Source organism: Acomys russatus, chromosome 31, assembly GCF_903995435.1.
Source record: "Acomys russatus chromosome 31, mAcoRus1.1, whole genome shotgun sequence".
Classification (NCBI taxonomy): domain Eukaryota; kingdom Metazoa; phylum Chordata; class Mammalia; order Rodentia; family Muridae; genus Acomys; species Acomys russatus.
The window spans coordinates 21,509,572-21,653,750 of record NC_067167.1 but is presented as its reverse complement, the minus strand read 5'-3'; the positions used below and the strand labels follow the sequence as shown (position 1 = coordinate 21,653,750).

Genomic DNA, 144,179 nt, shown 5'->3' with positions numbered 1-144,179 from the left:
TCTGTTTTGTTTTGTTTTGTTGTTTTCCGAGACAGGGTTTCTCTGTGTAGCCTTGGCTGTCCTGAACTCACTTTGTAGACCAGGCTGGCCTCGAACTCACAGGGATCCACCTGCCTCTGCCTCCCGAGGGCTGGGATTAAAGGTGTGTGCCACTACCGCCCGGCTCCTATTTTTTGTGGCCCATTTGTTATTCCCCAATACACGTATCCCATTTGGTCTTCATGGCAAATGTATGAGTTGGGACTGCTATTTTGTAGATAGATAGCTGAAGCCTAGATACACCATGCAGCTTGACCATACTAGTAACTGGTGGAACTGAGCGTCAAGCCAGAGCAGGACCTATACTGGCCAAATCCAAAGTCTAACCCAATATCTATTGGGAAACTATTTCACTCCATGCCCTGATTCACTTAGACTAGAGCACAGAGATAGTAAAACACAAAAATCACCCAGATTTCGGACACAGTTCCCAGGCAAACTGCATCAACTCTACAATGTTACTAACTTTTATAAACACTCTTATTTTGCATGAACTAAAGACAAATGCTGTAATAGTTAATGCTGCTTGTTGGCCTGGTGAGATTTAGCATTACATAGGAGACACTGCTCTGGGTATGTTGGTGGCAGTGTTTACAGAGGGGTTTAATCGAGGAAGCACTGCCAACCCTGAATATGGGTGTCACCATCCCATGGGGGCTGGATCTTGGACTGAATAAAAAGGGGCCTGCAAACATATTCTGCTTTCTGTTTCCTGGTCTTCCCAAATGTGAGGTTTAAGATGCTTTCATTGCTTGCCAAGGAGCCTGCCATCCATTCTACACTGGTTCATTCTTGTCAGCTTAACCAAATTAAAAGTACGTTGCACGAGACAACCTCAAGTGAAGAATTGCCCCCAGTAGAATGGCCCTTGGGCATGTCTGTGGGGATGTTTTCTTGGTTAATGATTGATGTGGGAGGGCTCACTCCGCTGTAGGCAGTGCCAGGTCCTGGGTTCCAGAAGAAAGCAGCCTGAGCATGTCAGTAAGCAGCACTGCGCCATGGCCTCTGCATCAGCTCCTCCAGGTTACTGCTGGGGGCCTGTTTTGACTTAGTGATGAGTTACCCACCTAGAAGTGTAAGATGGAAGGGACCATTTCTTCCACAATATGCTCTTGGCCTGTGGCCAGTAACAGAGAGGCAAACTCGGGCACCTCCCTGCCCAGGATGAACTACACTCTTAGTGAGCCAGATCTATCCTTTCTTCCTTAAGTGGCCTCTGTCAGGTATTTCATCATAGCAACAAGAAAGGAATACAAATGCTAACATTACTCCTGTAGAAGAAACATTTCAATGCGAAAATGAGCTGTGCTTAAAAACAGATAGATTTAAAATATGATACACTCATACCTACCAAGCCTCTTTATTTCTTCTCCGAAAAGATGAAGTGCCCTGCCTCAAGACTAAAGCCCCTTCTCGGTTTTTCATTTTGTTTTGTTTTGCTTTGTTTTGTTTTTCAAGATGGGTTTCTCTGTGTAGCCCTGGCTGCCCTGGAACTTACTCTATACTGTGGTGGTTGATTTAGAGCCACCATACTTTGGATGGGGGGACGATAAATTTATAATGGGGGACATTAGATTAGATATTATGCTCAGCTCTGTGCTTGGCTTGGAATAAATTATAATCTCTTTTGTGTTTTTTGGGGGGTAAATTGCTGGCTAAAGAGTAACTAAGGATTTGCTAATAATATGAACAAATATTAATTATTAACCTTCATACAACACTGTACATCAAGCTGGCCTCAAACTGTCTCTGCCTCCTGAGTGCCGGAATTAATGTGCCACTGACACCCAGGGACACCCAGCCCCTTTCTAATTTTTATTCTTTCTCCTCATTGTCTTTTTATCCCAGTGACTTCTCTTTCTTTTCAGTAATATTTCCTTTACATTGTTGCCTAATTTGCATTATTTGTACATTTTAATGCAGTGTGACATTTCAGCACATGCACTCACCATACACTGCTCAAACCCTTGCTAACATCAAGCAATTAAAAATTTTAAAGCACATACGAAGAAAAAAAAATACCTTTCTGTGTCTGGCTTATCATACTTAATAATGTTCTACAGTTTTGTGTACTACTGTGTGAATGATGGGATTTCATTTTTTTTTTATTACTGGACAGTATTCAATTGTATATATACTTCTGTGTCCACTATCTCATTGCCTAGTGCCTACTCTGATTCCATACCTTAGCTGCTGTGCTACAACACACTTGGGTGTGCCACATCTCTACTTTGCTTATTTTATTTCTTTGGGTATATGCAGAAGTGGGATAGCTGGTTCCTGTGACAGACATACTTTCAATTTCCATACTGTCCTCCATAATGGCTATGCTAATTTGCATTCAGCAACCGTCGAACTCCTCCTCAATATCTTCATCACTCCTTTTTAATTTGCCACCAGACAGTCTACACTCTCACCAATATTTTCCATTGCACCGTCATCAGATTAAAAAAAAAGTTTGAATCTCTTTCATCCTGAAAATTGACTTTCATATTTTATTATCTATGTTTCTTCTCTCTCTCTCTCTCTCTCTCTCTCTCTCTCTCTCTCTCTCTCTCTCTCTCTCTCTCTCTCTCTCTCTCGTTCCCTGAGACAGAGTTTCTCTGTGTAGCCTTGGAATCATTTTGTAGATCAGGCTGGCTTCAAACATAGAAATCTGCCTTTCTCTGCCTCCTAGTATTAAAGGCATATGACACCACCACCCAGTTCTCTATTCCATGTTGTCTTTCTCTTTTCACCTAGCATTTATGGTAAGGCTCTTACAGGTACTCACAGAGATAACAGATGCTTCAGGCCCAATTATATTACAAAGTCAATGGATGTACAGTGTAATTATTTCAGGCATGCTGTGGTTGGGTCTGCTTTAGGGATCTAATCACCCCCTACATCATCCCATGGAAATATGGCTCAGTGTGTATGGTTCAGGATGAGCAACAGCTCAGTTCTTTCCTCCAGGAGTGGGCATGAGGTCTAGGATGGGGCAGAATTCTACACCGAGATGAGTACATGACACACAAGCCAGTCGAAATGCTGTCTTGTACTTCCATGTGGTCTCAGGAAAGCTGAACTATTCCTGTCAGATTTTTCCTGCGCATCTGGTGGCTTCCTTGTTTACTTTGTGGATGGAGGCATGGATTCTTCCTCATCCCATCCTTCAAGGCATGTAAAGCATGCCTCAAGCGTCTTGAGCACATAGGCTGTTTCCTGCCCTTTTGCTTTTATGTTTCTCTCACTTGCAGCGCAGCCTTGCAGTTTCCTGGTCTTTCGTGTTCATCATTTTCCATGGACTGCTCTTGCCATAACAATGCCAAGGACTAAGCACACTTATCTTTAAAATGTCTAGAGATATTGTGTGCTTTGTCTTATGTGTAGATCCTAGATTTTACATAGTTACCTTAAATTATGCATATGCTATGAAAGAAAAATATGAAAGAAACCATCTAGACCAGAGGTTCTCAGCCTTCCTAACAATTCGACCCTTTAATATAGTTCCTCATGGTGTAGTGACCTTCCCTCAGCAAAAAATTATGTTGTTGCTACTCATAACTGTAATTTTGCTATAGTTATGATTAGTAATGTAAATGTCTGATATACAATCCCCTAAGTGGTTGTGACCCACAGGTTGAGAACTGATGATCTAGAAGACTGAAGACTGGAAGTGAGAAAAGGGATGGGAAGAATGTACTGGAGAAAAATATGGTCCAAATATCTTAAATGTTTATGTACAAATGTCTTTATCCATCCCAGGGCTGTGTACAGGGAATATACACCAACATAAACATTATACAACGACATATTTGCTGAGTCAGGTGGGCCACATATGGTTGTCTCCTCATTTTACCTGGTGGTGTACGGAGAGCAGAGAGCTAGGTTGACAGTGGCGTGGGCTTGACTGACTAACTGAAGACTCCCCTGGGAGGGGCTATCTAATAGGGTGCCTCTGGGTCCCGGTGAGGGTGCCTCTGGGTCCCGGTGAGGGTGCCTCTGGGTCCCGGTGAGGGTGCCTCTGGGTTCGTTTCAGTCCTCAGTTCCATAGCAGCTTTCAACTCTCTCCCATGAACTTTTTCTGTTTGATATTCCACCATCCCCTTGGCAGCCAGAGTGATACCGTCTAATCAGATCAGTCTCATCCTCCTGCTTTCAATCCCCCCCCCCCCATGTGCTCCCTTCATCCAGGTTTTTACCTCTCGCTCCATCTCTGAGCCAGCCGTAGTTAGCCCTCTTTTCATTCTAGAAAAACCACAGCTCTCGCCTAACCGGAGGCCTTTTCCTGGAGCACCCTTCCCCTTTCTTCTTTTGGGCCCCCTTCCCCTTCCTCTGGAGCCTTCCCTGAGCCCTCTTTACCTACTCTCCTTTCAGATCTGGTCCTCACAATCCAGTCTTGCCCTGTGCTTTGATTGTCTAGCACCCATCACTCGGTGTGTCACAAGGACTCACTGGAGGTTCTCCACAACCCACCCTAAATGGTCCATCAAGGGAAATGTAAAAGTGTCTTACGAGAAGTCAGGAGCTGGTATTTCTGAGGGGTTGAAGGCAAGACTCAGATGCCAGTTGAAAGGGGAGTTGAAAAAAATTGGCAGACGGACGGAGGTAAGAATCCCGAGGCAAATCTTGATAAGCAAAAAGCTGTTCGGTACGTGAATTGCATGGGTCTTTTTCCTGAGGAGTTGGCTTGTCTGAGACGCTACAGTTAGATGGACTTAGAGGAAGCTCTTAAAGCAAACAGTAAGGGTGTTGATGGTGTGTAGCCTTACCTCCCTGAGCAAGAAATACTGGAACAAATAGTGAAGTCATGTTGATGTAGGAGGCCTTGGTTCTTACCCTGAGTTGAGGTATGTGGCCGTAGGCAGACTCAGTTCTCACGACACCCCTGTGTTTGTGTCACCCCTTCCCCAGCACATATGGCAAGATTTAGATGTGGTGTCACTCTCTCCCTGTACTCCATAGGATCTGTAGGAAAAGCTCCTTGTCTGTATTTGCCGCCATTTTACCTGCAGAAATACCTGGTAGATAAAAGGTACCTAATTAATACTTGCTGTGTGACTGAGGCATCGGGTGGTAGACTGAGAGGACAGGTGGGGAGTGGATGGGTGAGAGAAGGAATCAGAACTCGTTTTGCCTTCAGTTTTGAGTGAGAGCAGCTTTGGGAAATTTAAGGTGAGCTTCGGGTGCAAAGAAACTGAGCCTTGACAGAATTTGGTCGAGCCGGAAGTCTAGGGCACTGGATGGAAACTTAACACGTTTTATTTGTTTAAAATGGCTTTTAAGATTCAAAGCAGCAGCCGGGCGGTGGTGGTACACGCCTTTAATCCCAGCACTCGGGAGGCAGAGGCAGGTGGATCACTGTGAGTTCCAGGCCAGCTTCGTCTACAAAGGGAGTCCAGGACAGCTAAGGCCATACAGAGATACCCTGTCTCGGAACCCCCCCCTCCACACACACACAAAAAGATTCAGAACAACGTGGAGGACTCTTGTTGGTTCCCAGGTAGCTTCTTTTGCTCGGACATGGGTGTACCTGCCTGTCTGTAGAGAGAAAGTCCTGTCTGCGATTTCTTACTCTTCACGCAAGGACACCAGTTCCTTTGCTTCAGAGCCCCAACCTTATGATCTCATTTAATCTTAATTGCTTCCTTAGAAGCTGCATCTTTAAAACGTCACACTGAAAGTAAGGACTTCAACATGCATTTGAGAAGGAAAAAAAAAATTCAGTTTATAATCTACTGTATCAGACAAGATTTATTAGAAAAAAATTCTGCCTTGGTCTGTCTGGGTAAGGCTACATGCATTGCGCCACAGACATGATACTGAATGCATTCGGACAATCTTCTCTGTGTCAACCAAGTTCTAAGAGCTCAATTAACTCATTAAACCTCAGGATGCCTCTCCAACTAAGTGCTTTAATCATCTCCATTTGCAGATAAGTGACATAAACATTGGCTGAAAACTGCTTGTAACTTAACTAGGCGAGCTGGGACGGGCTACACCAGCAGAACTCTTCTATACTGGGAAGTTTTGGGTGAAGAAGATACAGCTGTATGATGCTCATTTTTGAAAAACCCCTGAAAAGTCTTCTATTTTCACAGCATCTCATTCAGCTGGGTACCACAGGGATGCTCATCGTCCAGAGTCACTTCAAAATCCAGGCCTTGCTGAATGTGTCAACCCCCAACCATCATGTCACTAAACCGGGACAGCCAAAATCAGGCCCCCATGTTGGAAACTTCAGATGAACCCAAGCTTCCTAGATCCAACAAGTACCAACCTCTGAAGTTCGTTGAAGCTACGACTAAGATTCCACCACAGAGCAGATCCCTGGCTTCGTGAGAAAAAACTTGGGTGTCAGAGACTAGTAGGTTACTTTGGTGGTCTTTCCGTAGAGTCAAAGAACCAAGTGCTGGGTGCCTTGTGCCTGGTGCTTTGATAATGAGTTCTCTCACTTTGTCTAGATGATGAAGGGAGGTTGGGATAGTTAATCCAGAGGGGCGTGCATCAACCCTAAAATCCAGGAACATTAAAGTGGTAATCTTTGTATCTATTAGATGGCTCAGCACAGTGCTGAACGGAATTCAATAGGTGCCTAAACTAAAGACAGAAGAAAGATACCTCAGTGAGTATTGTCAAAAACAACATCCAGTCTTGGTCGGGTGAGTGACGATTGGGGCAGGGAAGGTCCCAAGGTTTTATGAAAGCACAGCATTTGGTTCACAAACAGGCTTCATCTTTGCTAATGACTTGAACTTGGGAAAGCAGCTTCTTTATCTTTCAGGTAAATGAGCATAATGTTGGTACTGATGTTTACAGAGCTAATTTGAGGACCAAGTGGGATCGTGAATGCAAGGTTTGCCAGAGGGTAATTGGTGGTATTAATTGTCATTCTCCTCACTTTCTGTAAAGTTTTAGGGCTTGCAAAGATAGAAGATGTGCTCATTGGCATATTTCACGACAACCGGAGATTAAAAGACGGAAATTGTGCATCGCAAGAAGAGAATTTAACACTGGATTTTCTGTACTTGTTTGTTATCCCACCCCCCCCCACCCCCACCCCAATACTAGTTACCTTGGCCATTGAGGACGGTTTCTCTGAAAACATTCTCTACTTGGATGTTAAAGTGCCCTTTAATACTGTGTTTAGGAAGGCTGCGTAGGCAGGGGCGGAGAACTGTCGTGGAAGCTTGACCTGAGAAGGTCGAGAATCTGGAAGCCTGCGCGCGCGCGAGAGAGATGAGATCTGTCAACGAAACGCTGTGCGTTGGTGTGGGGTGTGTAGGAGGCTGCACTCTTGCTCTCTAGATGCTATCACAGGTGCGCAGAAGAAATGATCTCACCTAGCCCAAGGTCATTCCCTTCCGCACGTGCTCACTCCACCCCCCCCCCCCGACTCCCACCCCCTGCCGGCCCCGCAGCAGCAAGCAAGTCCTGTACCGAAGCCCGCCGCAGGGGCTCGGTGCAGGGTCCCCACACCTTTCGCATGCCATGACTGTTGGGAGCAGCGGGGCAGCGTTCTTCTCGTGATTTTTTCCGCCTTCAAACTGAAGTCTACTCTGCACTACCGTGTGCTTCCAAGTGTATCGTCGAATTTAGTATTTCTCAGAAATCTCCCAGGTCTTATTATCATCCCCTTTACGAAGTTCTTATATGGTTTCTTTGTATTTTAAGGATAACTTTGGGGGAACAATTCGTTTTTTTAAAAAGTGATTTGTATACAGGTATGAGAGACATGGTGCGGTGTTTTATTGAGCGCTGTGTAGAGAATCTATGATAACAAGTTCAAAATCGTGAGTGCAAGGCTAGAAAGAAGCAAGGTGAACAAAGATAATGAGGATGGCCTTAATTCGAATACTGTGGCCTCAAATAACAACCATTCATCCAGGGCTGGGTCTCTTAACACAAACAACAGGCATCCTGGAGGGGCTTTGGAGATTATGAGGCTAAAAAGACTTTCGTCTTTTTAAAATCGACTTTTGTCTATTCCCGGTATTTCTCTTGAGAAGTTGAACAGATTTTAGAGCCTTCCCAAAAGAATTATTAAACAAACATTAAAAGTTATAAATGGAATATTGTGTGTCTTTCTTATATCCACTTCCAGTTTTTTTTTTGAGTGTGTGTGTGTGTGTGTGTGTGTGTGTGACTTTCAGTTAAAAATATCTCTGTCCACTCACTGCAATCCACTGGATTCTAATAAATGCATTTTTAAAAATCCTATCTTAAGAAACAAGGGTGATTCATTTCTGTGTTAATACCAACCAACCCTTTCTCAAGAATAGTCAAAATACGAATAAAAGTTCTTCAAAAGTAACCCTCAGGCAAGAGCCGGGCTGTTCCAGCGTGTGAGGTAAGCTTCAATCCTTTCGTAAATGTTCCAACTTGCTGAACAGTATGTATTTTTAAGTTAGAACCTTACAGGGCCTGTTAAGCAATCTTGGAGAGAGAGAAAAAAAAATGAACGCAGCCCTAGAAGTTACGAGATCTGGAAAAAAAACAAAAACAAAAACCAAAATCTGTCCTGCCACAAGAGCTTAATGAACATTCCTCAGCATCCTTTACGGGTAATAATAGATTTGTGAGGGTCCCCAAAGGGATACACAGGTGATGACCATGAACCCGAGAAAAAGTTACAATTCTTAGCTTATAAATTTGCTTAAGCTGCAAGGTGCACAAAATATTCACACAGGAGGAGCGAGAGGTTGGCCTGGCCCACTGAGGGCCCCAGGGAGTGTGTGGGATTAAACTTGGTTAAAGGAACAAAACCAGATAGGTCAGTTGGTGCTCTAAACACACTCCCCTCCCCCCTACCCCCCACCCCACTCTCCTGGGCAGGCAGGCCTACTGTGGAAGCCTTGTCAAGGGTCTTCGCCCCTTTGATTTAGCCAGTGGGGTAAAGTACAGGAAATGGTGATCACTTTCTAGGCTCCTTCCTAGGGTCACCTTGGGCTGCCACAGCCTATAGAAGAATTTCAAAGCTTCTCTCTAGCTTTGTGTTTTGGTAACTCGTCTTGCCCCTCTTATAGGACAGTAATATGCTAGCTTTCCCCACATTCTGCTACAGGTCTGTAAGAAGTTCTTTATTGACTATTCCTTAGGTTAGACTGGAGCTGGCAGTCTGTGAGGCCTGGTTCAGAGAAGCACTGGGCAGCACGCTCTACTTCAATCATGGATGTAGTGCCTAGTGTGTGGGCTGAAATGGTGGGATGGCACACTCCAGGGGAAAGGGCGTGGAGGGATGGGTGGATGCCTGACCTAAATTAATCTGTTCAGTTATTCACCTGTGAGATGACTCTGCACCCCAAACATCCACATGCGTTACGGAAAGGAGGGTAGAAAGAATGTAAGAGCTAGAAGACAGGTTGGCATGATGCAGAATAATGTCCTGGACTCACAGCAGCTGGGGGTCAATTGCACAGGTTTAACCCATCAATGCCCAGTCACAGGAAGGGGAATGACTCACGATGAAGCCCTGCCTCTCCCTGAGGATCTGAAGCTGGATAAATGGTTGCTGATGGAGAGAGAAACATCTTCTTCATTAGTGTGGCCACTGCTAAGTCTCTCATGGTCCTGTGAGCAACTCTAGTGAAACTCATTAGGACCTACACAAAGGCACACAGATAAACACACACACACAGAGGCACACACACTCACACATACTACATACACACATACACTCACTCACACACAGGTACTCACACATACACTCACACACAAAGGGACTCACACACACATATACCCATGTACACACACACACACATATGCACACACACACACACACACACACACACACACACACACACACACACACAGATAGATAAAACTAGAAGAGGGATGGACTAGTTGGGAAAAGGATATGGGGTGAATATGTTCAAAATACATTATGTGCACGTATGAAATGTTATAATCAGATCTATTATATAGTTAATACATAATATACAATTATGTGTGAGTACATATCACTGTTAATACATAATACATAATTAATGCATGGTTATAAAACTATTAAAAAAGAAACTCTCCATGGCCTGGTGTGGTGCCTCACACCTGTCATCCCTGCATTCAGGAGGGTAGGATGAGGACTGTGAGGAATAGAGTCCCAGGTCAAGGGGTTTGTGACAATGAGACTCTGCCTCAAACAACACAGCAACAAAAACCAAAAGAGGAAAAAAAAAAAAAAAAAAAAGAAGCCACCATATGGGTAGGAGAGAAGAACTCAGGAACTGTATTCATTTTCACCCTTTACGTGGCCTGATCAGTACAGGAAGTTAGGCTGGGGAAATTCTGGTGTTGAAGCTGTCTAAATTTGGCATATTTTCAGGCCTTTGATCCCTCCTGAACATCCGGTAAATTCCTGAGTTCAGTTATCAGCCAGTCACTGTTTTCTCATAATGAACAACATATACACATACCCCACACGGGTTTTCTGTTTTTCTAACCATGTTTGAGTTATTCTGTTACTCGCAGGCCAAGTCTTAATGAGTACGAGACCTACTACACAGAAGCTCGGTGGCCTCTCTTGAAGTACTTGCTGTGGTCCAGACTTCCCTGCCCAATCCTCTCAACTATTCTAGGACACTTTCTTATGACTCATATCTTTTGGGCATAAAACTGTCTTCCGATAAATCTCTTTAAGTGTCTCTCAGATTTTTTTTCTGGGTGTCCCCAAATGGGTGTTCATAGTCTCTCATAAACTGCTGTCAGGCTCAACCTATTTATTGATGACTTTACCTGCAAACCACAATAATGATTGAAAAAAAAATCTACACGGCAACATCTACTGCCTGGAGATGCTTCAAAGTATTTTCATACTTGGGGTTCTCGGACACCCATGATGTTGACAAAGAAATGGGGGGCTTTCGTTTCTCATCTTGTGTCACAGAGCTATTTAGCAAGCTTCCATGTGGCTAACGTTTATATAATGCCTCCTGGTGAGATTTATGTATTCCTGGTAGAGTCTCTCAATCATGCACCATGGTACATTAATGTGTCAAGTTACAGGGGCACCTTGGCTCTTGGGGGTAGTCTGATGGATGCTGGGAGCCGGGAATCCTGTCATCTGTTTACAAGCCATCGTATCTCACCAATTCTAGTATATGGAAATTCTAAACATACCATCATTTTCTATACAGAGAGCGTCATGGGAGAGAGCTTAGTAATCCAGCCATACACACAGTTCTCCCTCTGCTGCCAAAAGGGCACAAATCACAGTAGACACTGTGACATGATTTGGCATCATTGTCCTTTCTTGTTTCCTGTTCTTCTTTTTTTTTTTTTTTTTTTTCAGTAGAAAACAAAACCTGAATGCAAATGAATGGAGGGTGTGTGTGTGTGTGTGTGTGTGTGTGTGTGTGTGTGTGTGTGTGTTAGAAATAGAAAACATATTTTCTGGGTGTTGTTTGTTAGCTCTCCCAAATACCCTCACGTACATATGTATGTATACACATGCACACATGCACACACACATCACACCACACTGCTACAAGGAAATGGTGGAAACTGTTTTTTCCTGGCTTATTTGAAATTCTAATTTCAGCTTCTTTCAAGTACTAAGAAATGAGGATAAAAGTATAATGTGACTCAAAAATTAACATTTTCTATTGATAAATCTCTTTATCTATCTCTATTTTTAACTTATTTTTCATTTTACATCCCAATTGTAGCCCTGTCCTCCTCTCCTCCCGGCCCCATCCTCCCTCCCTCTTACCCCCTCCCCTACTCCTCAGAAAAAGGGAGCCCCCCCCCCCATTGACCCCACCTGGGCACCTACAGTTGCTACTGATAAATCTTGATGTAAATCTTTAGTGTTGGACTTTTGAGATGAGTATAAATCTTCTTTATTACCGATTTGTAAAGAGCTGGGATTTCACATAGCTGTGTGCATCTATCTCGAAGACGTACCAAGCACATATTTTCCTGCTCACACAAACTGAAGACAAAAACAAGCAAGCCAACCAACAAATAAGAAAGCAAGCAAACAAATCACCTCAGACTGTTTGATATTATTATGACCGCCTGAGAAAGTTTTCTTGTTTTTCTCATGAAACAACAAAAATCACAAAAATTCTCCACTATGTACAGTCTTTTCTTTATTGGGTTGATAAAGCCGATGGCAGACTTATTTTAGGAAAAATTGAAGTTGCAGGGTATGTATGTATGTATGTATGTATGTATGTATGTATGTATGTATGTATGACTAAGACAGGGTCTCACTGTGTGTTCCTGGCTGGCCTGGGACTAAGTATGTACAGCAGGCTGGTCTTAAACTCACAGAGATACCCTGTCTATCCTCAGCGCTGGGATTAGAAGCATGAGCCACCAAGCCGGGCTAGGGGTTGAAGAATCCTGCAGATCTTCCTCTAGGAATTCTGCAGGTAAGAAGTCATCTTTCAACGACATGACATGTGATCTTTCGTGACATGATGGGAAGTCCACTCACACCCCTGTCCAGTGCATTCTGAATGCTGCAGCTGAGACCAAGGACCACGTGGCCTGAAGCCTGGGTGGAGGCCATTTCTGGTCTGAAGTGGAGAGTGAGCAGGGGAGATGGTAAAGCACTTGCCTTGTGTGAAGAGCAAGTTTGGATCCCCAGCACCGACACAAATAGCGGCCCATGCCTTAATCCCATTGACGGTGAGATGGGAGGTAGACAAGTGGATTCATGGGAGCTGGAAGAGCAGCTAGCCCGGCTTTTCTGATACAGTTTCCGGCCAGTGTGAGACCCTGTCCCCAAAATATGGGGATCAATTGTTACATATAAAAATTAAGATAATGATAGAATACAAGGTACCAGGCAGATATTATGTTATCCAGAGTTTATTAAATGAGAATGGGGAGAGAAAAAGGGGGGAAGGGATACCAGAGAGAGAGAGAGAGAGAGAGAGAGCCATGTGGATGGGTCTGTCTTTTATATGGCCCTGAGCCAGGGCCACGCCCCCCCAGGCAGGTAAGCAGGTGAGCTGCAGACCTAGGAAATTCCTGCCCACCCCAGTTGAAGCCTTTCTATCAGTCACAAGATAGGGAAAACATTTCACCTGAGACAGATAGCAAATTCCTAGTACCCAGACGTGAGGAAGGTATCATGTCCTCACGAGTTTGGAAAAGATGAGGAATTTTATGTGATATGGAGGGTGACACGCCACAACCTAGACGTGCTTAACATGCCTGTGTTGTCTTTGAACTGGTCTTTTGTGCACTTTGGCTATACACAAAGGGAGATGGTAGAACGGGACTTTTGTTCCTATATAACAGATGCTCAATAATTCGGCAATTCAAGGCTATCTGGCGTAAGCCAACATTGGTATAAAGCTACAGCTACTATGCCCTCCTTGAAATGCAGAAGAGAACGTGTCTGTCATCTTCCCCAGACCCCTTGGCTGTTGCGGTAAAGATGAAGAAAAGAACAAGGTGTAACTAACCTGAGAATTCTGGGCATGTTTTCTATGTGAGACAACCCAACAGAAGCATCAAATACTTTCTTTCCGTTGGTGCTGCCTAATAAGTCTGAGCATCGACTGAGCCTATTTAGGAGGTTCACATGGAGAGCCTGGGGTTATCTCAAAGGCTCATGGTGGCCGATGCTGGCTATCAGCTGGATCCGAGGCTAACATACTTTGACAGGCTTTTCTGTGTACATCACACTGTTTACACAACATCCTGTTCTGATAACAAGTGCTGCATGAGGTTGACACTGGAAGAGAGTGGTGTGTGTGTGTGTGTGTGTGTGTGTGTGTGTGTGTGTGTGTGTGTGTGTGTATTTTAATTACATGACCCTCTTGGCATACCTTGCCTGGGATTCATAACATTACTATGACATTGCTGGTCATGGGAACTGTGATCTGTTGTTTACATGGTATTTGCCATGTTTCCTCAGTAAAATTGCTGTGTTTTTCCCTCCCCATGCTCTGTATTCCGGAAACAAGTTGCCAAGTCTAAGGAAGATTGAAAGGGAAGGGAAGGCTCTCCTACTTCTTGCAGGGGGTACATCTGCATAAGTTGTTTGAAATTCTTCTATCTGGCAGATTTGTCTCTGCTCTCTCGTTTATTTATATCCCTATGGATTCATGTATATTTATTTTATCATTTAAGTGGCAATCCAACCCTGTGTGATTTACTTTACAGTTCAAAAATTCCCAGTTTTGAGCACTAAAGGTTCCTTTAGTTTGGAACTAAATTGTGTCCATTTACATAATCTCCTATTTTAATTTTTCATCATTTCCTTATATTTTGGTACTTCATGATGCTCTGAATCTCTTGAGTTTTCCCTACACTACCTCCAAAATCAGCCATCTTGCAAAGCCTTTTTAAAAGTTTTTTAACTTTACCATCATCATCACCACCACCACGATTATCATCATTGCTAAATTTTGTGCTCATGTGTGTGTACCTCTCGTACATGCTAGTGTGCACATCACAGCATATATCTGGAGGTCAGAGGGCAGCCTTTGGAAATCAGTTCTTTGCTTCTTCCATGTGTTCTGGGAACTGAACCCATATCATGAATGTTGTTTGGCACTTTAACCAATTGAGCTATCACATGACTCCGTCTCCTTTTTTTCTTTAATGGAAGGGTGGCATTATAACACCTAGCCCCAGACGGCTCAGACATTCTCCTGGTTAAGCGTTACAGAGGTCCACCCGGGTCAAAGGGCAAGATGCTCTAGGTCTTAATGGCACAGCGCAAAGATGGTACATTAGTTTTTGTTTTTTTGTTTTTTGTTACTTGTTGCTGCAATAAAGTAACCTGACCAAGGCAACTTAAGGGAAAAAGGGCTTGGCATATAGTTCTACCATATTGGGGAGGGCACGGCAGCAGGCAGAGAAAGCACAGTGACAGGAGTAGAAGGGTGGCTGGTTACACTACAGCCACATCACAGATGTAGGGCATGGAGAGGAAGTGGGGCCAGAAAGCCTTAAGACATCACCCCCAGTGATCTCCTTTATCCAGGGTGGTTCCACCTCTTAAAGGTTCCACAGCCTTCTCAAGCAGCAGCAGCTAGGGACCAAGGGTTCAAACACATGAGCCTACGGACATGTTTCAACTTCAAGCCATGATAGATGACTTTTTTTTTTTTTTTTTAAAGGCATCATGTTGAGAGATGTTACTGTGAATATTTGGAAGATGCAACCACTACTGGCACCAAGACAGGTGTCTCAATGAGAGAATGCAGTTTGAGGTAAAACTCAGGAGAGGAAGAGCCATCTGTGAGACTGTTTGTGGAAGGAGTGCTCCAGGCACAGTAACAGTTAGTGCAAAGCACGCGTGTGACTTGGGGAACAGCAAAGGGGGCATAGCCAATGGAAGGAGTGACACAGAGAGATGAAGGCAGAGAGGTCATGGGTGAGGGTAGGCGATACAAAGGCCTGGAGGGGGGCTGGAGAGATGGCTCAGAGGTTAAGAACACTGTCTGCTCTTCCAAAGGTCCCGAGTTCAATTCCCAGCAACCACACGGTGGCTCACAACCATCTGTAATGAGATCTGGTGCCCTCTTCTGGTGAGCAGGTGTACATGCAGGCAGAACACTGTATAAGTAATAAATAAATAAATCTTAAAAAAACAAAACAAAACAAAACAAAAAAAAAAAAAAAAAAAAAAAAAGAAGGCTGGAGGACACTGAAGGTTTGGATGACCAGCCATTAAAAGATCTAGGCTAGACTGGCCTGTAGCACGGGCCTCTCCCTTGTGTTTTAGAGTCCATTACATGGCAGCCACTCCCTCCTCAATGCCTTCTGCTAGCCTGGCCACCAGTCTTGCTCACTCGGTTCCCACTGCTGTCTGTGGAGCATGGCAGGCTGCTCAGCTTGCGTGGCAATGTCAAGAAGGATCTGTGTGTCTTGCCCCAGGGGCAGGGACAGTATCCATGGCTACAGCTAACAGGGGCAGTAAAGCCCAGAGTCCAATGTATCTATCTGCTTTGCCACAGGCTCTCAGAGCCATGTCCATGTTGATAAAAAAGCTGCTTGACTCAGGGCTCATGGTTACCCAGGAGAGCTTGGTGGCTTCCTGATGACTCTGAACAGGGATGAGATCACCACCACTCTGCCTCCAGCGTGCAAGCTGAGCAAGGACCATCCATGAAGCCCCTCTGTCCATAGCGTGCACCTCAGGCTCCTCAGGGAACCTGGAGCTCACCAGTTTGACAAGACTAGCTGGCCGGTGAGCCCCAAGTGTCTTGTCTCCACATTTGGATTATAGGCGTGTATCACCATGCCTGGGGCCTTTTATGTGGATGCTGGATCCACGCTGAGATCTTCATGGCTATGTAGCAGGCACTTTACCTACTGAGCCATGTCTCCAGCCTCTCCACTCAACTGCTGCTGTGCAGAGAATCTAGGACCGCCATACCGTTAAAGCAGATGCTCGGTCCTTAGCTTGCTGAATCCATTGACACCTGTCTTAAAAAGTAAGCTGGAGAGTGACCTAAGAAGACACTCAGTGTTGACCTCTGGCCCCATAGATGTGCACACATATCTGTATGTGCACCCCCCCCGAACATGTGTACACATACGCACATGCTTAAAGTTTAAAAACAGATGAAAAGCATGTAGGTAAAATGGAATAAAAAGAGCAACAGGCTGAATGTAGTGGATTAACTAGAAAATGTAAGATAAGGAATTTGATGTAGTAGAGCTCGCTCTTTGAGGGATTTCGCTACAAAAAGGAGCTAAAAAATGATGTGATAAAAAGTAGGGGATATCCATGGAATAAGCCATCAAAAGCTAAAGGCTGGCGGCTTAGGAGAAAGACAGCAGATACTGGAGCAATATCCTCGTCTAGGTGACAGAACCTGTGTTGTGTGGGAGAATGTGTCATCCCTCTCACTCAGTGGTTCTCAACCTGTGGGTCATGGCCCCTTTGAGGGTCACATATCAGACACCCTGCATATCAGATGTTTACAGTACTATTCATAACAGTAGCAAAATTACAGTTATGAGGGAGCAACCGAGTAATTTTATGGTTTGCGGGTCGCCACAACACGAAGAACTGTAATAAAGGGACCCAGGAATAGGAAGGCTGAGAACCAGAGCTTAGTGTCTGGGTGCAGATTAAGTCTGTTAATGGTGACGACCAGTTGAAATTCCCTTCTGACTTGAGTCAGTTTGGTTTGGTAAAATAGGAAAGAAGACCTCAGCTAGTCACAAAAAAACGGAAGAGGATGTGTTGACGTTTAGGAAATGAACCTCATTGAGCACGAGAGTGAACGTACAATGAGCAGCCTCGTGAGGCTACCGAGGGCCCTTGCAAATCAAGGGCAGTAGTTGACCATGTTTTTCCCCATCCGCCGTCATGGTTGGTGCCGAGTAGACAGATAGAAGGTTTCACACGGCACAGCGAGCTGAGAAGTGGGAAACAGACGAGGATCTAGGAGACAGTAACAACCATTTGAGCTGAGTAGGGGGGGGCATGTTGAGGGTACACCATGTGGATGGGGGTGGGGCAATGGACAGTTTGGGACACTATAGAATTGAATGCTCTGGTGAATGGCTTGTTAATAAGTCTGCTCACCAGGGAAACTGAGCTTTAGGGACATAACTCATCAAATTACCTGTCCCAGTGAAGAGCTGAGATAAGTTTGGAGTGAAGAGAAAGATTTAAAACAACAACAACAACAAACCTTCCCCAACAACAGTATTCACAAGAATTAGACAAGGTTGTAACCAAAGTGCTTTGCAAATGCAATAATGAGATTCACGGTTTGGGGCCGTGGAGATAGCTTGGTGGTGGGGTACTTGCATGTCCAAAGCCCTGGAAAGAATCCCCAGCACCACAGGGCCTCCTCTAGCCATTTCTTTTCAAGCACTGGGGGAAGCTCCCAGCATCAAACGAAGGCACAACACTCAATTTAAAACTGTCTTATTTTTGTTCCAAGTAGAGTGTTATCAACACTCTTTGCCCCCAAATTAGTTTAGAAATTGATAAATGTTGCCACACCCAGTGAAGAGAATGAGAGAGTTATTCACACTTGAAGGACAATGGAGTAGGCTTCCAAACAAGGCTGAACATGACTGAGTGGGAGGAGGGGGCCGGGGCGTGCTAGACGTGGAATGAAGTCGGCTTGCTTTCTGGAAGCAAGAGATAGAACACACTTATGTTCTGACAGGCTTGGCCACGTGTAGGGTAAAAAGGAGAAGGAGGAGGAGTCGGAGCCTCAACTATTAGTGGTCTGGCATAAAAAGGTGGAAGTGGCCCATGTGAGGTGGTTCAATGAGGGAAGAAGCCTGCTGCCAAGTCTGACAACCTGAGTTCGATTCCCAGGACCTATGTGGAGGTAGGACCGACCTGACTCCCACAGCTTGTCCTTTGACCTACACATGTATACTTGTAGCAGGCATGCACTCTGCCCATGTTCTCTCTCTCTCTCTCTCTCTCTCTCTCTCTCTCTCTCTCTCTCTCTCACACACACACACACACACAAATAAAATGAAATAAAATGGAATTGACTTTTATTACAAATTATGTGTGTGTTGTAAATCTGTTGTGTAGCAGGGCAATTAAAATTTCAAGTTTCGGGGTTAGGCTGGGATTTAAATCCTGTGTCCTTAACCCTGTGGTCCTTACTAGCTATTTGACCCTGTGGAAATTACCCAGTGCTCCATTCTATTAGACCAACCTGCAGGCCACAGAGGATCAGAACAGCATCGCTCTAACCTGCCTCTTCTCTTTACGGCTTTTGTCTCCTGTATTAAAAACTCCCATTGGAGTGGAATTCTGTAATTGTGTAGAGAACCTGAAAAATAAAATTTATACTTTTATTGAATTTCAACTAATCTACTAAACAACCACCATAAACAGCCCAATACTTGGATTTGTTTCGCGTAACCAGATTTCAGCATATTTAGAACAAGTCTTATTTTGTCTCTGTCTTTTCAACTGTTAATTTTATGAGGTCTAAATAACCAAATACATACTTAACAATAGAAATCTAATATCTGAATTGAGATATACTGGAAGTGTAAAGTAAACATCATATTTTGAACACTTAGTTTGTAAACAAATGTACTTAAAATATCTCACTGATTAAAAATTTTTGGGGGAGTGATGGTGGTGAGACAGTATCCTGTAGCCCAGATTGCTTGCGCGCTCTCTCTCTCTCTCTCTCTCTCCCTCCCTCCCTCTCTCTCCCTCTCTTTTTTTTTTGTTTTTTTGTTTTTTTCAAGACAGGGTTTCTCTGTGTAGCCTTGGCTGTCCTGGTCCAACTTTGTAGATCAGGGTGGCCTTAAACTCACAACGATCTGCCTGCCTCTGCCTCCTGAGTGCTGGGATTAAAAGCGTGTGCCACTACCACCTGGCTCCAGATTGGTCTTAAACACACTCTGTAGTTGAAGATAACCTTGGGTTCCTGATCCTCCTACACTGCTTTCCTAAGAGCTGAAACAGCAGGTGTGCCAACATACCCAGCTTGGGTTGCAAGTTAAATATTTTCAATATTCTGGGTCAAGATATACTATTTGAATTAGTCTCTTCTTTTTGGTTGTATCATGATTAATAGATCACTTGGGCACAGAGCAGCCATCTCAGTCAGGCCTGGCTCTCAGGCCAGCCACCTTCTCCTGTCTAAATTCAGTGCTGGAAAGAGGACGAGAGGTGGTGGGAAGTGACACATGTTGTTCCTTCCCGGCAGGAAGCTGTGGCAAAGACAGTGTTTATAGTAAGTTCTTCATCTCACAAGCGGTTTCTTCTATGGAGGATTCTTTCTACTACGCTCCAGGCAAGGTGTGCTTTTTGGAAAGGTTAAAAAACAAACAAACAAACAAAAAACAAACAAACAAACAAAAAAACCCCGAAGAGTCACATCAGCAGCCCAGACAAACTATTCAAAGGCAGCTTGTTCCATTTTTAAGTCAGGGTTCAGGACATAGGGTCTGCTCCATCTTCCTTCCTCAATGGACGGAGGGGAGCAGATTAAGACACCATCCATGCATGGGCTCCTTCGTCCCAGCAGCCATCATGCCCTGCTCTACTCAGCAACTCCAAAGGATGCCCAAGGTGTCATGAAGAACAGTCAGGAAGACATCTACAGGGCCGGAGAGATGGCTCAGAGGTTAAGAGCACTGGCTGCTCTTCCAGAGGTCCTGAGTTCAATTCCCAGAAACCATATGGTGGCTCATGACCCATCTATAATGTGATATAATGTCCTCTTCTGGTCTGCAGGCATACATACAGGCAGAGCACTGAATACTTAATAAATAAACAAAAACCTAAAGAAAAAAAAAAAAAAGAAAAAAAAAAGAAAGGAAAAAGAAAACAAAGAAGACATTTGTAAAGGTGACAGGAACAAAGAAGTTAGCAAAAAGAAACACATAGAAAACAAAAGTTGGCTTCCCCACCTCACCCATTGCATTATAGAAACTGCACTCCCTGACTTTGGTTAAAAAAAAAACAAAAACAAAAAACTAACTAAAAACAAGTCAGTCAAATATTTACATGCAGAAGTAGCCCTGGCAGCAAATTCAAAGATAACTATTAAAGCCCGCAGAGGTTGCTTCTGTATCGGGGGCTTTGAGACTCTGGGCCTCAATTAACCTTTCCAAATAGGAACTGACAGCCTTGCATGGAAAATATGGGGTGACTAAAATGTTTTTTGAAGAATGTTTGACTACAAAGTAAACAGCCCGAATAAAAACATTAGATCGGATGCTGCCTCCGCATTCCATAAAGCTGAACACACAGCAAAATGCACTGCGTGGTTGAAAAGAGATCGCAAAAACAAGTTGAGTTTAGCCAAAGTATGTGGAATTAGTTGTGTCAAAATAAGACAGAGACTTTGTTGTTGTTATTGTTGTTATTTTAGGTCTTGACATGATGTTGCTTAGCTGACATTAAACGCATAGCTTCAGAGATCCTTATCCGCAAGCCTTCTTGTCATTTCTGGAGCCAAAGCAATGCATAAGAAAAGATTTACTACATGTAGTGTTCGCTTTGAAGGGGGATGCTCTTTTGGTGGTCAAAATCTTTGTGTGTGTGTGTGCAAAGTACATAGTCCTCGGATTCAGTATTTCATTATGATGGAAGCAGAAGGAAGGTGGCCTTAGGGAATCCGTAGTACCGTAGCTACGACCACGAGAGGGAACATCGAAACACTTCAAAGCAACACACACAGACAAGTGCTAAATGCCAGGAGCACACGTCTACAAGCCGGTGTTCCACTGTCAGTGTCTGAAGATTTTATTATGCAGCCCAGTAGTCTCCTCTGGTCTGTGTCTGTAAGATGATCAATGCTGTGTCTCTGAGAATCTAATTAATCAGAGAGGCCTTGTATCAGCCAGCTGTAGAAAAGTCTTACACACACACACACACACACACACACACACACACAAACACGCACGCACCGTGTGCATATATATATTTATTTGTTGTTGTTGTTTTGTTTTATTGTTTTTGAGACAGGGTTTCTCTGTGTAGCCTTGGCTGGACTTGCTTAGTGGACGAGACTGGCCTCAAACTCACAGAGATCTGCCTGCTTTGGCCTCCTTGAGTGCTGGGATTAAAGGTATGTACTACCATGCCCTGGTGACTTTGTTATATTTTAAGCACATGTCATTCAGTAAGTCTTAAAGGGTAGTATGCCCAAACCCAGCAGTGCCATTCACCTGTCTTGTTCATCTGTCTTGTTCACTGTGAAGAACCTTACTGTCTTCTAATCCTTTGCACCAGCTATTTCCTGTCTGGTCTCCAGTGTCTCTGAGCTGATGAGCCCTCCTCCCCTTCCCCCCTCTCCCCCTCCCTCCCTCCCTTTCTCTCTGTCTGTCTCTGTCTCTGTCTCTCTCTCTCTCACACACACACACAGCTAGGGGATTTCTCTGCCGAGTAGTCCTTAACTTTGAATTTTCCTACTTCTTGGACTTCGTCCTGCCAATGCTCTGGCTTGGGACACTCAGTAGCACTTAGAACAGTATTTTAATTATGCCTCGATTAGCCTTAGATAGAGGAATTGCGCCCGATCCAGCTTCTGCCTAGTATAGTTCCTGCAGAGCACAGAGGCACTGTGTACATTTCCCAAACACAATTAAAAGTCCCACTTTGAGGTTTCTGTGTAAGAAGACAGATTGTTGCGATCATGCGGTGGATTCAAGTGGCTTTTGCACTGCTGTTCAGTGTGCCTTCCAACTTGCCCTCTAGGCTTGAAGGGGGTTTTAAGCCCTTCAGCTCAGCCTGCTCCCTTCCGCTGCCCGCTTCCTCTCCTCTCCAAGGGAGAAATGCTTGCCTGGTTATGTTGCTCTCTGACTTTAGAAGGACCCCACAGAAGAGCGGTGTGGGCCACAGGGGAAATCATTGCTTCAGCTGACCATCCCCTGAAGACCGAGGCAGCCTTTTCAGAACGATTGCTGAAGTTTTCACCACACAGCACACTATTCTTTCTTTCTCACACTTACTCCTTCTTCACAATTTGGGGCACAGTGGGCCATTTCCAACTCCATCAAACTTGCTATAATTAACAGGGTCTAAAACCTTAAATACGGACAGCGAGGGGCTCACATTTTCACAGAGCAAAGGCTTCTAAACATGGACACTAGAATCGAACCTAGAAAGAAGGGGTAAGAGATTCCCTTTCATTACACACACCTCTACATTAATAAAGAACATGGATCTGAAATAAAAGATGAAGCTCCTTATACTTCTAGCGTTTTGGAATAAATATAATGTAAAATCTTCCCCCAAAATGTTTCCAGGCTTCTGATAAAAGCAATACCCGGCCCCCCCGCAACCCTCCCCGAGCAAGGGAAAGTGTGAAAGGAGAGTCCTTAATAAAGATAATAAAGATATTAGCATTAGTTACATCTTCAAATATATTCAATCAGTTCCACGGTAAATCTCAAAGGGGCTTTGAATGTTTATTATTATATAGTAATAATATTAAAATGATAATTTGTATTGGATGTGTCATGGCATGTGTGTAGAGGTCAGCAAATGAGGGGGTTGTCTCCTGCCACCTACAGGCACTAGGGTTTAAACTCAGGTCACGGGGCTTGGGTAGCATGTATCTTCATCCACTGAACCTTTTTGCTGCCCCGGAGACTCTGTATTTTATTCATGAGAATAATGGCTCATGTCTTTGCTAGAGATTCAATGGCAAGCCACTCACGTCACCTGCTTTCCCATTCCTCTGGCCTGAAAATACGTAATGGTGTGCAGAAATAAACTGAGTAATCCAGTCACTGCTATGTGCAGCCATCAATCTTTTCTTTTTTTTAAAGATTTATTTATTAATTATATATACAGTGTTCTGCCTGCATGTACACCTGCAGGCCAGAAGATGGCATCATGTCACATCATAGATGGTTGTGAGCCACCACGTGGTTGCTGGGAATTGAACTCAGGACCTTTGGAAGAGCATCCAGTGCTCCTAACCTCTGAGCCATCTCTCCAGCCCCTCATCCATCAATCTTTTAGAGGAGAAAGTTGAAATTACATTTGAATAGTGGATCCGCTATTTATAGGCCACAGGCAACCATCAGCCACCATGTTTTTACAACCTACAACCTACAACCACCCACTCGCTTACAACCACTGCCATGTGCGAGCTGCAGGGCTGTGTGCTTCCACTAGGCAGGTGCCTCTTCAGCTCGCCATGGCTGAGAAAGGCAGCCCAGGGACTCAAAGACACACCTTTCAAATGTGCTCCTCACATTGGTCAGAAACACTGGAACAAAACCAGAACTTAATAAGCTGGATAGCTCCTACAGCTGTCAGAGAACATACTTTTAGAATGCCACAGGTTGCACGGTGTTTTGTGCTGGGCAAGGCATAAGAGGAATGGCTCCTCTCATCCTGTGGGTTGAAACCCCTGCCGGGGGGGCGGCGGAGGGCGCGGTGGGGGGGGGCGGGGGGAAGAGGCAGGTATTGAATGGCCCTTTCACAAGGGTCACCTAAGGCCACTGGAAGCACACAGAAGCAAAATTACAGTTATGAAGTAGTGACAAAAATAATTTTATGGTGGTGGCGGCGGCGGTCACCAGAACATAAAGAGCTGTATTAAAGTATCACAGTGTTAGGAGTGTTAGGAAGTTGAGAACCACTGGGTCTAGAGGGTCAATTTGCCAAGTCTGTAATTTAAAATTAAGACAAACATTTGCAAGGTATCCGTTTTTGTTTTAGGAGAAGCCTAACTGTTGAGCTCAGGCTGGCCTCGAATGTGTGATCCTTCCGTCTCAGCCTTCTGAGTGCTAGGACTATAAGTGTGTACCACTATGCCAAGCCTAAGAAGTCAAACCCCTTTAAAGACTAGTAAACACAAACAGAAACACCTTGTACATTAAGCAATAACTTTCCATTTTGTTTCCAACTAGGGCCTTAAGAGAAAAGGTATAGTTACTGTAAGACTGATTTACTTGCCCATATGAGGAAAGCGTGATTTGGACCCAAAGTGCTAGCTCCTTCTGATGGTCCTACATTTTATGGCAGATTGTGGGCTCTCTATGAACACCCAATGGACTGGGGCTGGCTCCAAAGACAAGTAAAGATGACCAGGGTGGGCAATTTTTCTTTAAGTAGAATCCTGATCAATTCTTCATTATTTAAAACTTGATAGCAATAACCTCACTTTCCTCAGTCTATGAGAGATTAATAAATGGTCCTGACACTGTTATGTGACATGGGCTTACAGGGAACACCGAGTAGCATGCAAACAGTACCTAGTGTTGCTATGGGGATGAGATTCCATGTTTCCAGGTGAAAAAAAAAAGTGGGATTTCTTTCTTTCTTCCTTTTTTTTTTTTTTTTTTAAGTTTCATTTATTTTTATAGCGTATTCAGTCTGCATGCACACCTGCCCATCAGAAGAGGGCACCAGATCTCATCATAGGTGAGTGTGAGTCACCATGTGGTTGCTGGGAATTAAACTCAGGACCTCTGGAAGATCAGCCAGTGCTCTTAACCTCTGAGTCATCTCTCCAGCCCCAAATCTAATTTTCAATGAAAGAAATCCAGGAAACAAACAACCCAAACCAATTAAACAAACAAACGAACCAACAAACAATCAGGGTGTGCCAGCACGACTATAGCCAACTATATAACACATTAGTTAGACATGGTCCCAGGCCACAGTCCTAAGACTAGGACAGCCACAAAACCTCTTACCACAGGAACACATAGACAATTTACAGTATTCTTTGTCAGGTTATGCTCTGTGCTAGGGTTTGCTGACTTTTCATCACAACCTCCCTGCCCCCCGCCCCCCCGGCCCTGAGAAATAGCTAGTTATTCAAGCAAAACCAGAAGGAAAGACCATCCAGGCTGAATAGTATGTCCTAACCCATGACATTGTTTTAAGAAGCAAGCTTATGATATTCACATGGAAACATTTATGATGTTATGGTCAATTAAAAAAAAAAAAAAATCAGGGGCCAGGAGAGATGGCTCAGTGATTAAGAGCACTGGTTGCTTTTCCAGAGGACACAGGTTCAATTCCCAGCACCCACATGGCAGCTCACAACTATCTGAAGCTCCAATTCCTGGGGACCTGACGCAGACATACATGCAAGAAAAACACCAATGCACATAAAATAAAAATAAGTAAGTTATTTGAGGTTTTCTCTCTCATTGTGAAGGAACAGATTTACAAACTGGTCAAGAAAGGCCTGACTCCCTCCCAAAGAGTGTGACCCTGCGGAACTCATATGGTGTGGCACAGGTCCGTTTTGTGACTGGTAATAAAATCTTGAGAATCTTGCCCCCAATCTCCCTGAGGATCTCTACCATTTGATTAAGAAAGAGGTGGAAGTCTGTGTGCATCATGAGAGGACTGGAAGGATAAAGATGCGAAGTTCCACCTGACAGAGAGCAGAATACACTGGTGAGCTTGTTACTATAAGATTAAGGCAGGTCCTGCCATCCAATTGGAAATACGGGTCATACGGGTCATACGGGTCTCTGCTCTGCTCTAGTGGCATAAATTCTCTTGTGTACACAAGCAATAAAATCACTTTAAATAAATTCAAAAAAAAAAAAAAAAGACAACCAGAGTATGAAAGTGTATGTTTAACATTTTTGTTTATATTTTAACAACTGCATACATTTCATCATAAAAATAGGTGATAAAATACCAAAATAGGCTTCTGTTATTAAATGCCTGAGCCTCTATTAAAATTATCCTGGAAAGCATCTTTTAAAAAATAGTGGCTTTGGGGCTGGAGAGATGGCTCAGCAGTTAAAAGCACTGACTGCTCTTCCAAAGGACCCGGTTCAATTCCCAGCATCCACATGGCAGCTCATAACTGTCTGTAACTCCGAGATCTGATGCCTTCACCCAGACATATGTGCAGGCAAAACACCAATGCTACATACAATAAAAATAAATTATTAAAAAAATAGTGGCTTTTTCCAGGCATGGTGGCATACACTTTTAATCCCAACACTCCGGAGGCAGAGGCAAACGGATCTCTTGAGTGTGAGGCCAGCCTGGTCTACAGAGTAAATTCCAGGACAGCAAGGGCTACACAGAGAAAACTCGTTTCAAAAAGTCAGAAACCAAACCAAATTAAAAGACCAAAAAGTGGTTTTACTTTTTAGTTTTCATACAAGTATGTTCAATTATATCTGTTACCTCCTTTTGTTCCCCTGGACAGCTTCACTTCTACATTCATAACACACACCCAATTTTAATTAATTAATTGTATTATTATTATTTATTAATTAGGTTCTGTTTTGAGACAGGGTCTGCTGATCCTCCTGCTGCCACCTCCCAAGTGCTATAATGACAACCACAACGGACAGCAAAGCATTTTCTTCAAACCCTGACTTGATTCTTTTGAACGAATGTCAGTCAACCACACTATGACATTCTATCCTCAGGGAAATATGATACCCATCGTGCCTCTGGGAACTTATCCTAACCAAATAAATGAAATATTCCTTATACTGTGCTGAAGGGCCTCTTTGAACTTTAGGAAGGTATTCAGCGTAGCTGTGCACATCTTAAAGAGGTTTCGGCAATCAGCTCTGAACCCACAGGCAGCGCCCAGTCACACCCTTAGGCTCCAGTATTGGGCTTACCCACAATTCAGCCCAGGAATCAGAGCAATTGAATGGAACAGGCTTCTTGCCTAGACATTTTAGGAGATGAAGACATTTACGGACTGAACTGATATACTTGGGAGCTTCCTGTCACCTGTTTAGTCAGAAAGGGGGCTCCATGTCCTTTCTCAACCTTCTACCTGTCACAGCAGTAGAATCCCACACTCCACAATTTCAAAATGCCTGACAAGCTGTTCACAGACACCACAGGCACGCACACTGGTGGTACGGTTATTTTTTATCAGTATCACCTAATAATGCTTATTATTAGGCCTCTAATTATTATTACGGCAGTATTTTTAACCTGCTAGCAATCAATTAAGACACTTGTTATATTTAAAAAATAGCCTTAGTCAACCTGGGGCAGGGCAGATATTAATCTCCTAAACTACTTCCCATAGTGGGAAGGTATCCCATACCTGCCCCAATCGCATGGCATCTGCTTCTAATAATTTCTGTCAAGTTACCTACTAGGCATAATCCCAAATACTTGCTAATTATCATCATCTAGGCCAAGTCTCCATCCACACTGGCCATGTGCTTCTCCTCCACCTAACCCATGGCACAGCCTTCTTCCTCCTCTCCTCTCCTTTCCTCTGGTCTCTTCTCCTCCCAAAGTCCGGGAATCTGACCCACGCCTATCCCATTTGCCCTGCCCAGGTGTAATGGCCTTTTATTGGTCAAACAGGTTAGGCTCTTAGGCAAGGTACAAGGTGGGGCAGAGACAGCAAGCAGTAATTAGCATCAAAATACATCAGACCAACCTCCAACACACTGGTGGAGGCAGGCCTAGACAACCTGGGAATGTAACTTTTATCATTGAAACAAACAACAACAAAAAAACCAAACAACACCAAAAACCAACAAAAAACCATTTGGGGGGAGGGTGTGCTAATAATCACACTGAGATGGCAGGTGTAGAGTCCAGAGCCACTTTGGCAAACTAGGACAGATTGAGGAGCTCTAGCAGGCCTTGCCATGGCAAACATGCTGCCAACACGTTTTGCCTTTTATCCTTCACCCCTTTGCTAAAAACTGTTGATTACATTCTTAAAGGTAGCCCCCAGGGTCCACTCCCTTCTTTGGCTACTAACTCATATTCTTGAGACAAAACAAACACAATCAAAGTTCATTATTTGACTAATGTGTCCAATCAGGACCGACCAACACACCCTACCACAGACTCCCTCCTTTTTCTTAAAAACCCACTCCTGAAAACAACAAAACAACAACAACAACGACGATGACAACAAACCACCAGCTTGCTTGCTTGCTACTGCTACTGCTTGTGGCCTGACTTTGCAGCCTCTACTCACACACACACATACCCTGCTTGCCCCTCTGGGGTAATGAAATCTCCTTTGTGCTGAGCATTTGGTGTCTGGGGGTGTGCTGTACCGATCGGTGGTGGGGGCAAAGGGGGGCAAGCTCCTTACGCAGGTGGTACCCCGCTGTGAGGAACAGCCCTCCATACTGATCTGTGAAGGCTGGGAACGGGAAAGTGAGGATGGAGTTTGAGACCGGGGAAACATGTGAAGCTGCCTTCATGTTACCTGAAAAATTGTATGATGAAACTGGGCATGGTGGTGTACAGCACTTGGGAGGCAGAGGCAGGCAGGCGGCCGTGAGTTCGAGGTCAGCCTGATCTACAAGGTGAGTCCAGGAACGCACAGAAAAGCCCTGTCTCGAAAATCAAAATTTTAACACAGCGATGTTGACCAAGCCCAAGAGGCCTCACGGGCTGTAACGAATGCTTGTGAACAGGCTAAAAAAGCAGATGCTTTTTTAAATTTTTATTTTTATTAATTTTTAAATATTTTATTAATTTATTCATATTACATCTAAATTTTAAAATTGAAAAAGAAACAAGAAAACTGAAAAATATAAGAAATGAAAAAAAAAAAGCAGATGCTTCTCAGTTATTACAAGAATAGACTGGAAGGACTCACTGAGGGACTCAGAACCAGCACAGTACCTGTGGTATACCATAGCTGCCTTAGGAACAGGTTCTCAGTGCAGGATTCTGGGGCATAGTCAGCTGTTCACTGAATGGACAGGTGTAACCGAAGCTTTTAAAAGTGACTTAGAAATTGCGCTTAGAGGCAAAGAAAAAAATTCAATTAAATTTTTTTTTCATGGAGTAGGAAAGTTTTTTTTTTTTTTTTAAAACTACATATATAGTTTGTATATATTGATCATAGTATTTACCAACAATCATGAACTTTAAACTTTACCTATCAGGTGGTAAGTGCCATTTGCTTTCAGTTATGGGAAATGTTATCGAAGCCGATTTGAGAAGTGGTAGATTGCTTTGGACCGCATGTTTAAAGTTTATTGTCCGCTATTTTTAATTGTGTGTGCCCAAAAGACCAGAGGTGTCACATCTCTCTAGAGCTGGAGTTACAAGTGTTTATGGGCAGTTTGATGTGAATGCTGGAAATAAAAATTTGGGTCTCCTGAAAGAGCAGTGACTGCAGCTTTAAATATGAACTTGAACTTTAAAAGCAAGGAAAAGTTTTTGTTTCCATGTAACCAACTAATTTTAAAATTATTTGTATTTGAGAGGTTTTAATCTTGCTATTTGCATATCTCCACCCAATACAGATTTCAGGTTAGCTTATAAGCACCATTACCTGCAAACAGCAAAGTTTTGTAACCTGTGTTTTTCCTCTGTGAGCACTAGAGACATACACACACATTCCCTGGCCCCAACCCGCCTCTCTCAATAGCATCTTAGGTGAGCAACCTGCATTTCTAGCACTAACCATCTTGTGGGGTGAGTTTACCTTCTGCGCTCATTTCTGCCTTTAAGGACTATCATTCTCAGTGTTTCTGAATTCTCAAACTTGCTGCATATCCAAATCCCTTGGGAATTTTTAAAAAGTTGCCAAATGCTCTCCATCAGTATTTTAAAACTTGGGGAGTAGTGATGTACTTTGTCATTATTATGAGAATAAAGACATGACCAGGGACAAGGTCATTAAACCTGGGTAACTGACCCAACATATCACAGCATCTCATGGTATTTAGCTACAGGATAAATGGGAAAACCTGACTGTGTCCTTGCCAAACTCCACTTCCCAGATGTGCAACACATAAGCTACACCATTAAAAAAAAAGTTCCTACTGTTGACTAAGCACCAAAGTGGAGATGGAAGCAGTGCTATTATTTCTCTGATGAATCTCCTTGGTAGTCTGCTAATGCTGTGTTTATGACCCTGCTGGACTCTGCAGATTCTTTGCAGCACAAACTTTTTATTTCAGCTAGATCAAGGGAGGCAGGCTGGCAGGGTCCGGCTGCTGCTCAACATGTACTACCATTGTACACTGTTCTTATACTCATCAAAGTGCTTTCATGTCTCCAATTTCACATGGCCATCAAAGGGCAGGGGCTGGACTGTGTTCCTGCTGAGTAAACTGGGGGCTCAAAGCGGTGTCAGAGCAAGGCAGAACTGAGGCCAGAAGCAGATCTGTGGACCACTGGGAAATGCTCTTCTCACATAGGGCTGCCTTTTCCAACTTCTCACATCCAGAGCCAAGGCACACCCCCAAAGGATGATTTCTTTCCCAATATACTTCCATTTGGAGTGATGCTGGGGACCAAGCCCACGGTGGTACAAAAAATGCTCTGTCCACTCCCTGTTTTTCTAAGGAGGGTCTTGGTATGAGTATCAGGCTAGTTAGGAGCTCAAGGTTTTCCTGCCCCAGACACCCCTGGGTGGGTGGTACCACACAGTGAAAAAACAAAAAATGAAACTCACTTGTGACCATTTGTCCCTTGTAGTTAGTTCTACTGTGTGAAGGGCAGAGGCAGGTGGTACTGTGCTGCACTGCAAAGAGGTACAAAGTGCAAAAGGACCCAGGGAAGCATGGAGTTTGGGGAAAACTTTGGTGGGTGCTTGGAGAACACACGAACAACAGATTGCTCCCAGCAGAGAAAGGAGCACAGGCTAGGCCTAGGAGGTGAAGGGCTATGTGAAGTTTCTTGGGAGTTCTTTATTTACTTACTTTTTTCTTTCTTTCTTTTTTTTCAAGACAGGGTGTCTCTGTATAGCCTTGGCTGTCCTAGACTCGCTTTGTAGGCCAGGCTGGCCTCGAATTCACAACCAATCCACCTGCCTCTGCCTCCCTAGCTTACTTAACTACTTTTCAAAGAAGGCATTCTGATAAACTCATGATAATAGAAATTTTATTTATTTATTTTTTGATAACAGAGAATTTTTGGTGTGGCATGGATTTGGTAGAGTAGGGACAACAAAGTCAAGAAACTACTTTCTATGGACTTGAGATAAGAGGAATTTAGGGTGATAACAACCGAAAATAAGGGCATTGACAAAAAAGACTTGAAACTAAGGAAGAGCAGCCAACAGCATTTCAACAAATCATTACTATTGGACTCAATGGCTACTGACAAGTAACAAAATGGAGTATTTAACCATGTGGCCTTTAAGTGATTATTGGGTTAAACATCAGCCTGGTAGACAGGTTTTTTGTTTGTTTGTTTGTTTTTGTTTTTCTTTTAGAAAATCAGACAAGGGCTTTTTGCTTACGCCTTTTTAGGTTTCTTTCTTTCTTTCTTTCTTTCTTTCTTTTTTCCAGGAAAGCAGTTGTTCAGCAAAGCAGTAAACCTTAAAATGGTTTAATACAGACAGATATAAAATCTTGCTTTGGACTGAAGCCGAACACCATGAGAAGGAACAGCAGATGCCTGTTGAAAGGTGAAGACCATAGGCCGACAGCAAAATGCTAGAGAGAAACACCGCACTATGGATTCAAGTCAGACAACCCAGGACTCGAATCTTGGCTTTGGTGGATATATAAAGATTTGGTATATATGCAACGAGGAATGGGCCTCAGGATAATAAAAGATAAATAAAAGGTTGGCTTGAGTGTCAGTCAGAAAACAAGGAAATGAGTGAGTTTTCATTTCTATCAAGACTGTGTGTGTGCTGTAAAGTTGTGAAGAGGTACGGAGTTGAAGGTAGTCCAGGTTTAGGCACCAAAGTTGTGTGACAAAAGGTGGCAAAGCTCTCCAGGACTCTGGGTCAATGACAGGATGATGGAGCCAACTCAAATAGATTGTAAAGATGAAACCACCAAGGGTTAGTAGGCAAAGATGGCAGTCATGCCATAGAGAAATATGACCAGCAGGTACAAAGGGCTTTTCATGAAGCCAAACAACGGGTGGAATGGAGGAGACAATAAGATGTTAGACCAGAGAGCTGAAAATGGCCATCTTTTGTTTCCATAATGAAAAACAGTAAATAGAAAGGTTACTGTGATTCATAGGGAAATTTCCAGTCTGAAGCAAATGAGGAAGAGTTGAGATGCTTAAAAATGGTACCAGCTGCCAAATGTGGTGGTATACACCTTTAATCCCAGCACTCAGGGAGGCGGAGGCAGGCGGATCGCTGTATGCCTATGTTTTATTATTTGTGTTAATTTACACGTCTGCCCAGCCAGTTGGCACAAGGCTGGTCCTCCTCACACTCCCTCAGACAGGGTTTCCCTGGGAAGCTGGAACTCCCTTTTTTGACCAGACTGGCCTTGAACTTGCCTCCCAAGCACTGGGATTACAGGCCACCACTGCCTGGCTCTATCCAAGCTTTTTAAAACACTCTGCCCCTGGTCTGGCCCATTCCAGCTACACTGAGCACTTTATTTTAGGCCTCTCACTTGACAAGCGCTAACCTACTAGAGGCTATGTGACCGGCACTTTCTGACAGCCTAGTGGGGAGGGAGGCTCCCCCTCTTCCCTTGTCTCTGATCCACTGTTACTGTGAGGATCTCTGTGACTACAGTTACAGCACAGTGTCACTCATCATGATGGTCTGACTTATTCAGATCCTGTCTAATTCTGATTAGGGTTAGAAAATTATAAATTCCTCCTCACAGGTACCAAGTATTTGTGGAATGAATGCCCAGAAAACAGGAGATAACAACAACAACAACCACCACCACCAAAAACCATGAAGGCAGATAGTAACTAATTTAGCAGGAAGATGAGGAATAATTCCCAGGCAGTGATCTAAGCTGATGGCAGGATCCAGACAGAAGTTAAAATGCAGACAGTGCTAAGACGGCAATCAAAAAGGGCTGTCACTTACTCCTTAGAGTTGGAGCGGCTGCACTGTTTGAAGGTCCCTTCCCCCTACACGTCAGAAGTGGAGAAGTTCTACTTCCTCCAAGTCAACAGCAGGAAAAGGGAAAATGAAAGACCCTTTGACACACTACGGATTCACCTCAGAGCAAGCTTATGAAAACTTGAATTTTGAATGCCACACTCTCCAGGTCTCTCTTAGTGCCCACTTTTTCCCTCTGCCCTCACTCTCCCTCCAGCTACTCATTAAGGTATGCCCTCAGGACTGGTGATCGCAAAAGCAGTCTTACTGAAAAAGATTTTTAGTATAGTTTATTTCCACGAAGATGCCTAAATGACCACAGATGTCAGCTAGGCGCAGTTCATTTTGACAAACAAAAGGAATGGGGTACACAGATGGTGCTAAGACAGCAATCAAAAGGGCCGACATTTACGTGAACTTGGATCACTGAAATCTAATGTGCAACAGTGTCATTTCTTTGGGATCAATATTAAAGCACTGAGAATTTTCATTAGAGAAAATACTGCTGAAACACAACTCAGTAAAGTTAGGGGGAGCAAAGGATGGACGGGATTTCCAATCCAGCTATGAAAATTTCTAAGAGTAGCAAAGGAAACAGAGCAGGACAAGTGTGAACGGCGTGCTAGCAGTGCATTCTACCCTGCAGGTCTCGCTTTTCTTCTTTTCAGGGAAAAGAACAAGCACTTTCACTCCACGTTAATAAGAGTGATGATCTTTTAATGCTATCCATAAAACTCCAGCTACACTGTCCCCCTCAGTAGAAGAATGGATAAAGAAACTGTGGTACATTTACACTATGGAATACTACTCAGCTATTAAAAATAAGGAATTCCCGAAATGTGTGGACAAATGGATTGAACTAGAAATGATCATAATGAGTGAGCTAACCCAGAAGCAGAGAGACTCAAATACTATATACTCACTTATATCTGGACACTAGCCCAAGGGGCAGGTCTCATGAAAGTCTTCACTTACCAGGAAAGTGGGATAGAGGTGAGGGCATCCTAAGGTGAAAGAAATACAGGAGATAGGAAAATAGACGGATCCAGAGGGTCCTAGAAACCTACAAGAACACTATGATGGGCAGATCGGGGCCCAGGGGTTCTGCGCAATCTATGGCACCAGCCAAGAACAATACGTGCAGTCATCATCAAACCCATACCCAGATCTAACCAAGGAACAGGACATTCTCCACAGTTGAGTGGAGACTGGGGACTGACTTTCACACGAACTCTGGTGCCCCATATTTGGCCATGTCCCCTTGATGGGGAGGCCCGATGGCACTCGGAGGAAGGATAGCAGGCTACCAAGAAGAAACTTGAATACCCTAACATCATATTCAAGGGGAGGAAGTCTCCATCAGTCACGGTCATAGGGAAGAGGAATGGGGTGAAAGTGGGAGGGAGGGAGGAATAGGAGGATGCATGGGACGGGATAGCAATTGAGATGTAATATGAATGATTTTATTTTTCAAAAAAAAAAAAAAACAAAAACCAAAAAAACCAACTAAACAACAACAACAACAAAAAACAAAACTCCAGAAACACCCGTCTTACAAATTCTAATCAAAGCATGCTATGACTATCACTGTCTTGTCTTTGACCCTTTAGAGGAGGCCTGTGAGGAAAGCCTGGGCTGTGCACATCTTAAGCAGTGACTTTTTGCCTGAGTCTCTGAGCTGTTGTCTAGAAGGGATCTTGGAAGCATCTGCTGCCAAAAAAGAGGAGCAGCAAAGGCAACACTTGACCTGTGCGCGCGCGCGCGCGCGCACACACACACACACACACACACACACACACACACAGATCTGTTTGGCAGGGGGTGTGGCTTGTTTTTTTTCCCAGACAGGGTTTCTCCATGTGGCCTTGGCTGTCCTGGATTTAACTCTGCAGACCAGGCTCGCCTCAAACTCAGATCCGCCTCTGCCTCCCCTGAGTGCTGGGATTACAGGTGTGGCCACTACGACCAGCTGCACAGAGATTTTTCTGATACTGGTCTGACTCAGGTGCTACCAGCTCGGGCTCGCCAAAGCCATCTCAAGTGTGAAGCCTACTTCTACCATGTGATCTAAAGTGAGGTTTAAGCTTTCTAAGCCTCAATTTTCCCATATGTACAATAGAAGTTCACAGGGTTATTATATACATAATCCATATAAAATGTTCAGTATGTATTGAAAATACTGCATGATTACTAATTTATGGACCAATAACCCATTACTTACATGGAAAAACCTTTAAGCTTTGAGTTAAATTAAGAGACGCTTAGTCCTGAGTTGAACCCAAACTAGATGTGCATATTACTGACCTAAGACAGTACTGCTTAAGGAAATTGTGCCAGGCACCAATACTGCATCTCACACACTAACTTTAAGCCCCTATTTTGGAGCCATTAATGTACTGTTTAATAATAACAATGTGAACCAAGAGAAAACAGATTAAACCAGCCTGCTTGTATTTGACTACAAGCTTTAAAAAAAAAAAACAAATACAAAAAATAGAAAAGAAATAATTCTTATGACAAAAGTATTTGTTAGTAAATAAATTATGTGGGTGAAGATAATTTCCTTGTTGACACATCCTGTGAAAGCAGTACTGCAATGCACACATAGACTATGTATAAGTGAGAAAGGAGAAGGTTGCTATGGAGCTAAGGCACAGTGCTAAAGCTGCCCAGGTTACAGAGACAGAACAGCTATATGAAACCGAGTTCTCTAAAGGTAAGGTAGGGGTGGGAATGCCAAGAAACAAAGCCTAAAAAAAACCTTCCCTTTCTTATTCAGTTCTCTTTACAAATAGAATTCTGACAGATACACACATAAGCCCCCAATTTGACAAGATGGAAAATAACCTTTTATGTTGAATATTGCTTATATTCAACCCCCACTGAGGGTGGACAGGAGTGGGGGCACTATACCCCCTTTCTCTCCAGAGGCGAGACCATGTAAACAAGAACACTGAGTTACTGTATCAGTCATAACATTCCAAGTATATGTAAAATCTGCATTCTGTAGATTAAAAAAATCTCAAGTAGAAAAAAAAAAGGAATGCCAAAATATGATGTTCAAATCATTCCAATATTCAAAAAGTTCAGTCCCCATTCAGAAACAGATAAACAGTATATTTATTAAATGAGTTAAGACAAATAAACTTTACAAATAGACAAATAATAAAAGGCTCAGTGGCTAAAGTAGATGGTTAAGCATCATTAAAAGAAATCAACACCATCACGGTATCTCAGTTGGCTTACATGTGGAAATGAAATTTTCAAAGAGCAATTTCACAGAAATGAAGCCAGTTTTTTTTTTTTTCTTATAAACAAATCACCATTTTGGTTCAAAACTGATATCTGTTATGAAAATTACCATATCACATATTTGTAAGATGACAAGAAGTAACTCATCTTCAGACTGCGACAAGTCTATTTACAACCACAAAAAAGGCAATGATGAGGAGAAAAGGATTTTTAAAAAATATACAAAGATTAAAAACATTTGGGATGCAAAATTAAACAAGTTTTTCTTTTCCTTTTCCTTTTTTTTTGGTTAGAGGATAAAAGAGAAAATGTGAATTACAGATGTTGATTTAGTAGCTATACACAGTATATAATGGGATCCAAAATCTTTTAACAGTTTGCTTGTATTTTTTTCCCCCTACTTACATAATGCTTTAGGAAATTTCTGGTAGAAATTAAGTCTCTCTAAGAGAGAGAAGCACACATCAAGCATGTCCTGCTATTACTTCACGGACGTCCTAAGACGCGCTCATGGATCTAGAGGTGGTGTAGAAAAAAAAACATTGCCTTGAGTTGAAAGACAAATACTGGAAAAGCTCGATACAAGCCCTCCATAGCACATGCATGTCTAAACCTTTTGGTAATTACATTCATATTTAAGCATAACAAAAAGAAAAAAAAAAAAGAAAAAAAGAAAAAAAGAAAACTGAAAACATTTCCCTTTTTCTCTATTCCCTATGCCTTGCAGGCTTCTTCAGTGGATAGGGTCGGTTGTTAGAGCTGAAAGGGTTCTTCTGGGGGGTCTAGCTGCCCACCCTCATCCAGGGTGGGCAATGCCCCCAAGATCATGCAGCACGTAAAATGGCAAAATCAAGACCAGGAAGCCCGGGCTGGACTCCTAGTCTAAATATGCTTCCCAGCATATCATGCTACCTCTTTTTACAGTATGAGTAAATGTACAATGATGAATGCGTCAGACCCAATGTGTTTCTAAGACTTACAGAGCATTACCGCAGGCAACTGATGGAGAGAAAAGGATTCCCCCCCCACCCACCAAAAAAATAATATATATATCAAGCACCATCAACTACATGTCTTTTGCTGGGTCAGCACTCTTGGATGTAGTAGTCCTCGTAAACTTTATGTCAGCCTGAGGGTTGTGTATCTGGTGAAATCTGTGCCCCGAAACAATACCAGTTTCTAAAGGGTCAGGACAAGAGGCAAACCAAGGAAGAAGATAGACGGGAAAGAAGCAGAGAGCCTAAGAATTCAATTGACTTAAGAGGCGGGCATTTCAGCACATGGTCAATCATCACGGCCACACACACCGTGTTGAGAAGCTTTCCCTGCATTCTCACACGGTATTGCCTTTAATCTAATCTGCATTTTTGGCCACACAGTAAAAACATGCTTATATCAGAGACAATGGTGGTCATTACTTCTTATAAAATGGTGGGACTATTTTATCTCAGATAAAACTAGGTCCCGTGAAGAGTATGTTAAGATGGCAGAACTGTGCTGGCTCAGCCTGACTCTGTAGGCTGACCAAGAAAGAATTCAAACAGTACTTCATGGGGGCTGTTAGGAGCTTATGATTTATTCTAATTGTGGTTAAAGGAAACAGACCAATGTGCCACGTATGCAGAACTAAGGACAGGAGCTGAGCTGTCTTAAAAACCACTGCCGTGTATTTATTTATTAAAAGGGCATATTTATTTATGTTTACAAACAACTTTCAAAAACAAAAGGGAAACATGTATGCGCCTACCTATTACCTTTTCTAGAGTGCCAACAGGCCTCTTAGGCTGTATGAAGGTCTGTAAGGAGTTATTAGAAAAATCAGTACAGTTCACTCAGGGTTCACCAAGACATCACTAAACTAACATGTTTAGACAAAAACAAAAAGGACTAAAGGTTCTCTTGTAGTTTGATAGTTTAATTTGATTCGCCTGAAATAACAAAGGCATTTCAAGCATCTTTCATTGTGTATTTGATGTCCCGCAATAAACAGTCTACTAAATTCTGAACAAAGGTTATTAGCAAGTTTTCAAAAAATTTAAAAATTAAACAGTTCTTTCAAAACCATTAAGTAGTAAATGTATTTAAGAAACTAATTAGGACAGATGCCATAACTTCATTAAAACACCACTGCTCATGTTTTTTTTTTTTTGTTTGTTTGTCTTGTTTTGTTTTCTTTTTTTGTTTTTTCGTTTTTTAAACAAAGCATTAGTGTTATCTATTTGGCTATTAGTATTAGCAATTTATCTACAATATTTAACAAGATAAATTGTAGGCAAAAATTTAGTACAGTTTCAATAGAAACACCCCCTTTTTTTTTCCTGAAAATACAGCAGTATTTGTAGGACTAATTTTTCTCTGCATTAGTTATAAGGAAGCTTCCCATCTATGAAGAACAAAAAAAAGTATCTACAAACCTTGTAAACAGATCTGTATCATTTATAAACATAAATAATCCAAATTATTAACAGCCAACAGCAGAAATTAAAGTATTCATTCAATGATCCAGGGCTCTCTGTCTTGCCCAGCGTCACTCCTCCCTCTCTCCCACCAAGGACTGAGATAAACCACAGCTCCGTTAGTACAGGTCAGGACCACTTTAGGTACCACTGATGATCCACAGGTCACTTACGCCGAGTTACCGTTGTTTATCCGTCAGTTCATTTCTCCCACACCCCAAAAAGCACCCTCAGTCTGGCAGAAAGCTTTGCTTGTTTGTTTGTTTGTTTTTTAAAAAAATAAATCTACATTCGTACAAGTGCGTCTTCTGTTGAAGTCCAAAGACAAGAATACTATCTTGCCCATCACAATATGTGAAAAGACTCAGTTTCGATGATTTGTTTCTTTACAATGCAGCTAGTGTGTTAACATTCAGCTTACAATCAGAGTGATGTTTCCAAACTATGTAGTGGGCTTCCTGGGGATGAAGAGGTAGCAGACTTGTTCATTTCTATTGTAAGGTGAATCCCGCTGTCAACAGCATTGTTATTTTTGTTTGGAGAGGGTGGAGGGCTGGAGTTGCGTTTTGTAGGAGCATCATCTTCAGCATCAGTGTCATCAATAAGGGGGATGTGAGGCTCTGAATCTTCTATCCTAAACTCAGGGTGTGTCATAAAGTTGTGGATTGAACTTCTTGATTCTGGCTTTTCTAACCCTTCATATAAGGAACTACGAAATGCATTCACCACTCGAATCTGTGAACAGCAGAGAGCACAGAAAGGTGTCAGAACGCCAGTACCTTAGCTACAGTAATGGTTCACTTATGAGTTTGAATCCACAAACAGCTAGGCATGAGTGAATCATATTTGCATGTAATGCAGTGGGACTTGCAATACACTGTAAAAAAATGAATATTTTAGTAGGACACTACAGAACAACAAAACCACATACTCTAATTAAGAGGTATACATTCAAAGAAAAACTAACAAAATTTCATTGTCACTGGCTAAAAATTTATAGCCATTTTGTAGGATTTTTTTTTTCCCTAAGAAGACAAAAACAAAAAACAAAATGAGAACTTAGCCATACACAAGCTTAGTTGAATTATCTTTAAATCAAAAAGCACATATTTCTCAAAACAACTCAAGCACAAAGGGCACTATTTATCATGCTAGGAATTAGGGTGTCACCAACTATGAAAAAGCCAAGCAAATATAAGCCAAATGCCACAATGAACTCACATCTGCCCCGCTACTTCCTAAGTTAAAAATTAAAGACAAATCCAAATACGTCTCCATAAAATGCTACTGAACAGCTATAGATATTTGAGTATATGCCATTTTTCTACAATAGTGTTAGTGTTCTTTTTTGTATTTGAGATTATAACTTAATACAGATCTCTGGAAAGAACAGATTCCAAACACACACCACACACACACACACACACACACACACACACACACACTCTCTGGGACTCTAAAAATATTCTTCAAGGAAAAGACAAGAAGCTTCAAAGCTTTCTTTCTAGCAACTATTTAGACTTATATGGTGTAGCAATTTACCTTTCTTCTTGGGTGTCTGTTGTACACAGGAAACTAGGTTAAAGGACAAGCATAAAATGTCACTGCAGTCCCAACAGTAGGGCTCAATAAACCAGTGTCACTTAAAAAACAAACAAACAAAACAACAACAACAACAAAAAAAACCCTAAAAGGATAAAATCCATTTGGCTGAGCACTTGCATTAGTCAAAATATAAATATTTTATAACATACAAATATTAACTTCTGCTTTAATCCTAATAATTTTAAGAGTGAAGGCACAATTTACTCATAAAGTTGAGAAGTGGCACCAACATTCTGGAAGAAAACAGTCATCATTAAAATGATCTTTTCTCAGCCAGGCATGGTGGCACAGAAATCCACCTGCCTTTGCCTTCTGAGTGTTGGGATTACAGGTATGTGACACTTAGCCCAGCTTACTAAATTTATCTTAACAGCAAAATGATGATTAGAAACTTAGACATTGGGATGCATATTTTTTTCAAATGTATGGTTAGGATCATCATGTGCCTCTTCAAACTATCCTGTCTTTCTTCATGCTTGTCTTTCTGGACTTACTGGCTCCATCTGTAAAGCTGTGTTAGTCTAAATCAGTGGTTTTCAAGCTGTGGTCACAACCTCTTTGTGTGTGTGTGTGTGTGTGTGTGTGTGTGTGCGCATGTGTCTCACATATCCTATATCCTTCATATCATATATTTACACTATGATTCATAACAGTAGCAAAATTAGTTATAAAGAAGCAACAAAAATAATTTTATGACAAGGGTCACCACAGCATGAGGAAAGGGTCGCAGCATTCTGAAGGTTGAGAACCACTGCTCTACACTAACTTGGTCATTTACACAGAAAATACAGAAGAGTCAAGTAAGAGAGATGTAAGATGAGTTTCGGTTTCCGCCTACTAGAGGGTGAGCAACTGCAGTCAAATGGGATTCCTCAAATGTAAGCCAGATGCAATGTGGTCCCTATACCTCATGGGGTTGTTATGGAATGTGGTACGGTGTGAACACACACTATCAGCTCCAGGAGCTCTCAGACGTCAATGTGCATATGACCCTGCTGGGATCCTAGGAAAAGGCACTCTGATCTAGTAGAGGTCCCAGACAGCCTGCATTTCCAACAACTTTGTAGTTGATGCTGAGAAGCTAGATGGACGGACGGACGGACGGACGGACACACACACACACACACACACACACACACACACACACACACACACCCAAACACATTCTATCCATGTATCTTGTGACTTTCTCTTGTTATTTTATAATTCTACTTTACTCATGCGTTTCTATTTTAATTCGACACACCAACAGCAGTGAACACACTGTTGATTTTGTTTGTAACAGCAGACTACTATCTATGATGCACTTTTAAGCTGAACTGGTTGAACAAAAGGGAAAAGCCCAAGAAACCAACCAAGATAGCGAGTATGAAAGCTTACAGAGAGTACAAAAGCTTACTCAGGGGCACACAGAACAAGGAAACAACTTTCGAGTTAGGGAGGCAAGCAGCTGGCTGTATACACACGACCTTTACTTCATGCTACTAACTTACTGTCTACATAGGACAATGTAAAAGTTGAAATGCCAAATTCATTCCTTAGCATTATAAATGTAATTTTCCAGTTCTGTTAGCTCAGTTTCAAATGACATGCTTCTGAGAACCATGCAGTATGGACATGTTTATAGGCATATACTCAAAAATGTATAGTAGTTTCATAAACGCTAGGCTACAATTTTATTCCCCACGTGAACTATAAAAGTTAGCACAGAGACAAGGTCCCATGTCTGATCTTTGGTTGCAATTGATGCGCCTCTTATCTAACCCTCTAAGAAATAAAACAAGAACAAATGGCAACACTTGAGGTCTCAATCCACTTTACAAAAAAAGAAAGCTTTATGAAAAAGCCTGAACAATGAATTTAAACATTAAGGAGAAAATGAGAAACGTTAGGTGTGTGAAGTAGGAAATGTTAATTTCATGCACTTAGGAACACACACTCACACCCCACAGTAGTAGAAGCAGTAGAAGAGGAAAACACTACATGTGTAGGGGTAGAAATATTTGTTACATCATGGTGCTGGCTGGCGATGGAGGGTTGTCGCCTTAGAGCCCCCTGAATGGAACTTCCACTCTGGAAAGCATTCACTACATCCATCTGCAAGGAATCAGAGATTGTGACAGCTTGCTCAGCAAGAGAGAGAGAGAACAAGAGAAAGGACCGTTCCATCTACCAACATTTAAAAACGTAAAGAAAAAGGCACTTTTACAGAGCAGATAAACAGGCAAGAGGAGCATTGTGAGGTCAAAGGGGAAAATAAAAGCTAGGGAAGAAAAGCTTAGGGCATGTAAGAGTCATTCTTTTGTAATTAGCTACAAGTTTCACTCAGTTCGGCCATCAGTAGTATTTTTCAAAAGGATAAATTTTGTGGGTCAGAAAGGCTAGAAAGGCAGTTAAAAAGCACAGGCGGACCTCTCCCTGGCAAAAATCCCTACTCCCATCGGCTTTCCTACCTCTCTACCAAACCCATACCTGCGTCTGAATTCTGTTCAGGCCTCTAAACCACAAGATCTGGCCACGCCGCAGCTCCCTTTCAGCATGGTCAATCTCTTCAACGTCCTCTGCTAACTCCTCCTCAGGTATCTCTTCCTTCTGTGTTCCGTGACCAGCTTCTTTTAGGAATTTTAAGCGGCTAGTTGGAATTGTTGAAATAAGCTATAACACAGGGGAAAGAACTTAAGGCATTAAAAACTGCAGGACCATCCACTCATCTTTACCAACGAAGCAATGAGATCTTGGTGATCAGACTTCCCCAGAACAAAAACTATCCGGTTATACAGGAGGACAAACTGTGTTCTGAACAGGAAGCAATTTGATTCTATTTCCCATATTTTAGACAAACCTTGTTTTACCGTGCTTATGTCATGTCTATAAAATTTTCTACTTGAACTCTTATTAATTACATTTACTTCAAATAAAACGAAATGGCAAGTGGTCTTACTGGACGCAGAACAAGCTTGTAATCCGTTATCGCTACAAAAACTCAACAGGTTAAAAACATACCAGAATTCAGAACATCATTAAGGTTATACTAAAATAGTCCAGCTAGGTATTTTTGAAAAACTCAGCTATTTAAAACTGAATCAACACTGATCATACATAGTAACGTACAGCAAGAGATGCCTCCAAAAATGCAAAGAACACCAGAAACATCAGTAGTACATGTTAGCGCTTTAGTATTAACAGGCAGTACCTATGGAGTAGAGTTTACCAAGGGCAACCAAGATGCATTCAGACACTGAACAGCCCGGAGAACTTCTACTCCTGCCACTGGAGTTCACAGAGGTAAAACAGGTTCAAATACGTGAAGCGACTCGCTCATGGAATGGCTAAGATTCCAGGCCTTCTGGGCATCAAAGCCAGGACTTTTTTTTTTTTTTTTTAAAGCATCACACACTTAAAATCAACAGACAAATCAATGTAAGCCTGCTGCTGGCTGTGTCTGAAGTTTCTTCTTCTTGAAACTAGGCAGATTTTTAGACTGTAGGCTTGTGCTCTGCCTATCAGAGAATATTGCGAAATAATTAGAACGGCAATCAAAAAAAGAAACGATCAATTAGGGATCACTGAGAGAGACTTTTAAGGAAATAAAAAGCACTTAGAACACAGAAATGCAATTAAGAAAAAGATAACAGAGACTGAGAGCTAAATAAAACCTGAATTTGGTTTGATCTGCGGAATAACAGGGAGTGTGCTCGCACAAGTTACATACGGTCACACGCTACCCTTTGCTCGTGGGCATGTCGGTACTGATTCTCCAGCAGCTGGCTGGATACTAGTACCAAGAGCCTGAAGGTGAAAACTGTCACCACTACTCATCTTTAAAAGAAGACCAGCATGCGACCGCACGTAAGACGACTACCAGCAGCGTTGAGGTAGCTCTTACTTTTCTGGCATTTTCATTTTTAGACCATATTGTTAAAAGCCACTTCATGCCTTGGCAACCTTTTTTTGTGGTTGTTTCCCCTGTCCCCCCCACCCACCCCCAGATACCATGATTTTTTTTTTTTTTTAAACCAAACTGTTTGCTAAGTAAAGCTCAAAAGTTCTCCCAGGCTTTTAAAAATAATAACTTACATAGTAAAATAATGGAAGTATGTTTATTCTGAAAACATAAAAGCACGTGGTAAAGACACAGGTGCTGACTGGCTAACCAGTCATGTTTGTGTCATGCTTGTAACTGCAGCAACCTGTCTTAAAATCTTAGCAGTGAGCAAAAGACCAGTGAGGACAATAAACAAAGACCATCTTAGACAAGCCGCTTAGGAAGAGGTGACAAATCCTGTGCCACTCAGAATTCCTTTTTGTGACTCAAGTGGTAATCAGAGTAAGTCAGAGAAATGGTTAGAAGTGGTTTTTTTTTTTGTTGTTTTCTTTTTTTAAATCACTTTAGGTTTTAACAAAAACAGTGAGATTTTTACCTGGCCCCAGAGTAAGGTCCCCATTCCCAGGAATATTGACCATAGCCACTGTTCTATTGACAGTTCCGAGCAGCTGAAAGGCTTCCCACCAAACTGTACAATTATTATCTGGAGGAATGATCAAAAGTAAATTTATTTAAATGACAACTAAAATAAAGTTTAAAAAAAAACCTCTGCCCCAAATTTTAAATATACACAGTAAATCATGTTTACTAAAAATAAACATCTCCTGCACAAGAACAACAACAAAATACCTGTATTTTCTTTCCTATATTATCCCCAATAACAACGCTCTTTGGTGTGCTTTGAAGAGCTCATGTCTCTCGTGAAAGGCAGTGTGTGTTTTGTGGGGAACACATGTCAATGGGGTCGTGGACAGAATACGTCACCCTGTTTTCTCTTATGAATAGCAGGCACTCCTAGTTTACATTCAGACATTAAGCCAACTACGCACGCTCTGTAATGGAAGGAAAGCAACCAGGCAAAGCTCTATGAAATGTGGGCTAGCTCCACCAGTGTGTTCAACAGCGAGAGTAAGTCCAGTGACACATGTACAGTTCACACCGAGACCCCTTCCTGATTCTTAGTGCCCTACAACAGTACACCCAGGAATAGTAAGTATACGCAAAAAGACCAGTCACCTGCCTGAGTCTCACAATTCTCTCTGATATAAGTAGCTGTGAAATACTGAAACTAAAAAAAAAAAAAAAAAAAAAAAAGTAATTTTGGTAGTTAACAGTAGTTACTGTTTTTGTACTTTACAGAAGCATTGTAAATATCACTCTTTGCTTTTGTTAATTGCACTGTTTTCTAATGTCAAGAATATTTGTGTTATTTGTACAGATAGTGTCATTTCCTAAAGGAATGAAAACTGGGAACGGGAAAATGTTCAGTGCTTCTAGATTTTATTTTTTTTCTTTAAATTAAAAAACCTTTTTTTGTTGTTGTAATGAGGTGTGAAAGGAAGGCATTAAGATACTGAGGAAAGCCCAATAATTATGTGACTGGGTGATTTGGCCTCATTAAAGGTAATTCTTTATAGTTAAAAGAAATAAAGCTATCTGCCCAGTCTGTGGAGCTAACTTCAGGAACAAGTTGCTGTGGTCTTTAGAGCACCATCAAATCCACATGCAGAAGCTGCCCTCCTGGTCCGAGTAATGTGCGGGTCACATGATCAAGTCTATACTACCTTTCCATGTACTCACCTGTATAACAAATGTGCCTAAGACGATTGTGCAGAAGATGGCGTTATTAAAGATTCCTTCAAACACATTCCTCTCACCATGAATTTTTCGGGCATTTATTTCGTTGAAAAGCTGCATCAGCACAAAGGTATTGAACACGATCGTGTAATGTTCCGAGGGGGGAGCATGCAGAGGGGCGTTCCTTCCACTGTCGATATCAAAAAACTTCTCTCCTAAAATGGAAAGCCACCATTTTGTGATTACTGCTGCAAAAACATAGCATGTGTCAACAAAGTGCGTAACAGTAACAACAAAGTGTGGCCCGTCTCTGGATCTATAACGGACCCTGGGATTATCAGGCACAGAGCCTAGCTCTACAGAGGGGCAGACACACCAGGAACATAGATGCAAGAGTGGTGCAACTCTTGTCTCATTGTCATCATCCTCCCCACTGACTAGGCACCAGGGAAAGTGACTGAAAATTTAAGATACGTGGTGGAGTCCGGGCTCAGGAAGCAGGCTTTTGAAAATTCTCTGTGTGTGATCCCCAATGTACAGCAGGGACACTTTAACCGAGACTTGCTTACGGTGAGCTCTTACCAGCAAATAGGAGCGTGAAAACCACGACGAGCTGGTAGAACGCATGGCCCAAGATATTCTTCATCATCGTGCGTGAGATGAGAGGCTTATTTCTGCCGTAAGGCTTCCGTAGCAGCAGCGACTCGGTGGGTGGTTCCGTGGCCAGGGCCAGGGAGGCCAGCGTGTCCATGATGAGGTTTACCCACAGCATCTGCACCGCCTTAAGTGGCGAGTCCTAGAAAAGACAGGCTTCCTAATAGACACTCACAGCTGCTGAGCGAGGCAGCGACTTTCGGAAAGCCTTTAGGATTACAAAGACTCAAGGAACAAGACCGATTACATTTTACGTTAATTAGCCTACAATATAAAAAGCTTCATCTTATTTAAATTCCTAAAGGACTTTTAAAAGGGTAGAGCATATGATTTTTAATTTTTTGCTTTAAAATACATATTAACAGTCACCTACTTGAGTAATACAGGCGCCCGTGAAAGCAACAATCACAGCTACTACATTAACAGTAAGCTGGAACTGCAGGAATTTTGAGATGCTGTCGTAGACATTTCGTCCCCACATAACTGCTTTGACAATGCTCGTAAAGTTGTCATCTGTGAGGATAATGTCAGACGCTTCTTTAGCCACATCGGTTCCAGCAATGCCCTGTTAAAAAAGCCTGTGAATTAGACTACATGTTTAAAATACAATTTACATATGCAAATGTCCACCACTATACTAGATAAAAACAACCACAGTTTTTTTTTTGTTTTGTTTTTGTTTTTTCTAACAGAAGATAATACTGTAATTTTAAGATGCCAGCGAGAGAAAGACGTTCAGGCTTGGTAGACATCATACATAAAGGATGGAGCATGAAAAGCAAAATGCAAATTGTGTTGCAAATAAAGGGCCAATAAGGTCATGCAAAAAGTGCATTAAAAAAAAAAAACCACAGAAAAGGACTGGACATGAAGCTGGGATGGGGACATGTTGGAAGGAGAGGGGAGAAGTGGCGGAGGTGGACGTGGTCATTACGCATTGTATATATAACGTGAATTCTCAAATTTAAAATATTATTTAGAAAGATTGAAAATATTAAAAAGTGATCAAACATGAGAGAAACGCGCATTTGTAAGAAGCCATCGTGAGTGGAAGCAGGTGACGAATGGAATCGGAAGCTCTAAGCCATCAGTAGGGGAAGCGGAGACGACTTTCTCCCCATTACAGAATTCCTCTAAGGCTGAGGCCCTGCAGTTTCAGGGAAGGCTTAGAAACAGAGATGGAATGAGAGGCGCTCCTGAAGACCCGAAGACACCGAGGAAGCAATGAGAAGCCTCTGACTAGTAACAACACTGCCAACAGCAGGATGGTAGACCAGCAAGACTGTGGGTTAATAAAGGTGTAAGTTAATTGCACCTATAAACATCATGGATAATTTTCATATACTCACGCTAAACAAAAGATGGGGACAATACCTATGGTTCCACATAGTTTAAAACAGGCAGAAGCAACAAGCCCCAGAGGCCACAGGAATGGTCTACTTCTTGTACTGCACAAAACGGTGTTCACTAGTGTTCAGTTGTGCATTTATGACTTAGATGCTGCTCTGTATGTGTCCTGCAGGCTAATACAACAAAAAGACAGGCAACTAGGTCCTCAAAGCTCTTTCTCAAACTCATACAACCAGGCAACCTGTCACTTCTACTCCATGGCCAGAGAAAAGCAAGTCAAGAGGTGTGGGAGAGAGACCTCTAAGGTAAAATTGGCAAGATCACCAGCTAACTACCTCTGAGTCACTGCAAAGAATCTGGGAATGAGTGTGTGCCAAGCACATTATGAATTATGAAAAAAAAAAAATAATTGAACAACAAAAAAGATACTTTGTAGGAAATACAGAAAGTTGTACAAAAGAGGAAAAATAATTGTAGGAGATCATGTGGCTCAGAATGGAATGGCATTGACAGTCACAGTAAAGGCTGAATATTGATCTAACCAAAATGATGACATCACACTACGGAAGAATGGCGGGACAGGCACGGGCATGTACACGAAGCAAACATTACTATGCCGGTGCTCCTGTTATCTGTGGAAGTGTTGAGTCCTTATCTTCCTTGAGAAAAAGCCAGCAGTCAATGCTGTATATGTTGATAAAGCACTAGAATCCTTTAGTTTCTATGTACAAGGAGGGTGTGGGGACCGGCTAAAATAGTCAACTTTCCTTTGGGGAGTCAAAAAAATAAGGTAAAAGAAATGGCATATGGTAGGAACATCTGATACCCAACTTTGAAAATACTACACACTCTGTATGGATCAGCAGGAAAAGTTGAAAAGGAGCTTTACATAAAATACTCAATTACAAACAATTCTCTCTCTCTCTCTCTCTTTTTTTTTTTTTTTTTTTGTCTCTAGGTCATCATCTCAGTCTTACGTTCTCAATGCTCATCATTTTTACAGGTAACAGACACTAATCTCTTCATATCTTTGTTCATTTCAAATCCTTATAAATTTAAGAGACAGTTATAAAGGATAGTCGGTATCCAAAGAAAACTTAATTCTACAGACAAACATGTTTGGGAACTTTGGATCAAACCAGACTCGACAGTTTGTAATGGATTCTCCTGGGTGACTACCTGCACACATGTATCTCAACTGATTCATGCTTCATCAAAAGTCCAAGCCAGCCAGCACTTAACCCCTCACTTTACTTCTGAAGTAAATGTAATTTTTAAATCCAATTTAATTTTAAATTATGCAAAACCCTGAACACAAAACCCACTACCAACATAAGCTATGTACTGTACTTTTTAGTTTGCGTTGGTGGGCTTTGTTCATGATTATTTAAGACCCACAGTATCTGTCTTATGCCTAAGTTTTGAGGAAAGAATGACTGTTCTGTGAAACTAGTTTTGTCATCCTGCTTTGCTGTCAGGGTCACAGCAGCCACAATCTGTTATCTGCTGACATGCAGCAACTACTGATCGTGCGGTCCTGAAGCGAGTGAGGTCTCTCACTTAAGGCACAGGGCAGAGCCTTCAAGTATTCGCAGCCCGCTTTGGGAGCTCTTTAGAAGTTTCAGCGTTTCATGTCAATACAGCTGTCCAGGTGTAGAGTAAGGTAAGGTGGGAGTCTTTGGAATCTTTGTTCTTGCTGGAGGGGAGTTTCCTCTTATCATCTCTCGTAATTAAATCCTACCATCATGAGTCTTCTTCCATAGCTCTATTTTAGCAACAAAATACTAGAGAAAAATTACACAAGTACACCTTGATGCACAGAAACACTTACACGCCTGAGACCTTAGTGTCAGACTATTTCAGAATTCAATGTCTCTCATAGTTTAGGATAAGGAGACAAACTTAGCACCCCATAAAACACATTAATATTTCTACAATGGCCATGAATTCTCACATTAAGTGGAACAAATAATTATTCAGAAGATTTTTTTTTTTTTTTTTTTGCAGCCCAATGTAAAACTTTCCAGTCTGATGCAAAGACTAAAAAAGACTATTATTTTCTAAAAGTAAGATTAAAAAGTAAACACTTTAATTGAGGGTTTTGACAAAACCAAGCTCCCTCCCCCTCAACCCCTAAAAGCAACTCTCTTCTTTGTGGAAATCTAGATTGAAAAAATATGTAAGGCATCAAAACAGAAGGACAAACTTTGGAGGGCCAAGGACTAGCAGGAGGGGGAGGGGAGAGCAAGAGAGGTAATGACAGGTGTGCCAGTGTGAGCAGAGCACGCTACATGCACGTATGGCGATGCCAAAATGAAGCACACTATTTGTACACGAAGGAGACCATGTCCCTATGTAAAATGCCACTCAAGCATTCCTTAAAAGGCGCAAGGTCACCACTGTTATACGCATTTTTTAAGAAGGTGGTTTTTAAGAGTCAGGTGACTTGATGAATGCTTAAGTATTTCTCCGAGTACAAAGCAAATACACAATTGTTAAAGTTGTCCAAAGAAATCATCTTCTAGGCAGACTTTACAGTATCTAATAAAGCTAGCATATAAAATAATTAGATTTATGAATTCACTTACGTGTATCCATTCTCTTTTAAACCAACATTGAGGAACACTGCCTAAAATCCATCGATAGTAATTTTGACAACAAACAAGCAAGCAGACAGCCCAGCTAGCAAATTGTACACAAATATTTGAGTAAATTCCTACCATTGCAAATCCAACATCTGCTTTCTTTAGTGCGGGGCCATCATTAGTTCCATCGCCAGTGACAGCCACAACTTGGCGTTGCTCTGAGACAGTGCTGTCAATTATACCTTAAAAAGAAGTGAATATTAGTGCAATCAAACCCTTTAGAATGAATAAGGTGATTCTGTAGAATATCCTGATAAGTCCAATTTATAGAGTCAAAGTTAAAAAATATATAGTTAAACAAACATAAAAACGTAAACTGTTTAGTATGTGCAAAGACCAATTCTAGAAACTCAGGTTGCTTGGGAGTAATAAATATCCTGTGGTAATCACTGAAGATGAACACAGTTTGCCCAATATATCAAAAGAAACTATACCTACATTTTAATAGAAAAATGCTATTTGTGACTCAATTTAATATTCAGAAAAAAGAAAAGGAAAAAAAAAATTCAGGATTTGCTTTAACTTAACGAAGCACAACACATTTCAGGGTTAAGAGACTGTGAGATGGCTATAGAGTGTACTCACCTTTAACCAGTGTATGTTTGTCAGTGGGAGATGATCTTGCAAGTACTCGAAGCTTTGGCCAAATCTTGTCTATCCTCTCTTGTTCAATCTATAAATTTTTATCGAAGTTAAAATGTGCCAAAATTAGTGTCAATTCCAAATCAGCTAGCTGCCATGTTTACCGGTGGTTCTTTATTCATGGTCCAAAGAGTAATAGAAGCGCTCTGGAACTTGTCAAAATTGCAAATCTTTGGGCATGGCCTCAGGTCAAACAGTACATATTCTTGAGTGAGGCACATCGATCTGTGTTTTAACAAGCTCTCTTGATGGCTCTGATTCATACACAAATATGAAAACCACTGATATCTATACCTTAAGAGGTCAAATTCTGAAAAATCTCAACACTGCCTGTCAAAGTGAACTCCCTTAGCATGAGAACTCTGAGAATGCAAGGTCTCCTACCACCTACCACACCAGTCAGTCCTTCCAGCCCACTCTGCTACTCCTGTAGCACTGCACTTACGGAAGTAGCCTAGACATATGGTACATCATAAAGCATTCTTGCAAGATGCAAGTCCTTTCAGTACTACTGTTCTTATCTCCTGGAATGCAAGACTGTTTCGCTGAACAGCATTACTGATGCTGGGCCCTAACAGAGAATGTATATTCACTATGTATTGGTTGAAGAAATTACTAGTACACTAAGAATATTAACTTAAAACTTAAGAAAAGGAATCCTTACCTCTCCTTTTTCATTTCGTATTCTTCGGTTAAAATCTTTACCTTCTAAGCAGAGAAAATCTTCCCCTGGGTGTAAAATACCACATTTGGTAGCAATAGCCCGAGCTGTATTAATATTATCGCCAGTGACCATGCGCACAGTAATTCCAGCCCTCTGACATTTCTTTATTGCCTCAGGTACCTAGTTTACACAGAAAGTAAATCCATTAGGATAGAAAAGCATTATTTCCAAGAAAAACATCTCATTGAACGAATAATGACTTCACAGACCCACAACTAACAACTTTTACCTCAAGATGTCCAGAATTTCTTCAATCACTGCCAATACTGTCTTTTCTATTTCTGCCAGTCACTCTTAGCTGCCATCAGGCAGTTAAGTGGTGGTTTTTAACCATTCTGGCTTACTGTTCAGAGGACACCTGAGTAAGATGTCCAGTGACAGATGGCTCCTAATCTAATCTAGTGGGTCTCAACCTGTGGACTGTGACCCTCTTGGGGGGGGGTCGCAAATCAGATATCCTGTGTATCAGCTATTTACATTACGATGTATAATAACAGTAGCAAAATTATAGTTATGAAGTAGAAACAAATAATTTTATGGCTGGGGGGGTCACAACATGAGGAAGTGTATTAAAGGGTCGCAGGACTAGGAAAGTTGAGAACCACTGTCCTAATCCATCTTTTATCTACTCCCAAACCGTCTCTGAGCTAATGACCCTCCTTGTCACACAGAGCTGTGCTCGAGGCTGTCTACAGTGGGCATCACAATCTGGAACCCTCGAATCCTTACTATCTACCAGAGCCCAGGAGTCAGCTCCAACTCCTCTTCCATTTCCTGCCCATGCTTTTGTTAAGGACCAACAAGTCTTAACACATTTTATCTCAAACTTCTGAGTCAGTTCTATTCCTGGAGCGTACTGCAACAGCTTCTAACTGCTATCCCCACCTCTGTGTCATTTAGTCTTTAGAGCATCTGATACTCTTTCTGATAGAATTCATGTTTAACACAGCAATCCATGTTAAAAATATGCAAGGGTTCCTCGGCTGTTAAGCGCAATGCACGGAGCTCCCAGAACTACGGAGTGAGTAACAGACGGCCTCAGAACAGTTAGTGTTCTAGGTTTACTGAAACTTTACTACATGCAGACTGACATGGCAGTGTGTGCTTCTCCTACAGCAGTTTGCTCAGAAAATCCTTCCTTGCCCCTCTAGGCAGAAAATCCATACAACTCCTACCAGAGCACAGGGTGTAAATTCAAATGGCTTCGGGGCCATGGAGATAGCAAGGAAACTACGAAGAAACTACGCTGATGATGACACACCCAGGAGGGAAAAAAAAAACAAAAACAAAAAAACTGCTTACGGTGTTACTCAGTTCCTGTCTGGTCTGATTTTCACGGCAGAATGAGGAGGGCCTAATGTCAACACAATTATGATTTCCTGAGAAAGGAGAAACTCTTTTGTGCATAATCTCTTAGTGCTCAATACTTCACATACATGGCATGCAGAGGGGAAAGTGTGAAACTGGTCCTGCAAGCTGCGTGCCCGTGACTTCTATCCCAAGTTCAGTTTAAATGTAAATTCTCTGGAGTGCCACTGAACTAGCTAGACAAACTTGGCCTTTGTCTTATTAAGTGTCTGTACTGTTGGCTAAGCCATCACATTACAGATATTTGTTTATCTATGTCCTCTGCAAATCAATCCTTTTCTCAAGACAGAACCTTTACTTTATCTCTGAATGACCAATGCAATTTCTTTCACTTATTTATATACTTAAGTACCTGGAAAATAACCAGACCTTAGTACGTATCACACTACTGATTTTCTGCAGACACAGTTACCACACGGATGCTTTTCAAGGGTGGCACAAGCATCAGCATATCCGATAGTCTTAGAGCACATAAATAACCCCAAACAACTTAAATATGTATCTAAGTTTAAATGTTCGAGCTGTTGTTTCTCTTCCACCCTGCGAACTCTTAGTAATCTGTATCCCTGGATGGAGAATGTCTCCAAATTCTCTGCCTGTAGCTAATATTTACTGGGTGCCAGGTACTCGATGAGGTGAGTTCAACGAGTGACAGACACTGCTTGAGTTATCTTTTTTTTTTTTTTTTAATCAACATGATTTATAAGCTACTGGCCAATTTTATCTCATATAAGCTTAAGACACATTTTACTCCAAACATCTAAGCAATCCCTGACTGGAAACTCACCTAGGATCATTTAGATGGGGGAATGACAGTAAGGATAAACTGGACTTGGGTTAAAACTAGGTGGGAGCAGTACTCAGGAAGGGCATAGCAGATGCTGGTTACCCCGACGTGGGAGTTTAAGGGTAGAGGGCATGGCGAGATGTAGGCCAGACATTATTGAATTATAATAATGTGGCTGCTTGGCACCACAGGAGGCAGGACAGGGAGAACAGAATGATTATGGAGTTTGTGTCTCAGGTGATAAAAACTATTCTATGCCTGACCGTAGTGGCATCTGCACAACTATCAGTAAGCAAAGGAAGAACCATTAGACAGTTCTTTGAATTTGGATAATTGTATGATACAGGAATTACATCTTAAGTCAATTAATAACGATATGCAAATACTTATTTTCTGTCCACTAAACAGAACATTTCTAACTTGTAACTCATAACTCTGCCTCCATTTTTTTTTACAAACAATGTCCTAAAGCAAGGTGACGTGTCTTGTTCAAGTTCTCAGGCAGTTGCAGGAAAACTGGATTCATTCTTTAAGCATGTATCAAGATTCTCGATTCAGAACTGCACAGGCCAGACATCAGAGAAGCTGGCTCATACTCCCTCACCCCATCTCTCCCACACACTCCTCTTATTTTGTGAAGAAAGGAATAATAATGTTTTAAAGCATTATGTTCTCAGCCTGTGGGTTGCAACCCCTTTGAGGGGTGTCAAGCCAACCCTTTCACAGGGGTCCCCTAAGACCATCAGAAAACACAGATGTTTACATTATAATTCTTAACAGTAGCAAACTTACAGTTATGAAGTAGCAATGAAGTAATTTTATGGCTGTGGGTCACCATGACACGAGGAACTATATTAAAGGGTCACAGCATTAGAAGGTTGAGAACAGGAAAGAAAACTCTCCACCAACTAAAATACCAAGAATATAATGGGCTTAAAGCTTCTCCAATGAACAAAATTACAGCTATCCTGACTTGATATTCCGTAAGATTTAAGCTGCAAGTCAAGCTGCAGAACCTTGAGTGGGTTTCCTATGACCAAAGCTTGGCAGACACCACTGCTCTGGATGACCTGTCAAACCCCAAACTGAATTTACCTTGATCTCTCAAAGGACTGTTCTGTTTCGCTCTTCTGACATGGTGATGCACTCTACCACCCATCAAGTTATGGAAGGTAGAGACTGGCTCCTCCTCTGTACGGCTTCTAATTGGATCTCAGCCTCTTACCTGTTTCTTAGCTATACCTTTTCCCCAGGTCTCTTTTTGTCTCTTAAATAACTTCTCCGGCCTAGACTATTTTGTGGCTTCCAGGTCCAAACGCTCACTGGACACATGCAGGATGTCTCATACACCTCAACTGGGTTAAACCCCAACACACTCACCCCCAACACACACATCCTTACTAATCTGCCACTGAGGTCATCTTATACACTTCATTTCTCCAGTCATAACTGTAGTCCAAGTACTGCTGGAGACTGATGCGAGAGTCTCACCGGCTCTTCCGCTTCTCTTTCTCTTCCTCCTAGTCTTCAAAATGGTACTTTGGCACATAAATAATGTTATAATACCTAAATTTTGGAAAAATTTCAGAGGTCTTGCAGTCTAGATAGGTCACGTGTAATCTTAACCTCCTGATTCTTTACACTTAGCACCTTTGCATCTGTAAAACACTGTTTTCTCACCTGCAGTCCCCTGCACTTGCGTCTGTTTGCCCGGGTGATGGCTGTTCTTGGTTGTCAACTTGACTACATCTGGAATTAACTATAACCCAAGTGACTGGGTACACCTGTGAGGGATTTATTTTTTTCCTTAATTATATCATGCAAAGCGGGAAGGCCCACTTTTGATCTGGATCTTTTCAGGTGAAAAGACCCACTTTTAATCTGGGCCACGCCTTCTGCCGGCTGCCTATCTGAAGACATAGGAGAAGCAAGCCTGCTCTCTCTGCCTGCTTGCTCTCCCTCCAACTAGCAGGTCCGCTCCTTCACTGGCACGAGAGCCTGTGCCTTTGAGATTCTGGTGTACACTGAAGACTAGCTGAGATGTTCAGCCTCGCAGACTCTTCCACTGATGCGCTAGCCTGTAAGGCAGTCTAATGAATCTCCCTTCTATATAGATAGATATAGGTTCACTCTGTAAGTTCTGTTCCTCTAGAGAACCCTGACCAATACAGCCTGGAATGTTGTTCTTGCAGCTATTTATACGCCTGGCTCATAGTGAGCCACCATATTCAGCTCAAATCCCTTATATGGTCTTCCTCAATCACCTTGTTTTACTACCCTGTGCCTATCCTTTACAACCCTTACCCCACCTAACATCCATTTCCGTTAGGGTGATGAAAATGGGCACCAGTGTATTCCTCACAAATCCCTTCGTTAGCAGTGGCATACCATGAAGCAATCTATGCTTATACCTATTTGGGTGTTTCCTTCCCACTGGCATACATACTGTCTAGGCATCTATTCTGGTACAATTTGGGTGTTTTCTTCCAGAATATAAATTCTCTTTGACTATTTTACTCACTGAAGTCAGTATTTTCTGTTCTCAGAAGGTTGCCCAGTATTACGGGTTGAATAAATTAACAGGATAAAAATCACTGAAGAAAAGCAGTGTTTGTGTTGTTCCTTCTTTGCTTAGATGTACTTACTGTGTTCCCGAAGCAGCCTGTCCCACCTTCTTTAGCCCATACTCTGACCTTTAAGACTCAAGACAAGTAATCAACCTTTCAGGAAATCTTACCTGAGGCCCGCAGAGGGGGGCTATAGATTAGTGGTCTCTTTAAGTTCTGTTTTGGAGTTAGAACGAGGGTTTGAATGTGCTATGCCTATTGTCTAAAGCTCCACCACAAATCTCATTGCTTCCCCCTCCGTGAAGTCAGAATAATTAATATTCCAATCACGGGCTGAGCACTAAATGAAGTTACATGTGAAATGCTTTTGGCATACTATCTAGCCAAAGAAAACTTATTAAAAAGATGCTATTGCTTTAGATTAAATCGATACCTCATGGTCTCTGATTATACAACATGTTCTGTATGTAACTGGCAATAGGCTAACATCAAATACATTGTCCACTGGCACCCAAGGCACTTACTTTTTTGAGGCTAGGGACCAGATTTCTAAACTCTTTCTGTCTGTAGTCCCTAAAACAGTGCCAAGGATAAACTTCAAAAGCAAAAGGCCAGCAAGCAAACAAAAATTTCAATTAATTTAAAAGGGCAAAGTCTAGCACTTACTGCTATCAGATGCGTGAGATGTTTAAATTTAATTTAAGCATTCAGTTTCCAGGGCTGGAGAGATGGCTCAGAGGTTAAGAACACTGGCTGCTCTTCCAGAGGACCCAAGTTCAGTTCCCAGCACCCACATGGCAGCTTACAACTGTCTATAACCACAGTTCTGGAGAATCCAACATCCTCACACAGACATACATTCAGGCAAAACACCAATGTATATAAAATAAAAATAAACAGATCATTAAAAAAAAACAACAAGACTTCGGTTTTCCAATTGTACTAGTCACACCTCAAGAACTTAATAGATACACACAGGCAGTGGTTTTTGTTCTGAGAAAAATGGAGACATTTGTCTTCACCGAATGCTCTTTTGGAGGTCAGGTCTGGAGAAGGAAACCTAATCATTTAATGGCATTCATTATTACGTTAAACATCAACTGAAAACATACACAATTAAGGCACTGCTAGGTTTCAGTGTTATACACTCACACTTTACCAGGGAAGCTGCCTAAACGAACAGCATAAAGGGTAATGTGTGTTAGCTCTTCTATTACTGTTCCATTATTATTCCATTCATCTTTGGTTCACACAGAGTAAACAGCACCCACACCAGGAGTTCTGCTGGGAGACTGATCATGGTTAATGCCTAGATTCTCACAGCACAGGCAGAATGGGACATCTCACTACCTCAGGCCTCACGGGATCTTCAATGCCCACAACAGCAATGCAAGTAAGGCCAGTGACGACATCATTCTCGTTATCCCACTCCGGTTCTGGTTCTCCCGCTGGGAAATCTCTGAATGCCAGGCATATGGTTCTTAGGCCTTCTGATGCCATCGGCTCAATCACGGTTTTCACAATGTCATCGCGGTCTCTGGGTCTGAATACTTTTGCCTCACCATTAGCATTTAAGATTTTGAAACACCTAGAAGGAAACATCGAATCCAAACATCAGTAACCAACAAAAGTAACTTAATGCAATTTAAGTGACAGGCAAGGGTGAGGGAGAAGTCACGGGACCTGAGTTCTGGAAATGAGGGAAGCACATACTGAATTATAGAGACTTGCTCACTCGCCCTTCTACAAAACAGTTCTCATCCGTGTGGCTCTTACTTATGGTTCTTAACCAGTTACCTCAGGTAGTCTCTAAATTTTCTCTTTTGGAAACACTATTCTTAAAACATTTCCACAAAGATTCCCGAGTGCCAACACAAAAATATTTTCTCCTTTTAAACAAACAGGATAAGTTCAGTCAACCCCTTACCTGTGACGTTATTTTATCACCTATATTGTTTCAACCGCAAAAGAAAAGAAGAATCTTTTTGTTAAAATAAGTAGACGTTCTATGAGAAAGAGTCTATCAAAGTAGTTTAATTTTTAGTGAAACTAAGCCCAAGCTCCCCCCTGGTAGGTAGGGAAGCCACATCTTCCTATACTCCTCTCGGTGACGGTGATGCTCTTCTATGTCTCTTTCCGTGGAGCTGTCTGTTAAATCCACACCTTCTGATTGTTTTCTAAGGCCTCCAATCCGCGCTGAAGCATTCTACCCGATGCTTTAACCTTAGTGCACAAGACTGAATGCTGCCCGTATGCCATGCAGTCAGCATCAATATTACCCCAAGTGCTTTTAATAACTCTAAAACTCTGACCTGGACACTTGCTTCTTCATCTCCTAAGCTGCACATTTCTTTCCTCTCAACGGTACTTAATAGGTTCCCTCCTTTGTATTCCATGCCACTTCCTTCCTGTGGCTCGCATCAGTCCTTGGCACCAGTCACTCCTTTCACCCCTGCCCACCTTAGTTCCCGACTCAAGAATTACTTTCAGTCACAGCATTTTTGTTTCTGTCCTTTTTTTTTTTTTTTTTTTTTAAACAAGGTTTCACTACACAGTCTGGCCTGGCCACTAACCTGTAATGCCCATGACTTTCAAATGCTGAGATTATATGCAAGCACCACCATATCTAGTTTCCATCACAGAGCTTCAGTGAAAAATGCGTTAATGGCATTACCTGGCTTACTCACTCTTGTCGGCTCAGTCTCTAAGCAGAGTGTAAACATTACTGTAAGCTTCTGTATACTTACTACTAGTCAACCCCTATGAAAGACATTTACACACATTGTTTTACTCCATTCTAGGTGCTACTACTGGCCACCCTTTCCTAATGGAGGAGAATGGAAAGTAAGGAGAAAAAAAAAAAAAAAACCCCAAAACAGAAAAACGAAACTCTGCCTCAGATTAATTAGATGCAAGGAAAGAGTCAATGCCTGATTAACTTTGATTAAAAACAAAACACAAAAACAAACTCTCAGTTGGGTTTGGCGGCACACACTGTTGATCCCACTACTCTCTGGGAGGCAGAGGTAAGTGGAGTGCTGTGAGTTGGGAGGTCAGCCTGGTCTACACAACGAGTGCAGGATAGACAGGGCTACACAGAGAAACCTGGGTTCAAAACACTCCCAAAATCTCTTTGCCATTTATCCGCTACCAAGAAAGTCAGCGATACCACAGGTTTTCAGCCCGTCACACTGGAATCACATAACGAAGTGTGATGTGGATGAGGTCTCACAACCCTACTTCCTGCTTAACATAAAGGATGCTTTCCCAAGCCACCAACGTTTACCTGATTTAAATCTCATCACACTAAATGTGATAGGCTTATTTTCCCTAGAGCAAAATGCTGAGAAATAAGAAGCCATAGAGTGCAAGAGGCAGAACACGGTAGGCATGCTACAAACCTCTGCAATGCTATCCAAATGCACGATGCCCATAAAAGAATAACACAGGGACATTCCAATGAGCAATGTAGTCAGCTCATTTATCTAAGTACTTTATGCTTACTTTTTCAGCATTATCTCAGATGCACCCTTGCTGAAGATCCGGTAACTTCCATCTGAATTTTTTAGGACTGTACTCATGGATTTCCTAACAGAATTGAAGGTATAGACTTTGTACAATGCTTCTTCTGGTATTTCATTTCTAACGTCTTGATAATCCCGCTTTAAATCCAAGAGAAGTCCCAACAAGGCACATTCTGTTTTATTACCCACATGACGAGGTAATCCACCCTCTTTCTCTGGTGGCTGTTAAATAAAAAAAAAAAAAGGTATGGGGGGTTAGAAGCTAGCATTATTTTACTCTCCTATTAAAATTTTAACTTAAAATGTACAACAGAACGAAGCATTCTGAAACAAAATGATGTAGAAAATGTCTTCTCATATGAGAATTTCAAAGATGGACGCAGGTAAGGTAGAAAGGATTTTGGGGAAGGAAGGGTGGCATGGGTTCCACCTCAGTCCAACTAGTTGCTAGTACTTATGACCTTATAATAAAATGACATAAAACGCATATATCTTGTCCTGATACACAGTAGGACTTAAGTTTGATTCCATTTTCACTTCCCATTTTTATCACTTATTTTTATATTAGGTAATTTTTTAAAGGTTCTTATTTATAGAAAGTAAAAGCTCAGACTTTTTAATAGTAAATGGCAAGACTAGGCCTAGAAACCAGAACCTCCTAATTTTCTAATCACCCGTGTTTTCATTAAGCAAAACTTGCAATATAATTTTTGCCCACAGAGTTAGTAGATCACTAAGACAACAGAAAGTCAAACATACACGTTATACTTTCAGTTTAAATAAAAAATTTAGAATCTGCAAAGCTAAAAAAGTCCTCACAAAATCTATGATTACTTTATGAGCCTTTAAAAATGGCTGAAGACAACTTTATGGGCAGGAACTACTGAGAAACAAAACAGCAGAACAGCAGACATAATGCATGCGGCTGACAGCAGCTCCAAGGGTTGTTCTAAATCGACACTGGATGTTGTACTGTAGGACCGCCAGGTCTTTCACAAAAATGAGCACAGTCGCAATGACTGAGCATAATGGGTATGTGGGCTGTGAATGTAGCGTGGTGGTAGTGCACTGACCTAACAGGCACACGCACTCTGTGCTACACCCAGCACAGTAAGTAGTAATCATATTAAGAACATAGCCTGGCTGCAAGGCTTCAAAATTTCTAAACACCAGAAATTAAAGGAAAAAAAAAAAAAAAAAAGTACTGATGTGGTCTAGGAGATGGCTTAGGGGCTACGGCACTTCTTTACGCTTAGAAACCCCGAGTTTGATGCCTGGAACACAAGCTTACAAGGAGAACCATTGCTACAAAGTGATCCTCGGACCTCCAAAGCTGCTCCGCAGCACTGGCGGCCACACAGGAACACAGTAATAACCAACAAGCAAGCAGATCTTACAGTAATCATACTGTAAGTGGCAATGCTTTCATGCAGATAAGTTAAAGGAGCCTTACCAATATTTTTGACGTGTAAGCACAGTTCACAGAAATCCCTGTTACTAGATAGGACAAAATATTTGGTGGGATAGCTTCTGGTTCGGGAACCTTTTTATAATGCGTTTCGTTTATGTAAGCTTGAACCACTGTCATTCTGTTCATTGTCAATGTTCCCGTTTTATCTGAACAAATAGCTGTGGCATTCCCCATGGTTTCACAAGCGTCCAGATGCCTCACGAGGTTATTATCCTTCATCATTTTCTACAGCAACAAAATACAAAACCACAACCCAAGACCGTTAAACCATATAGAAAGGCAATCGCCTCATTACATCACAGTGGTAAAATAATCAATCAATACAAACACAGCTTAGAAAGTAACAGCTTAACAGCAGAAGGATTTTAGAATATTTGTCCTACTCAGATAGGCCACAGAGAATACTGCTGGTGTTTAATGTTTTCAACCATGGTACCGACACATTGCATGATCTAACAGAGATCTCAGAATCTATATTTAGGTGCCACATGCCTCTGATATGCTTAGTGAAGTTACTTAGTGTCTTACTTTCATGACAATCTTACTGTAGGTACAGTGGTAATTATAGTAATGCAAGATAAAGGGCTAAGTTTCACTAAATAGAAAATAAGAAGAACTCCTTATCAATTTATAACAAAAACATAGCTTTAGTCAGACATTTGAGAAATTTGTGAGCATGTAGCTGTTTTGGTGGTGGTTGTCTTTCTTCACTTTTATAGGCTTAGTTAACATGCAAAGACATGACTCAGTCATTTTCATCTAATCCAAATCCCGGAAATTTTCATCCTTAGGATTAAAGTGTATGCCACTGCTTAATTTATAACTATAGAGGGTAGTTTCAAAGATGCCAAGAGTTTTCACAATAGTTGCAAAAGGCATTTCAATTAAAATTACACACACACACACACACACACAAATTCATTTCTGAAGTTCCCCACCCATCACTAATTCATGAGAGAATATAAAAAAATCAGTTTTTGAATAACCATGGAAAAGAGAAATATGTACCTCCCGAATTACTTATGACCTGAATATGAGAAACGAAAAAGACCTTAAACTTCACAAAACAACAACAGGATGTATAAAGACCACACCACAGTGAAAGGAACAGATGTTGATTACATTAGGGCTAAAAAGACATTTAATGCAAGCTTAAAAGACTTTAAGCAAAATGATCTCACTTTTCTATTCAAGGAACACAGATCAACTTATCTATATCTTCCTTGAAAAATTAACATCACTAAAGACTACACAGAATGTACTGATTTTGAAAAATGAATGATTGGTTCGTCAAAAAAAATCTGTATTTATTCTATCATTTCCAATCATTTTAAAGCATTAAAAAAGCACACACAAATGTGTAAACTGTGTTTTGTAAACACCTTAACATATTAAAAAATTTTAATTATAAAATCTGTTAATTGTCTGAAAATAAAATGAACAGTGGGGACTCGCAAAGCGGTTCAGTGAGTGAAAGCTGCTTGCCACCTGATGACCCGAGTCAGATCCCTGGGTCCCACATGGAGGAAGGAAATAAATCGGCTCCTGTAAGCTGCCCTTATAAACGGACACTGTGTGACATACAAACATGCAGGCACAATAAGTTTAAAAAAAGAATTAGACAGTAAGCCAAAGAGATTCTTAGGACTGGCCATTTGTAAAACATTTGGAACCCTGAAGGAAAGATGTCAGTGTAGAAGCTGCCGTTGGCTAGACTTCTCACTGTCAGAAATGTCCCTTACTAAGAAAAATGCCAGCTAACTTCACAAGTTACAGGAACAGCATCCCTCCATGAAGTGCAACCTGCACAACCACGAAGAAAGAGAAATCCTAGAGGGGCCGTTTAGAAACCAGCAGGGAAGGCTGGGCCTGAGGGAGAGCGGGGTGGGGTAGATGAGCTCTGACAGGTACGTGAGCAAGGGCCAGAGCCAGCAGGACTTTGTGGGCCACAGGGAGGGAGTCAAAGGGCCTTACTACATGCAAATGATACCTGAACTGTTTTTGGAAATGAAAATCTGCCCACAAGTGGGAAGACGTCACTGTAGGAACAGGAGGACTCAGGAAGTGGGCCCAAGTAAAATGCCCTTGCTTTTGTGCAGTACACTAAGTCGCACATACCCCAACCGTAACTTTATGGATGGGAGAGGGGGAGTGAGGCGACCTGGAGAGGCTGCTGCTCTTCGTGAAGTGAATAGGTCTCTGTGCACAGAAATACTGGAACCACTATCTACATCTTTAAGGACATGGAAACCTTCCACTTTCCATACCAGCCAAGGCTTTAAAACAACACGTCTACTTAACTACGCCCACCAACCTTGACGGAATATGCCAGTGAGATGGTGACAGCCAAGGGCAGCCCTTCCGGAACTGCAACCACTAGAACCGTAACTCCAATAATGAAGAACTTCACAAAGTACTGTATGTAGATGGGTGTGCATTCAGCAAGCCACGGTCTCTTCTGGACCCAGAAGGTGTCAATCACAAAATATAATACTAGGATGATAACTGTGATGGCAGACATCAGTAGACCTTTAAAGACAGAAAAGGGGGGCAGTTGCTTAAATGTTGTAGCCACTACCCACCGCCACCTGTGCATTAGTCACTCGGTATTTTATAACAATTCTAAGTTACGTCCACTTGCGCTTTCCTGAGCTGTTCCCCCAGAGTGCACTTCACTCAACACACCCATCAGATTTGAGTTCTGCTTCCAGGTGTAACTCTGACCCCACAGAACTGAGGGAGGAGCTTTTCTGATTCTTTGATAACTGTACCTGTGCCTTGGCTAAGGTAGAGACAAAAATAAGAGGCAAACGCAAGCAAATATGCACAGGCCAGCCCACTTAAGCTGCTTGCAATGCTCAGCTTTCTGAAAGGCGCGGGAAGATGTCAACTCAAGAGCCTTGAAAATTAAATCAGCTCCATGCTTAAAATTACACACATGAAATTAGACTACTTGGATCATTTCCTAATTTATTTTTGGTCTATCTTTACTAATTCATTAACTCAGAAAAATAAATGGTGACCTATGTATTATAAAACATTTAACCCTTCTACAGCACGAATTATTTAGCCTCTTATAAATGAATATTTAAAAAAAAAACCCCAGGTCTAAATATCTGGGTCTAATGTCCTACCTAGTAGTCATTCAATCCTCTTACTTCCTCAAGTCCACCCTTTCCAACAGTACGAGTCGACACCACGACCTCGTGATTAACACACATGCATATTTGCTTTTAAGGAATAAGCTTACCGCGTATAAAGCACAGGCTGCTTCCCCAATTATCCTCCTAGCCATCTGCGTGACCCTCATAATGCACACTGTTTATACACAGCATTTGTCAACAGGTGGCAATGCTGGGCGGTGCTGTGCAATGCCACCTTACCCACGTGCTCTCCTTCACTGCCCCTCTGAAGAGCAGCCTTGATTTCACAGGTGCTGTCCAGTGAAGGCAGCATTTTAGTCTCTCAGCTTCATAATTACCAGTGTTTTCAGCTGAGAGACATTATTATGTTTAGAAAAATACATATTTTTCATAGACAGCCAATAAAAGGCTGAGCAAAATGTGTGCTAAGAAAGTTTCATAGTTCGATAATCTGTGTTAAACCATCTTCCTGACAGCCCCTTTTCATTTCAAACTCTAGAAATTTAGAGATGACTGTATAGGCTGGTAAATTAGGCAAATTCAGGCCCTAATTTTAGCCTGACCATGGGTTACCTCACTGGATGAAGAGTAATGGCCTGTTTGCTGCAATCACATTATGAGTGTCTGTGGTATTCCAAAAAGTTTTGTACAAAATTTAAAACTATTCTTTTAGTATCCTTTACACTTGCAAAGGAATGACTTCCATTGATGTGATAGGAGCCACTTTTCAAGTAGATATATGTATTTTAAAACCAACACCTCACTTTCTTGTGTGGCATACCTGCTTTGCCAATCTGAACAGCCAGTTTCGTGAGTTTCCCTTGTAAAACGGACTTTTCTTTTTTTGGCAAATTTGCTTTCTTTTTGTCTTTGTCATCACCATCTCCTCCTTCTTCACTCTTTAAAGGCTGCATTTCCATGGCCGCACCATCCTGGGCTTTTGCTGAGTTTGGAGAAAACACAATTTTGTTGCATTTTAGAGGCATGGTGAACATTTTGAAACATTTTTTCCCCTCTCTCTTTCTCTCTTTTTACAAGATTAGCCTGTTATAGAAAAAAGGCTGAACTATAACCATTATTCAACTCTGTGTGTGTGTGTGTGTGTGTGTGTGTGTGTGTGTGTGTGTGTGTGTGTTGGAGTACTGGTGGTGGCTACACAGTGGGAATAAGAGAGCAGTGACATTAGCCTGTGGCACTGTTCTAGACTTAAGGCTGTCTGTCATGTTTAGTGATTACTAAATTTCTTTCTTTTCTTGTGATGCTAGATATTAGGCCCTATCCAAAGACTACAGAGCCCTCTCGTGTGCTTTATGATCAAATGTACAACACTGTATACCATTACACATATAGAAAAACATGCATATGGTTATAGACTTTTAAATGTAATTTACACTACATGGGCTCTCAGTCATTTTTTTGCTCCCCACCATATAGTAACATATCAGGTATGTCAGAGCACTTGGATCCCTTATGTGGAAAGCTACCCAAGCACAGTAGCACTAATCATAATTAACACCCTCCTTAGACAGTAGAGACAGCATGACTACAGCAGAGGCAAGAGAGGTTAATCCAAGTTAACACTGTTGATGTTCCCTGTCACATGTACCCTAATTTTGGATAAATATAGTACACAGCAGATCTATTTTTGGAGATAAAGAAAACAAGCTAACTGTACTTTTTAAATCTTCCCCAATTTACCTTTGTTGCGATTCTCAATAGCTCCATCTTGTTTCTTATCTGTAGGAACAAAATGGGAATTAAAGCTTTCCAAAAGAAATGAATACGGCCATGCTAAATTATGCAGAGGCGGTTCACATTTCTATAGGAGGATTGTTACACAATGGTGTGTAGGTGTGCAAATAGAAAACACCGGCTTGTTGACTCTGTCAATCACGTCCTAGGTCTCACCAGAAGAGAATACTCCCAAATAATTGAGGGCATGCCTACTGTATTTCTGCATAAGGCTTTATTCTTTTATAAGTTATAAGAAGCCCCAAATATGGTACAAGAAATTGTCAAGCTAAATACAGACATAACCCTGAGAAAACAGAAAGGAGAGGATAGAGAGGGAGGGAGGAGACGCTATAAAAAGAAAACAGGCATACAGGAGAGGTTTAGTGAGAGTGAGAATGAAAATGGGATTAAAAGACAGGGAGGTGAGTAAGTAAAGCAAGGCACCAATAAGCCCAGAAGGATTAGCAGTCAAAGAAAACTCCCTAAATTAGCTTAGAGTCACAGGACATAGGAAGCTCACGCGTCTGAAGCAATAGTCAGGGAAGGGACGACTCCACTGTTTGGAACAGGCAAATGAGCCTATTTTCTTCCAACTTCTCTATCAAGAAGAGCATCTTCAAGCTGGGAAACCTGGAACAAATATGGTCAGGAAAGAACAGAAGCTTGGGAGAGATGAGGCGATAGTAAGAGAACACCTAGCTCCTTTCAGTGAGCTCAGGTTTGGAGACCAGAAACCACATTCCAGGCTGGCAAGCAAATGGACAGGGAGGACACGGAGACAGATTAGCCTGGGCTATGTCTGATTAGACGCCAAATCAGGCACGATAGGAGAAGGGCTGGAGGGAGGAGAAAGAAGCGAAAAATTTAAAAAGCTAGACAATGGCTTTGATGTTAATTCCTAGGGCTATTCCAGGCTGGACTAATAAAAACAGTTGGCTAAGACCTCAGGGGACAGTACTTATTGGGAGAGTCACTGTGGGTCAGTACGGGCTGTCATGAGTGCACTTCCTGTTTTCACAGGATTCAATGATGTTCGAGCTGAGAGTGTGATCCAGTTTAACCTGGTCAAGTAACACAACCTCAGACGTTCACCTTCCTAAAAGTAAGAATGGAGGGAGACTAAGATGGAGTGTGCAAAACAGTCAGCAACGACCACTACCATGTTTCAAGAAGCCTATGGTGGCTCACCAAGGGGTACTGAAGTGGAAGACTCTAGAAGGCTGAGCTAGCCACCCTAAACTTGAGTCGTTAACTTTTTACCTGCCCCCACCCCTCGTGTTAGGAAATGGACACAGACTGAGTACGCCGTTAACTTCTCTACCATGGAGCTACACTCTCAACACAAAGACATTTTCAGATACTTTTGCTTGAAATAGGAACTTCGCACAGAAAGATAATGCACAAAGACCAAACAATGCACTCAACCTTTTTGTTTGTTTTTTTGAGACAGGGTTGCTCTGTGTAGCCCTGGCTGTTCTGAACTTGTTACAAAGAGAGGGCTGGCCTTGAACTCAGAGAACCATCTGCCTGTGCCTTGCTAGCATTGTGATTAAAGGTGTATGCCACCGGCTTTGCTACAAGCTAGGTATCATGGCTCATGCCTGTAATACCAGTACTTTGAAACAGGACGTTTGCCTCGGGTTCAAGCCAACCTGGGTCTAACCACCGAATTCAAGACTACCCTGAGGCAGAACGTGAGACCCTGCCTTAGAAAAGTCCAAGCAAACACGCACCTCTACTGTGAGACTGACTCTAGTCTGTGCCCAGCATCATAAACCACAACAACAGACTTCCAAAACCCAACAAAACAGAAACAATGATATAGTTATGGCAAGCCAAAATCTTAGTCAGGCATTTATTTTAGAAGATCCTAAAAATACCCATTCGAGAAAGCAAAATATAGGCTTACATCCTGAAGAACATTCAACAAATCCAAATGGTTACAGGTCAGTAAACTGCTGTCAAGGCAGAGCAGAGAGGGTCCTGAGAGGGATGGTGCAGAAGACACCAGCAAACAGGATGCAGGAGGGCATCCTCTGGAGGCATACCCAGAACCGACACTCTTGAGTTGTCTCCCAGTGTACATCTCTACAATCTCTGTGCATAAACTACATGCTATCAGAGTCTGCTGACAATCTGTTTAGTCCAGGTGAAAGGTCTGGACATGTAATGGTGGGGTCAAAAAGGCGAGACAAGCACGAGTGTCGAAGCACTGCCCTAGGCTGTGGGCGAGCATGCCAGCATGCACACACAGAATGGAGCACGTGGAAGGCAAACGTTTGAAGATTTAAAAACCGCGTGAGAGCAAGATGCAACTGGCTGGAAGAAAAACTAGCAGTGAAGGACAAGACAAACCAGACGACAACCCAGGAAGCTGCAGTTGAATTCCTTTCTCTGATCACATGGCCACAGAAGGAACAGGACACAGCCCAAACCGAAGTAGTCAGTATATGCTGACTGCCTCTTCCTGAGGTAGAGGGACTGGATATGCTAACAGAAACCCTAACCGAGTACTATTTTGTTTGAAGGTGTATTAGGTAATTAACATTTTACAGACATTTTCATACTACAGACTCATCAAAGAAACCTATTTCTGTACCAGTTTTCACAATTCCCAGTTGCTGTTATTTCCAAATACCAACTCTTTCTTTCTTTCTTTCTTTTTTTTCCGAGACAGGGTCTCTCTGTGTAGCCTTGGCCATCCTGGACTCGCTTTGTAGACCAGGCTGGCCTCGAACTCACAGCGATCCACCTGCCTCTGCTTCCTGAGTGCTGGGATTAAAGGTGTGCGCCACCACCGCCTGGCTCAGATACCAATTCTTATAGCAAACTGCTAGACCTACTTTTCTTTTCTTTTTTCTTCTCATCTTTCTTTTCTTCTTCTTCACCTCCAGCTCCAAGTAAGGTAAAAATAATTCCAGTTTGAGAATTCACACCTACAGCCGTAACTACCATTCTTCCAGAACCTTCCATTACATGAGTACCTGTAACAACAGACAACTTTGTAAAAAGTTTAATAGGTTTCCCTCCAGCTACCCAATTTCAAACTTCAGTAATATTGTCTTTAATGAGCTCAGTACTTAATAAAGCAAGCTAATACTGAATTTTAACCAGTTATATATGAGTTCAAAACTTTTATCATGAAGTACTAACAAACAGGAAAATGATAATGTATCAACTCTTTGTGTAAGAGATTATAGTACACATACTTCATAAAATGTAATACAATTAGTATTTCTCAAAAGCCTATAGCAGTTAGTAAATATTGTTCATACAGAAATATGCTTATAACCAGAATTTCATAGCACACATAGTCGCTTCCAACTCGCCTGCCAAGCTTACTGCCCAGCTCCCTACCTAGCTTCGCTACCTCCTGAGTTTACCCTGATATGCTTTAATATTCCTATAGTGTGATATAACATCCCTCTTAGGGCTCAGAAACTTCTGACTACACACCTGCCTACTGGATCGAGCCTGAAACCTTCACTTGAGACCCACCAGCCTTCTCCATCTTCCTGTCCCCAACCCTAAGATCAAATCCCAATCCAGACAGCTAGTGAACACAGACAGGCACGCTGGGTTCAGACCACGTCCTTCACAACAATCTTGTGGGTTGGCAGACAGTATTACTCTTTTCCAGAAATCAGCCTAATGTTACAATCATGAACCAGGACATGACTCAAGTCAGCTCTGTCAGAAGATAATGGATACCCGCAGCAACCGGTCTGCTTACTGTTCTCAGTTTTTACACGCGGATCTGTGTGCCTTTCCACACTGCCGCTCTGTGTGTGTGTTTTAGTCCGCTGTGCTGGCTGAGTTTTCTCTTTTAGACTCTGTATCAATTTTTCTTTACAGCTATTGCTTATTTGCATTTTGTCTCTAAGCTCATGAATTTTGAAGGCCAGGGTCTTATTTATATGTCAATGCAGTGCTCAAGGGTGATCTGCTAAAATAAGACAATAAAGTTCTTGTATTTACTCCAGTCACTAGGATTCACATTTGGCTACAAATTACTGGGTAAACTTATCCAATGTAGACTTTTGAGGTGTTTCATTTCTCTTGCTTAGGGGGAAAAAAAAAGCCCTCCTTTCTTAGTGTTTTACTAATTATTGCATTTTTTTTTTTTTTTTTTGTCAGCGAAAATACAAGGTAAGCACATGAAATTCAGAAAAATAGTATTTATTAAGTATGAATCAAAGAATTTCTTTGAACAAGCCTGGCTTTCTTCAGATTTCAGTTTGTATGCTGTTTTTCCTCAGACCAAATTTGCTCAAACGTTAGCAGTGAATGTGCCCAGAGAAAGCAAATAGCTTTTGTTCAGGTGCTATCCCACCGCTGCCCAAACACTGCTTTTAAAAAAAATCTAAATTTAAGAAGCCAAGAACAGCACTGAGAGATGGCATCATGAGAGTAAATTTAAAAATAAATGCATGTCATGGTTTCTAGAACATTTTTGGAACAAGGAAATAAATGCAGAGAAACTTTCCCACCCGTGCTGTGATAAGGGGACTGCGCAAAGCTATTTCAGTCTTTTCTTGAACATGGAAAATTTATAGAGTTCTCTTGGTAGCTTGGCGTGTTGGGGCAGCGGGTGTATGTAAAGCTTACCAGTCAGGACCAAAGCTGCTAAAGGGACTATTCTCAAACAGCTAAGGGACTATCCTCAAACAGCTAAGGGACTATCCTCAAACAGCTAAGCACTATGTAAACAAACTACACACACAGAAAAGCTCACAGTGTCAAAAGGCACTGCAAGGCTATCTCTATTTACCCAATATGATGCATAGTGAGTCGATGGGCTAAGATTATGATTGAGGCGCCTCCCCTGCCCTTTTGGAAAGACTGTTGGTCTTATTTGGTTAACAATTACGGCAAAGAAGTAGTAAAATGAGTACACGTTACCTACGGGTATTCTCCTTGCACCTCCACCCAAGATATGCGTCCGCAGTATGAATCTGTTCTTACCTCAACACAAACCCTCCAACAAAGGATGAGCTCCCTAAGTGGCCCAGGATATTGATAAACAGCATACATAACTTGATTTTTTTTTTTTTTTTGGACAAGACATTCCTATGTTATAATTGGCATCTACCATTTTCATAAATTAATGCACAGTTATTCTTGATTACTGATTAATTTTTTTGTGGTAAGCTTTTTTTTTTTTTTTTTTTCAACATAGTTACAAATTTCTAAAAGATAAAATGGCTAATTTAGATTCTGGTCTAAAGTTGTGATCATAGCAAGTTCTGTAGGTTTTACAAGTTTGACTTTCATTCAGTAAAGTCATGCTCAGTCTATTAAAATACAAAGCTTACCAAAGCCTGAACAAAATACAGCTGCGAAGTTATTAAACAGTCACTAAATATTAAATCAGCAGGAATCTTCAACTTATAGAACACTAGTATTCCACTGACATTTGAAAATAATGATGGAAGACAAATAGCTTAACCTTTGGCTTCCCAGTATGAAATTTAACCTAAGAATATAAGTCTGACAAATAATTTCATTAAGTGCTTTAAAGAATACTGTAAAACTAAGAGTAGGCATATCAGAAACTTAAAATTTATAAAAATGAGCACACTTTTACAGAAAATCTTTTTAGATTCTATCTCCCGCCCATTAGTGAAGCCCAGCTCTCTCTCTGTATTCCAAGATCGGCATCAATACCAGTCATTTTTTATAAAAATCACTCTGGGCTGACTATTAGGGTTAACACTTCCTTGGCTTTCAGTGAAATGTTGCAAGTTCGTAAGTTCATACCCGAGAGAAGTAAGGGATCCTTATCTAGAGACTTCTTAACGTGGTCAGATTCGCCCGTCAATGAACTCTCATCAATTTTAAGGTCATTGCCTTGAATCAGAATGCCATCGGCCGGAAGAAGATCACCTGAAACAGAAGGCAGCGATAGGCTAAACCGCCCACGAGTTCAGTCCAGCTTTGAGTCCTACAGGTGGATGCGGGGCTCCGCGTGACTTACCGTATTTCACTTGGGCAATGTCTCCAACAGTAATGTCAGCTACGGGTATCTGGATGACCTGCCCACCCCTGATGACGGTGAACTTCTGTTCCTGTTCAATTCGACTCTGCAAACCTCGGAATTGTTTCTCCTTACTCCAGTCATTGAAAGCCGTCACCAACACCACACACACCACCGACAGGAGGATTGCAGCTCCTTCAATCCACCCTGTTTCTCCTTCGCCTTCTTCTTCCCCAACAGAAACATCTCCACAAACTATTTGGAAAGAAACAAAATGGCAATTTTTTAGAAAACTGAGCGATTTATTTTTGTTTTTGTTTTTTTTTCCCCCTTCACCAGCTTCACTCAGCTCTTCAAGCAGCACTGAACTCAATCCTTCTATAAAGGTCAGAATCTTGCTCTCTGAAGGTCAAGTTCCCCGCCTTTAAGATCTGCAATCTCAGGGTGAGTGAGGAGGCAGTCCAGCTTGCCAGTTAAGCACAAGCGTGTAGAGAAAACCAAACTTCAGCCTGAAGGGAAGTTACATGCACACCTCTGCAACATCCAGGGCTTCCTTCCAGGCGGAGCCAATAAAGCCAGTATTCCAACTTAACACACATTTTTAGCTCTATCCATACTAGTTTATAGAATATGCAACAGGGTAAGGTCTAAAGATGGGCACAGCATTGGCTGGAACTGCCAATGACCATCTGAGTCTTCCCAACTCCTGACTCTTGGGTGGAGGTGGCGGAGCGTGCCTGGGATGCTTATGGTGGTTGTTGTTTGATCAGGACAGTGGGGTGCTGAAGGGAGAGGTGTAAAGCAGCAACTTCCATAAAGAAGATCGGATGACCAATACCTTCCTTTTTTTTTTTTTTTTTTTTTTTTAGGCAGGGTCTCAGTATAAGCTCTGGCTGGCCTGGAACTGACAATGTAGACAGAGCTGATCCCTGACTCACAGAGATCCACTGCCATCGTCTTTTTCTTCCTGGTGCTGGAGTTAAAGGTTGTATTTAGGAATATATATATGCACATACATACATAATGACAAAAGAATTTGAAAGAGAACAAAGGGGGCATATGGAAGGGTGTGGAGGGAGGAAAGGGAAGGGAGAAAGGATGTAATTATTTATAATGCCCCCAAATAAAATAAACAACAACAAAAATGGTAAGTTAAAAAAAAAAAAAAAAAAAAAAAGCCAAGGGTAAGGCTTGCCCCACCAGATGAGTTCATTTTGCAAGGGTTTCCTGGAGCATTAAGGCCATTTGGTACCATTTTATCAATAGCAGAAGAATCACTTTCAATGTTGAAATCAACCCTCTCATTCTTCGCCATCACATACACACAATATTCTAAATCCACAAGCCAATTCCACCCCAAGATGCCATTTTCTATGCTCATCCATAAACAAGCAACTCAGTCACAGCTTCAGGCTGGTAGTCCTAAGTTAGCCACAGTTCACCAATTACTTCCTACGCTGAGGTCAAAGGCCACTTAGTGCCTTCCATGCAGGCAGAACCGGCATCTTAAAGTCCTCTGTTAATTTGGGTGCTTTTCTCTGTGAACCATGATTTTATTCATGGTATCTATCTCAACTGGTGAAGTCTTTCCTAAAGTTTTCAGTTTATTTTTCCTCTGTCAAATTACCTATGGTATCCACAGCCTCAGGAAATATATGTTTTAAATAAAGATACTCAAAAAGAAAGTATTAGTTCCTGAACACATAGGCTGTAAAACAAATGATATACAAGCAAATTTATTTCACCATACATCTTGGGTGAATAGGTGAGTGAGTGAACTGTGTGTGTGTGTGTGTGTGTGTGTGTGTGTGTGTACACTTATGTTTGTGTTACGTGTGATTTATTTAAATGTTATTTAAATATGTGATATTTTAAGTATATCTAGTCTAAAATGTATAAATCTATTAAAACATTAACTTTATTGTTAAACTGTCAATGATCATCTGAGTCTTCTGCAGCTCCTGTTCTGTGCGGTGGAGGAGTGCTACTGTGGCGCTGATGGCTGATGTTCATGCCATCAGTAGGCACGTACAGTAGGAACAGTAAACCTCAACAGTGGGCTTTAAAGGCTCTGTAAACCACACTGGAAATAGATGTGCTATGACCCAGGCTTCACTATTCCGTTTACAGAGCACGGCCAGAGTACAGTTAAGATTTCTGGGGAATGGCAAAATGAGCACTGGCTTCGACTAACTGCATTAGCCTTTAACAAGAATAAATCTGCGCTTGGAAGACAGGCACTGAAATTTTCTGTAGCTGCCAGTCCTCAGTGTGATTTTCTTCCAATACAAGCTGTTTCATCTACACTGAACACAGTTCTGTGGCCACTCTCACCAACAGCATCAGCTCCATCTTCCGGGTAGTGTGCCTCAGCTTCCGCACCAGCACCTGAACCCCAGGCTGTGATGACTTGAAAAGGGCCCTTTCTTTAAACCTCGTGAACCAACCTCCTGCAAGCTTCATCGTTCTCTTCTGCATCTTCCTTACCTCTCCCAGGCCTCACAGAATTAACCATTAGGGCCTCACTCTGGGTTACCCTGTGGCTGAGAGGAATGCTGTGGCTCGCTTCATCTTCTTTCCAGACCACTATAACTTTCTCTGTATCAGCACTAAAGCTCTTGTGCTTAGTTATCATTTTGTGTTCACTACAGCAACACTTTGCAGTTTCCCTTAAGAAACTTTCCTTTGCACTCACCATGTGGCCACCCAGCATAAGAGGCTGCCTGCTATTATTACGGATGGCAGACAAGATGTAAGTAAAACGTTAAGGATGGCATACACTGCATTACTCGCACTCAGGTCTACGACAGTGTGGTCAGGTTGGCTTCTGTACGATGCACAGTTAAGCTAAGTGCTACTTCTCTGTTCAACTATATGAACACCTGCTGGGCAGCAGAAACTACTTTAGGAAACTAAGGTAGGTAGTAGGGAGGAAATATAGAGTTTCAGGTAAAACACCAATAATTAAACATCCATAAGTTCATGAACAAAAATCAAAGATGGTTGTATATTACAAAATAAATTCAGGGTGAATGAGCCAAGGAGGCTGCTTTAAGATGCCCATGACATGTCACACGGTCATCGGAGGCCACCAGCATATAGATTGAAGGGCAGAGAATTCGAGGGAGAAACTGAAGTCAGCAGTAACACTGCAAAGCAGAAAAAGCAGTAAGAGAAGGGTAGGTTGTGACTCCTCAAGGCCCTAAAACCTCAGAGAGATGATGATGGAGTTGGTTCTTGTTCTTTGGGCTGTATTTACTGAAGTCTAAAATTGACTCAGTGGTCCATAACGAGCCCTTGAAAAACAGGAAAAAAAAAAAAAAAAAGACACACAAGCAAGGAGTCTTAATTTTGCTTTCCTTTTTAATGTTTTGGCTAAACAGCTCAGGTAGGCTGCAAGCTCTCCATCTTCCTGCTCGGTCTCCCAAGTGTTGGGATTACAGGTGTGTGCTACCATGCAGTCACTGGCAATGTCCTTTCCTGAAGCTTTGCTTTTGGTATCTACAAATTCACCAGAAGGGATATGTCCTTTGGACTACTACACAAAATGATGCCTTCTGAGCTAACTGAGATGTCTGAAGCTACTGCTTGGACAAAGCTGAGAACAATACTAAAAATAAAACTGAGTAAATGAGCAATTCTAGAGTTGATTAAGCATATTCCAGAAATGTGCAGAGACCAAACAAAGAATCTGGAGTATAAGGTTACTGGGCAACGATCAGCCTCAGAGACAAACATGTGAGGTGCTCAAGGAAGAAAAAAAGAGTACGATCTGTTTGGGATGAAGCTAATCATCACAAAGAACATTCTGGAAGCGATTAGAACTCAGCTCTTCATGGGAATGGAGCATTTTTGTAAGATGAGGTGGGAGCAAGAAGATCTATTTAGTGTTGTGTTAATCATGCCCCGATTCAGTTATTGGAACTTTTAAAAAAAAAGAGTATTTATTATTATGTATACAGTGTTGTCTGCATATATACCTGCAGGCCAGAAGAGGGCATCAGATTACATTACAGATGGTTGTCAGTCACCATGTGGTTGCTGGGAATTGAACTCGGGACCTTTGGGAGAGCAGGCAGAGCTCTTAACCACTGAGCCATCTCTCCAGCCCGTTATTAGAACTTTTACTTTAATTGTTTTCAAGCTGAAGAAATAATCATGTATACAATAAGCCATTGAATAAATTTATGATTTACACATGTAAAGATAGCCGCTCTGCCCAGCCCCCCCCCTCCCCGCAAATGCACACATACACCAAAGACAAAGGCGACTAATTCTCTGAATTAGATCAAGTCTGGACTCAAGAACACCCGGAGCTCAGAACACCTCACTGAACACTTCCAGCTATCCAGAAACAAGCTTAGATATTATCCAAATGAAGCGCCTCAGCCAGTGTTCACTCCATTTATTAAGAGCCTCAAAACAGACGATGGTATTATCATTTCAACAAAGCTTCTGTGTAACTGACAGAAAGACCTAAGACCCAATATGGGCTTGGTAATTATGGTTTTTCCACTATAAACCCTCCAGGAAAGGCATGAAAATAGAGAAAGGCCAAAATTAAGTCCACAAATTCTCACAGTTACTACTATACAATAAAAACAATAAAAAATTTAATCTTTATCTTATCGTTTTATTCTTCAAATTTCTACTTTTGAAATTACACATTATAAAGATACAGTTGCAAATATATATAATTAAATTTACCACTTAGAGATAGGTGTTCAAATTTTTCCTGAAAGGAAAACCACAGAAGATTAAAGACAATATAATAGAGGTTAAGAGGAAGGGATTGTGAAACAATTATGTACTTATCAGTTTTAACTGAAACACGTATTTATCTCTAAACTACCAAGTATTTCAAAGAAAACATGAAACAGTGAATATATTTCATTTCATGTATGGTTCCACACCACATCGCCCAAGATCACACTGATCTCTGAACAGGGAGGGCTACATCCTCTCCAGAAGCCGAGACCTTTCCCAGCTGGTGACCACTGCAAACTTTTTAGAAGCTATGGAGGCAAAGAAAGTAAATCCAAGATCAAAAGTGCAGAGAGTTTTATGTTTTCAGTCCTACTCTAAATAATTTTTACCAAAAGTACTCCCCTGGACATATATTCAAATGATATGCAGTCTAAATTTCACCTATATCTACCTCAAAGCAACTACTCCATCTAAAAATTCTTGACTTAGCAATCTTTTAAAAATTATTTTATCAAGGATCACATTACATGGGATGTGACACGCTGAACACAGACTCAGACATGAGATCTCAGCTCTTTAAGGCAGAAACCATATGAAAATAAGAAATGCCATTTAAGTGTGTGGCAGCAGGTGTGTACAATCCCAGGACGGGGAGGTTAAAGCAGAAGGCGGCAAGGTGAAGGCCGGTCTGAGCTACATTGCAAGACTGTGTTTAAAAATTCCACCATTCTTTTCATTATTTCATCCAAAATTATTTAGGTAGAGATGAGGGAGTTAATGACTTTCCATAAAATGTTCCCATACCAGTTGCAATAGGTTTGTAGTCTTAAGTTTCATTAACAAAATATTTAGCTTTACTAAGAGTCAAAAAACATGGCTATATTTAAGGCAATGGAATATTTTTACGCGTATATGCATCTAGGTGCGCATGCAGTATGCACAGGCCTGCAGGCCAGGTCAGCACACTGGGTGTTCTCCTAAATCACTCACAACTTACTTTAAAAAAGAAATTTTTTTTGAGACAGGGTTTTTTTTGAGACAAGGTAACCTTGGCTGTCCTGGACTCTCTTCGTAGAGCAGGCTGGCGTCGAACTCAAGAGATCACCTGCCTCTGCCTCCTGAGTGCTGGGATTACAGGTGTGCGCTGCTGTGCCCAGCTCAGCTTGTTCTTTTAGATGGGTGTCTTTCATCAAACTTGGAGCTCACTGATTCTGCTAGGCTGGCTGACCCATGAGCCCCTGCACCCAGCCTGTCTTGTCTTGCACTCTTAAAAAAATAAAAATAAAGAGCAACTACCAGATAACTTTCTACCCTGGGACAAAAAACTATTTTCAATGAGTTCTAGTGGATCCTGAATCTCAGAAGGCTTTAGGATAATGCTAGATTATTGTCTCAGATGTATTCAATTAGCAGAATTTCCAACAAATTTGAGGGAATTTCTAGGTACTACATCCTATAAATGAAATAGCTTGGATGCCAGGAAGGCTTGCCCAAGACTTTGTTCACAATAAACTTCGCACCACTGAAAATATTTTCCTTACAGTCTTGGGGAAAACTGTTAAAAGTAAAAATTGCTTGTATTAATTTGTTAACTAAAAATCTAGATTATCCGTTTTCAATACTCTACCACGAGGGTTGAGTAAATGGAAAACTGAAAAAAATTCAGTTGTATGTTTTTAAAAATAATTTATTTATTTTTATTGTATGTGAATTGATGTTTTGCCTGCATGTATGTCTGTGTGAGGGTGTCAGATCTTAGAGTTACAGACACTGGTGAGCGGCCACATGGGTGCTGGGAATTGAACCCAGGTCCTTTAGAAGAGCAGTCGGTGCTCTTAACTGCTGAGCCATCTCCCCAGCCCCTCAGTTGTATGTTTTAAGACCGGCATTAGCATGAACACACTCACACAGACTACACAGAGAAATATATGGACTTTTTAGAATCTGTAAGGACATATACTAAAAATAGAAAAAATGTGGAAAGTTGTATTTTCCAGTAAGTATTATTTCCTTCTGATTACTTGTATTCCTCTATTTTTCCACAGAAATACATACTTTTTGTTTAAATAAAAAAATGTTTGTTTTTGTTTGTTTGTTTTTTCCTAAATAGTGACAAGTATATTATCAAAATACCTTGTTATCTGTACCAGTGATTCTGATCTGGGGAGTTTAAGTCACTATGAGTCAGGTTACAAAAGCCAGATGCATTTTTTGGTGCCTCATCTGGAAAAATAGTCCAGTTAACAATGAGGATGGGTTTTGATCAAATATTAACAGTGCTGGCTCAGAAGCTCTGCTCTCTACTATGTAAGGTAAACAGGCATATTCTGTGACTGACTTGCTTAAAAATCAGTAAGGAAAAGGTGTTCAGAAGCCCCAGGCACACCTCTGAAATTTCTTTGTAGTGTTACCCAGACAACTTCTACAGACAGCATTAAAAAAAAAAAAACAAAAACAAAAAAAACCCAAAACTCTCCATAGTGTAGAAAGCATAAGAATGAAGCCTCCACATAAAAAAAACATTCTGAAGGGTCAGTCCTTTGACACAGAATACTGTAAGATGACTTGAATACAGTATCCAAAAATCCAGGCAACAGATTCCCTAGTCTATGGACTACAGCAATGGTAACGCTCATTATAATAAAGCCTTGTGAAAGGCAAAGAAGAAACGGGAGGAATAAATGAAAAGCAAAGACTTGTAAGAGCACAAGAAAACCAGCTGTGGACAGACACTAAAGCCGATCTGCCCTTCCATGCCACATTTCCTCATGGGTTACAGTGCTCCCCACAGACTAAATCCCCCCCAAATCCAAAACACTCAAATATCTGAAACTTTTTGAGAACAGACACGATGTCACAGTGGAAAACTCTAGCCAGAAAATTGTGCAGATAATTCTTTAAAATATTGTCTAAAATTACCTTCAGGGAATGTGTATCTGAGCCATAAACACATGTGGCACTTAGACAGGCCCGTTCCCTAGGAACCTCATTATGTATGAACTGTGCAAATACTCCTGAGTCCAAAGACAGGAAATCCAACACCTAAGTCTCAAGCATTGCAGGGTGAGGGGTATTAAAACTGGGTGTAAGAATTTCTATATAAAAATAAAATAAAAAATTTAAAAACCTGAAAACTAGAAACTCCTGCTAGCAGGCTGTATCATGCATGTGTAGTAGCCAGATGTCTAACCACGTCCACACAGTACATGTGTGGAGGAACAATTAAACTGTGTCTCCTTTACGAGTTCCTGTGGAAATCATTTGGAATAACATACCTGAAGTGTTTACAACAGAGCCTAGCACACAGCAGTTAATAAACCCTCTCTGGCACTATCATTACTATTATTATTACATATTATGCTGAATAGCGTCACAAAGGACCCGCCCCACTTCTATGTACTTACCTGCGTTATCCCCCTCTGGAGGTTGATAAAAAGAGAGGCCCAATGAGACTATGGCTGCAATTTCTAGTATAATTAAAGTGACGTCTTGTAATGCTTCCCATACTAATTGAAGAAAGGTTTTTGGCTTCTTAGGAGGTATAAAGTTCTTCCCAAACACTGCTTCTCTCCCTTCTAAATCTGCAGGGTTTCCACTCAAACCTGATAAAAAAGAAAACAAACTCTGGTGAAGGCTGAGGACTTGTAAGTGAAAGCATCCACTTTACTCAAAGCATATTAATTTGTTACACTTCAGATTGTAAGTCACGGGACCATATCAGAATGTTTACTTTTGTTCTTTTTAGTCTAAACACACAGAATTAAAGTCAATGAGAAACATACAGAGCTTTACTTAAAGTACACATTTTAAGTAGCTAACTTGAGAGTGGATCGCATAGGCTGGGACACAGCTCAGTGGTAGAGTGCATGTGGCATGTGGAAGGCCCTGGGTTTGATGCCCAGGATTGGGGGGGCAGGGGGACTTTTTAAAAATGACTTTAACATTTTCACCTTCACTTTTTCAGCTGCTCCCTTTGACCATATTGCTATAGACACTTAAGTCATCAGAACCGATTATGACAATTTGAGAGTTTATGTTAAAATTAAATGCTTCCCTGGTTTTATGAACGTTTTCCTTCTAAAATGGGGACACTGCTGTAAAAAGATACAAGGCAGATTTGCTTAAGGTACCGAACGCTGGCTAGCTAATCCACAAATTGGCAAAATTCCTTTTTTTTTTTTTTTAAATCCTTAATTACTGAAGAATGAAGAGCTTGTTTTAACACAAGCTCTAGAAGCATCTCTACCACAATGTCAGTTTTAGGTAGACTGGTAATATCTTTGTGTCACAAAGCAGAGGACTTGTAATGGCCTCTTATGAAGGGGAGCTGCAGCTGGCACTGCTGTTGTGGGGGGAAGGGGCAGTGCAGGATGGGACAGTCAAGTGTTTAGGACATAGAATATAAAAGCTACCTTTTAATCTGTCAAATTAGACCTTATTTCAGCTTTAAGAAAAAAAAAAAAACTGTGGCAGGAGCCCATTTATGGAAAAGCGACAAAGAAAACAAGAAAGGGCTGCATTATTAGAAGGCTCTTGTATTCAGTATTTCAGTTCATCTCAACGCTGAGGCAAGCGGAGAACTGAAGAGACATCAGACTACATCGCTGGAAGAAAGGGACAGACCCAAAGCCATCACATCACCAGCTTTGTTGAATGTACCAGAAGGAGATTCCAGAGGATGCTCTCACTGGTAACTGTAATATGGTTACACCAGGCAGTTCAAAAAGCCTTGATGACAAGTCAACCAAACCTTCCAGCACCCTAAATCTCTGAGACAGTCCACAGGACAAAGACAGAGACGTCACTAGACACTGGCATGTCTGGGTAATTTGTGTAGCGCCTGTTGCTTCAGTGACCTCATGTTGAGGAGGAACGGGGCTAGCCTAGGAGGAGTCCCAGTCTCTAAGAAATGGGTACAATTTTTTAAAAAATTCATACTTATAACGATTACCACTGATGACAGAATTTACTCCTGATCAGCTTTAAAATTACACAAAATTATAGGTCAAATTTTATCTTTTATTAACTGCAGATAATGTCTTATGTTAATATTGAAAAGAAAATACACATGGCTAAAGAGAGCAAAAAAAGAAAAGCAGGCAGCGAGGACTTCTGTGACTCTTCTAGACAGCATGCACAGGTAAACATATGCTTATACCATTAACACCAAAGTTGCTGGGGAGTTACAAGACCTCAGATGCAGGTCCCATACTAAAGTCTTGTGTCATCCTTCCTCTGCGGGGACACAGCAGTACTATTTGTTGGGATGGCTTACCAAGGTTGTTTTCAAGGAGAAGGCATTAAGTTTGTAAATCCTAAGTTACAAGGTAAAGTTTATTCAGTTCAGTGGGGGGAAGACAAGTTAAAAATCTGAACGCTGGAAGTGTGAAGCCCATCTGGGACACAAACTTTAAGCACAGATTTAATAATCTTGGTATCACAAAGCTAAGACTATTTTGAGCGGCCCAGTGTGATGTCCATTGCTCTAGATGCTGGGAGGCAGTCCAACAAGTCCCTGCAAGTGTAAATCACATTAGAGAGACACAAATAGATAAGCATACCTGTAATTCAGGGCAGAAGACTTTTAAGAGGCCACTGGGATTCTCTCAGTGGACTACATTAGCTTTTCTAACAAACTACCATCTGACTGAGTATGAACAACGAGCAGGCACTGAGAAGACCAGAATGGCGTGTTTCCAATAGCACAAGTGCAAAAGCCAGAGATCAAAGACGAGGTTACAAGATTTAGGAACCAAAAAGCAAGCCACTGTGGCTAGAGTCCAGTGATCAAGAGAAGAAGAGGAAGAAGAGGAAGGAGGAGGAGGAGGAGGAGGAAGAGGAGGAGGAGGAGGAGTCAAACTTGAAAAAAGACACAAAACAAAAAACCAGAGGCAAGATCATGGCGGGGGTGGGGGCAGATATACAGGAGGATTATTATTCACTTAACTGTGAGGGGAACTACCTGAAAGTTTTCAAGCAGGGAAGTGATAACTAATGTGCAATTTAGAAAGGTCATTTACGCGGCTGTGCTGGAATGCTCCAGGGGAAAGACCAGCCAAGGGGATGTTGCACAAAGAGCCGAAAGTGCTTGATTCTGGGTTTAGATGGAGAGCCAGAGAGGAGTAACTGGATCTGCCAGGTACCTTGGAAGGAGATCAGACAAGGTGAGGAATGACTGGATGTGAGATGAAAGGGAGAGAGAAGAAGAAAGAATGGTATCTAGACCCAACTTTTAACATGCTTTTTGTACAAGGACTTGAGTGGGGGTGGTTTACTGGAATGCACAGCTAATGTGTGTGCATGTGAGTGGGTGGATGGCGGTTATCTACTAAGACAGAGGAGAGGAGGCCTTAGGGACTGCATGGCTGGTGGAACGGAAAGAAGGGACTATTAGTTCTGTTTTGTAGACTTGAGCAAACAAGCGGCATTCTCTAGAAACTGACTGTTGGCCCTGTTCAAAATTCTCTGCAAAGTCTGAGCCATAGGGTCAGCAACATACACGGAGTCTGGAGACAACCGCTAGATGAGTGCTTTCTTAGAGCCAGAATCAGCGGGCAAGAGGAGAAACTGAAAGATGCACCACAACACAACCCAGGACAGAATGAAGCATGTTCAAGCAATACTACAGAAGCTTCCGTAAGAAGGCGGCTTAAAAGATGCTGGTGCCGACTACGATGACCTTGACAGGAACCTTCCAGCAGCGCAGCGTGGAACAGAGTCTGATTAGAAAGAACTGAACAGATAATGGGAAGAAAGAGTGAGTGGGAACAGTAAGTACCCATCATTTCCTTCCAGAAGTGTGATACGGCGAGGAGAAATACATCAGTAAAGTTGAGTTAAGGAGGGTATTATTTGTGTTTTCAAAGATGGGGGTGGCAGATAATAAAGCAAGCTATCTACCAAAGGAAATGACAGAAATCGAGAAGATGACAGGACCTTGCAGGAATCATGAATATTTATTAGAGCAAGACCTGTGAAGAGGTACATACAGAGGGATGCAATCCAGGCTGGGGACATCAGTCTGACAGAGGACAAGAAGATGCTGCCACTGCAGGACGAGGAGAGCTGGCAAGGAAACTGCCTGGTCTCAGTTTTTAAATTACAGAAGTAACAGATTATTAGGAATAACATCAATAAATAGAAGGAAAAATCTGCGGAAACCTGTGAGCTGCGCTGATTATAGCACTGTGGCAAGCAGTCAAGGTCAAGCACAGGACTCACCCTCTAAAAGCACAGTTAGTTTCCGGAAGAGGAAACACCCAGAACCCATAGAAAGCAAATGTAAAATTTAGACACTTTACATGTCTGCTCCTGAGACTGTGACTCTTGTAAGAAAACATGGCATCTCAACTGTTGCTTCTGACTTAGGAAAGGAGATGTAGGTTTACTGGAGTGTTTGAAGCAGGTAAATTTAACTGAAAAAAAAATCAAGGATAATACATTCCATATATGACTAGGAACTGTGTGACTATGGACATATATGCGTGTACATATATGTAATGGTGGGATGGATGTAGCAGTTATGGTGACTTTCCGATGTGGGAAAGAAGGATACAGACTTGTGGGAATGTGTCCATGTCCACCTTTCTTCATTGTTTCAGTTTTCAAAGAGGAGGTGATTCCCTCACCAGGCCTCAGACATAGACACTCATTTCTATATGCTACCATGTGCCCCGCAGGCACTGTGGGAAGGTGCTGAACATACAGGAAATAACATTTAATTCTTTACTATACCGGCAACACACTTCTTGGACAAGGTCATGCAGGATCAACCCAGAACTCACAAGTCTAAAACCATACACGCTAGCACACCAGGGCCATGTAAATACTGGCTGAACATCTGTGCTAATCTGCAAAGCCAAGCACAAACCGTGGGGCATGAGAGCATTTTTGTACTAGCCCCTAAGTCAGTAACGATTTATCCCCAGGGAAAGGTCAATTTTTCTCAGAGTTAAAATACATCACGGCATGGAGACAAGGTCAAAGAGTACCAGTACCAGAGACTTATGTCTAGGGAGTGCAAATATAAACCGTCACTTAAAACATGGAAACTGGGCAACCAATGCCAACGGCTATTGGTCCTGTCCTGGTTCCCATCCTACCCCATGTTCGTCCCTCTCTATTGCCATCTTTCCCGCCCTCTGCTGGGTTTATTTTAGCCTCTCTTTTACCCCATTTGACTATCACCACTTACAAAGCTCAGCTTTACCCGACTTCTTCCCTGGGTGGTGCATGAAGCACCTGTCTTTATTAATTCACATTTATATTGTATTTAGTGCAGTACTGCTGCATAACAAATACGACCCTGTAGCTAGAGGCCCGCGTTCCTGAAATCTACAGCAGTCCTCAGTAGAGAAGACATCTGAGGCTAATGTGAAAATTAACGGTTTAAGAAATGGGACTGGCAATACAGGAAAATAAGATACAAAAGAAAACTAGTTTAAAATAATTTTAAGTGTTAGGATGTTATAAACGAATTACCTTGGCGCAAAACTACACTCTAAAGCTGTGAAGACTGTAAGATACATGTTTGTTCTAGAAGACACAGCCAGAAATATGACATTCCAAGTCTCAACTTCATTTTATCCTGAACTTTTAATTTCAATCCCCTCAGGAATTATGGTGGTTAATCAAAAAGATGGCAAACTCCCATCTGACCCAAATATGGGGCCAATGCATTTGTAGTTTTTTTGTTTTGTTTTGTTTTTAAAAGACAGGGTTGGTTCTTTTCGTTTTTGGCTCCCCACCCCCAGACAGGGTTTCTCTGCATAGCCTTGGCCGTCCTGGAATTCACTCTGTAGACCAGGCTGGCCCCAAACTCACAGAGATCCACCTGCCTCTGCCTCCCAAGTGCTGGGATTAAAGGCGTGTGCCACCTCTTGAGGACAGAACAGGAGGTACCTTTCTAGAGAACACGTGGTAAGCTGTGGTAAGCAAATGAGGAAGCAAGAAACACAGCTGCCTGGCTAGGAAGGGCATGCTTTTAAAGGCCACAATGCCGAGGAGACTCCACAGCCTGGCTCCTGAATGCCTCCCAGAGGGCCCTTCATTCACCGCCCTCTCAAGTCACCAAGGGAATGGGATCTGCCACGCACACTTGCTAACGATTACTGCTTCCTCCTCCAGCCCAACAGCCAACAGGCCAAGTAATCATGATAACAATCCTTAAAACTCAAGTCAAAGAAGGCCTCTCTTCCTTTCTGTGCTGATTGCCTCAAGTACTTTGTCACTGACAAAAAAGCTGACATGCAAAACCACTTACCCACCATGTTAACTCCAAAAATAAGTCTGTTTTTGCGCCCAGGAAAAGGATTAAGAGACAAGAACAAAGCAGCTCTTTCTCAGTATCTCAACTCTTCGTAAGGTGTATGGACCCAACTTTTATAAAAAGTGATCCTCTCTGTGCCAGTTAAAAGCATCAACTCGGGGAGACCATAGCTAAAGTGTGACTTTGGGCAAGGTTTTTTTGTGTGTGTGGAAAGGTGGCAATTTTGCCTTTAGAATAGGATAAAGGAGTTTTAAGGATAAAACGGGTTAACATTTGTAGGAAAGCACTAATAACCAATCTAGCACCAAAAAAGTTACCTAACGTTGATTGTTAATGTTTCTGTTGTTGCAATCCCTAAGAACTATGTTGAGCTGCCCCTTCAGACAAGCACCTTCAGCGTGACTTAAGCCTAATACACTAACACTAGATTTAATTTAGTCACTACACATTTCACTTGGCCAACTGTCTCTGTCTCCCTCTTCTGAGAATACAGGCGAGATCTTTGCTTTATTCATGGATATACATACACCCGGGGGCTGAAAATACCTGACACATAGCAGATACTTTCTAATACTATACTCCAGCAATTTTAAGACACATATACTTATATTTCAATAAACTTTCGAGTGCCAGATATAACTTAATTTTATACTCAGAATTTCCTCTACCAACTGCTAACACCTTTCTGTTTTAGGGAGATATGTGGAATTGGAATCTGGTAAAAGGCTGTTTCCCATGAGTGGATCATAAACAAAAGTGCTGAAGAGACAGGGACATCTTTCCTTTCAGCAACAGCAACAAAGCCCGTGGACTCTCAAGAATCATTTCAGTTCTCACTTTCCCCAAACAACAGTTATCCTAACAAAAAGGCATTTATTTACTGTCTAGACACACCCCTGGATACACAAGCCCCAGCTGCTTACTTTTCATCCTAACTCACTTATGAGTTGGCTGATTGATCAGTGAGACAAAATGTTAAGATTGTGGAGTGAAATACTTCCAGTAAGGGAAAGCTATGAAGAGTCCTTTGGAAATGTCTCTATGGTGTTTCCTGCCATATTGGTTGTATTTCAGTAACCATAAATGCAAATATAATGCTAACCATGGACTGTTTTGTGAACTTTTAAAAGAACATTTCAAAATGACAAATTATTTATATATAAACTGTAAAGACCAGTTTATACAGATTTTAGGAAACTAATTCACTATTATGAAGAATATGATCAAGAAAGTTTTGCAAAACTGAAGACAGAAAAACAGTTCATAATTTCACTTACTGCCCTAATGTACAAACAGTAAAGATAAAGTGTTAAGTCAGTTCCCCAGAGACCACTCATGACTTCTACCATGCTGCTGAGAATAAATAATCTCTTTTTCTAGGAATTTACTAGTGGCATAATTTCCAATTAAATCAATGCAAAATACTGCTTAAAATAATAAAGGAAACTATAGTACAAATAAATTAATGAGAATCATGCTTATAAAAATGACAAGACATAGGAAAGGTATAATCAGAAATTAGGAAACAAAAACCCTAGTAACTCATAGCAACAAAATACAAAGATATGGTGGTGTGAAAGGCAGTCAAGTGTTCATCTGGAACTAAAGTTCAACATACACCTTCTGCACGGCTGGACATCTAATATGGATTATGCATATTGGGCAAATGTCCTGCTACAGGACTATATTACTACACCCCTCGGCCCTCAATATGCCTTTTATGAACACAAATGTGTGTGACAATGAGTTCTTTAAGGTTAATGTTTCCTGTTCACTTGTTGATCATGAAGCATTCAGTCGATACTAGATGAAGTGCAGTAAGTACGTCTGAGTAAAAGAAACTAATATCCTAACAGCGAAGAGCAGCGCATTAACGTATAAATCTAGCACGCCAAAGGTAACTTCAAAACATGTTTGCATAATGAACAGGCTTAACATTTTATCTTATTAGTAAGGTGCAACATGAAGCCTACATTTTTAATAGTTCTGGCTTGAAATAATAGAGAAAAATCTTGAGAAGTCTCCCAGAAAAAGACTTCGTGCAGTGAGATGATGTCATTTTAGCGCGTGTGTGAGCACAGACCCTGAGTTCCTCAACACTGTGGTACATCAGAGAACTCAGAGGGCCTTTGTGTCATTTCTGTCATGGGCACATTCACATACAGCTACATAAACACTTTCAAAGAACCTTTTTGGTCTGACTTCAAGTTCCTGAATGATTGTGGAAATCACCTTTTGCTATTACATTAAATTTTGCCACCAGCAGGAATGCTCTGAAAACGTTGAGAAGAACAGTTTTCATAATTTTTCTATAACTCGCTTCAGAGTATATACCAGTATAAAATTTTAAAAGAAAACATTCCCAATCCTACGAACACAAACTGTAGCCTCCACTGAAGCTCTGCCCTCACGCGCAGGGCTGTTCTTTACAATGTCACACAGCCTAGCGCGAGCTCCTCCAACACTCCTGCCTTCCCCTCTCCATGAACTTTTTTCCTCTTAAGCATTTGGTATTATCACACTGTACATTCAGTTTAGTTGTTCATATTCTTCTCAGAAATTTGGGAAACTTTGTATCCCTAGTTTTAGGAACAATAGGATTAACTTTGTCAGATCATTTCCAAAGTCCAAGGACAGCAAAGCCCATACTACAAAACCAGGAATTCACGAAAATTAAAGCCCTTTCAAACACAGGGAAGCCCGACCTAATCTGACCACATCGATGTTTACTAAGTGAGAAACTTAACACCCTCTAATCTAAAATGTTGCGCTCAGGCCTCGTAAACTGATTATTATTATTAAAAGTTTAGATTAAGTCCCATGAGCTAAACCAACTGTGATGGCTACTGGAAGTGAAAAACTACTTTAGGCCATCAGGCAAAACAAAGGCTAGTGAGTGAGCAGTTTATTTCCACTGAATCCCCTGGGGGGTACCACTCTCCGTTCCATCCTCTGCATCTCCAGTGAAGGGCAATCTTGTTGTTGTAAACTGGAGCGCCGATGCAGACAGAAGGACAGAATATTTCAGCTCACCACTCTGAAACATGTAAGTTAACAGACTCTTAGCGCAGCAATATGACGCCTCATTATTAAACGCACGGATGGCACCGTCATGCAACAGCCAAGACAACACAGACATGTTCGCATCTAAGCTACATGGACACTATTCTCTGCCCCAGCGATTAAACAGCACAGTAAGACTCACCTTCAGTGGGAGATGTTTTCAACTTGGTGCAAATTCCATAGACATCTCCATGGCTTTCCTGTATTTTTCGTAAAGCATCTGTGGACCTGAGCTCCATAAGAGCCCGCAGCTCTTGGAGCGTAATTCCAAAGTCTCCATCATGATTAGCTTCTTTCAAAGAGTTTTTCACACCGCTATATGCAACTGAGTTGTTTGCCATGTCGCCCATTACAAGGATAATTTGTTAGGAGGAAAATGTTTCCCAGAAGAATGAAATTTTCACTTGATATACTTCCAAGATGAAAATCTTTTAAATATGAAAATCTTCCTTAAACCAAACACTCATTGTATGACTGTAAAGTAGTATCAGCAGCAGCAATTCCCAGAGAAGTATCTTGACCGCTGGCCCATGACTTGTTTCTTCCTCTCAATCCTGAGACGCACACATCTGTAAGCAGAAAAGGTTTAGGTGTTAATGGTTCACTCTCGAGAGCACTATGAGTGCAAGTAAGCATTTCTCTTAAATGTTAAATAAGGCATGCTAGCTACAAATAATTTGTCAGCTACGGTTTCAGATAATAAATAGTATAACTTCTAAATAAAAAGTGTGTTATCGCCGGGCGTGGTGGCGCACGCTTTAATCCCAGTACTTGGGAGGTAGAGGCAAGCAGATCTCTGTGAGTTTGAGGCCAGCCTGATCTACAAAGCGACTCCCGGATAGCCAGGCCTATAAGAGAAACCCTATCTTTAAAAAAAGAAAAAGAAAAAGAAAAGAAAAAGAAAAAGTGTCTTATCTAGTCATCAGAACTCAGTATTAAATGAAAGAGAGTAACACCATGACCAAATTTCATGTTTGTGTATTACTTGTTAGTTACCACTGAAGTGCTTAGTTCCAGCTTTGCTAGTTGCCTTGAAGTCATCCTCTCACTTAGCTACTAGGATTAAAAACGGTAAGGACTAGACAAATTGAATTTTCACCTAACTCAATGGCTGAAGCAGCTGAGGTTGAATGGTGTCCAAGGCAGAATTACTTCTTACACGGCAGCTCGCTAACCCTTTTCCAATCTAACAGCAGCCTATGGAAGGGCAGAGAGCTGAGAAACTGAGTAAGGACACTTTCCTGCATTACTCCTTGGCTCCTTCGCTGCTCCGCTGTCCCTTGACTTTCTAAGCGACCTTACATATGGTTCCCATCGTATCGCCACCTCTGGACTTCGATCTACTCAGAGCTGCTTTTTACATCTTAATCTTTCCTGTTACCTCATTATCTCACTGTTTATCTAACCAAGAAACAAGAACTATGGCAGATCCTATGGCAGACAGATAAAATATTTTTAAAAAATGTAAAAAATGAGAGTAAATACACTGTTTTAATTTCTTCACTATATTATTTTCAATCCATCTTTTTTAAAGTACCTAAAAATGATCTGTCATTCTTATTCTAACATGCTAAAGAATGGATTTATAACATTCCCTGAGAACAGCACCCTTCCATGATCATTACTTGGGTTTGAACTCATATCATCTTTGATTCCATCCTGAACTCTTTCAGTCACAGAGTCTGGTTAAGTCTTCCTGTGGTAACATCTCCTGCATTCAATCCCTGGCACATTTTGCCACTGCACTGTTTGTTTGTTTGTTTTGTCGGTTTTGGTTTTGGTTTTTTGAGACAGGGTTTCTTTGTTTAACACAGCCTTTACTGTCCTGGACTCGCTCTGTAGACCAGGCTGGCCTGGAAGAGATCCCCCTACCTCTGCCTCTAAGTGCTGGGAATAAAGGTGTGCGCTACCACGCCAGGCTCACTGCATTGTTTTTAAAAGTATTTAATATCAAGCTTCAGCTGACTGAATCAACCATGCTGCCTCTCAGGCAATCTAACCCCTCCCCCACCATATACTTAATAAAATGCATGGCAACTGGAAAAGACCCTGGCAAGTCCAATCACTTTTTATCTAACACCATGGTTTGTGGTCCACAGACTTCAGCTGCTGTCAAAGTCAACTGGAGGGCTGTTTATAGAAGCTGCCTGCTGGGACCTACACCTCAAGACTGTGCAGTTCAGTAGAATTAAGCATGTACTTCTCTTGAAGTTCCAGACAATTGCTAGAATGGAAGCTGGTTGGGAAAGCTAAGCATTTATGCCTTCTGTGCTGAGGAAGGCTGGCTAAGTGAAGCTTGTTTGTCTTGGGTTAAATTGGATGGGTTAAACAGTGATGGGCCCTAAAAGGGACTTTTTTCCACTGCCTTCTTCCTCTCACATCATAAACTCTAATCTTGCCCAATCACTGCCATTATATTCATCTCCTAGGCCAAGTGGGTTCCCACCTACTCATACCAATTAAAAAAAAAAAAAAAAAAGTGTAGTTGTTTGATTACCGTCAGTTTCCATACCCAAAATCTGTTGGCTAGAACATCACATCAGCCTTAATACAGATTATTTATTCTGAGAGATAAAGCTAAGATTCTTGCCTGTGTTGCGATAAGAGGATGTGTGTCCATCTAACTCCTGGCCTGCTACAGAACTCTGTTTAGGGCACTTAGCCTATACAATTTATCCCAGAATAAATGACACTTCTGATTAAACCACTGTTGGTAGTGTGGGGTTTTGTGGAAACCTGCTGTACACTGGCACAAGGAAAAATGGCCATCATCTTTATATGGGGAAATAATGTGGATTCTTCATAGACATAAACTTTCCTAGGCATGGGCAGAGACACGAAAGAACACAAAGCATGACTGTGAAGCCCACCTGCTAAGGGAAGCTCAGAGACAGCACTGCTAGTAATACAATCTCAATTCCTTCTTTTACAAGGTAAACCGACTTAAAGAATGGGGCAGGGTTGTATGAAAGTTATCTAGGTTCAGTAAAGGTTAAACCTCAGACTTTAACATAGTTTACACCAACTAAAAGAAATACAGGAGAGCTAAGTAACATGCGAAATAAAATATGGAGTCATATAAAACACTCCCTGAAACGATTTTAAATACACAATACCAACATTATAATCCTGTAGGCAGAACAGGAAATGTGCTGATATAGCTAGGAAAACCAGCAACAAGACCACCTTTTAAATGGACTTCCCTCTCTTCGCTGATTCTAAGTGCATGCTAGTGAACTGAAGATGTGAATACTGTGCTTCTTTAGTCTATAAAAATTTAAAGCTGGGTAATCAAAACCGTTAGATAACAGGATCAGGATCCAAACAGACAGATGGGAATGAAGCTAAATGCAATTGGTACACATACATGATCATCTTATATTTAATTCAAAAACATAACTTTACAAATATGCCTAAGAATGCATCATCATATATGAAAGACAACGGCCCAATTTATCAAAGCTAAATACGTGTGAACTTGGTATCAATCAGCATTATCATGTTAATAGTAAGGGTCAACCTTCATCACACAATCACCAGTTTTCTGGAATATATTTTTGTAAAAAGAATTAAAACATACTAACAGTAAGCAACCTTTAGAGAGCCTTCATTTTGCTAGGAACAGCTACCAAGGAAAGAGTCGTATAATCTTAGGGATATGGGGGATAAAAATCCAGTTTCCCATTTTACAGAAATTGAAGCCAAACATTCTTGATCAGCAACCATAAAAATACAAGTATTAAACACTGAGTCACTAAGCCAAGAGCCAACGACTAACTCTGAAACCAGGGTACATGTCCCAACAACATGCCGATGGTAAGGCCCACCTAACACCCGGTGGCAGGACTGCCACTGTCCTCTAAATTAGATAGATCAAAGAACCCAAAAATATGTGGTTACAGCTTCTCTCAAAAGAACATGTGAAAAGAACTCCATCTTCCTAATGACTCCCCCCTTCTTTCTCAGCATATGTGGAATACACACAGGTATGAGCAGAAAATCAATTCGATTTCCCTTTCACCCCAACAGGCAGGTAATAGAATCACCAACCTCTGTTAACTGTCTCTCACTGTGACCAGCATTTTATCTAGAGGTGCTCTGTAAACTAGAGACCCAACCTGCCTGCGTCAGTCTTCCTCAATTACATACAAGTCAGTGTGGACAACCTGAACCTCAGCCTCTTAGAGCAGTGGTTCTCAACCTTCCTAAAGCTGTGACTATTTTAATACAGTTCCTCATGTTGTGGTGACCTCCATCCAAAAACTTATTTCCATTGCCTCTTCATTATCGTAAATTTTGCTACTATTATGCTTCGTAATGTAAATATCTGTGTTTTCTGATGGTCTTTAGGTGACCCCTGTGAAAGTTTCAGTCAGCACCCAAGGGGTCGAGACCCACAGATTGAGAACCACTGCCTGAATGCCCTCCCCCCCAGGGGAAAGGCAGATAATCATTACATGTTAGACTAGACTGATGCCTACTACACTAAAAAAATCCCTGAAAGGAAGACACACTATGCTATCTTGTGTCTCAGCAAGACAAACTAGAATCTTTTATACTACATCCACAGCTACCTAGGCAGGAGTGCAAAAACACTTTCTACCATATTCCTGCCCTAAAACCCTGAAATAGTCTTTTAGAAGCAGATAGTGACCTACTGCCAACTACTGGATACAACTGTGACTGTGGAAAGAACATGTGGTCAAAGAAGTGAAAGAAAACAGACATATAAAAGAAGACAAAATCCACATAGTTTAAAGTCAATTCCTATTAAATGAATGTATACATACCACAGACACAGACACACACACACCACACACACACACACACAGAGAGAGAGAGAGAGAGAGAGAGAGAGAGAGAGAGAGAGAGAGAGAGAGAGAGAGAGAGAGAGAGAGAGAGAGAGAGAGAGAGAGAGGGAATTATCTAGCAGGATCTCATTTATACAGAACTGATACCGCAGAAAACAAATAGTGTTCACAATGCCTGATTAATCAACCTCCAAAGACTTGTGAATATCATCCTAGCTCCCCTGAGTAATCTACTCACCTTCCAGGAGACTGACTATTCCAGGCACAGACTTGGTACTGTGAAAGTAGTTGCAGCTGGGTCACATTCTAAGTCCAGCATGAACCCTTCAGCAAATGCCTGGAGTGGGAGGGGAACAGAAGAGGGCCTAACCTGCTCTCTCGTCACAGCTGTTTTCACACAGCTGGAATAACTTGAGTTACCTCTGTGGCTTTCCCAGTGAACTGTGATCTCAGGATAGGATGTGTCCTATTGATTTTTAACCCTCATCTGTGACTAGGATCTAGTGAGGGTTCAATGTTTTATTGAGTAGAAACCCTCTTGGTTTGTGCCTCGAGCAATAATCTACTTGAAAGAGCAGCTTGCAACAAAGTAATAGCAGTTCAAATAACAGAACAACCTTTACAATATAGTTAAAATATACGGTAAGTAGTGCATTATGATTTTTTGAGAAGGTTAGCACTTGAGTTTTCAAACCATCTTGGTATTAAAGATGTATCTTTTTTTTCCCCTTTCAATTCTTTCAGACGATAGAAATGGAAAAAGGATTCCAGGCTGTGCACGGTGACAAAACTATGGGGAAGCAGAGGCATTAGGCGCGCGCGCGCACACACACACTCTGGAAAGTCTCAAATGGGCTACACACCACTACTGCCAATGGTTTTGAACAGTATTCCTAGATCTTTAATAGCAGGCCAAGGCAACAATTCTGAGCTTTAGCATTTTATAAAACTTGGAGAATATGGGATGTTTATTTGAGGAATAAACTGTTAAAGTTAATTGTGCCAAATAAAAATATATCAAGTCAGCACAGGAATTAATTTAGCAAGTGCTCTAAGAAACAAAGATATATGCCGGGTGGTGGTGACCCACACCTTTAATCCCAGCACCTGGGAGGCGGAGGCATTTGGACCTTTGTGAGTTCAAGGCCAGAGCCAGTTCCAGGACAGGCAGAGCTACACAAAGAAACCCTGTCTCTGGGAAAAACAACAACACCCAGAAAAACAAACAAACATACAAACAAAAATCAAAACAAAGATAAAACTCCCACCCAGTAAAGGCCATTTAGTCAAATCCTCAATCCCACAGTTAACTACAATCCCTTGAAACGTGCTGCTCCTATTTACTTGCCCCTCTCTGATTTACTCCCTACTCGCTAATCAATTTATTCCATTAGAGGTCCTCCTGTGCCAGAGAAGCCACTTTCCAGGTGCCCAGTGATTCCCAAGTTCCTGAACCTGAAGAACACACACAGTCCTCTTGTTTGACTTCCTGGCAACCTCTGCTACTCTTCGCCACCCTCCCAAGACAGGTTTTCTCTGTGTAGCCTTGGCTGTCCTGGACTCGAGGCTGGCCTCAAACTCACAGTGATCCAGTGATCCACCTGCCTCTGCCTCCCGAGTACTGGGATTAAAGGCATGCGCCACCACGCCTCTTAAAGCTTCTGCTATGTAATCCCTGCACTGGCGCCTCTTGTTCCCACCACCCTGTCATCTCTAGCTGCATGTTCCCTTCCGCAGCCTGCTCTGCAAACAACTGTCAGTGGAATCACTGGGGCAGGGTTAGGTGATACTGTAACTGTTTTCATCTGGTTTTAGTTGCAGAAAATGAGATTGACCTTTAGATAATAAAATTTTTATTTGCAAATGCAATTGCAAGACTTTTGTTTGTTTTTCTCTTGTTTCAGAATTTTATGATTGAATTAAAACATACATAGCAGTCTGCCTCAGAGGAAGTGTGGGGGAAAAAAAATCAGTTTCTTTATCTTCTCCCACCCCAAGGCATAGGCCACTTGTTCCCAACAACAACAACGCAGGTAAGAGTGGGCGATACAATTTTTAATATTCATGATCCAACGCACAGATATCTTGACAATAACTAGAAAAGCTGTTTGCCCTACGATCAGGTGAGTTGGCAGACTTTTCTCCACATAGCCAGGTGACACCACGTCTCTGAGGAGACTGGCCTAATCTTGCAGGGCTATACTTACAGAATCAACAAACCATAATCAATTTCTATGTGAATGCTACATATTGCAGACCTTTGTTTCTCAGTTGCAGTGTCTGTCAGTAACGCTTGTAAGGGCTCTTTAAACAAGCATCGCTGGGCCTCACCTCAAAAATGTCTAGGGTTGATGCAGTGCAGTGTGAAAATGTCCATGTCTAACCTCTGGGATGCTGGGGTGCTGACCTTGCTGCCACTCTGATAAGCCACTATCTAGGAGACTGTGACCTGAACTTTGACTCATGACCTAACTGTTGTATGTCCATCTTGATCCAAAAGTTTCTAAACAAAACAGGCGAATTGCTCAGGGTTCTGCGCTGTGCTGCATGAATAACTCAAAGCAGACTATCTTCTAAAACTATTTTATGAGCTGGTACTTTGAACTCTTTTGGTTTTAATACCAAGTACATTGATATTTTTCCATTTAAGCCTCATGTTTCACAAACACTGTGAATAATTTTCTTGTTTCAAACTAAAAATGCTTAAGCACCTTAAAGCATTGATTTTAACAAATTTAACAAAATGCTCTAATTTAGATACCTACCTTCTATCACATCTCTAAGATAAACTGTACTTTTTCCTGTTCTATTGTTCTACTTAAACATCTTAAATCTTTCATTTTTTACAGTAAGATTCTTAGTTGGGATGGGAGGGAGGGTCTTTTGAAAAGCTCCAATATAAAGAAAGTTAATTTTATATAATCCTGTGCAATTTACCAAATATAAAAACATACTATATCTCCGGTTAAATATGAGAACCAAATGTTCTATCATTTTCTAGTCTCTCTGGTGTTGAAATTTTCAGCTATAGTCAAGGAAGAGATTTCTAAATTAAAACACTGTTGGTTTTTTTTTTTTTTTTTTTTTTCCTTCTGCTCAGGAGCTAAGAGGCAACATGAACACTTGAACGTCGCACCAGCTGCTCCACCGGCCTACTCAGTTCTTAAGAGCTTCTATCCTGTCAATTCACAAGAACCTACACTTAGATGCTTAAGGAAACAGGATGCTCATTATGTCAGTGAACAGGCTCACAAAAATAAAGTTGGCAATACTGAGGGAAGCTAACTCTTCTCTGTAAATTAACATGGGCTTTTGGTTTTATTAAAGGAAAATTGGATATTTCAAAGACACTGCCCGGCACTTCAAAATTGAACGCAAAGCTAAGAGGACGAGACACTTCCCATGTAGTTTAATTGTAGATGGTCTTTTGCAATTTCCAGCTACAGGTACTGAAGAGGAGCTTGAGAAATCAATACTCACTTTCATGCTAGTTCAAGTAGTCTGGCTCGGGAAAAAGAAAAAAAAAAGGCAGTATTTTAAGAAGATATTAGGCAACATTGGATTTATAGTTAACTTGATAAAGTACCAAGAACCTGGGCATTAGGAATGTGTTGAACTTAATCCATCATACCACCAATGAGCCTCTAAGCTGTTCACATATTCCCAATGCTTCTCCTTTAAATCTCCCTACACACACACACACACACACACACACACACACACACACACACACACACTCCTGACCTTTTGGGTTTGTATTTTGACTGCTACTGAAGGTGAGTATCACCCATTAAGGTCATCAACCTAGAATTGTTCTATTTTCAGATTTTCTCTCTGGTATACCTTTTCTCACTGGTTGTCTTCAGTTTTACTGAGTCTTGTCTGCACATTCTGACTGCTAAGGCCACCAGACTTCTCAGCAATATGAGCTTCCCTCACATGCTAACTCCTCAGTGTCTTATGCATCTCTGATCCTCCTACTATGTCCATCTGGTTAATTAGAGACCTCGTGAACGAGACAAACCTTATCAGGTTAAGCAATATTGAAAAAAGACATATTTAGCTTATTGAGAAGGGATTGAGAAAAGGAGTGTGAGTGTGTGTGTGTGTGTGTGTGTGTGTGTATGTGTGTGTGTAGGACAAGGCCTACACTTTGGTATGTACACTGGGCTAGTCTTGAACTTGATGCATTCCTCTTGTTTCTGTCTTTGCACTACCATGCCCACTGAAAAACAATTAAAACAATTCTAAAGGCTAGACATAGGGGCATACACCTTTAATACTGGCACTCAGGAGGCAGGGGATGCAGAAGTAGGCCAACTGCTGTTGAGTTCAAGGCTCACCTGATCTACACAACAAGTTCTAGGCCAGCAAGGGCTGCATGAGACCCTATCTTAAAACAAAACAAAACAAACAACAACAAAAGTCCAAACTTCCCCTTTAAAAAAAAAAGGTAGTAGTTCGTTAATAACTTACATGCCTCAGTAATATACAGCCAACTGACACATCTTAGCTATCCGGAGCCTCATTTCAAGACTTCCTTACATTATTTGCACTCCTGAAATAAGACCCTGTTTCCTTAGTTGCCATTGCAAGCCAGCATCTCAATGCCTTTTCTGTTAGGTCTCTCACTGGGCCTTGCCAATAGCCACATACATTCTACTCCACAAAAGACCATCTCTTCTCTTGGAAAGCACGCCTCTCCTGGATTTTCCTAACACACTAAGCTGCCCTGTTTCATCTCCTCCTACCACACCTGCTAGAAACATCTGTCCTCAATGCAACTTCATGACCGATTCTCACCTTGAGGTTGGCAACTGGATCCATCCTTGAGTCCACATACTACTGAGATGACGTAACAACAATTAACGATCTCAGGCTGCTGCTTTTCAGCCTCCGCCTTTCTCTAAGCACCTGTCTCATCTACACTCCTCTCTTCTACTCAGTGAGGGCATCACTTAGTTCTCATAGGTCTCTAACCAAATTCATTGGCTTTTAAAATCTTTACAACATACTAAACGAGGGCATCTCCCAGATCTCTTTGCAGGACTCTCTTGGCGACTCACATAACATCACGGCCTACATCTGCTACCTCGTCCTCTTGCTCCAGATTACCTTACAGCTGTTGGCCCACATCACCACAGTATTTTTCAGTACTTCAAGTGAAATCGCTAATGTCAAACTTAATGCTGCCACATCTATATGGTTTTCTCCTGACGTTTCTATGAGTTCCAAAGATATCTCAATAAAGCCATGTCCAAGACTCTGTCCTCAAGGAGTTCCCTCACAGTCTCTATGAAGGGAAAAGACAAGCGTATAAGCAAGTACAAACATCAAACAAGGACTCACGAAGGCAACGGTGAACAAAGAAAAGAACAAAGCACTTTGTGAGTGTGTGACTCCAAGAACAGCTTCAGGCTTTGCCATCTAGAATATGCCTCACCTGGACCAGGACTGCAAGGGTGGCAAGAAAATGAAAACAGGTATGGCAGCCTGATGTCTTCAGGTACAGGACAAAGAGGAGAAATTAAATAGCAGGTCTCGTGATAAAAGCATTATTTCTATCTCCAAAGAGCTTCACAGAAGTTAATCTTCTAAAATACAAAGTAAGCTTCCATAACAGAATACCAAAATAACAACTGCAGCACTCAAAAATAAATAGATAGATAGATAGATAGATAGATAGATAGATAGACAGACAGACAGACAGACAGACAGACAGACAGGGGAAGTGGTGGCTCAGCAGTTAAGGGCTCTTGCAGTTCTTCCAGAAGACGAGAGCTCAGTTCCCAGGACCCATAAAGGCCACTTCAAACTGCCTGTGACTCTCATACCAGGGGATCTTACAGCTTCTGGTCTGTGCATGCATATATACTCATATGTACACAGACACACACACACACACACACACAGACACAGACACAGACACAGACACACACACACACAGACACACACACACACACACACACACACAAACACACAGAGAGACACATACACAAACACCAGAAGTTAAAATAAAGAAAATAACTGAAACTGAAGGTTAATATAAAACCAATGAGGAAACATATAATCTTCAAATTTGGTGTGATTCTTTCTCCTAATAAAGACAAGTAAGATCACTTTATAAGACTAGAGCTATTTGTGCCATCTTTTGAGAAGACCAGAAACAAGTATAGTTTCCTTTCTTGGCTTTAGAAAGAAAACTGAATGAACCAGGAAGATGAGGATTACTTCCAAGATAGTGGTGGAAACTGGGACGCATCTAGCTCCTGAGCATTAAGCCCTACAGAGATCTTCAACAGACCTACAAACCAGCAGAGGTGCCTGACTGTCACAGTGGTGCATGCTCCCTTGTGAAAGCTGCCCTATCCCTTTTTTTCCGAGGACGCTTCGAATGGCTCCCAACTCTGACCTGAAAGCATGGAAGCAATCTATTTATGTGTTTCTACGGTCTTTCAGGGCCTCTGTAACACATTCAGCATGTAACACAACCTCTTGTGCACATCACCTTCCTCCTTGTTAAACCCTATGTAAGGTCTGAAGGCAGGATGGCCATTCATTTCTGTATCTCCTAGTGACCACTCCAGCAACAGTACTTTGCCCATAGAAACTGTTCAACACTGGGTAATTAGACTGAATGGAAGCAACACCATTAAAGCCAACATGGTCCTTTATGAAGGAAGGCTCATTTGGGTGCTGGCAAAATGAACTTAGCTTCACAGAAGACAGGATTCTTTCAGCATTTACAATGGCATATGGCCCACCAGTTAATCAGAACAGAAATGATAGTCCACAGCTTCTTAGATTCCATGTCAAACTTTCTGAACCAGCATGGTGACTGTGACAAATGTTGCTTTCAAATTTCAAATTTTTCAACTGTGAAAAGATTGTTAATTTTAACTCTCTGGCCTCGGCCTGCTATTAGGACAGCGCTGACACACAGCAATAAGCACACAGTGAGCTGAAGCTACTGTGATGGTTTTGACCAGCAACAAAATATTTTAATTAGTTTCCTGTCACACTTACATCTAAATTAATTCTTATTGTGGACAGTACATAATACACATTCATTACATAGACAAATGTGCTAATTTTGGTAGTTGAGGGTGATATCCTTTCATATAGTGACTCTGAATAAAATTTAAGAATTTCAAAAAGCCGAAGAATTTTATAACAGCTAACCTCCAAACTAGGTTGGGTCCATATCTGAAAGAATAACACAATGATCACCTAAAGGGAGACAAGTTTTCTTCCTGTGGTTAAAATCAGATATTTAAATTATTATAGGTTTAAGAATCTTGGGGAAAAAGAGCCATTAAAGAAAACCAAGACATGGGTTGTAGAGATGGCTCAGCAGTTAAAAGCTGACTGCTCCTTCCAAAGGACCCAGGTTCAATTCCCAGCACTTACATGACAGCTCACAATTGTCTGTAACTCCAAGATCTGACACCCTCATACAGAAATACATGCAGGCAAAACACAAATTCACATAAAATACAAATAAATACATAAAAAAGAAAACCAAGACACAAACCTGAAAAACTCTTTGCTGTATAATCCTTAAGGAGGAAGCACAGAAACCTATGTATCCAACAATTCCAGCAACGCAGAATTCAAATAGTATCAAGAGACAAGAACTGGCAAACACGAAGACTTGAGCAGCTAGCTTCCAGACGATTTTTAAAATAATAAACAAAGGGTAAGTACACTTATAAATAAAGAGTAGCACACTTTCCTGATGTTTTGAATGCCATTTGTTCAACAAATTCAAAGTGCTGTTTCTTTCAACTGCTCTCTGTGTTTAATCTACCAGCAGTTTGCTAAACTGCCAAAGTGCAGTGACACAAATGTCCTAAGTTCACATCATTTGGTCAGTTTGATAAATAATGAGCAGTAAATCCTGACTAGCATCTTTAACACACTTACAAATAAATAAATGAAAAGTATACTGTATGTTTTAATGCTAGCCTGAGCACGCAAAGGAAAAATGGCACAACACACACGGCCTTCACAAGAACCCTCTTAGAACCTGAACACTCGGAAGCAAGTGTTAGTGTCCTGGGCACTGTAGGGAGGGAAAGAGAAAGCTTCAGACTTCAACTGACTTAGTCTGCCTTGACGGAAACCATCGAGGAAGAATTAAAATGTAAAATCCTTACATCAGGTCAACCCGAATGACAGTGTCATTTCTATAGGTGAAAAACAGTAATAAACCATCAGCAATTTCACAAGGGGTATGTGGAGCTGAACGGAAAGAATCGTCACAGGAGACATCCTAAGAAGAATAAAATGGAGCCGTGTCTCAAGACCTACGGTTAGACAGACTGAACAGATCAATTTAACGCAAGGAAGGGGCATTAGACAGGGAGAAAACAGGCTGGCCAACCACAGCAATGCAAGAGAAGACGCCTAGTCAGCCTTTGTCACTCAGTGAGAGAGTGCTCTAAGCACACAGAGAGCCCACAGAGGAAGGAAGTGAGTCACTACCAGCAGTTACCAGAATTAAAGGCTACACCTGAGCAGGTACTGTGCTAACCATACATTGGATGGGTCACGCTGTGCAACCTCCCCAACCCCCACCAACAAGCTGCACTGTCACACATTCCTACGTGACACTTCTTCTTGAGTAACTTCCTACCCTTCTGTCTGTGGGGCCTGTCAACAGTAAGGAGAATAGCCAGAATTGGACTTTCTAATCATAGCCTGAAAAGAAAAAATCAAGAGGGATTGGCAAATGGGACAGTGGGTAGTGTGCTGGCTCTGAAATTGTGGACACCAGCTCAGATACCCAGGATGCTCAGTGCCATTTCTAACTCACTAGAGGCCAGGACTGGGAGGGTCTCACGCCTTCTGGCCAGGCAATCTTTGAGCTATTGTCTCAAAAATGTGGGAAGAGTGATAAAGACACCCAGTGCTGACCTCTGCCCTCCATACCATACACACACAGCGGAAAACATCACACAGGTACACTCATACACCCCACACACAAACAAATGAAATTTAACAACCAGACACCAGTAAACGTAGTTACCCTGAGCTTCAGCATCTGTAAGTCTTACTCATCACCAGATAAATCTACTGAAGGCTGTAACTCCCATCCGGTGAAATGATCTCCCAGGACAGCCCTCTTCTCCTTCCCAAGATGAGACACGTCCACACCACCATCTGCCATCTCCTCCTCCTCCTCCAGATCCAGAGTACAAAAAGGAACATCAAAGGAACAGGTTTCTGACTGGGCCTTCCTAGTCCTTAATCTTTGACAGATCACTGTCCCTCCTGGCCACTTCCCCCCACCCCAAATTATCGTTCACTCCTTCCTAGCTTCACTATGGGTGGCTGTCTACCTCACCCACCACCCATCTTTCACATTCCGTGCACAATTCCTAGCTTTTACATGGCCAGCATGCCTTCTGTGTCTGACTGGCTCTCCTATCCAGTTTCTCTCTCTCCGACCACTACGTCTACACCCACCTCAGTGAAGTCCAAGATTCAGCATTCAGTTTCTTTAGCACCCAGTTATGACTTTTTAGGTTCCGGCCCTGCTTTACATGGCACTGTTGAAATATAAATACAGTCTTGTATATTTCTGTACATGGAAGGTTTTAAAGTCTGGTACACACCTGAAGGCCTACACACAACCTAACAGTGCTAAGCTCAGATTGCAACTGCACACTGGTATTTTCCTTTCCAATTTCTGCCTCTTGCTATCACTTGCTTGGCTATAGAACTCCAAACTCTTAAGCATAAAATTCATTCCAATAACCGACTGTCAAGCTCCTCTCTATCCGACTTCCAAATCCGCGTCCTGAAGAGGGACCACCTCACAGCACACTAGCAGAGGTAGTGTCTACCTGCCCAGTTAATCATGTTCCTTCAGCCTTTTCACAACCTGGCACACATGCGACTCTAAAGGCAAATAGTACGCATTACGTGTCCTAAGCTTATTTTTATGCTCCCCCTCCCTCTCTCCCATGAACACCTAGCTGCTGTTTCACGGAACACATTAGAAATACTGCTCCAATCTTTCCTATTTCAGTCAAAGTATCTACCGCTTACCAGCAAAAGCAACTCTGATCTCTATCTACCCAGTGTCCAGTCAGTCTGCCTCTAATAGTGTTTCTCAACGTGTGAGTCAAGGCTCCTTTGGGGAGGGATCATATTTTAGGTAGCTAGCATATCAGATATTTATATTACGATTCGTTAACAGTTGCATAATTATAGTAATGAAGTAGCAATGAAATGATTTTATGGTTCAGGGGGCACCACAACCTGAGGATCTGTATTAAAGGGTCACAGCACTAGAAAGGTTGAGAGGCACTGCTCTATAACTTTCCACCTTATTTTTGAGGCAGAGTATCTCACTGAACCTAGGACCCTTTAACTGGCTGGGTACAGCCTGGCGAGCAAGTCTCAGAGAGTCTCCTGACTGTGTCCCAGTGCTGGGACTCCAGGTGTGTGCCATCCTCCCTAGCTTTTAACAGGTTCTCAAGAGCTGAACTTGCTGAGCCATTTCCCTAGCCCACCAAATTCTCTTTTCTCTATGCTGTCACATCCATCCTCTGTATATTCCCTCTTAAAACTACTGAAATTTTAGACCATGCCCTATGTAAGAGTTACAGGTCCTGTCCTACAAATATTGCTATCAACACTTCAGAATGTCATGGCTTTACTCTGTGATACAGTTGGAAATCAGAGCATAAGAATTTCTATCACCTTGAAACAGGCAACACTGATGTAAATATTAGCTAAGACTGGGGGCTTCAAAATAAGGTAAATAAGAAATATGGACAAAATATAATAAGAAGATGCAGAGAAAATAACAACTTACAGCTAGTTTCTCATTAAATATTTAATGCTGAATTTTCCTAATACTTTATTACCATATAGTGCATCCTTCAACTAGTCTATAAATTTCTCAATGCTGTCATGCCCATTTAGTTTTAATCCGTGAACATACATTAACATGAGAAGAGCACAAATATTTAAATACTATCTTTTCAGTCCCAGGTATTACTGGCAGAGAGGAAGACAGCCACCCCACCCCACACACAAAGTTATACAGAATATCTGCCTCCTATTCCAGGTTGTAGGCTCAATTTTCTTATTATATTTTATTATGAACTTATTAAACGAGCCTACTTCCCTAACAACCCGACTAACCCAGACTATCAGAAGAGGATATTAAAGAACACTACAATGAAACCTTAAGGATGTCAGTCCTTAAGGGATATATATGCCCTCAGTCTGTTCAAGGGTGTTTTTTACCAAGCTCCCCTAGAAGTAGTTCCACTCCTATGTAGACAAACATCCTGCTTTTTCACGTCTAAGTGGTAAACATCCTGCCCTCCTCTCAGTCCCACACTTTGGATCAAAACAGAAACAAGTTTATCTCCCCTTCACCAGGTAGAGTAAGTATGGAAGCGTTTGTATTATTTGCTTTGAGATAGGATTCCACTACGCAGAGCAGACCAGCAGAGAACCCACGAGCCTCTTGTCATCACAGCACAGCAGAGCACAGCCGCGCCTCCTGATGCTGGCTGATTCCTTTCATCCATCCATCCCTCCCTCCCTCCCTCCCTCCCTCCCTCCATCTATCCCTCCCTTTTTCCTTGGGTTATTTACAGTTCCACAAAATTGAAAGGAGAAAAGAGGGTGGTGGTAACGGTAACTGCAGGTTTCTGATTAGTCTTTTGGTACTGGGAGAAAATGCTAGAAATCTGAATGAAGACAGGGACAGGTAAGCTGTGACCACAGGGCAGAACTAGGAGAGAATTCCTTAAGAATTGTTCCTGCAATAGCAAACATACCTCAAATTAGTATTTCTTTGGCTTACTGAGGGAAGGAAAAACCTCTCCGTTTATTATAGAACAAACAATTATAATAAAGACACTAGCAATAGCTAACATCCACACGGTGTTTAATCTGGCCTTATAAGGTTGGCACTGCAGGAAGACCATATAATGCAAAGATCTGATGTGTTCTTAAGTCTGAACATGGTGAAAATCATGTTGGATTCTGGAGCGTTTATGATTGTGAGTTAGGAATGGTCTGTCAGCAGCCTACACAAACACTGCTAAGTTTTTGTTTTGTTTTGTTTTTTAAATGCCAAAACTGAAACAGTTCTGGCTCCAGGCATTCCAGATAAAGGAGAATCAATCAGCATCAGGCTCCGTTTTATGGAAACTACAGAGAGGCAGGCTAATTAATTCTCCCAAGGTCACACAGGTAATATGGGGCAAAGCTGGGTCTCATGCCCAGTCCTATAGTATATATCTCCATTATTTCTAAAGTCTTTGTGTCTATTTACTGCAAAGATAGCAATTCACTAAAAAAACAAGACAAACAAACAAACAAAAAAAAAAAAACCCAGCCTACCATTAAATGTTAAATATTGCCCTCCATTACTGGAAATGCCATTATGGAAAGCACACTTACCTGAATCAGATATCTGTGCACTTAAAAAATGGCCGCATGCTATCATAACCCCAAATCTGCAATGCTCTTACGGGTATTGCAGAGACTCTAGGGACACAGACAGGGAAGAACAGTATTTATTAAAAACCAAATACTAAAGCGCTTAGAGTTGTAATCGTGAAGCATCCTCCATTTTAGAATTCAGGGACTTCTGTTGTCATCAATATTTATACCGAAACTCATTAGGTAAAAGGCGTCATATTACATTATAGAAACAAGAGGAGGCAGAGGGCAAAAGTCCTATTAAGTTTACAATCCAAGAACAGAATCATTCATTAAAAATGGATTAGGAAGCGTCAGTTTGTTCTAGCAATACGCCTATGCTCGTGCTTTCCATAAAACATGTATGCAGTAGTATGCAGGGCATCGTTATATAAACAGCAATAGTCTCAAAGCGTCCATGCAAGGCTAGCTCACCTACTCTGAAGGACGAGCACTTTAGTCTTAAGGCAGCACTACTATGTACTCTTTTAAAAATATGATTCTAAACTCTGATGGCATGTCCGCTATTGCTTTATTAGCAGTAAAGCTAAGAAGCCCACCTTATACCCCTGGGGAGTTGGTATGGCCCAAGATTGACACACATTTGCCTGAATGAATCAACAGTGCTGGAAAAACGACACAAATCTAGAATTTGCAACCTTTGCAGTGTATGGCTATTACGTAACTTGGAACCGAAGCAACGACACCCTTGTCACTACATTCTGGAAAAGTGGCCTCTACAAGTCTAGTCTATCAGAAATATTCCACGTGCTTCAAACACTGTCACAAACAGGTTAGAAAAGAGCCCCCTTTCTACTGCCGCCCCCACCGCAGTAACTTCGGCACCACAAAGTTACCTGAAAGTTTTAACAAGGCAGGGTTAAATTTCAGGTAGGGCTTTCCAAACATTAAAGGGCAAAAAGTTTTGGAAACAATGTTGAAGAAGAATATGTCGGCTCATTTGCAGGCAGCAGGCCAAAGCTGAGGAAGGATTGCCCGACATTCAGGTATCAGCTGGAGAGAATGAGTTGAAGGCCTGTCTGGCTGAGACGAAACTCCGGGGGTTTTTGGTGGTAGTAGTGCTTTTTAAAGGATGATTACTATATAAGCCTACTTAAGTAGAAGAATGTCTCTTTTTAACCATCTCAGGGGTAAGTGTTGTTACATATCAGACAACCCCTTCATCAGGAAGGAACAATTTGCTATTTAAAATGCAAAGCCAGGCAACTTAAGATTTTTACAATTTACACATTAGAATTATTAGGTGGCGGGACCTAGGAGAAGAGGTGGGTGACAAGAGGCCTTCCCAGTCTCTCCCCATCATACCAAGAAGGCACTTAAAGGCAAAGGTTCTCAGCATATCCTCAACAGTGTATCTGTAGCTTCATAAGCCTGCCTCCAGGTTGCTTAGCAACCTTTGATGCCCCCAACCAGGGGCCCAGGATAAAAAGTACAAACCAGCCACCAGTTGCTCTCTTACTCTGCCTCTTTCACTTGTGCTTTTCTCTAAGGGCACCCCACCCCCTTCTGTCTCTCCCTCCACTCATGGCCCACTCAGGTCCCAACTCCTCTCCAGTTCTCTCCTCCCAAATAAATTTCTCCACATTCGTATCTGTTGTGTGCCATCTCATTTTTAACCCTAACAGTACTGCTGTAGGTAATCTTCGATGTACGGAACCACATACGGTATTACAAAAGAAACCAAGGCAAAGTTTTTCACCATCAGTGGTGGTAGAGCTCCTGGTGACACTCTCCTAAGTCATGTGTGGTGGTGGTGTCAGCTACAACTGCGTATGTTTGTAGAACTCACTAAAAACTCAGCCTCCTAGGTGAGGTCTAAAATATAAATGTATTTAAACTCTAAAGAAGAGTGATCTGACCATGGGTAATTATGCAGGTATTATTGGCATCACAGGATTAAGTCGAAGCGAACCTTGTGTAATGCAGTCTTCCCTGAGTGAGACTATCTCTTACTTAACGAAAGGTATAAAACTGCAAATAGAAACAACTCATTCATTTGACAGCTGTTGCCACATTCACACAAAACAAAGCGTCCAGATTCCTACATTCATACAACATAATTACTCTTCTAAATTGCCATTTTTGAAACAATTCTAATTCCTAATTCCCACATTTATAAAGCAAAATTTAAAACTGTTATTATTACAAGACACCAAAGAAAGGTGCGCCCCCCGCCCCAAAGAGGCAAATCATTCTCTGCATAAAATAAAATTCTGTAGAACTAGTATCCATATGGATTTTAAAAATTCAGAAGTCATTCTCTAAAATAGGAGGAGGAGGAGGGACAGGAGGAGGAAAACCTCCCCCAGATCATAGTGCTACTCTGAAAGGTATTTCAGATTTTAAAAATATTAACAGCCTTACATATCCAGTAGTTCTAAGAAAATATACGAGGACAGAGAGAAGCTTCCTTAATCACTGCCAAATGATACCAAATACAGACTCTGTGGGACATTAAACACCTTATATTTTACACAAATCTTGGGCCTAACTTCTGAGGCACTCCTGTGCACAGCCCAGCTGTTTTGAGTGATTTATCTGCAGGAGTTTAATTTCAATTGTGTGTGGGAAAGTGGGAGGTAGTGATTATACCTTCCCCAAATCTTTCCTGCACATTAATAAATATTTTAAGGAATAGTCTCCAACTGAGATTAATTTGTCTTGCAAATATTCTCTTCTTAATTCTCCAATGGCAAGCTCTGATCCACTACACTTTAAATGGAAGAAGCCAAGACCATGCTAACAATGGAACTCATGTTTTACTCATTTTAAGACTAAAAATGCCACCGAACCAATGTACCCCCTTGGCATCCTCTATCTTCAAAAGAATATTATAGTGAAGTAAAGCTACTTACTTCCTTAAACCCATGGACCAATTCCTTCAACCCCAAATTAGTATTCATTTCTTCTCCTTTGTAGTATCAAAACCTCAGGTGTGGCTATTCAGAATTTCAGCAATGATAAAGTGTGTGTGTGTGTGTGTGTGTGTGTGTGTGTGTGTGTCCTTTAATATATTAAAAAAAAAGAAAAAACAAAACAAAAAATAACAAGTAAAACAGTTTTTGAATAATGCAAAAAGAAAGCTCATATGCCAGATGGCAGATTATATGTTCAAAGAGTCCGACAAAATATGGAACAGGATGAAAATTTAAAAACATTAATCTCTGCATTTAGGCTCCTTAGAAGGTTGGTTTATTTAAGTCTAAAATGGAGGCATCTAAACAAAATTGAAGGGCTTTTAGATTACTACCAACTCAAACCTTAGCTTGACTGTGTAATAGTCTACATTAAGTATGGAAGGCAGCAAAGACACCAAAGTGTTGAGGGGTGGTGGGCATGCTAATGAAGGAAAGGCAGTCCGCTTGAATATGTCTCAGATAACAGGAAAACCTGTTCAACCTTGGAGGTTGAGTACAAGACTTGAAAGCACTAAAAAAGCTCCCTTTCTGCATGGGTCAATGCTTAAGGCAGCCTGGGGGAGGGGGAACTCATTCCTAAAGAAACTGAAACTGAGAGGATCTGGGGCGGGGGGGGGGGGGGGGGGGTTTGACAGGAGGATCTGGAGGAGGGCATGGATGGAACCACACACTAAACCACCCTGCTTAAAAACAAAGAACACTTGCATTTCCTGCACTTCTCTAAATCACCGTCAGTGGTTGTAATTTAGAGCTAGCTGGCTACAACCTTGCTGGCTATAATAAATAGCTATAGACACACTCCTATGTGTCCCTGTAAGGCTTAAATCTTTCTTAAAGAAGTCTTGTTCCTCAAGACTACAGATCAATGAGAGCGCATTAGCAGATACCACCACCAGCACTTCCAAGCTGGGGCCAACTACCCACTAATTTCCATGGAGGAAAGTGGGATGACTCTGGGGGAACCTCACTATCTGCTCAAATTTTATCCATAGGAAATGGGATAACCAAAGCTTAAAAAAAAAAAAAAAAAAAAAAAAATACAGAGAGGTAAAAGCAAAGAGCATAGTGAGCATAGTGGCTATGTCCCTGGCTTAAAAGAAACCTTAAAATTCTATTAATCTGTTTGTCTCCCCCATATAATTTCAAAGGACACAAACATTTATATGCCAGGGGCTCTTAATGAGAATGAGTCTTTTTAACTTAAGAAAGTGAAGTAGCCTCAAGAAGACATGCCTGTAATTCATTCCTAGCAGAAAAAAAATAATACGGACAAGGTTACAACATCCAGAAATATAGAAGAGTTAAGTTACTATGGCATAAAGCGAAAGCCGGCTGCCAGGTAGTTCGCGAGCTAGAAAAACCCAGATATTGAGGGTTTGACTGCTGCTCTACAACAGTCAATTCCAATCTGTGTTGTCAGATTACTATGGCTTCTGAGAAAACAAGGGAAGGTGGAAGTGCTACCCAGAATTGAAAGTTTAACTTTTAAAAGTAGTGACTTATTTATTCTTCTATGTACATGTGCATGAGCAGGTGAACATGACTGGGACAGCGGGGCTGTGTGAGAGCATAGGCCAGAACAGGGTGTCCGCTGTTTAGAGCTGGAGTTACAGGATGGAGTGCCAGGTCCCTTAGAGCCCGAGTTACACGTATTCCTCAGGACACCTGGCTTGGGTGGATTTTGTGATCTGTACCATGGTCCCAATGACTCAGCAGTAAGCACTCTTAGCCATTACTAAGACGATGGGAAGAGTAACCAGGACACTGCGTTAGCCTGCATTACTAGCCCTAATCCGCTGCCTTCCTACTCCCTGACTCCCTGTGCAGGCCGGTCCCAGTAAAAGACTTTCAAACACTGACCACAGCAGTGAATCATGAAAAATAGGATGACTAGTGGCCAAAAATAGAGGTGACTAACACAATGGAGGGGAAAAAAACAAAACACCTGCAAACCATAGTGATCCCACAATGGAAACCGACCCCTCCATGAAATACAGAAGGATTAAATTATACTGAGGAGTGACCATTTGGCCCCCACTTCACATTTTCTTCTAGTGTGTACAGAAAGGACTTGTCGGTGAATGATTTAGGGAGACTCTGTTAACTGAGCCTTATTTGTTCCTATCTCTATTGTAGTCATGTTGTTTGCTCTCTCAAATAATCTCTTAAACACTATAACCCCAAGGAAGTGCCACACCACCCTTCCCCACCCCTGCCACACACACTGCAAGATATCTTCCTCTATTTAAACAATTTGGCTGAGCTTTCAGACAAGCACATGCTCTTTGGCCTTGGGAACAGGGAGGCTACTGTGTGTGTGTGTGTGTCTGTCTCACTAACACAAATTAGTAGGAGCTGCCATTAAGAAGCAATGGAACCTGTACACTGCCAGAAAGGCTTAACTTCAGCCACACAAAAGTCAAAGTCATTTCGGTATACAGTCTTAAACTTCAAATAAAAAAACAACTCTGGAAGGATAGTCACAACATAGTCTCTAAGAAACTGTCACTTCTGTGTTGGCAAGGACAACAGATGCTCAGCATTGTGCTGGTCACTACTCAAGGCATTCACTTAAGTGCAGCGTTTGTAAAAATAAGCTGTTTTCTAGGAATCCTAGACAGTTCCTTGGCTGCATAAGCAACTAGCCAGTAACACCTGCATTTACATGTGTTCTGGCTTGTTCTTATTGATTTATAGCCAGAGTAGGTCTAAGGCTATTAGAAACATTAAAAACATTATTTTAAATAATCAGAAGTATATATAAGCATCAGACCAAACTAAATAAACAAAACTTGCAAAGACAGTTTCAAAGACAGTATGGCAGAAGCTGGCCCAAATCACACAGTCTTTTTCTTTTCTTCCTTCTTTTTTTTTTTCCCCCTTTCTTTCTTTTTTTCCCCCTTTGGTTTTTTGACACAGGGTTTCTCTGTTACACAGAGCTCTAGCTGTCCTGGACTCTTTGTAAACCAGGCTGGCCTCGAACTCACAGAGATCCATCTGCCTCTGCCTCCCAAGTGCTGGTATTACAGGCGTGCTCCACCATGCCTGGCGGCTGCATCATCATCACCTTCTTCTTCCTCCTCCTCCTCCTCCTCCTTCAATTGCATTTCTATTTTTAAAGGGAGGGGAAAGAAGGGAGGAAAAAGGACAGAGAGGAGAGAACATTCCACAAAGATTACCTGGTTTCCATAACTGCAAAACATTAACAAATGACCCTTTACAGAAAAGTCTGCTTATCCCTGGCGTAAGGTAAAGAGTTTGGCAAACTCGCCCTGTATCAAGTCATTGAAAGAATGTCTACATCTGCCTCGCGCCAAGAGTATGTGTCCTGTCCTAGCCTCTGAAACCCTTAATTTTGAAAGGTTCCTTTACCATGTCTGAGCCAGGAGGATAACTGCAAAAGCCTGAATCCAAATCTCTCTCCTCTAAAAGCTTACAAGCACAAGAAGTATAACAAAGTCACATGTGGCCTTCAGTATTGTACATAATAAACACCACGGTCCAAGAGCCCACTACCTTCTCCAGAAGTCTGTGGGCACCACTCACACACAGGGCTTCCCCTCCAGGAGTCTGTGGGCACCTATCACAGGAGAAAATAGGCTCAAGAAATCTTGTGAAAAGAGACCAAATGGCACAGACAAACCAGATGAGGTCACTCCCAGAGGAGAAAAAAAAAATCTAGTATCAAGTGCCAAAATGATGACCACTCAAATCTGGACAGTCATGGTCACACCCAGTCTCACAGGAGGATACAGGGCAACAACAAGAGGCAAGTGGCCTGCTCGCATAAACAGTGCTTCTGAAGAAGCACCAGACACATCTAGGAAGGAAACTAAGGGCACTGCAGGACCACAGGCACAGAGGACACAAATTCCTCCTTCCTTCTCTTCACTTCACGACCACCCTGTTTTAATAAGGCATTCTTAAATCACGAGCCCAGCCACTGCTCCTGGGACACTAAGCTCAAGGTAGAGGTGGGGTATGCTAGCCACACCCTGCAGCAGGTAGTGACCAAGGGATGCTGGGAGAAGCCCAACAGAGCAGGGTAGGAATTCGATGGGGTTAGGGGGTGGAAACCAACCCTACTCTACCCAAAAGAACTAGAAGAAAGCAGGAAATGCCACTCGAATTTAAGCAGGTCTTCTTATCAAACAACTTTGGCGACACATACACCACGAAGCAGGAGAGAGCTGTGAAACAAATGCCTTCATACTGAGTAAAGGCAGTCACAAAAAAATAAAAATAAAATAAAATAATAAAAAATAAATAAAATAAAATCGCCCAGAAGCAGTTGAGTGATCTCAAAGAAGGGATTTCATTTTTTTTTTTTTTTCTTTCAGGAATTGAGAATAAATTCAAAAGACCTGATGTAAAACACACCTAAACAACAGTGGCAAAAGGAAAGTAGAGTAAAATGAGAAGTAGGAGAGAAAAGATCCAAAGAAAAGCAGTGGCTGGGACATAAGACATGGAAAACATTCAGCTAAGCTCTTTAAGAAAATAATGGAGGGCTGGAGAGATGGCTCAGTGTTAAGAGTGCCACCCGCTCTTCCAAGGTCCTGAGTTCGGATCCCAGCAACCACATGGAGGCTCACAACCATCTGTAATGTGATCTGATGCCCTCTTCTGGCCTATAGTTGTACATGCAGGTAGAACACTGTATACATAATAATAAATCAATAAATCTTTAGAAAAAGAAAATAGTGGAATAGAACTAATATTTAACTATTATTAAAGAAATTATTAGAGGAAAAAAAGGATGATGACAACAGCAACATCTAAAGCAGCCATACTGGAAAGGACAGCAGCACACCTGGGAAGCCACTTGACCCAGAGCAATCTACTTTAAGACATGTTCTAGCCAACTACTAGAGTTTAAAGACAAAGCAGAAGAATCCTCAGAACACAAGCCGAAACAGAAAATGATTCTTTTTTTTAAGACAAGAAAATTAGACTTTTACAGCAACAAAGACAATAGCGTTAGTGAGAAAGTTAACAATACCAGAGCCAAGTCCACCCACAGCAAAGTCGACAGAGAAAGGTAATCTGTGGTGCTCGGCATTGAACCCAAGGCCTCCCATATTCTACACACATGTCAAACACATGCTTGTGCCCATCCTTGAAAGAAACTCTTAACTGTATGAAGACTTGGGGACATTGCATACACGTGCCCCATGAGGGACTTACACAATAAAGAACTTCAAGTGAGTTACAGCTGGTATGGGGACTGACAATAGCTAAAAGAACACACTAACTTACCCGTCACCCCAGCAATTTTCAGTTGTAGAAACTTACTCTGAAGACCTATCTTAGTGATATGAAATACATATGCACAAGGTATATTCTCTGCAGCATCACTTCAACTTCAGAGTGCTGGGAGCCTCCTCAAGCTCCAAGCAGAAGACAGTGGTTGCCAAGTGAATATGACCCACCTGAGATAGGGAGGAGGCTGTCTACCAGCCAATACGGTGGAGTTTCTAAAATATATCAAACGCAGGGAAAAGCACCAGCCTTTGTGAAAGAATACAAGAAATGGGGGGTGGGGGGGGGCGGCAGGGAAGTGTGTGACAGAGCAGAAGGAAAGGTCCCATTGTGTATGTCAGTACTGACAGAGGCCCAGTCTGCAGAAACACACATTAAAGTGGGATGAGAGCCTAAGACTGGAAGCAGCCACTGAGCTTCCTGGCAAATCTCTATTTATTCATATTACATCTCAATGGTTATCCCATCACCTGTATCCTCCCATTCTCCTTCCCTCCCACTTTCCTCTTACTCCCCTCCCCTATGACTGTGCCTGAGGGGGACCTCCTCTCCCTGTATATGCTCATAGGGTATCAAGTCTCTTCTTGGTGGCCTGCTATCCTTCCTCTGAGTGCCGCCAGGCCTCCCCATCCAGGGGACATAGTCAAATATGGGGCACCAGAGTTCCTGTGAAAGTCAGACCCCACTCTCCACTCAACTGTGGAGAATGTCCTGTCCATTGGCTAGATCTGGGTAGGGGTTCGAAGTTTACTGCATGTATTGTCCTTGGCTGGTGCCATAGTTTGAGCAGGACCACTGGGTCCAGATCCGCCCTTCATAATGTTCTTCTTGTAGGTTTCTAGGACCCTCTGGATCCTTCTATTTCCCCATTCTTCCATGTGTCACTCTTAATGTCACTAAACTGGGACTAAACATAACTTGGTAAACTGAACCAAGATAGTCTCTAGAACATGCCGTGTCTTCTATTTCCAGCCTTATCCCTCTCACACCTCAAGAGTAACACTCCCATCCCTCCCCTGCAGTCTAAAAGCAATCCCGGAAATAAGGCCCCCAGAGAAACAGCATCAGCATCACCGTGGAGCTTGACAGACACGCAAGCATGAGACTAAGTAGGGACTCGGAAGGCCCTGCCTAGCCTTCCAGGACTTACTTTCTCAGTTATAGCCTGAACTATGTGTCCCCAAGAACCCCTTTGCAGAGGCCTTATATCCCAGTATGACTTTTCTGGTGATTACATCTTCAAGAAAGTTATGAAATATTACGTGAGGCAAAAGGGCGGGGTCCTAATCCAAGAGAGCTGTCACTGTTAGGAAAAAACCCAGTCTGGTATTTCTTACCGCAGCACCAGCAGACTCACCTACTACTCCCTTTCATTTCAAAAAGGAAAAAAAAAAAGTTTTCATTCCTAATCTCTGTACGGACTGAAGGCACCAGCAGCCGTTAGAATTATTTCTGAAATTCTCTTCAGTGTCTGTTCATCACATCAATTTTTACAGTGTTTAGATGGCAAAGGCTTATTCTGGTCCTGACCACCCTGAAGAGACAAATCCCTCCACGACAGCTATAATCCATCCTTTGACTCCTCCCTTTTAAAGTCTACAGACCCGGTCTCAAACATCAGTCTGCTACAGCAGGCATACCAGACAATGAGTGTGGTCATGACTACACTTTTATTCTACATTATGGTTACAGCTTTAAAACTATAGATGTTATTTCCTCCTTCGTGTAATACAGTGGAACAAACAGCCCAAACCTCCCAAATCATTTCCTACAAGGAAGTTATAGTGAAATAACACTATACTGAGTACACGCTTTATTAAGAAATACTGATAAAATTGTAAATGCTAGCCTATGAGTCAAACACATAAACCACAAATCAAGCATAAACTAACAGGCTTAAACAGTGCTCTGGGCTGAGCCCCTGTGCGTCCACTATATTCCAGCAGCACATGGCACAATTACGTACATTCTCAACGTGAAGCTAAATCATCTGATGAGGAGGGCTTCATATTTCACGTGTTATATGTTATATGTATCTACACAAACACCCAGACTTACACTAGGAGATCAGAGAGTGCTTCCACAGTAGCCAAGTACACATACAGTAAAACAACTGTGCTATTTAGAATATAATCTTGCCTCTACCAAATTATTTAAAATTTAAATGTTAATGAAACACAATTAAATCATTTCCTCCTTCCTCCCTGCAATCCCTTCTCTGTGTTCTCCTCCAATCACTCTATTCCCTCTGTTACTCCCTTTCAAACTCATCATGGCTTCTTTTTCTGTGATTATTGTTACACACACAGAGAGAGAGAGAGAGAGAGAGAGAGAGAGAGAGAGAGAGAGAGAGAGAGGAGAGAGAGAGAGGAGAAAGGGAGGAGGGGAAGGAGGGGAAGCAAGGGGAGGAAGAGGGAGAGGGTAAAAACAGAATATATATAAATACAATTTGCCTGGTATCTTTAGTATTGCTTATGAGTATATAATTCCAGAGCTTATAACTTGGAATTGTATAACCAGTGTGTGTGCGTGCGTGTGCGTGCGTGCGTGTGTGTGTGTGTTCTAGAATAGTCCCAGCAGTCCTGAGCTGTCTGTAGTTCTGTCTAAGGGTGGGCTCCTTAGGACTCCCCCTTTTGTGTTGGCCTGTCTATCGGTGTTGCTTGGGTCTCGTGTAGACAGCCATACTGTTGCAGTGCTATGGATAAGGCGTCCTTGCCATTTTTAGGAGACGCAGTCTCACAGCAGACGTTCTGGTCCTCCTGTTCTTCCGAGGCTTCTGTGTCCTCTGCATCACTCCTTGAGTTTTAGGTGCAGGGATACGTTGTAAATGTATCTAGAGGATCTGGGCACTACTTGATGAATTGTTCTCTGGATTTTGACCAGCTGTGGTTTTCTATAGTGGTCTCCCACTGCAAAGAGAAGCTGCTTTGATGAGGGGCAAGAGCTACACTTACTAGGCAGAGATGGCTGATGAACCTCTACTAAGTTAATTTAATATGATACCCTTTAGAGGATACTTGCATTTTCCACAAGTGCAAGTGATTTAAAACAAATGATTGGGATCTTTAAATTTATCATGCGGTAAGGTTAAAGAAATAACCATAATCATCCAGTCCCCTTTTAACTCAAATACCAACAAAATTATTTCCCATAAAGACAGTAACACAACAGAGAGACCCTGTCTCGAAAAACAAAAAAAGGACAGTAACACAAAATGTTCTTTTAAAATGATATAAAACTTTAATTATATGTGGGAACATGTGTGGCCAGTTGGTATGTCAGGAGACAACTTGCAGGGTTGGTTCCCTCCTTTTGCTATGTGGGTTCTGGGGATGGAACTCAGGCCATCGGGCTTGGTAGCAGACACATCTATGCACACAGCCATCTTTCCAGCATAATTGGTGTTTTTAAATTACTTAAAGCCTCATTTCAAGTAATCTTATAAAGGTGGTAATTTGGCTTGGTGTTCTTTTTTATCCTTTTTTTATTTTTCGGTGTGGTGTACATGCATATGTGTACAGATGTGCAGACAAAGAAGTGTACACAGGTGCACACACGTATGTGAGTGCATGCAGGGCCTGAAGTTGATGTTTTAAATCATCCCCCATCATTTCTCTATTTATTGAGGCAGAATTTCCCAATTAAAACCAGAGCTCATGTTACATATAGCAGTTACATACAGGCTAGTTTACTGTGGGTATGCCCTGTCTCTCTCTTGTGAAGCTACAATCGCAGGTGGCTGCCCTGTCTGCTTGGCATTTACAGACTTTCCTGAGCACCCTACTCCAGTTTTCACTCTATCACAGCAAGTGTTTTAAGCACTGAGCCATCTTTGTAGCACCTTATTCTTTTTAACAAACACCAGCTGATAAAGAATTGATATTGGTAAGCTGAAGCAGCTCAGTTGAGAGAGCATTAGAATGAAGAACTGATATTGAGGACCACAAAACTGGGGCACCCAAATAAGAAAAACATCAATTCTTTTTGTTCCATATACTTTATTTGCTAAGAGAGAAAATCATTAATATTTTGAGAGTAATAAGGTTCAACATGGGATTCAAACAAATGTTCCTTACACAGTAATTCCAATAAGCAGGTCTCACAAGTTACAGTCACATTTGCATTTTCAATATGTGCACAAACCAAGCATAATTTCTCTATTTGGAAACCACTGCTAAGATTCCGTTAGATTGCCAAACTAAAAAGGTAGATTCATACAATACTTGTGATATTACCTTTCCTATTGATTCATTCCATGCTAAGTCAAACGGTGACCAAAAAATAAATAAGTAAATAAATAAAAAATAAAAATAAAATAAAAGAACATGTTAAGAACACTGCCACATGTAAAAAGAAAACCAGGACCATCCTGTTAACCAATCCAGGGCTTCCATGTTCTTCCTTACAAATTTATAAACTCCCTATATCAAGGTTGCTGGCAGAAATCTAACTCAAAGAGATAAGCATTAGATAAGATCAGGTTTTTGTGTATTCATAGTCTCAGGCAATGATATAACCTGACAACAATTTCTTTTGTACAATCAGTGAGGTCTCATTGATATATCAACAATCACTACTGAGGGTGACTGAGCTAACAACAATTAAAGGTGCAGGTTAAGACTATAAGGTGCACTGAAGTTACAAAATATCTTGAAGATAAACTGTAGACCAGGGGAATAAGCTCCAAGGATCAAAAGTAAGAACTGTAGCTTGGGACAATAAATCATTTTATGCCATCTTGTCCATTAAGCTACCAAATATTTATTATCAGTGGAGACACAATACAGTTCCATACATACAGGACAAAGCTGCTTCAGCCACTATCACTCCCAGAATCTAACATACCACCTGAAGCTAAAGCTCAGATACTATCCTGAACAATACTAACTGTGAATGGTTGGGAATGGGACCCGAGTTTTCACCCATCTGTAGGATCCTGGGTAAAGTGGAGTACCACTGGGGCCCATCTATAAAGCAGATGGTTGGATCAGGTTCTCAGAGCTTTTCTAGCTTTGCCCTGTGCCCAGAATGCTTTAAGTCCATGATTCCAAGGGCAGGCATCTATGCCCCATTTAGTGGACACAGACCCACTCACCCTTCTAGCATACAGTCTCCTCTACCAAAAAATATATATGAAGAGGTCACCCTCCCAAAAGGTCACATTCATTACTGAATGCACATTCATGAATGAACATAGATGCATTACTGGGTTTGTGTTAATGGCTCAGAACCCTGGTTCACTGTATTAAATTTAGTTCCTACATTCCTTGTTGGTTCTAATTAATAAAAACAGGTGGCCTTTAAAATTAGTTTTGAATACTGTTTTGGGGGAGTTGTTTTGGTTTGGTTTGGTTTGGTTTTTTTGTTTTTGTCTTTTTCAAGACAGGGTTTCTCTGTGTAGTTCTGGCTGTCCTGGAATTCACTCTGTAGACCAGGCTGTCCTTGAACTCACAGATCTGCCTGCCTCCGCCTCCTGCTGGGATTAAAGGCGTGAGCTACCACCACTCATCTAAACACTGGGACATTCTATTTCAGGCTCCTATTTACCAATGCAGACCAAAGAGTCACTCCATTACTGCCTGTCTTGTCAGGTCCTTAGAAGCTATTAAGCTGAGTACAGGACTTCCTATTAAATTTAAACATCAGATAATCAACAAATAACTTTTAGACCACACATGTCCCATGCAATATTTGGAACACACAAAAAAAACATTCATTTGCAAACTGGTCCTGTTTTCTATGATTACAAAGCCCAGTTTCCAAGGAAACAATTTTAAAAGTAGATTAAACATCAAATGCAATTTGGCTTTTCTTTGATTCTGAAGGAAACTGGGTCTTCCAGGAGCTGAGCATCACCTTAGTCTAGTCTCACAGCCCACCACACTTACACACACTGGAAATGAATTGTAAGGCAACAGACTGTCCATCTGGCCTGTGTTCCTGGCCCTATAGAGTAACTACTATGCTTCTGAGAGTAAGCTTAAAGACGTCACCTACCCAATTAGCAGTTGGGCAGGGGAGCCTCTAAGCCACATTCTGCCCAGGCTCAGAAAGACTTCTTCATCCTCACTCTATCCTCTCATTTCCTGTATTAGTATTTATACTGTTTGTTTGTTTGTTCAGATACCAATCAGTTTGGGAGACAGTGCTTATTATCCTCACACCCGTGGCTTACCTTGTGTGAAAGATGCAGCCTTTCACACAAATACAATGTTTGGCTTCTATTAATTTGCTCTTTATTTATCGTGAAACAAGATCTCATGTGTCACAGCCTGACCGTAAACTCCTGAGCCTCCTGCCTCTACCCCACCAAATGATGGGACCACAGGTATGCAGCACCATGACTTGCTAATCAGTGTTTTCTAAACAGCAAATGGCTGTAGATCACTATACACAGAGGTGTGATGGCGCTTCTGAATCATATTGACTCTCGTGACAAATCTGCAGGGCTCTTATTTTAATAAAAATCACACTGGCTGTTTTACTTTTCTCTAGTTTAAATATGGACTGTATAGAAGCCCCAATTCCTTACTTTTTGGAAGTTTGGATTCTCCATAGTTAGACTTCATTAGGCATTTGATAAAATTTCTAAACTTTTAAAAAATAGATGTTATTTCTACTATGCGATGTGGCTATTAAAAAATTACAAAAACTCCAATTTTAACTATACCAGAATATACACAGGTTAGCAAAAGGCTGCTTGTTACCAAGAAGTAATTATCTTCTGCCATCCTGATGCTTGAGTCATCTGCAGCTTCTACTTTCAGTGCTTTTTAAGGAAAACATCTCAAAGACAGAAAGTCTATGTTTTGTTTTAAAAAGATATGCTTGAATACCTTTTATAATTTTGTTAATACGTCTCATTAATAAGGTTGGTGTCTAATCCCTTTGTAAAGATAATGGCAAAGTTGTGGCTCACCCCTTTCTTGGGGCATTAGCAAAGTTGCCCCACAGAAACTGTCAGAGGCAAGTCCCTACACAAAGCAGTATCTTACAACACAGAATTTCCTAAGTCCATCGGGTCATTAAACTCCTGAGCCCAAATTTAACAGAAGTGTCGTTAAACTTTAAGCGCATGTTTTAGCATCTATTATTTGCCACTAGTTAATTCTGAAAAGAATGCCCTTCTCCGTGTTTTCTCCTTCCCTGGAACCATCAGAAACACCACAGTTCATTAACAATCACTATGTCTCCTTCATCCCCACCCTGATGGTATGCATTCGCCCTTTATGACCAGGGTAACACCACCAAATGTGGCCGCACACACCTGAAAGCCCAGCATTTGGGAGGTGGAGGCAGGAGGCCCGAAGAACAAGTCCAGCTGCATGAGGCCCTATCTCAAAGAAAGAAGAAAAGGATTAGGATTATGTCAAATATACATTGCTTGCTTGCTATTTCAAATGAGTGGAACAATCTAAACAGAACTAGATTTAAACAGGGCCCTTTAAAACCAACATTTAGTCGATAAAATTAATTAAATGCATAATATCTGGAACATTTTCACAGCAACAGTTGGATGAACAGGCAAGCGGTTCAAGAATGATCCAAGAACATTTTAATTTCTCTCTCTCTCTCTCTCTCTCTCTCTCTCTCTCTCTCTCTCTCTCTCTCTCTGAGACATATCATGATATGTCAGGGGCACAATTATGGGCAATGGAAAGAACAGCCACCTAGAACTAGAGAAGTGGCTCACATGCCTTTCAGGCCTATGGGGCACCTGGGCAGGTCAACTCAATTATGTCTTTGTCTACAGAGAAAGGAATTATTACCTTATCAGGAATGCTACCATAAAGATCAAAGCACAGCACCTGCTGATGCAATATGCTTTTCACACAGTCCCTAACTATGTAAGAAAATCAGACTCTTTAGCCTCTTGACTACAAAAAGGAGAGCCAAGGAGCCAAACCCATTCTCTTAAACTCAAGGCAAAGTGCAAAATCCATGTCTCAAGCACTTACCAGGAAAAACTTGAGCCATGGGGTATGTGGCATGGAACGGTTTGAATGAAAATGGCCTCCACAGGCCCATGGGGGGAGGGGGGGTGGCACTATTTAAGACTTGTGGCTCCAACAGAACTGGAGCCTACCATAGTTGTCCATTGAAAGGCTACACCCAGCAGGGGATCCAAACAAAAGCCGAGTCTCACAGCTAAACTTTGGGCAGAGCGCAGGGAGTCCTGTGGATGAGTTGGGGGATAGAAGATCCGGGAGGGGACAGGGGCTCCACAAGGAGACCAACAAAGCCAACAAAATCTGGGCCCAGGGAGGCTGGCAGAGACAGATGGACCAAACATGGACGATGCATGGAGAGGACCCAGGCCCTCAGACAGGCATCTCAGTCTCCATATGTGTCCTCTAGTGTCTGTACCATGGACTCTGTTGACTGCACTGATTACTTCCCCCTGGCGGGGTTCCTTACCAGGCCACGAAGAGGATGCAGGCAGTCCTAATGAGATTTGATAGGCTGGAGTCAGTTGGTAGGGGAGAAGGGCTCCCCCTCTCTGAGGAATAAAGGAGAGGAGGGAAGGAGGGTGGGACTGGGAGGAAATGAGGGAGGGGAGCTATGATTGGGGTGTAAAGGGAATAAATTTTTAAAAATAAAAATTAAAAAAAGGAGGGGGGAGACTTGTGGCCGTGTTTGGAGTACGTGTGGCTTTGTTGAAGGAAGTATGTCACTGGGGGGGTTGGGGGTGGGGGGTGGGCTGTGAGGTCCCAGGCACTCAAGCCTGACCCAGTGCTCACTCACTGCTCCTGCTGTCTGACGATGCAGCTGTAGGACTCTCAGCCGCCTCTCCGGCACCCTATCTGCCTGAAGGCCACTTTGCTTCTCGCCATGACAATAACAGGCTAAAACCTCTGAAACTGTAAGCCAGGCCTAATTAAATGTTTCCCTTTTTCTAAGGGTTGCCAAGGTCATGGTGTCTCTTCCCAGCAACAAAACCCTCACTGAGACATGACATAAATGAAAAACTTACAAAGATAGGAACTAAATAATTTGCATAAAAACCTTTTGCCAACCTATGACAAATTTCCCTGGACAATTTTTAAAAGCCGAGCACAATGAAGTCAGCAGGTGAAACATGATTACTCTTCAGCTTCAGACCTGCACTCTCCCAGGAGCTCTGCTAGGTCCAGGGGCTACAGTGTCAGCAGCTAACCCCTAAGGAACCCCCACCCTCATCCAGAGGCAACAGACCTGCAAGTAGATACATCGAAGACAACACACGATACTTTAGAGACACTCAGGACTGGAGAGGCGGCTGGCAGGCAAGGTGTTTGTTATAGAAGCATGAAGGGCTGGGGCTGGAGCCTCCGCAGGTACACACTTAAACATCCAGGTGTGGCAGGTAAAATCCCAGCACTGAGAGGGCAGGCAGAGGCCTGGGGGGGTTGGCCAGGCAGCAGCGGTTCGCGACCATGAGCTTCAATGAGAGACCCTGTGTGGAGTCACACAGGAAGACACCTGGCCTCCATACTCTCTCTCTCTCACACACACACACACACACACAGAGAGAGAGAGAGAGAGAGAGAGAGAGAGAGAGAGAGAGAGAGAGAGAGAGAGAGAGAGAGACAGACAGACAGACAGACAGACAGACAGACAGACAGACAGACAGACAGACACAGAGAGAAACACTCCATTCCCCTGGTTCCCACAGTCATTCTTTGAGCTTCTAAACACTACTAGCTTCCCAAATAAGAAATTCCATCCTTCTGTTATTGTTGAGTCCATGGGAATTTGAATCCCTCATTTCTGCTTAAAGTATCTTTCAAAAGTTTATAATTAAGAAAGAACACTGAAACCAAAAATCTAGTTTACACAGATTGCCTGTCACACGTCAGGCAGGCAATTATACAGGAGAAGATTGGCCTTATTCTCAGAAAAGGATTTTCAAATTAAGGAAGTGTAATGTTTCCTTTTTATACATTAGCACACGGGATCATTGTTACTTTAACAACAGAAATAAAAATAAGAAAACCACAATTAAAAAATAAGAAAGTTGGGGCTATGGAGAAGGGCTCAATGGGAAAAATTGTGTTTGCTGCTCGGGCCTGACAACCTGTAGCCAACCCCAGGGCCCACGTAAAAAGCAGATGCTGTGGTACACCAGTAATCTTAGCCTTCCTGAGACAGGCTCTCAGGCCACCTTGCCTGGGGTACCCTAGGAGACACTACCTCAACAAAGGACGGAAGTGGAGAAGAGACTCCAGAAAACGCTGGCCTCTGTGTTCCTCTCATGTGTGCATGCACAGAACTCTCTCCCACACTCAGGCAAATTAAAAATTAAATAAATAATGAAATATGAAATTCAAACAAATCTAGACATTCTGCTAAGCTACAAAGTTCCCTGCCCTCTGCAAAGGTTGTAGAGAACTTAAGGCCGCAAAACACGGGTTATAAAAGGTAACGCGCTGCTGTGATGCCTGCCATTCCCAACCCAAGATCAGCATGGTGACTCAGTTGACTTGAAACTGAAAATTTCTTGAACCTGAATTTCTCTATATTTAAAAATAATAATAATATCCCAGTAATAATTACAATCTTTACGCTTTTAGTTGAAAAACGAATTCTATTACATACAGTTCCTGAGAAAAGAACCGTCTCTTGCAGTCAGTACGAGTGTTATCTGTGTGCATACTTTTCACTCCCCTGCAACTGTTACTAAACTCATCCTTTATTTCCTACCTGATATTTCAGAGTCCAGGAAACTGACAGTATAAAGTGATCGCAACCCAGGCATGGGGCAGCAGCTGTGTAGGGAGGCTGGAGGGGTGGCTCCGCAAAGCCTGGCCTTTAAAAGCAGGCCTTAAACAGGAGCAGCATTTTGTGACACGAGGGGTTTAGTGAAGAGGAGTGTGACATCCAAAGGCAGGGAACAGTGAACAGGTGTTGTGCACGCCTGGAACCAGCAGGGTCTCCCAGTAAGACTGCGGGATGACTGTGCCTGCAGAACTGGGACCGCAGCAGGACTCAACCAGATGACCCCTAACTCCTCAGATACCCACCCTTTGACAGACCTAAGTGTTGTGAAGGGGTTTCAGCGTCCTTAATGATGTTAATTCCATGCGAAGGTTTTCCAGATACGGAGAACAGCAAAGAGCAAATGTTTTTTAACCAACTGTCCACGACTGTTAAATCTGATCCACTCAAAAATGTCATCTGAGGCCATCAAGATATCGGATTTGGTTTTTCTCTTTTTGGGGGTTTTTTGGTTTTTTAAAAACCACGATCCTTGTGCTTGCCTCCAAACAATTTTGTTTCTCAAATTTGTTCTGTCGTTTGCAATATTTTAGGAAACTGGTACAGGAATGAATCTGAAGTATGAGTAAACATACCAAGTAAACACCTTAACAAGAGAAGCGTTTGGGGTTTACAGGAGGACGTTTGGCTTCTTAAAAGGCTTTCCTGCCAATTTCCTGGTTTTTTACTTTGCTTTACACCGGCTCAGGAAGGTGGATGAACAACAGCCTCAGGCTAGCCCAGAAAACAGCCAACAGCCCCTTAGCCTTTCCGCTAGCCCTGTGCTGCCTTCATTCCTCACCGGTCCACGAAGCAATCAGTCCACTAATGGGACTCGTCCACAAGACTGGTGAGAGAAAAAGCTTTCATTGGGTAGTCCCGGTGGCCTGCAACTTGTTATGTAGATCAGGCTGGCCTAGAACTCATAAAGATACGCCATCCTCTACTTCTGGAGCGCTGAGATTAAAAGCGTATACCACCATGCCCAGCCAGGACTGTTATTAACTGACTTGAACATAAAAGCACATTGTGGTACACTTCTTTTATACCTGTAAGTTTTTCTTAAAAGTGACATTACTTACATAGGAAAAAAAAAAAAACCAAAGAAAATGACCACCCTACTTGTGTTGAAGTCCCAAGTACACAAATACCCACCACATGCCACTTCTGCGGCTGTCACGTTCATTTGAAAGGCCACCGTCCCAGCACTACCTATGGCTTTCAATGATGACCTGCAGCTTCTTGCATTTATTTGCAGTTTTCGTTTAAGCAAATATCTTTCAAGAACCCTAAAACCAATCTAAACTTCTTCAGCTTTGGGGGTATACACTTTATGAGGCTAGCAGCTGCCAGCAAATAGGCTGCAGGAGCGTGCTAAAGAACCCTGCCAACAGCTTTCCCTCACTTCAGGACAAAGATCCTCACCAGACAGCATCTCTCTTGGGAAACTATGGAGTCTGAGTCTATGGCTACATGAATTAGTATGTTATCAAGAAAGGAGGCAGGAGAAAAGTCCAAGGTTGCATGGCGGACTCATCACCAGGCCTCGGCTCGCTGTGGAAACACAAGCAATGCTCAATGCCGCTTAGGACAATCTTCAGCAGTAACTTTTAAGAACAGGAACAGTGGCAGCCAAAACCACTGAAAGCACATTACAGACGGCCCCCGCTACTTTGTAGGGGAAAAAGAGCTAGAAATGATACCCCCCTTTAAAATAGAGAACAGTCAAGGAAGTGGACAGGTGCACAAACACTGGTACTTGCAAGCAAGAAGCACCTGATGAAAACTCTCACAGAAAAGGAAATGAGAAAGAAGGAACAGCAGGTGTGCAGACTCATGGTTCTGCAGTCCCTTCCTGCTGCACATGCTCATGAGCGCGCGCGTGCGTGCGCGCGCACACACACACACCTACCTCTCCCTCTCTCCACCACCTCACCCGTTTCCCTTTTTCTTTTTTCATTTTAAACAGAGTGTCATGAAGCCCACTCTGGTTTTGAACTCCTGATTTTCTTGTCACCCCATCAAAAATAAATAAATATATATGTGTGTGTGTGTATATATATATATATATATATAAATATATATGTGTGTGTGTGTATATATATATATATATATATAATATGTTTTCAACTTAAAAATCTAAAGTTTGAAAAAAAAAATCAGAAAATGTGAAAACCTACTAAAATACCTTGAAATGTCTCTGCAATTTTATTTTACCTACAGTGTGGTGTTATTAGTTCCACACAAATTCCTCAGTTAAGGTTTAGACATTAGAACATCTGGAGTTTTCTAGAAGTAAAGTCTTGTAGAAGTACATTCTCCTTGCAGAAAGATTAATTTAGAAAGCATAAAGCAGTCGGTAACTTCAGCTAACACATCGGCCAACTCAAAGCTAAAGAAGAAGACAGGAGCTAGTGATGAATTCTCATTCCAAGCATACTATCGCTTCTAAGCGATGGCACAGGCATTTTATTTTTATTTGTTTTACTTAGTGTCTGTGCAGCCCATGTGTGCCTGGTACCTCAGAGGCCAGAAGAAGGAACCAGAGGCCCTGGAACTGGAGTGCTGGCATTTGTGAGCCACCACGTACAGTCTCAGGATCGAACCCAGGTCCTCTGGAGGAGAAGCTGGTGCTCGTAACAGCAGAGTGGAGCTGCCTCTCGTGCCCCAAACAAGTTATTTTACAGAACTCAGAAGCCAATGATACAAGCTCAAAACCACATATAAGATGCTCATCTAACGCTGGGAAGAACCTCACAGGTACAAATAGGCATCATGCCAAGGGCCTAGTAACAGAAACATTAATATTCTCTACTCTCAGGGAGGACAACAGCTCCCGGAAGTGTCAAACAGGTATGCAATTTTAAAAAGTGCCAGGGAAGATTGTAATAGGTCACAAACTACCACGTTTCTTTAAATTTAGTAATTAAAAAGAGGCACAGTCATAAGTGAGATAAGCACCTACAAATAAAGACGCACAACGAGGGATAATAACTAAATAATTTAACGTAGAGGAAAACCAACACAGTCCACACATAGGACCAGCCGTAGGATAGATCATACTAATCCATATCACGTTAAGGAGAAAAACTTAAATAGAGGGAAATTATGTTTCTTAAAACAATACAATCATATTTTATTACTCCAAGGATGTTAAAACATATAATTTAAACATTAAAACAATGAAATGCTAAAGCCAGTTAATTTAAAGAGTCAGTGGTTCTCTTTTAAATAATTTATCTTATATGCATAGATGGCTTTGTTTATGTGTAGTGTATGTGCCACGCATGTGCGTGGTGATTGTGGAGGACAGTAGAGGGCGCTGAGCCCCCTAGTCCTAGAGTCCTGGGAGGTTCTGAGCCACCATGTGGGTACTGGGAATCAAACCCAGGTTCCCTTGAAGAGAACAGTCAGTGCTCTTGACCACTGAGCCATCTCTCCAGCCTGATTTTCTTCTACTTTTACAGCATTCTGTATTTTCCAAACATATAATTAGTGCTCTTCTACTTTTAGGTAGTTAAAAAATCAGTAAGTCACTGCATTTGCAGGTAAGTCTGTGTGGTGTACGCGCATTTTCCTTTGTGTAGAGGCACACATGAGCCTGTGTGTGCAAGCGTGTGGACGCCAGATGGTGGTGACAGCAAGGTGCCTCCATTGTGCTCTCTACTGTATCTGAGGGCAGGGCCTCTCACTGGTTCAGCCACGCTAGCTACCCAGCTTGCTTCCTGGCTCCAACTCTCAAAGTCTAGACTTGAAGTGAGCCTCCATGCTCACCTGGCATTTGGTAAATGCTGGAGATCTGAACCGTCCTCACATTTGTGCGCCAGACACTTTACTCCCTCACTCATCTCCCCAGCCCCGAGAATAGTCTTTGAAAACAATTAAAAACCCTTTTCATCTTTTTTCTGTAAAGACTATTTTTCACCCACAAATTCCACAGAGGCCACTCACTCTAATGTCTTAGGACAGGATGCTACAGGTAGAAAGCTGGTATATGGGGATTCCTTTTATTCAATTATTTTAATTATTTCAATTTTAATTTCCCTTTATCTGTTCAAAGTAACTGGAATTACTTGGGTGTCAAGAAAAAATAGCTCTAAGCCATTACTATAATATTACAGATGGCAAGCCACTGTTCCTCATAATAAGAGACTTAGGAATTTGAACTTGGAAATACGTTGGGCTTAAAGGAGAAATCAGAGAAGTGGGGGAAACCTGTAAGTTGTTCACAGAATACCTTTGCCAAAGAAATGTTCAGTCAAATCCACATTACTCCTCTATGTTTCTGTAGAAGCAAGTTATTTTACACACAGTAACATCATTTGCGCAAACAGACACAAAAACTAACAGGTGACATATTTGGGGTACCTACACATTTTGGGGATATCTACATAGTTTTGATAAAAATCCTACAAGTGCAAGCTTATTTAAAGATCCAAAATGCTCTTCTACTTTTTTTTTTTTTTTAAAGAAAGCTTTATTTATTTTGTATACAGTGTTCTGCCTGGATGTACGCCTGCACACCAGAATAGGGCACTAGATCTCATTATAGATGGCTGTGAGCCACCATCTGGTTGCTGGGAATTGAACTCAGGACCTTTGGAAGAGAAGCCAGTGCTCTTAACCTCTGAGCCAACTCTCCAGCCCTACTTTTAAACATCAACAATCCCGTTAGTCGTCCCATGTCACTTTCTACTCAAAGGCAACTACAAACTACACTTTCTAATCTATTAGCTACTCGTTCTAGTATTACTTATGTTTTCAGATGTTAAATACCCAGCCCCACCACCACCACCGCCACCACATATATTAAAGGACGGTTATCAACCCGGGGTGCTACTGGGAGGCAGTAGACCTGCTGGAAGGAAGTTAGGCCACTGAGGGCTGCCCTCAAAGGAGATGCTGTAGCCCGCCCATTCCCTACTTCTGGGCTGCCCTGAGGTTACCAAGCCCTCTATCTGTCTATCGCGTGCTTCTGCCACAGCATGCCTCACCACAAGCCCAGAACAACGGGCCAAGGCTACCACGAACTCAAATCTCTGAAATCAGGGCCCACATCTGCCTCTCCTCTGTCGCATTGACTTGTTTGGGGCACACATTTTCACAGCGATGGCAAGGTGGGTAACACAGTACCTAGCTTTATCTTTACAGATCATTCTGGCATATATATAGTCCTTTCGCTAACACGTCTCTCCAACTCCCAGCACACACACACACATGAATGATACCTAAAGCTCTTTGATCTTAACAATAAAGAGATACTATAACTCAATAATAACAAACTGTGCCTTACTGGAACCAGACTGTCCATTAATAGGACCAAAATAGCTACAATTTCCATTAACAAATTGTGTTATAGCTATACAGTGACGTTCTCATCAGCAATAAAAAGAAACAGGCTATTAATAGATACAGCATGGACGAATTTCAAAATAATTGGATCAAATGAAAAGCCAGACTACAAAAAAGCATATACTGTATGATTCTAAGTACATGGTAATTGTAGAAATTTCAAATTAATCAGGACAGATCAGCGGTTACCCAAGGAACCATCAGGGGGCTGGTGGGAGGCGACAGAGACAGACATTTTTATGGGAGAGGACTATGCTTAGTAACTGGCTGTGTTTCCACTCAGATTGCCATCAACCAGAACTCAAGACTGTCACTTTAAACAACATAATGTTTACTGTGCAGTATGATACCTTAGTAAAGCAATAAGAATGAGGGGTGGAGAGGCAAATATGGAAAATGAAAGGTATTGACATCACTGTGTGGCTTTCTAACTATGGATTTCACTGCAGAAGACCTGACAAAGACTCTTTTTTTTTTTTTTTTTTTTTTGAACAAACACAAATCGAGATCTACAAGTTTTTCCCTTGAGCCAGAGAATGCTGCTCTTCTGGCCAGCACACAAACAGCTGAATGAGACGTGACCAGGATCTGCATGCACTCACTAAGGAATGTGATATCTTGGTTTTCAGCTGTGTGCCTCACTGTATTCAACTTCCCTAGAAAAGCGAGAGAGAATGCGGGGGTTGGGGGGAGAGAGACAGAGACAGACACAGAGGCACAGACAGAGTCTTCTATAATCTGGACAGATGAAGAAGATGGTCACAGAGCTACAACCAGAGCCTGGGGGGGGGGGGGAACCCTGAGATATAAACCAAGCAGCTCCTAGGCCTTCCTATCACTGGTTTGGAATTCAGCTTTTTAAGTGCACAAAGGCTACATCTCATTCAGCTGTTAGTGTCTGTCCTGCATAGGACCGTCCTCTGGCTTAAGAGCAAAGTTTTGAAAAGTGTCATTTATGTGTGTTAAAAAAAAAAAAAAAAAAAAAGTGTTTTTGTCAGATCTTCTACAGTGAAATCCATAGTTAGAAAGCCAACCGTCAATGTCCACACCTTTAATTTACCTTGTTTGTCTTAATTTTTTTAAAAAATCCTCTTACTGCTTTATTAAGGTATAATCCTATGCAGTAAACATGTTTAAAGCGGCAATCTTGGGTTCTGATGTATGGCTTTTGCAGCTCTTTCTGACATTTTAGTGAGGATTTCTTTTCTCTGAATTTGTGGGAAACTTGCTATTCACATTTTTAGTGCACACATGACAGGGAGCAACATTAATGCTAGCTACACGCACCTTCTTCTGACAAAAAACTCAAGACCACGTAGATTTTCAACAAATGTATTTATCTCCAGGAACCAAATAGAGCTTGTCACAATTGGAAAAACAAATAATAAAACACAGAAGAGTTCACAAAGTTTTTTAACTAAAGGCTAAAAAAGTGGAGTCTGCTAAGCTTAATGAAGGTTTCTGAAAGCTAAACTTAGAAAATTAAAAATCCTTGCCTTTTTATACTTTTCTGGGTGATGCCAGAGAAACTCAAGTGTTTCCATTTACTCAAACTCAGCATTTCTCTACCATGGCTTTGGTTGTTGTGAATATACAAAGTACCCAAATTCATGAGTGACTTCTCAAAGATACAAAAAAAAAAAGAAGAAGTTACAGCATGTCTCAGTTGACTTTGAGCAGGAGTTGAGGAGAAATGGATAGAATTATATAGCAAAGGAATGGGCGACTCACACAGCTACAGGCTTCAGCTGGCTGTATAATGTATATGCTGGTGGCACCTGGATAATATTCTAGTACAACAGGATCGACACTTACTGCATTATTCCTTGCTACTTTTGTTGGTGGTACTGATCCTTGCCTTCAAATTCCTTTTATTTTCCACTGATGAAACGACTCCTCTGCATCTTTGGACCAACCGCTGTATTTCAACTACAATGGTAAAGCTAAATCAGGACCAAGCCCCAATCCCTTCTATAACACCGTATCACAGTTCTGTCTATTTACACTGGTCAGGAAACACATTAATGGTCTCACTTAACTGTAGCCCACGTGTGCTACGATACTGACCAGCCAAGCAAGATACGCCTGCTGGTGCAATAGTGGCACAACTATTTGGCGGTAACCAACTGTTCTGTGATTGAACTGGAGACCTGCCCCACATTCATAATAGTTTTTTTTAATACCAGGTTACCTGGTATTACAAAAACTGTTCAAAAGCCTGTTTGAGGAGGTTATAGGCCCATGAAGGGAACATACTGCCATTGGCTCCCTAAATGAATGTGTTGTTAAACTGCCTACTAAGTTTTCATTTTTATACCTGTGAACCAATGTGGCACTCAGCCTGCAGCAGAGCTCCACACTGCAGCAGAGCAGTAGAGCGTGACGGGTGATGCAGACGTCTATCTAGTCAAATGCTGAGATAAGTAACTTTTGAGTGTTGAACTCTAAAGGTCTCTTTCTGTGTCTCTGTGTCTGTCTGTCTGTCTCTCTTTCTCTCTCACACACACACGGGGGGGGGGCACAGGGAGGGAGGGGAGGAAGGGACAGACGGATGGACGGACAGATAGACACACACACACTCAGAAAGGGAAGGAACAATTTGAGCTGGGGCATGGGGAGTAATTCCATAAAACATTTCCATTCAGATATGATACTGTAATGGTGAAAACAAGGCACAAGATCTGGCTCTTTAACATTCCTTCATGAGGGGAAAAGGTACCTAAGAGGCACCATTCCTTCCTGAGATGCTATCGACTGTTAAAGGCTGCTAAAGGTTTTCTTTAATGGTGTAACCACTAGCAGACTAATTTGGAAGAAGAGAACCAGAAGGAAAGGAAGCGGGTAACGGAGCCTAAAAAGGGGGTGCCACAAATATCAATAATAAATCAGATCTATACAAAATAGTGTCCAAAAATAAAAAAGTTTAAAGAAAAACAATAAACACCTAAAATATGAACCCTTAAAGGCTTTTCGAAAATTATATGTATAAGACTTAGAAGAGTCAAACAGTAGCACAATGTGCTAATTACTGGAAAATAGGTTAATTTTTTAGAGGTTCCCCTAAGTATTTTGAGAGTGATAATTTACATGGTAAATTTCTATAAATAATTATGTTTTAAGTTGGTGCTGTGTGTATAAAATGAGCATTTGGTAGAAATGATAGGTGTGGTCTTTGTTGACCTGAAGGCAGGTGGAAGGATGGCCACACCACTGTGCTTTAAACTTACACAGACTGCATCCTTATACTTGTTCCTGATGCCTACGGTTGTTGGACACTAGGTCACACAGACTTACAGTCCACTCAGTTTAAAAACCCTTTCTAAAAACAGTAGAACCTGCAATCCATGACAGCGCGACAAGCAGTCCTATCAGCACACAGGAACTGCAAGAGTATGGTATTTACATTATAAGCCATGATAAATGCTTCAAATTGTGGCCTTGTGCACCATACATCATACCAGTGGGTTTCACATAAACCCAAGAAGCACATCCCAACATTTATCTAGAAGAAAGACAAATATGGCACATGCCAAAAATGAAGTTAGTTATTTAAAAATATAATTTCCCCAATGACTTGTTCTCTTTTTTATTTTATTAATTCTTTTGAGAGTTGAGTGTCACATGTGTTTTGATTAAAAATATAAATCTTAACTACAATTACTTTTTAGAATCAGAATAAAGTCTAATAAGGATGAATATACTACACTGTTTACAAATGGAAAAAAAAGCTTCCCAAATAGAAGCTAAATTCTACTGTCTTAATAATATTCAATGAAAAGGAATCAGTCTTCCTTTTCCAGTTAAATTAGACTGTCCCATGAAGCAATGGAAGCACAAATAAAAAGTCAGAGACAAAACAGGCTTTAGAAAGTCAACTTCCTTCAACCTTCTCTATTACTTGTACCGTAACAAAAGGTACAAAATGTCTAACTCCTAAATCAAGAGGCAAAAAATACTGACTGAACATTTGTTGTCTGTAAGTCATCACCTTTGCTGTTTCTTCATCAACAAAATTTCAACTTCTCTATATTGTCTCCAGTATAGAAAGGGGATATGTAACGCAAGACATGTACAACTGGGGCTGGAGAGATGCCTTCAGTAGCTGAGCAACTGCTGCTCTTCCAAAGGACCTGAGATCTGTTCCCAGCACCCATATCAGGTGGCTCACAACTGCCTGTAACTAAAGCTCAAAGGATCCACAGCCTTCATGAGCACCTGCACACACACAGGGTACATAAACATATGCAAGCACACAAAGACATCTAAGTAAAAAAAAAAAAAAAAAGTAGGGCCAGGCGTGGTGGCACACACCTGTAATCCCAGCACTCAGGAGGCAGAGGCTGGTGGATCACTGTGAGTTCGAGGTCAGCCTCGTCTCCAAAATGAGTCCAGGACAGCCAAGGCTCAAAAAACCAACCAAACAAACAAACAAACAAACAAAAACCTTAAAAACAAAAACAAGAAGCGTATAGCTAAGAATAGAAATATAGATGAATTTAGACAGGCAAATTAATGAAGAATGATTAGAAAGAATGGACAGGTGCTGAGCTTTGAGTAACAGGCATACTTAGACCAGAGGATCTAGGTTTTCTCAGGTTAGAGGGCACACATACGAAGTCACAGCAAAGGGAACAGGGAGACAGCCAGGTGATACACTGTCTCCAGCGGACAGTCAACGGTGCTATGTATTCAGCCCTGTTGTCAACTCCAGAAGACATTAATCCTCTGAGGTTATATTGTGAATGGCACCTCCTGCAAGTAGTGACTCTGGTTAGGAGCAAATTAAGGTTGCCAGATGGGGCAGATGTTCCACTAAGATGGTTGTGAAACAGAGGCAATACTGAACACATCTGGATAGGCTCCATCCATACTCTCACATTAAAAAAGTAAAGAAAGCCCAAGTGGGAAAACTGCATAAAGTGTACATTTAAGATTTCAGTTCTGTCCCCTTCCTCACATCAAACCCTTTATGTTTCTAAGAACCAGTGTTCACACTTTAGAAAACAATGGGCTACTTATGTGATGCAAGGTCTCCAGAATCAAGTTACATCTATATCTATATCTATAGATGTCAACATATCTTTATCTATACATATATAGATATATAAATATAGATCAAAGCAACCAGTGGTTCATTCAAAATCAGGTCCTTGTCTCTAGAGGCCCAGGTGATATTAACATTAATACAAAACCAGAATCCCAGACAGCTGGAGACCACAATGTGAGAAGTTACTATGCTTATAAACAGCAAATAACTTTCTTACCAAAGAAATAATTTAAATCATCTATTTTTTTTTTTAAAGGAGGAGGAGGAAGAGGGGGAGGAGGAAGAGGAAGGGAGGGGGACCAGGAAGGGGGGCAGTGGCAACAGCACTACTAAATGTTTTAGTGGAGAAATCAGGTAAGGCTTTAAAAAAACTGACAACAAATTTCAGCACAAATATGAAAAGTAGATTAAAGCAAAAGAACTGGGGATTCTGAGAACAAGATTATTTTAAAAGTCCTTCTGGCAAGAGAATATTCTAGGTTAATAAACAAGACAGATTACATTGCTAACAATACAATGATTATAAAAGCTCCTTTTAGGTTAAATAGCCAAATCCTTTCTAGGATCTACTTTTCAGAAGACATACACTTTATTCTTAAATTTATCAGGTCTGTGCAGTAGTCATACCAGTTTTCAGTGAAAAGTATTATCTCAGATTTCACAGTGTAAGCAGGCAGAGCAAGCAGTGGTCCATTCAAAAGTAGGCTCCTTGTCTCTAGAGGCCCAGGTGACAGTGGTATTGACACAAAACGTGAACCTCAGACTGCTGGAGACCAGACTGTGACAAGTATTATACTTGTAAACAGCAAGTAACTTCCTTACCAAAGAAATAATTTTAAATATCACATATTATTTAGTTAACATTGGTTTTGGAAAATTAATAGACAACAGCTTTTTAAAAACACACAGGGAGAAGTCTTCCCACTATGTCAAAAATACTAATTTAGATTTTCATAGTCATTAGTAAATTATACACCATGGTTCCTAAATGCTCCAAGGCTCAACCAGTAAGCCTAAGTTTTAAAAAGAAAAACAAGTTCAGTCGTCTTGAGATGGGCTTTGAAACTGCTTTCATTTTTAATGCATGTATAGGCTATTTATTACATAGATATACATGAAGCAAAACAGCTGCATTTTAAGACTGGTTTTAAACAGGAAACTTATGAAAGGCAGTTAGTCCATACATAGTATGTAATAGTTAAAGCTCCCCTAACAGTCAGATGAAATGGACCTTACAGTAGATTATCCAGCTACACACATTTTTAACATGCAGGTGAAACAGCACTGCCTTTTGTTTTGGTATACAGCTGGAAAGTTATCAGTATGGTGTCATTAATATTCTTGAAAGATCATCAGCATTAGCATGCTGTTTTTGAAGTGGCTGTTTGCTAAATGAAATTTAAAAGGGTCACTATTTGCATACTAGTTTACGTCCATTTATTAGAAAGATTTTCACCACTAACACAAAAAACAAAAGGTAGAATGATACCTAAAGACGCAGAACGATGATGACACAAGATGAATTACTTTTAGGAAAAGAAACCTGTGCTCAAATCCTTTGACGACAGCGGACATTTAGACGCAAAAATAAGAAAGGCATTGTCTGAGAGCTTACAATGCTTAATAAGTAACCACAGATAGACCTTCTGAAAGGCCACTCAGCACACACAGATAAGAGAAGTATTTTCCATCTATCAATTTTTGCAATTGTCACAAAAACTACCCATCCCCACAAGTCCAATTTTTCTACGACAGTCAAACCTATTCACAGACAAAATTTGACTATGTTAAAAACAAATCCGTGATTTCCTCTTGACTCATAAAGACTTTTAAAAACGATGTTACCATTTCCTATACTATAAACCTATAAATTCAGTATCACTTTTTCTGAATGCAGACTGGTAGGTCCCACCGCAAATCTGCTTCCTCAGAATTGATTGCAAGGGTAATGCCAGGGGACCTGCGCCTTGAGCCACTGTCCCAGGTAAGTGCAGAGAACCACTACCTGTTTCTGTGTGAGATTTGGGATGAAGTTTTGGGTTTCATGAAACTAAAAATCTCCTCACTGGGGACCTATTTAAACTTCTAAATTGCACTGCTCAACAAGTTAATACTCTAGAGAAATTTAGATTAACATACCTGTAGCAGAAAAGCAAGTACACAAAATATCACAGGAGTTGATGGGTGGGTTTTTTTTTTTTTTTTTTTGCGCTAGTATATTTTATTTCTAACTAAGTTATTGCAAAAAATAAGTCACTGAAAACAAGATTTTAAAAAATTATAAATTTAACTATAACATTTTACAAATGTTTATTATATTCACTCTCTCGCTGGTAAGCAAATCAGAGTATGTCTGAATTGTTTATATTATCCCAAGCATAAGCAATAGTTAAACTATAAAGCTATGCCTGGGCAAATTTATTTTTATTATATTATTAAATTTATGCTGATCCGAAGCTGACCTTTCATATACGTCCATAAGCATATACGGACACACATAGTGAGAAGACAGTGAGCAGAAGGAGGAAGGCGCCTCTGCATAATCCAGAGTCCGTGTCGGGCTGATTTATCTATCAGCTGTGTGACACTGGGCCTAGATAAATCACCTTGACTACCAAGGAGGGAAAGGCACAACTGTCTACGTAACTCATCTTGAAAAATCACTTGTTATGAGAATCAAACAGCACGGTCATGTTAAAAAACGACACTAAATAACTATCTGTATTTCTAAGTCACCAACAAGAGCAGGACCTGAAAAGCTACCATTCGGTATCTGCTATGCAACAGAGTTATCGGGAGAAAAATAAAAAATCCGCACCACATACATAGCCAGAGTTGATTTTTCAGGTATTATTAAATATTGGGTAGAACTGAGCATCTTCTATACTACAGATACTAAACGTAAAATTTCAAAAGGAGGAAGCAGGGAGGTCTATGAGTTCAGGGCTAGCCTGGTCTACATAGGAAGTTTCAGTCCAGTGAGGGATACATAGTAAGAATCCAACAGTTAAAAAACAGGCTTCCATTCATTTAACTAACATGTCCATTTTATTTCTAGTATGGTGATACTGAGAGCAGATAGGCTATGAGTTGTCGTCAAAATGTCACTCTATTTTCACTGGCAATTTCTATGATAAAACGATGTATTTGGTATGTGTATAAGTCCCATTCCTAAAGCTAAGGAATTGCTACTTCTTTTTGGAAATGGTCCTTGTATATCATTTTCCTTGTAATGTTACCCTCAGAGTCTGTAAAGCCCCAAATAAGCTGCTAATAGCACCTTTCCGCAAGACATTTACTAGACCGCAACTTTCCCTTCCAACAGATCAAGAAAATATCCTTACATGAGATGCAGAAGCTTAGGCTTGAAGTCTCTGCTCCCTGACCATTATTCTTTCTGGGTTTTTTTTTTTTTTTTTTTTCATACTAATTACAAAATTCAGCTCAAACCTTATATGCATAAAATTGTCAAATGTGATCTTCAATATTATTAAAGTTTTACTAAATGACAAATACTTTTAAAACTCATTTCATATAAGAGATTGTTCCACTTAAAAAGAACTTAACATGGTTGCCCAAGGAAACTAGTCAACTGAATCCTCAAATTAAGGATTTTATGAAAATACATTTAACAGTGTATTAATTATTCTGCATGCATCAACTTAACGGCTTTAAATGTCCTTTAACCTAGGGCCATATTCCATAGCTTTAAGGAGGCCTTGTAGCAGTGAAGGCATAAATAACCTATCATCTCAAACGGATTTTTTGTTTAATTATAGCTTAATACTTATCTACAGCTCAACATCTAATACTTTACAGTAGTCAGAAGAACTCACAAATGTTGAATTAAAATTTAAATACAGATAGAACAAAATAATAGCTTGTGGTCTGTAATTAAAACCTGCATTAGGTAGTATCTGTTAATTTATCCATTGTTTAAAAGCTACAGCTTTTTCTCCTCCACCTAAAGAGATAGTGTACCTTAAAATTTGCATTTGAGAAGGGAAAGAGAAGGATGCAGAGAGAGTGAGGAAACCTCATCAGCTTAGCTGTCACTAACTATAGCATCTCTTTCTTCCGAACCTGAAAAATCCCATTTATTTTTCTATGAGATAATCTGAGAGGAAGTAAAAGCAGAAGCCACATCTCCCAATATGGTCTCGATTAAACTTTGAATATAAGTACCCCTGCTTAATGTACTCATTCATATTATTTTAAAGCAAGTAATTATAGCCCCTCCCTGAAACCATGAAAGGCAGGTAAATGGAAGACAACAAATAAAGTACTATGTCCTATTCAGTCCAGAAAAACAATTTCACCAAATTTTCCGTATTTTAGAACCTGTTCATAGCTCAGCAGCTTAAAAAAAAATTAAAAAGCAAAAGTACCTCCATGCTGGTAGGTACTGGAATTTGCTGGAATGGCTAAACAACATGGACAACACTGTCACAGTACTATCTTTCCCTCAGTGGATCCACACCATCAATATCCTCTCATTTTATTATCAACATGAGTCAAACTAGTGCCTCACCTCAGCTCAGAATGCTATGTAAGGTCTCAAGCTTCAACTAAAAACAAAACGCCACAGTTTCCAACACAGTTGCTGAAATTCCTCAAGATCTAGAAACTGTAGAATAAAGAAAAATGAAGACAAGTCTCCTGACTTCTTAAGGGGCACACGGGTGAGGACAACTGCGATAAGAGGGCGTACTCTAAATTTTCACCATTTGATAGGAGTGGGGGTGGAGGGGTAACAAAATTTTAAATCAAAGGTGGCGCTCTGTCCTCGGCTCACCCGAATGTGACTCACTTTTGCAGACTATATGGTAGGAAATAACAGTTACTTTTCAAAGATCTTTGCAGTTACACCCAAGCCAAAATCAGGATAGAGATCCACCCTTAATGACAGCAATTTAACTGTCTTATCCAAAGCAAGGTAGAAACTAAAACAGCTCCCTGAAAATACGGCTTTAAAAGGCCTTTTTCATACACCAGCTCTCAAAAGCTCCCAACAAGAAAAAAAATATTCCTATTTACTTCAAATTTGAACTGACCGGGAGGGGAAAGGTGGGAGGGAGGAGAGTGTTAAATGAAGCATCCAAGTACAAAAAGCAGACTCTCCTCGTCCAATCCCTCTTTAATTCCCGCAATCCGCCCCTGCCACACACAAGGACAGGAGTCTCTCCCTAGGGAAGGAAGGCTGGTGGCAGGGCAAGTGAAGGCTCTCCATTCACTCACATGGGCCACCATCCAAAGGGATGCCCTATGAGCGCTTTATGCAAACCAGGCCCTTACAAGTACTTATTATTATAAAATACACCTACGCTGAGCAAGAACCTTATTTTTAAAGTAAGACTGTCCTCAGGTGGGGGAGGTGAAACACAACAAAGCCTTCCATGTTGAAAGGCAGACAGTCCAGACATATACCTACACACGTATGAAAAAAAATCCATATAACTAATTTATCAAGGACGGCAATCGATACCAAAAGGAGCCATTAGATTATTAATAAACCCAGAAAAGTAGCATGCATAGCAGCCAAAGGTGGCTGTCTGCGGCGCTCTAACCCACAGGGTGGGTGAGAAACAGCCTAGCGAAGAGGTTCGAGTCCTTAGGGGTCCTGCAGACAGACCCTTGTACCCACGCACCAGCTCCAGCTTTCCCTTGGGGTCCGACCACCGCAACAGCAAAAGCACTCACAATGCTAGAGTCCCGCAGTAAACTGGTGAATGGAATGCGCACTGAGACCGACCTGAGCAGAGACCAAAGCGCAGACCCAGGGGTCGCTAACTAGCTAAGCCACAAAATTCTCTTGCAAGATGAAACAGAGAGGAACCCCCTGCCCCCTCCGTTTCCCCCCACCCCCCGCGCAATTGGAATGACACCCTCCTTCTTACTGACCCTTTCCGGGGACCCTAGGATAGCACAGATTGGTTTGTTTTTTTTTTTTTCTTTTAAACTAAGTACATAAACATGAATCGGAAGCAACCGTGAACATCCTTGGAGGGCTGGACTCAAACCCTAAAGAGAGCGTCCATGCGGTTCTCCAACTCCCCGGGAGTCGCCGTCCAGTCTGACACGCATCTATCACATCACCCCCTCCGGGGGACCGACGATGAACCCTCACCTTGCACCCGCAGTACCTCCCGAGCCAGGGATTAAATGGGTGACCCTCCCGGGGCGCGGAGAGAGGGAGTGTCGGGCACCGGTGCCCTCAAGGTCACCACACGCCGGGGTGGGGGCGACCGGTGTTTGGATGGGCTGTGGCGGCACCTGAAGCAGCCCCGCGAAGTCGGAGAGCCGCGGGTGTAGACGAGAAGCCACCGGGACGGCGACTCCAAGCTGCACCCGGCGCTGAGGCGCGCGGCGAGGAAGCCTTCTCTCACCTTTACGGTCTCCTAGCTGGAGCGAACCCCGGCGGCTCCGCCAACTTCGCGGGGACCCGCCGCGCTCCACCCCGCGCCCAGCTGTCAGGACCCCCGCCGCGCCCTGCGCGCTCCACCCGGCCTCCCCGGCAGGTGACCGCCCCCGCCGCGGGCGGCCACCGGCCGCCACTCACCTCGCCCGCAGCGGGAACCATTTTTTTTCCGAGGGAAGAATCAAGGAAGGATAGGCGGGAGGGTCCGGGGGGGGGGGTGGCGGCGAGAGGTCGCGGGACGTGCCCGCAGCCGGCTCGCTGGGCTCGGGGAGCCACGCGGAGGTGCGGCTGCACCTCGGGGAGGAGGCGGCCGCGGAGCCCAGAGACTCAGCGTCCAGCAGCCGGGGCTCCCTACTCACGCTGCACCGCGAGGAGGCGGCGGCGGAGGAGGAGGCGGCGCCCGGACGGCCCCCGCCCAGAGCCCGGCGGCCGGCGAGTGGCCGCTCGCGTCCCCGCAGGACCCGCCTCCTCGGCTCCGCAAAGCCGCGCTCAGGGCGCGCCGCGCTCAGCACAGCAGCCCTACCGGCCCCGCGCCGTCGTCCGCAGCAGGAGCGGCGGCGGCGGGCAGGGTGCAGCCCGGGGCGGGGTCCAGGGACACCGGGAAGCAGAGGGTCGAACACAAGAGGATACAGCCAGCTCAGGGCAGGGGCCCGTGTGTGCACCGGGTGACCCGCGGGACCGCCCGAACAGGCAGGGAGGGGGGAGGACGGCGCTCACCCGTTCCGGTCCGACGCCCGCTCCCTTCTTCTCCACACCTCCACGCCTCCCGCTCCACGCTGGCGGCGCAGCTGCTCCCGCTGCCTCTGCCACCGCCGCCGATGCTCGCGCGGCCGCCGCTGCCGCCTTGGCTGGGCGCGGTCACGTGACGCGGCCCGCGGGGAGCCTGAGGGCGGGCGGGCGCGCGCGCGCGCACGAGCGGAGGTAGCGCGGCTCGGACCGAGACTGGCGCTTTCACCGCCTAGAGGGCGTTTAAGGGGAGGATCCGGCGAGCCCGTCCCCGGCTGCCGAGCGCGTGCCCGCGGGTGGGTGGGAGGGGGGAGAGAAGAACTAGACCTCGCTTCGCGCGGTACGGAAAGGGTGGCTGGAGTGCGGGGCGGGCGACTCGCGCCTCCGCGCGCCCCTCCCTCCCTCCCTCCCTTCCTTTTCTTGCGCGCGGGGCTCGCGGCTGCCCCCGCCCCCTCCTGCGCTCCCTATTCCCTCCTGCGACGGCCTCCGATTGGCCACTGGGCTCTGACGTCTGTGTTTCCATGACGTGTCGGGCCCGGGGAGGGGCACGGGAGGGGGCGGCGGGGGAGGAGGGGGCGGTGACTCGGTCAGTCACTGCCGCTGCCTCGGCGCGCGCCCGGGCGGCTCCCGCAACGCGTGGAGGCAGGAGATCGCCAACTGCAGCTGCAGTGGGACGCCCTTCACCTGGGGTCCCCGCTGGAGCCACACAACACACC

General features: G+C 42.0%; 1 protein-coding gene across 1 annotated transcript; it reads right to left on the bottom strand.

Annotated features, from left to right (window-relative positions):
• Positions 1 to 38,300: 38,300 nt before the first annotated feature.
• On the bottom strand, positions 38,301 to 143,593 carry Atp2b1 (ATPase plasma membrane Ca2+ transporting 1). The gene is made up of 22 exons (XM_051139637.1): positions 143,455 to 143,593; positions 89,858 to 90,284; positions 80,789 to 80,986; positions 72,678 to 72,932; positions 72,461 to 72,586; positions 69,544 to 69,684; positions 66,665 to 66,703; positions 65,748 to 65,909; positions 64,138 to 64,352; positions 61,806 to 62,048; positions 60,333 to 60,574; positions 58,179 to 58,416; positions 52,047 to 52,226; positions 51,326 to 51,413; positions 50,816 to 50,922; positions 47,119 to 47,310; positions 46,674 to 46,887; positions 46,095 to 46,306; positions 44,890 to 44,997; positions 42,941 to 43,123; positions 42,479 to 42,565; positions 38,301 to 39,598 (listed from the first exon to the last, which is right to left on the bottom strand). The coding sequence occupies exons 2-22, from the start codon at positions 90,063 to 90,065 to the stop codon at positions 39,287 to 39,289; spliced, it is 3,750 nt and encodes a 1,249-aa protein (XP_050995594.1). The 5' UTR covers positions 90,066 to 90,284; positions 143,455 to 143,593; the 3' UTR covers positions 38,301 to 39,286.
• Positions 143,594 to 144,179: the final 586 nt, after the last annotated feature.

What these genes read in the sequence shown, in the direction of transcription:
- Atp2b1 (XM_051139637.1), bottom strand. Translation starts at nt 90,065, where the DNA reads ATGGGCGACATGGCAAACAACTCAGTTGCATATAGCGGTGTGAAAAAC. An exon ending in TCCAGAGGGGGATAACGCAG is followed by an intron (nt 72,933 to 80,788) that starts GTAAGTACATAG and finishes CTTTCCAAATAG; the next exon opens with TTTGTGGAGATGTTTCTGTT. An exon ending in TCGCCAGCCAGCACCATGAT is followed by an intron (nt 39,599 to 42,478) that starts GTAACAAATATT and finishes TGCTGTTCACAG; the next exon opens with ATTCGAGTGGTGAATGCATT.